Source organism: Chanodichthys erythropterus, chromosome 3, assembly GCF_024489055.1.
Source record: "Chanodichthys erythropterus isolate Z2021 chromosome 3, ASM2448905v1, whole genome shotgun sequence".
NCBI lineage: Eukaryota > Metazoa > Chordata > Actinopteri > Cypriniformes > Xenocyprididae > Chanodichthys > Chanodichthys erythropterus.
The window spans coordinates 46,883,010-47,026,130 of record NC_090223.1 but is presented as its reverse complement, the minus strand read 5'-3'; the positions used below and the strand labels follow the sequence as shown (position 1 = coordinate 47,026,130).

Genomic DNA, 143,121 nt, shown 5'->3' with positions numbered 1-143,121 from the left:
ATATTCACATAGTTGTGCTCCCCTGGAACTGGTTTTTAAATCATTAGATATGACATTATGGTGCCTTGGAAGCCTGTCTGAAGTGAACACACACTGTGTATGAGGTTCTATTTGTGCCAAAAAGGAGCTGACTGCTTTGTATTATGTTCATCTATGTTTGCAGTCATTGTGTACTTGTTAAGATAAATTGGTATATTGATGTGTATATTTATGTTGTCCTGCTCTGTCACCCTCCATGTTGTCTCATGCTTTTCCTCGTTCTTTCACAAATTCACGCCTGTACAGTAGAGGACGCAGATCAAACCTTTCAGCTGTGCTGCCATTCTAGATCGCAGAAGAATAGGATGCATGAGAAGAAAGGTCAACACTCATAATTCAGCAATAAAAAAACAACAAAAACGAAACACAAATGTGATGTTTAGCCTAACTAAAGTCATTTTTGCTTTATTGAAGGTCTGCAGCAGATATTAATAAATAAACTGAGATTAAATACATAAAGTATATCTGTGTTATTCGACATTATAGACAGTTGGCTGAACGTCTGATGCATATGGCACACTTCACTGGAAACACTTCAGGAGTTTCGAAGTCGTCATCTGGTTGGTTGAATTCTACAGGATGTCCGGGAGACGCATGTGTCGCGTTCTTTAACGGTCCGCCTGGAAACAAATGGCGTGACGCTAAACCCCCTCGTGGAAGAAGAACGTCGTTGTGTTTACAAGCACTTACCAGAATCAACTAGACGCTTGATTTTCAAAAGTATGAGGTCTGTTATTGCAGGGAGATGATGCGGAACTAAACTAACTGTGATTGGTTGTGTTACATGTCAGTCAAACGTCCTCTTGGGCGGTCCTTGGCCAATGAAAGCTGCAATAGAGTCTTCTGCCATCAGTCTGAAGGTCTGGCTACGCGAGACTATTTAACATTTAATTATTGCAGGTTAGTGTAATATTCTGAGTCTGCATTTCACTGTTTTTATTCTTTTTCATTTTATTAATTTCTCGCAACATGGGGACAGGAGAGGTGTCAGTCAATACATGGTAAAACAAAGTAACTTTTAAATTTAAAAGTAATGCATTACTTTACTAGTTACTTTTAAAAAAAAATTACGTAACTCGCATTACTTTTAATGCATTACCCCCAACACAGGTTTTATGCTTTATTGGATCCTGCTCTCAGTGAACGTTCTGCAACACATAAAGGTAAACAAATAGAACATTGAGATTTAATAACAAGTTCTCACCTTCTTTCTAAAACTCTGAATATTATGACCCAGGTGAGAAAAAAAAAAAAAAGTACACTTCCATAATGTACTTAAAGTGCTCTATTTTCGCACATTAATTTCGTACTTAAAGGGATAGTTCACCCAAAAATGAAAATTTGATGTTTATCTGCTTACCCCCAGGGCATCCAAGATGTGTTCTAACTTTGTTAGAACACAAATGATGATTTTTAACTCCAACCGTTGCATTCTGTCAGTCGTGTAATGCATGGCAATGGGAACTTCGTCTATAAGAGTCAAAAAAAAACATGCACAGACAAATCCAAATGAAACCCTGCGGCTCGTGACGACACATTGATGTCCTAAGACATGAAACGATTGGTTTGTGCGAGAAACTGAACAGTATTTATATCATTTTTTTACCTCTAAAACACCACTATGTCCAACTGCATTCAGCTTCCGGTTGGTGAAGTCTGAAAATGTCCTCTGAGGAAGGAAGTGATCTCTCGTGTCTGTACTTCAATGAGTGCGAGACATCACTTCCGCTGTCAGAGAGCGATCAGACCTCATCAACCGAGTACTGAATGCAGTTGGACATAGTGGTGTATTAGAGGTAAAAAATTATAAAAAAATACTGTTCGGTTTCTCGCACAAACTGATCGTTTCATGTCTCAGGACATCAATGTGTCGTCACGAGCCGCAGGGTTTAATTTGGATTTGTCTCTGCATGTTGTTGTTTTTTTTACTCTTATAGACGAAGTTCCCATTGCCATGCATTACACGACACGGTTGGAGTTAAAAATCATCATTTGTGTTCTACTGAAGAAACAAAGTCACCTACATCTTGGATGACCTGGGGGTAATCAGATAAACATCAAATTTTCATTTTTGGGTGAACTATCTCTTTAATATACTAAAAATACTTCTTTAGCACTGCTTAAGAATATCGAAGTGTACTCAACTGTGCTATTTTGAGACACCATGAATATTAACTAAAATGTGCTTTTAACATACCATCTCTGCATTAAAAAAAAAAAAAATGTATTTAGTGGCCACTCTTAGTACACTTCAACCCATCTTTGTATGAAACATGGGTTCAAGTGCAATACAAGTGGTAACTAAATACATTTTTTAATTTTTTACCTGTATCTGAAAAAATGTGTTGTGGAGCTCACTGACAGCAGTAACTTATGAAGCATAAAACTGAGCTGAATGCACAACAGGGAGGATGACACAACCAGACGACACTAGTTAATCCATTAAATACTAATTAATTAACATTTTTGAATTTTTATTTGTAATTTATTGTTTATTATTTACATTTTTGAGCGTTCAAAGTCATGTGTGACTGCGGCTTTACCAGAACCCCACATGAACAAGGATAACTGAATGCATCTAAAATACAGGTAATGATCAATCAGCTGATAAAAATCACTCTGGAGGCGGGGCATCAATTACAGTCGAACTGACGCCATAATTTCACAGCGGACAGTGCAGGAAATAAGTGAATTGATATTACTCTCTAGTATGAATGGAAAACACACCTATACTGTTTAGGCTATGCATATAATTCGCATCAGAAAGACTGGCCAACTGACAACAAATTAACATTATAAACCTGCAAAACAACATGAGGGTTGTAATGTCGCTGGATACGGCAATGAAGCCTATGAAGTAAACTGGACCGCATATAGCCTATGAAGGCTGAAGTCGTAAACACGGAACAGCACACGCGCGCCTCCACGACATGCGAACGTCTCGTGATTAAAAAAACACCCCGTTAACATCAAGTTCAAGTTCGGGTAAGCATTACACATCCTTAAAATCATTTAGAGTTGAAATACACCCACATACCAAAACAATATAAGAAACCAGTATGTGTTCTTTAAAACTGTGCGTTATAATGACACATAGATGCATCGATCTGATCTCGAGACGCACCGGTATGTTCATTGCATTGGCGTGTATTAACCTACACAGCAAAGACTGAAAATGAATCGTGACGAAAGAAATGATCACCTACCCTTATTCGATCCACAAGCACTTCGAAACGGTGGGAAAAAATCTCCAGATCTCTGTGAAATATCGAGGGTGTATATGTTTATTTCATTCTGCCCAACGTTATAAAGCTGCGCAAAAGATAAACAGCTGCAGATGTCAAAGTCTCTCAGTCTTGAGGCTCTCGGGGATAAAATCCAATGTTAAGACATTGTAGAGCAGTTCATTTGATTGTTCCCACGCAGCAGCGAGTACATTCCCACGCACGCACGACACAGCGAGAAGCAAAAGGCTCGGGTAAGTTTAGTTTTGGTCTGCCGGTAATTCAGTTTCATAGACCGGGAGCCCCGCCCGTGTCGAGCCAGAGTCGGTCAAGTGCGTGGCCGATTGGTGCGCGTACACACACACACACACACACACACTGGGAGGCGCACACACTCGTACTCTCTCTGTGTGTGTACAGCCATGACTAAGCAGTGATGTCTGTTTAACAGACAAGAGTTTATGAAAACCCCTCAACTGTTATTACAGTCGTGAGATATTATTGAGGCTAGTTGTTTAGTTGTAGCTGTATGGGTTTAAATATTAACACATTCCGATATGTTGACTGCGGTTTGTGACAGAAACTCATTTAGATAAGGGTGAGCACATAATCAGACCTCACGACACAGTGAAATTACACGACTTTCTTTCTTTCTTTCTTTCTTCTTATATAAGAATATAATTGAATAAAATACTATTCATACTATTTCAACAGTAGGTCTAGCTATAGACGGATGGCCACAGTACGCACATTTTGTACATTGTAAAATAAAATACAGTTTCATGTGGTAACATTGAAATTAAAGCAATAAGCCCCAAGAAGCCGGTTTACTGTGAATTTATTACAGCTAAGCAGGGGCGTAGTTTGTGGGGGGGGGGGAGGTAACCCCCCCCCCCCAATATTCAAATCCATCAGTTACAACCCCCCAATACAATACAACCATATCAACGTTCAACCCCTCCAAAGTTGAAACCAAATCAACGCCCTTGCAGCTAAGGGCCGTTTTTACGCACGAAGTAGAGCGAAGCTGTTACAAATTCACTGTAAACCATGGCTTCTTGGGGCTTATTGCTTTTATAAAATGGTTACCACACAATACAAATATTAACGCCAAAAATATGTATCAATCAATGCAACTTTCATGAAGTAAAATCATTAAAAGGCTTCCTTCCGCTGGAAAAAATAGTCCCTGACCGCAGAGTTATCGTACCAGAAGCTCAAAATTATCGTATTTGGAAGAAAATTATCGTACACGAGTTTTGATAACTAATGTTTTTTACAACGGAAAGAATCAATACTGAATTTACTTACTGAACAATCACACTATTTTAGCTGCTGTACAGCCAAAATTATGTTCTCTCTGTCTCTGCAAAGCTATACTTTGACACAATCTACATTGTAAAAAGCGCAATATAAATGAAGGTGACAGACTTAACGAGTCAAACGTACAGAATACAGCTATTTATCTAGACCAGTGGTTCCTAACCACATTCCTGGAGCCCCCCTAACACTGCACATTTTGGATGTCTCCTTAATCAAGCACAACTGATTCAGATCATCAGCTCATTAGCAGAGAGATTTCAAGACCTGAAATGGGTGTGTCAGACAAAGGAGGCATGGAAAATGTGCAGTGTTGGAGGGCCTCCAGGATCGTGGTTGGGAAACAATGATCTAGACCAACAACTTTTTGACATGACCTGCAAATTACCACATTAGATAAATCGTACCTCAGTGGGAAACAACTGACCTAAAAGCGCTGCAGCAGGAACACTTACTTGTGCTCGTGAGAGAAAGTCATCTCCACGATGATTGGCCGAGAAGACATGAGATGAGATGAGATGGAAGACATGCCTAACAATATTCACATTCTCCTTACAATCATGACACAGAGGATCCACAGCTAGATCAATGAGTATAAGCCGAATCTAACAGCCATCACAAAGTGTCACAAAATTCTGAAATTATCGTTCATTATAGGATTTCTTTCAGTATTGATCATACATCGTACAGAGGTCAAAATCATCATACAAATATGATTATTATCGTACGTCTGGCAACACTGCCTGACCGTGAACAGCAACAGAAGTTACATTATTACGCCATTAGATGGCGGCAAAGATTGTCTTTATGAGCGAGTCACTAATGCCGAGTTCAGACTGCACGATTTTAGCCCCGATTTTGGCTCGCCGACAGGTTTTGAGAAATCGCAGACAAATGCCCGAAATCACAAGCAAATCGGAGCTCGTTCACGCGAGTGATAATCAAGCAGTGTGAATGAGCAAAGACGCGATCTGAGAGAATCGCTGACGAGTCGCCGACGCCCGTGAGATATTTGGCATGCTAAATATCTGGACCCGTCAGCGATTCAAAATCCTGCTGTGAAAAGTGTTCTGACTGAAAACTACATCGGCGATGACTGACAGCCAATGAGAGAGCAAGATACAGAGCAGCGGGGAGTTCGGGGAGGAGTTATAGACCACAACATCAGCAAGCATGGCTTCGTTTCAGATAACATTACAATTCTATTAAACAGAAACAAAGCACAAACCTTTGCTGGCACGACACTCTCAATCAAACGATGAGGAAACGAACAATATCAAAAGTCAATGGAGATGAAGAATGATGGCTTAATCTCAAAGTCAACGAGGCATGAGAGCAGAGGCTGAGTATTTGGGGCGGTCCTTAAGTACAGGTCAGGTGCTTGGCTGGACCAATCAGTGCGTTCAAATGGTTAATGGAGACAATGCCCACCTGGAACACAAACACGTCTATACACAGAGAGAGAGAGAGAGAGAGTATACACGGACAATGACAGATGAAAATAGACAAAATATCTTAGGGTCTTAACAAACCGAACAGTATTTATATAATTTTTTACCTCTAATATACCACTATGTCCAACTGCTTTGCGCATCCAGTTGGTAAGGTCTGAAAACACGCTCTGATGACGGAAGTGATCTCTCGCCCCTATATGTCAATGAGTGTGAGCGATTACTTCGAGCATCAGAGTGCATTCAGACCTCACACCCCGGATGTGCAAGGCAGTTGGACATAGTGATATAGGTAAAATATTATATAAATACTGTTCTGTTTCTAGCACAAACCGATCGTTTCGTGTCTTAGGACATCAATGTGTCGTCACGAGCCACAGGGTTTAATTTGGATTTGTCTGTGCATGTTTTTTTTTACTCGTACAGACGAAGTTCCCATTGACATGCATTATACGACTGACAGACGGCAACGGTTGGATTTAAAAATCATCATTTGTGTTCGTCGGCCGAGAGTTTTCTCAGTATGTTCTGTCGGCTGAAGTTGGTCCTTGTCTGCTTTTTTTGGCCAATTCAACATATTGAATCGACGTTGGATCTCATTGGTCTGTCGGGCCATCTGATCATTCTGATTGGCCGTTCAGCCACTGCCACCTGCTGGTACAGAAAGGCATTTCATCTCACGCAGGGGCAGAACGGACGTGCTACGTGGCTGTCGAGCGTTGGTTTGGTGTGTCAGGCCATCTTTGGACCCAGACGCTGCCTATGTGAGCCAACCCCACAGTCTGCTTTCGTCGCCACTAGTTCGTCGGCGTCAGCTTGGTGTGTTCCTGCCTTTAAATGTTAAAAGGACAAGATCGCAGTGGACATTCAAACAGATTTTTTTATTATGAACATAGGACTGACTTGAAGGAAAATGCTAAATTTGAGTGCAGGTAATACACTCAGTCACTCGATATCTCTCTCACAATACTTTTCTACATAACGCGGTAAGCTTCAGTGAACAAAATTAATTGACCCTTCGCCGGGAGTTTGATTGACAGAAGATCTAACCAATCATGACGGCGAATCTGCCATTTTATCCGACAAAGCAGTCAGGGGAGTCAGTAGATTAATGTCGGTGGACTTGAACTTGAATAATGATGTGTAGCCTACTGACATGAAATGTGGTTCATTCATGTTTATTTAATGCCACAAATGAACTAGTAGGAAGAGATGATCGATTTCTGAGCCGCTTGATCTGAGGCGCTACAGCGATCTGTCACAACACATTAAAGAGCCACAAAACGGTATGACATCCATACTTATGTAATGCAGTCAGCTGTTTTCAGGAATTTTACAATGGCTTTGAATGCGGCTCAACCAATCAGAATCAAGGGCCGCAACTATCCATTTTATAATATTTATTTTACAACAGCTAGTTACGGCCCTTGAATTTGCTAAGAGTGCTAATACAGTCCAAAAGCACTGGTCCTTTTCACTTTTTGTGTCACTCCGCCTCTCTGTGTTTGTTTCAGGCTGTCAGTCTGTGAGTTAATTGTTGGTATTTTAGTGATAAATGGCTAGTGTATGAAACCATTGAGATTATCTGGTGCACTCATTCAATTCTGCAATGCACCACAATAAGGAGTGCAACTTGAGAATACCCATAATGCACTTTTAGGGACTCGTCGACCGAAACTGTGTATGTGACGAAATTGTTTTGATGATTTTCATTCACTCATTTCTCATGTATATGCCTATCTTTTGACTATAATAGGGAATAGTGAATGAGGGGATGGGGCAGTTTCGGACACAACCTCTGTCTTTATGATTCATTCACTCATGATTTGTTCAAACACGTAGATTAATTTAGTAACACCATTACTCTGTGGCTCCCTATAAGGATCTTTATATGGTGATAGCCTAGCCATTGGGCTCAGGGCAAAGAGTAGTTGAAATGTTTATAGTTGCATACTGCATACTGCTTCATGTACATTGTAAAACTACAATATTCCAAGCATAGGCTTTCTTTTTTTCTTAGACAGTCCGGTGGTGTTTATTTCAGGCGCCCATCCAGACTCATTTACAAGTCTAATACATTGTTTCTCCAGTGTAACGGCATGTTACACACCTCATTTCACTAAGAGAAAGTAAATGTAACAACATGCATTGGCAGCCATAACTACTGTTGTTAAAATTTTGACAATAAGCCATCAGGGGAATATAAAATGGGACAAGGATAAAAAAAGCATAAGCTGTATTAAAAGAGAATTATGGATATGAAACTACAGTCACAAAACCACACACTATCTTCACTGAATGATTTAGTAAATGATTAATTAGGGAAGCATTACTGAAATTCACAAACTCACCCTAGTTACCTTAAATTCCTCAATCATATCAAGAGAAAGCAAGGCAACAAAGAAGCATGTGGTTTTCTTGATGTGTCAGTTTGGAAAAGATCCATTCTGATGTCAGTTCCCTTTCGGTCCTTAAACGGCAGAATGAGGCAGAGAGATGTTATTAATTCCGGACCACAGGTTCCTCAAGTCCAGAGTTCAAACTCAAGACAAAGAGACTGCATTGACATGCACAGCATTCCATTTTCTCATATGACATTGTTGAGATTCTTCCCGTATTTGCCTTCGGGGACTTTCCAGAGTGGCTGTAAGGCTTGCGTGTTCAGTTATCCACATGGCCTTATTACCTGATTGTCTCTCCACATAAAATCATGAACAGAGAAGAAGAATATGATTGTCAGTGCCTGCTTCAACTTAACACCATAACCTTATACAGCGTAGAGTGCAGGTCATTGATAATTCTATAAGGGTGTGTTCACACTTGGCAAGTTTGGTCTTATTAAAATGAACTCTTGTGAGATTGCTCTGTTAGTGCGGTTCATTTGAATAATTGTGATCGCCATTTGAATCTTTGCAGGGTCCACTTTGTTTGGTGCGCACTAGGGTTCGAATGGCGTTCACAATTCCTTCCAAACAAACTCTGGTGCAGTTGGACTGAAATATGAATGCAACACGGACCAAAGATATCTAAACGAGCCAAAAACACCATAAAAAGGACAGAATGCTGTTTTTTTTTTCTTGTCAGAGGAGTTATGTTGCCCGATAGAGTTCAGTATAGGCATCAGAAATGCTGTCTCCTTGAAGCAGATCTTCATTTTTTGTGCAACGGAGAAATTATAGCACTGTTTTGATTCCTTTACACTTTTTATAAACTGAACTACAAGTGTGAACTACGAGTGATTTTCACCAATTTGTGCAGAAAACAAAACCAGTCAAATTACTGCTTTTGAAGTACACATTTAAAACTTATGTACAATAGTTTGAAGTCCTTTCAAACTGCTGTTTTCCAGCACAAAAAACTTCTTCTTTATGGTGGAGAATGTTTTCTGTGCAATTTCATATCCATAGGGAGCTTTTGAGTGGAAAGGTTTAGTTGCTGAAAGGCTTTGGATTCAAATGGTGATGACAAGGGCACAATCCAAGTAGGTTTCTCAGGATATTGCTGGTTAGCATGAGTTTCTATTCTGCTCCTGGCCAAAGAAGATCCTCTCATGACTGTTTCATTTTTCTGCCTAGACTACGGGGAGTATGGCAGGTATCAGTTCATCAACAAACACTAAACCCCAGAGGAACTCAGAACAGGTTTGGGTTTTAGAGTCAAATGTTGGGTTTGGGCCAGCCAGTCAATGCAACAAGCAAGTTAATGCGGTGTGGCTTTGGCACCACAAGGGCAAATGTCACACATCCACTGCTTCTTATATTGCCAGTGGATGAAAGATCATGCACTACTACATTACATGCAGTTACGTTTATAGTAAAAGGTTGGTTTCAGAGTAATGTCACAGGCAGCATGTGGCCTGACAGTGCGATCTAGGCCGTATGTTGGCCTTCACTCAAAGCCCAAAGAGAGAAAGTAAGAACAGGAGTATAGGTTTTTAACATTTAGCACAATTTCCAAGCAGCACATTTCATGGCTCATGAAAATCTTTACATGGCTTTCAAATGTAATTCATGCTTGCGTGCTCAATCTTCAAGACACATCTAGGCTATGATGTCAAAAGTTATTGCTTCTTGTGCATTTTGGGATTAAAAAAACATTGCTATTGAATGTTTTCAGGTGAATGCAAACATATATTAGATGTTAGAAGTATGCAGGGGAAGATTTTGTGTAAAAAGTGTAAAAACTTAAAGACGAAGCCCATAAAAGGAACATGGTGATGGTAAAAAATAAAAATGAGCTGGGAGGAAAAACTATATTTCAGTGCTTTTGCAAGCAAACACAAAGTTTCTCAGGGGAACGCAAATGTTTTGCGAGTGAACGCAAATGATTTGCAAGCGCAAACAGTTTCTGGGGGGAAACACAATACTTTTGCAAGAGAATGCACAGGTTTAGCAAGCGAATGCAAAAGCATTGAGATATAATTTTTCCTCCCAGCTTATATATTTTTCCCCCTCACCATGTCCCCTCAGGGGCTCCATCGACTTTGAACAACTAAAAGTTCAGTTTTTTTCTCAAACAAAGCTTAAATGATTAGTTCACTTTCAAAAACTGTTGAAGGTCAAAATTACAGTTTACAGCGATCCCAGACAAGAAATAAGGGTCTTATCTAGAGAAAGCATTGCTCATTTTCTAAAAAAAAAAATATATATATATATATATCCATAGGGTATTATTTATTTATTTATACGTTTTAACCACAAATGCTCATCTTGAACTAGCTCTCTTCTTCTCTATTTGAATTCTAGCAGTGTAGACACTACTAAGTGTATTACTGCCCTCCACAAGTAAAAGTTTGAACTAAATTGTCATATACAATATGCTAGTGCAAGTATACAACAATTAGTTCAAACTTTAACCTGTGGAGGGCAGTAATACATTTAGCAGTGTCTACACTGTTGGAATTCTAATAGAGAAGAAGAGAGCTAGTATTGTTAGAGCATTTATTGTTAAAAAGTGTATATATAATATATATATATATATATATATATATATATATATATAATATATTATTTTTAGAAAATGAGTTATGGTTTCTCTAGATAAGACCCTTATTCCTCGTCTGGTATCATTTAAAGCCCTTTGAAGCTGCACTGAAACTGTAATTTTGACCTTCAACTGTTTGAGCTCCATTGAAGTCTACTATAAGGAGAATAATCCTGGAATGTTTTCATCAAAAACCTTAATTTATTTTCGACTGAAGAAAGAAAGACATGAACATCTTGGATGAAATGGGGGTGAGTAAATTATCAGGAAAATTTAATTTGAAAGTGAATTAATCCTGTAAGCTTCAGAAGACTCGTATAAACATTTTTTTCTCTCTCTCTTTGGAGTTTGACAGTATAAATCACCATCCATTTTTTTTCTATGGAAAAGTGCAGCTTGGATATTTTGCTAAACATCTCTTTTTGTAAATAATGACAGAATTTTCATTTTCAGGTGAACCTTGCTGAACAAAAATAACACAGACAGAACCCAAATACATGAAAGACTCACTGTGATGTATGAGGCTCATAGGGAACATCTGATTGCTCTACCATGGGCCAGTAGTAACGAATAGATTCTAAAATACTCCTATGGGTCACAGAAGAGGCAGTGGGAGGGTTGAGGGCAAGGCACGACCTCCGATTAGACTGCAGTAGTGAAGCTGGGGGAGCACTTAAGTTCTGCTGAACCCCATCAATCAGTCCCAGATAAAAGACCTGAGCACAAGACCCACGTTCAACAGAGGAACACAGAGTCAGACAAGCCATAAAGGATTTCCTCTGGTGTTAACTGTCCAGAAAGCTGCAGGAGCACATCTCACTTCTGAAGTGTTCATGGTTGGTTCTGGATTACTGAGAGCAAAAATAAAGGATGTCTGTAGAATGACAACTCGATATTCTTCAGACATCCACACTTGAGGGATTGAAAAAATGCTGTATAAGAGGACATTGACGGTTCCTCAGGTGGGTTTGACTATAAATTGGCAAAATTGACTTTATTTGGCAGAACATAAATCTCCAACATAAGTCCTACTCAGTAACAAATATCTTAGTTTATTGTCACATTCTGTTGTCACTTTCTCTGTTAATTCTGGTATTAGATTGTCTAGGAAACAAACTTGACAGATCTGAATTTGGTGCTTGTAAGTATAAGAAGAAAAAAGAAGAAAAAATTCCAGGATTTTGGGAGTCTAACATATTAATTATGTGTCTAACAGCCCTGCAATACCTCAGAAACTCTGCTGATGCAAAAGCCTCTGGTCCACTTCAGTCACATGTTACTTCCCTCACACACCACTGGCATGAAACCATGTCATTATGGTAAAACTGTAATCAAACACAAGAACAGCCGTTTACATTCCACACTCACCATTTTGTCTAACCAAACCTCAATCAACATTTTTTAAATATGAACTCATTGTAAACCTTATGTCCAGCAAATCCAGTATTTTGTGTCTGCATGTAACCGGTCCTAGTCAACCCTCTCCGAACGGGACTTGAACCAGCATGGGAGGTGGGTACGCTAACAAGGACACTAAAGGCCGCAGCCTTTAGCATCAGTCACTAGCACTCCTCTTGATTCCAGGGGTGTGAGGTATATATATATATATATATATATATATATATATATATATAATTATTATATACACAGTTGATTCACCTACATTCCTCAACAGTTTTCAGCATGCCTCTGCCACCTGACTCCTCACTCTTGGCTGGTTCCTATCCCAACCATGAATACAGGGTGAGTACTCTGGTTCATGCCAAATACCGAGCTCGGAGCCCTTTCCTCAGAAAACATGTCAAATACGCATACCATTTACTATATCTGACTTATTTGTAAGTGTGAACTCACAAACTGGACTATGTTGCACTCATCCCCCTAAACCTCACTCCCATCCGGGTCACGGCACCAAATGTAACCCGTCCTACTAAATGTAACCCGCTCTGAGTGGGACTCGAATGGGCCTGGGAGGCAGGCACACAAAGGACGCTAAAGACCACAGCCTTATAGATAGTTTACCCAAAAATGAAAATTATCCCATGATTTACTCACCCTCAAGCCATCCTAACCAACTTCTTTTAGACGAACAAAATAGAAGATATATTTAAAAATATCCTTAGTCCTCCAGGGTTTATAATGGTTGTGAATGGGTGGCCCTATCAAAGTCCCTTTCAAGGAAAGTCTGTTCACTCGGCAGCCATATTTGCAACGCCTTCAGGCAGCTATTTCGGGCATCCAAGACCAAGTCCTATCTATTTGAATGGGGGAATCCTGAAATCTCAAAAACTGCATGGCGAACTCACAATTAAATAACACATTTCAAATTAGCAACAAAATCTGACATGAACTGTCCCATAAATGTTGTTTCTTATGCTCAAATAGCGTTAAAAAAAGCATATTTTTTCAGGCTAGACAAGCCAATGCACATATGCATGAGTCTTCAGGTTTCTATGGGAACCGGAGCTTCTAATGGCAGCTGCAGTGATGCAATGACTTTACCAATTAGCGATTGGCTCTTTTACTTAGAAGGCGGGACCTATTCCATCATATTGTGTGTTGCAGTTTCTAATAAGTTAACCAATAGGAGTGAACAGTCTTTTTATAGCCTTTGTTATATGTCACGGAAGTTAGCACTTTTTGGATGTACGTAGAATGCATATGGCTGTCGTGCTGGAAGCTTGTTATTTTACTTTTAAATAAGTTTTAAATAAGGATATTTGTCTCACAAAAACACATCGATTCGCTTCAGAAGGCCTTTATTAACCGCCTGGAGTCGTTCATAGTTCACCCCAAAATGAGTATTGTGTCATTATTTATGCACTCTATTTCTTCTGCAGAACACCAAAGAAGATATTTAAGTTTTTACCAATATAATGAAAGTCAGTGGGATCCAAAACATTTCCCCTCGAACCCCAATGACTGTATGGACAAAAACATTGAGACATTTTTCAAAATAACTTGAAAAAAGAAATGCACACAGATTTCTGACTCTCAGAAGAAAAGGTCAAAAGCTGTAACTGGGGCGTTGCCCTTTCAAAAGGTACACCTTTGTACCTTATTTACCCCTAAAAGGTGCATATTAGTGTCTTAAATGTACATATTAGTACCTAAATTATATATTTTAGTATCTTTTGAGAAGATACCACCCCAGAGACAGCTTTTCTGAGAGTTTATGAGAGCAAGTGAATGATTCACCTTAATGATTCATCTTATACTGTAGGCATATAAACAATGCTGCACTGTGAGATTCAAACAACAGGTTAAAGACAGAAGTGAGGGAAATGGGTCAGTTAAACAGACCTCCTCCTCCTCAGTGAGATAAGAACAGGATCAATAAAGTCCAGACCACTCGGTCTTCCTACTTAATTGCAGCTGTCTAACGGTAAAGGTTTAGACTGCGATCAAGGAGGCTGTTATCAGAAGAATAACACAACATAGCCAGAAAGAGAGGCTTTTTTGTGTGTCAGGGCACATACTGTGCTCAATCAATACAGTGTGTAAATAATCTTCTACAGCTGCATGTCAGAAGTGTCCAGGAGTAGAAAAGGAATTTTTTCAGCCTTTTGTTCAGCCCTGGTAAAACAATTCTCATATTCTTTGCTCACATTCATGATGTTCCATACTGTTGTTTAAGCAAAACACCATTCACTCTTAAAAATAAAGGTTCCAATAGGGGGTTTTCGCAACAATGCCACAGAGGAACCATTTTGGGTTGCCAAAGAACCTCTCAATGATCATTCTTAAAAGAACCCTTTTTTTCTTAGTGTGAAGAACATAACATTTAAAAGAACACTTTTCCACTCTAAAGAACCTTTTATGGAATGGAAAGGTTCTATGCATGTTAAAGGTTCTTTATGGAACCATCAATGCCAATAACAATCTTTATTTTTAAAAGTGTATATGGATCATATGGCTCATAATTCACAAAAGATTATCCAGTCCACTGCAGCTCTCATTCTCCATCCCATCTCACATATTCAAACCAGCACACTGTGTTCAGTTACGACACATGAAATATCCAATGATATTTTGTGATGTCAAACTTGGCACAATACGTGATCTGAAAGTGATTGTGATTTCAGATCTGAAACGGCTTGAATTTTAGTCTGTTCCTCACATAAAGTGGGAATGGCTTGAGAAGACTTGGAATATAGAGCATTAGTTATTTTTAGAGCTTGACAAACATGGTTTCTATGAACTGTATGGAAATGAAAGGTTTCATTTAAATAACATAACAAATGACAGTGATCTGTTTAACAGAAGAAGAACAGACATCATAAGATAAGGGAAGCAGTTTTTCTGGTCATGTTCACCTCATATTTCTGCATGTAATGTTCGACCCCACATTCTTGCAATAGCTTTTACCTCCTTTCCATTAGGAGCCCCCCACAGATGAATGAATAGGCATGAGCGTGTCTGCCAGCTGTTTGGCTCTCAGAGCTGGACCACATGAGCTGCGGAACCCACACTAAAAAGAGTATCCCGAATAATCCCATGTCTCCCTACCGCAGAGCCGTCCAACACCTGACACCTTCCCACACAACACCGCTAGGGTCCCTTTAAACATTAATGAGTTTTAAATTACGATGGGTTTAATTAAAGAAACTGAGTTTGACTAGGGAGAGATATTTCCCTTGAGGGATCTTTCATACTGCTTTCTTAACTGGCTGTCAGTGGAGAGCATTTGCCAAGTACAGTTATCCCACAATGCCAGGTGGTGAGAGTGAGAAAGAATAAACACTATCTTTTGGCCTGATGACCTGGAACAAAGCAGGAATATTGTGGCAGTGGTCGCTATCAATACAGATCCTAATTTTGCCACCTCTCTTCTACAGCTCAACAAAAATGTGTACAGCTGTGATAAAGCAGGAGAACAGAGCTGAAAGAAAACATGGAGGCTGCATGTGGAAGTTTTCACACTAGCTAAATTCACCACGTTCTAATCTTGAAAGCCACAGAAATTTCACACCCACTCCATCAATGTGGAGAGCTGATCCTCTATCAGTTAGGAAAGTAGTTACAAACCACACCAGGCTATATTAAAGATGAAGTGTGCACTTTTTGTCCCACTTGCTCCAATTGGATTTGCAAAAAGTAATTATTGTTCCAAACAGGTTTCCCAAAAAGTCCTATATCACCCCTTCTGACGAAAGCAGAAGATTTGGCGTGTTTTCCACATTTTACTATTATATCTTTGTATGCAGTGTTTGGACAAATAGTATTAGGGCTGCGCAAAATATCGCAATTATTAGAATATTACAAATGTACAAATTGCAATATGCATATTGCAATGGCTAGTGATAATAGATTGGTTTTAATATAAAAAGTTGCAAAAAGTCACAGTTTTAGGTCGACACAGATAGCCGAGAATAGACTGGGCACACGACTGTTACTTAGGGGTGTGTGTGCTTAAAGGGTTAGTTCACCCAAAAATGAAAATTCTGTAATTTATTACTCACGCTCATGTCGTTCCAAACCCGCAAGACTTTTGTTCATCTTCGGAACACAAATTAAGATATTTTTGATAAAATCTGAGAGCTTTCTGACCTCCCTATAGACAGCAATGTCATAACCAATTTCAAGGCCCAGAAAGGTACTAAAGACATAGTTAAAATAGTCAACGTGACTACAGTGGTTAGACCTTAATGTTATGAAGCGACAAGAATACCTATATAAATAACTTTATTCAACAATTTCTTCTCTTCAACTTGAGTAAAGCCAGGTGCACACTGTATGATTTTAGCTACAATTTGACTGTCTGAGACAATTTTTTGACTGTCTAGACTAGGCCAAAATCTATAGTCGCTAGTTTGATGACAGATTAATGACAACTGCAATCAGATTTTACCTTTGATGAAATTCTGCCAGTGTCAGAAGTTCTGAGGCGCAGTCCTGTAGTGTGGATTCTCCTACGACAACCGACAGATCAAAAAACAGTGGGAGCGCAGAACCTGATGATGCAATTAGTTCAATAACACTAAACCACCACTTGCTAGCCCCCATTTCAATTCTGCATGTAAGCAGCTCACATTCAGTCACTGAACGTGTCACGGATTGATGATGAGTCTTCTTGCATGTGTCCGTTTGATGTACAGTCTGATATTAATGACAATATTAATGACAACTGAGATCTACAGTGTGACATGGCTTAAAGTGGATATCATTGTTCGTACAATCTGACAAAGAAACGATTGCAAAGGACTATTATAAGTCGTACAGTGTGAACCCGGCTTAAGAGGAAGTCAAAACAGTAAACTTTACATATTTCAGGAGGTTTTTTTTCACCAGGATGTTCTTGAAGTTAAGTTTTTTTGATGTTCAGGTTTATATATATATATATATATATAATATTACCAAAGTTGACAAAAGTTTAGTGGTATGTAATTTATGTTGTTGTTGTTGTTTACAAATGAGGTTAAAATGACATTGTCAGATTTGTGTTATTAGTTTTTATGTAATGCTACATTAAAACACTGCTGTTCACTTTCAGAAGATGTAGTGATGCTTTCTTTTCCCAGAAAGAATGTGAAACATAGTACTGGTCTACATGACCTAAAATCAAAATCTTGATTAATTGAATATTTTACCTCGATTATGATTAATGAACTATTATTTTGTTTGTTGTTGTTGTTGTTTTTGCCCTCATAGTTCACTGACAAGGTTTGTACTGTAAATATGTTTGACTATTAAAGGTGGGATATTTTTCCTAATGAAAGAGTGCTCTGACATAACAGCTCATTTTGAGCAGTTATTTTTTCTATGGCTTGTAACATTTCTTACAGATTTCTGCTAATTGTAAATCAGATAAATTAGCAACAGTACCAGTACATATATTTGAACGCATTAATGAGAGCGATCGTGTGTGTGAATTAGTCATACCGTCTCTCTAATAATTGTGAAGCTGTGGGTTGTAAGTAGTACAATATGATAAAACCTTTGAGTTTTTAAGCTACTTTAATGATAAATCACAGGACAGCAAGTTTCTGCGCTCCTCTCTGTACGAATGATCTTCACGTGATATTTAGCTGCTGTCTGTATGAGGGTTCGTGTGCCACAATGCATCAGTGCAGTACACTGTAAACGATTTCCGTTGTTACTGTATATTTTCAATGCAGTCTGGGAAAATATTAGCCTATTGTATATCTAAATACAGTAGGCTACCATATGGCCGCGAAAAACAACAACTGGCGCTCATTTCCCAGTTAAGCCGTGCTGACAGCATTTTTCTCCTGCAGCGGCGCTGGCAGACGGGCTGAACCATCATGAGACCGGGAGAAGAGTCGTCGCAATAAAGAAGACCATTTTCTTTATGACATGTGGTTTTAAGATGTAAGATGATATGTATTCACTCGTTATTGTTGTATACTGCTACTAATTAAGTACTTTAACTCTATTTTTATATTTCCAACATTTATTTCCCACTGGCACTGTATTGAAGTTCAGAAATGTAAAAGATGAAACCTAAATAAAGTTGATCTGAAGCAATAATTCGTGTTATTGAAATAAAATAAATAAAAATTAAAAAATTAAATTAAAGTATAGCATAATGATGTACTTTATTTTGCAGTATGATTAAAACTACTGTAGTTATTTTTGCGGTAATTTTACTGTTGTATTAAATATAGCAACTACTGGATAAATGTTGCCAGTAAGTTACTGTTAATTTGACAATAAACATTTAACAGTGTAGCTCAATATAATAATACACATCCGATGGTCTAAAATCACTTGAATGTCCAAACTGGCAAGCGAAACTGATCTCACTTTGGGGATTGCGCGCCGTCTGTGTGTGTTGACTCGCCGTTTGAGTTCGCCTCCATGTTGCTTCCATGCCGCTGACTGGAGTGGGCAGAGTCATGTGACTATACACGCGGTAGTGTGTTTTTAAGGGGAAACAATTAACAGGTTTTTTTTAAAAATGAAATAACAGACATGGGCCCTAATGTTAGTTATATCATTTTCACTTTTTAAATATTAAAACACAATTTAAATTGATTTTACACAACTAAAGAATTATCGCATCACATATCACACACTATTTAACAAGTTTTGTTAAATTGTAAATTTTCTTCAAAATTGTGCAGCCCTAAATAGTATCCATCCTGCATTGTACTGATTATCTAATCGTGATTCACCAGGTCATGTTAGCTACCGTAATATAGTTATGGGTTTCTTAAGAACCCACTCTAAACTTTTAGAGATGGAGAAATCACCTAATCATGATGGATTATGATTTTTTTCCCTATACTACAATCACAAATCACGGGTTGGGTTGTATTTCGAGATTTCAAAATTTTGAGACTGAGGTTTCAACAACTGCAAATTATTACAACTTCTCAGACTGAGTTGGCAGTTGACATGTAAATGTTTGTGGTAAATGTCTGACATCTGTCTGAAGTAAGCAAGTTACAAAAGTATTAAATGTTTAATTTAAAATTTTAAGCCATTTTAGCAGCGTAACTAAAGTAAAATCTGACAACATCGAACTAATTTCTACTGCCACAATGTTTATGTCCCCAATTTCTCTTGAAATAACAGAGATGCTCAACCAAGAAGAAGATATATTAGACAGAGTGTTATTTCAGGAGTCTGTGACACAGAAAATACAGCATCTTTTGAACTTTTTGAATCAGAAAGGAGCTGTCAGACAAGAGTTTCAAAGAATCACAAAGCAAAATGTGATGAGTTAGAGAGAGCGATACATGAGTAAGACAGCGAGCAGGTGGTAGAGGGAGAAACAGAAGGAGAGGGAACTTTGTATAAAGGAAAGAGCCAAAGAAACTATGGAGGCTCTGATTAGTAACGCCTGGATCCGCATGTCAGCTGACAAAGATATCAGGTTAAATTTAGCAGAGGTTCTGTGAGGCAAACAGAGCAGGGTATGCCAGAGAAAACAACACTCCCACCGTCTCTATTATCTGACCTCATATTTCAGGCAGAATTTGTTTGAGTTTACTTATAGCCAGAGGCTGGGGTAGCTTTACACTGCTTAACGTTTAAAAGCATTTTCATTTGACACAAAAGGAAGAGGTTTGCCCAAAGGAAATAACATATCTTCCTTTATAAGCAGGATGTCAAGTGTTTTGTTTCACTGACTGAGGCTCATGTAGATGCACTTTTCACTCTTATCCATTTCTTTTTCACTTACTAATTGCTGCTCACAAGACATTTTTATGTTCCCTGTCCCTGGATTAAAATTTATTTCTGTCATCATTTACTCACCCTCATATCATTCCAAACCCGTATGACTTTCTTTCCTCCACTTAACGCAAAAGAAGGTTTGTATTGGTCATTCTTTTCCAAACAGGAAGTCCCTATGAGAAGTGACGCTTTAAACTTTAAATGGGCACAAAAGTACCATAAATGTACAAAAGTTCACATAACTTATGCGCTAGTCGTTTGATAGCTTTTTGTGATGAAAGGACCAAAATTGTAATTCAATGATAATCTTGCCCTCCAGTGAGCTGTTAACCACTGTGACTGGATCATTGTGTCAACGAAAACCAAATCAGTCTGATTTGTGAATGAATCATCAGTTTTTGTGAATATATCAACAATTCATTGAAAAGATCTGACTCAAAAGAATGATTCGTTCATGAATCAGACATCTAAGGACTCGGGTGAGTAAAGGATGACAGCATTTTCACTTCTGAGTGAACTCTCTTGGCCAGCTATACAGTATGACACACAGAACAATGAGGCAGATACGGATACAAGCTATGCATGATTTAAAAGTACCAACGAAAATTCTTTCCCGCTGTCTGTCTGTGAACTGCTGAGCTGAACAGGTGCTGTTGTTAAACTAGAGAGGGGAACAATCTGCCTGTTTAAATATTTAGTAGAGAAATCTACATATAATTACCACATGAATGTCACATGAACAAACACATGCACCATCAAGTTCATGTTTCCCTTTTCTAAAAACAGTCAAAAATAACTACATACAGAAATTAGACCCCCACTCCGAGAGTGTTTGTGATGTTCAATGTTCAAAAGCTTGGGGGTGGAATCTGTGAAATGTTTTTGGACGCATTTATTTTAAAATGTATATTTTTATTGACCATGGATGCATTCAGCTGTGCAGACTTAATATTCATTCTAACAGACAGTTTATGAAGATATTCAGCTGAAGTTTCACTTCCCACAGGTGGTACTGGGCAGTGGACACGTCTCACTTCGCTAAGATTTTTTTGTGTTTTTGAAAGAAGTCTATTATGTTCATCAAGGCTGCATTTATTTGAAAATACAGTATAAAAATAGTAACATTATAAAATGTTATCACAATTTAAAATAACCCAGGTGAAAAAAGTGAGTGCATTAAAAAAATACTTAAATACAAGTACAAAGTAAATTATTTATTTTGGTGCTAAATAAAAGTTACACTAATTCAATGTATATTTGTACTTCAGTAGTACTTCACTTGGAAAAGTATACTAAATACCACTACTACTACTTAGATTTTTAGTGCTTTGAAATAAAGTATACTACCTCAAAAATATACAGAGGAGTTTTATTAGTGTATTTCTTAAAAGTGTGCTTTGAATGCTTTAAAATTAGTTCAACCTTAGAAGACTTACATATAGTAATCCTAAGTGACATTGATTTTATTACTAATGTAGTTATAAATACATTTTTTCCAACTGTGGTACGTAACTACACTTAATATAAATGCACTAATTAGCACTAACACTTCAAATGATTTTAAGTGTATAAATATATATATATAATATGTTAAAAGCACATTTTAGTTCATATTTCATGGTGTCTCAAAATAGCAGTTGAGTACACTTAGATGCTCTTAAGATTGTCTTAAGAAGTACTAAAAAAAGAATTTTTAGCATATTAAGTACAAAATAAGAGCACTAAAATAGAGCAATTAAAGTACATTATGGAAGTGTACTAAGTGTATGTTACTACACTTTTTTTTCACCTGGGAACTCTTTTCTATTTAAATATATATTTTAAAAAGTAATTTATTCCTGTTATCAAAAGCTGAATTTTCAGCATCATTACTCCAGTCTTTATACTGTATGATCCCTCAGAAATCAGTCTAATATGATGATTTGCTGCTCAAGAAACATTTATTATTATTATCAATGTTGAAAACAGTTGTGCTTTTATATTTTTGCAGGATTCTTTAAAGGGTTCACTCAAAAAATGAAACTCACCCTCATGTCGTTCCACACTTGTAAGACCTTCATTCATTTTCAGAACTCAAATTAAGAGTTGCCAGCAATGTCACTGAAACTCTCAAGATCCACAAAGGTACTAAAGACATATCTAAAACAGTTAATGTGAATAAAGTTGAATAAAGTGGTTATTTTGTTTTTTTGGTGCACAAAAAGTATTCTCGACGCTTCATAACATTAAGGTTGAACCACTGTAGTCACATGAACTGTTTTAAATATGTCTTTAGTAGCTTTCTGGACATCTGAAAGTGTTAATTATCTTGCTGTCAATGCAGGCCTCACTGAGCCATCGGATTTCATCAAAAATATCTTAATTTGTGTTCCAAAGATGAACAAGGTCTTATGGGTGTGGAACGACAAGAGGGTGAATAATTAATGACAGAAATTTCATTTTTGGGTGAACTAACCCTAATAAACAGAAAGTTCAAAAGAACAGTGAAGAACAATGTTTGGGAAAGTTACTTTAAAAAGTAATGCATTATATATTGTGTTAATCTCTAAAAAAGTAACTAATTGTGCAATGATGTGATATATTACTTTTGCGTTACTTTATTCACCTGGGCTGGGCTTGCTTGTCCTTTTTTTAATAACAAAAAAACCCCATGAAAGTTCTATTTTTGGCAAATGTAAAGGCCCTTTCACACCTAAAGAGCAAATGCAAAAGGAAATGCAAATTCACACCTGCACAGTAGAGGGCGCAGCTCAAACAAACCGTTCAGCTGTGCTGCCATTCTGGACCGGAGAAAAATAGGATGCATGAGAAGACACAAAAACACAAATGTGATGTTAAACTAGACATTTTTGCTTATTAGTTGAATTGCATCATAGAAGGTCAGCAACAGAGACGGTTAATAAAATGAGATTAAATTCACAAAGTACAGTATTTGGTCTTGACAATGGCAAAGCCGCTTTGCTTCTACACAAAACCAACAGCCGAAGCTTAAGCGCTAGAGCTTTGCAGCCTTGCAAGTACTGGTATTTCCTTGAAGAAATGCAAATTTAGTTTTCCCGATGGTGCCGCTATATGTGCTTTTACTGTGATATGGTCCTTATATTGCAAATAGCCTAAATCTCACTGCTTCAGTTCCATACTGAAAATAAAAGGATATGCAGATGCACTCCATTTCAAATGCTGTCCATTCAAGAAATCTTTTTTCCACACATTTCAGTCTGCTCATTTCCTTCTGTCTGCACACTAGTTTAGAGGGAACACTGAAATTCAGATCAAACAAGCCAATCTTTCCATTTAGAGCAGTGTGAAAAGACTTATCAGAAAAGAAAATAAGGTTTTCTACCTGCTTCTTAAGGTGATGGCTCAGTATGGAGGGACCGATGACTCATACTGCAGTCATAAGCAGTGAGTTTCACTGAAGCGTGACAGTGGAGAGCATCCATCTGTCTGTCACAGGCATGTCCTGCTGCCATCGCTGAAGAGCTTTAGCTGAGCTGATGATGGAAGTCTTTGCCAGATCTCCTTCTGTCTGCTGACATGTACGTGAGACAAAAGCCAAAGCATCCAAACAATGGTTTCAAACCACCAGATATATGACAGCCATCATCAAACCATCTCTGGCCTTTAGTTACAGTCATGTCAGGCCAGTTTGTGTCTCTGGCCCCTGCTTTGGCTCAAAAGGCAGACGTGATCCTGATGCCAACTGGCCGTCGGAGCACATACACTCTGATCAGCAGACAACAAGCATCCCAGCGCAACACTTCAGCACATACTGAGATACTGTGTTACACATATGCTTCTCATTGTTCTCTAAATAGATGTACAATGTGCTACATAATAACTTTTGGCATGAATGCAAAGCTAATGTATCATAGCTAACATTATATATAATAATATATAAACATTCGCTGTAAACCCCAGAGATGGATGTGTGAAAATTTCTGAAATATTCAGACCAGCCTGTTTGGCAGCAACAAAGAATCACATCTTCTAGAAAAGCCTTGTGTTAAATGATCCACTTTTTATTGCCGAGTTCACACTGCACGATTTGAGGCCCGATTTTCACTCTTTTCGTGAAAACAGACAATTTGGATTCTTATGCTGCGTTCACAGCGAACGCGTCTGGGGCGCGATGTAAACAGTCAATGTAAACGCGCGTCTAGGTGTCCTGCGGCGCGAATCAAGCGTCTATAGCGCGGCGCGAATCGGCCGTTGACGCGCGAATGGCGTGGCGCGAATTGAGCTTCACAGGCTAATGTTTTTAATAACAACTGACCGTTCACAAAGACCCGCCCCCTTTAGTTACTGTTGCTACGTCCGACAAGCCATGCTGATCTCTCCCCACACATCATATTCTCACAGTGAAAAACACATCGCGGAGCAAAGAGGACACTGACGACGCGTCGACAGACAAAGTCTCAAATTTCTAATTTTGTCATTTTTAAAGAAATTTAAACAATAAATACCATTTTGTGGCTCTTTAATTTGTCGTGACAGATCGCTGTAGCACCTCATGGCTTGTGAACCGATCATCTCTTCCTACTAGTTCATTTATAGCATCAAATAAATGAATGAACATGAGAAGGAATGTTGTTTCAATAGCAGAAAGACGCCAGTACACACCATTTTTCAAGTTCTTCTTCTTCTTCTTTCCTGTTTTATGGCGGTTGGCACATTTTTCAAGTTCAAGTCCACCAACGTTAATCTACTGACTCCCCTGACTGCTTTGTCGGACAAAATGACGGAATCTGTGTTATGATTGGTTAGATCGCCTGTCAATCAAACTCCTGGCAAAGAGTCAATTCCAGTCTCGCACTCTGGTTTCCTTGCGTTATTTCCTTATCACTTCTTGTGTGTGTTTGGTTGTGAAATGTAGTTTGCGGACCACACAGAGTTGTCATGCAATGTGAAACCCCTTTTGCAGACCCATCTTGCAATGTCCACACAGCAGCGACTGAACGCTGCCCCAGATAGTCATGCAGTGTGGAAAGAACAGTGATCTGACGACTTTGAAAACCATGCAGTGTGAACTCAGCATAAGGATCATTCAACACAATGGTTTTATTAGTAAATTGTGATGGCTCTTTCTAATGTGTTGATTTGTTGACCAGGAAACCTTTCATTATTAGCACAGCTGCAAATGGTTGCTGCTTAGCTGAATGGTGTGTGGAAAGACAATACAGTGTCTTTTTTTCAATTGCTGAAGTCTTCAGACTTCACCTTTTTGAAAGAAATCAATACTTGTATTCAGCCAATTAAATTATTAAGCAATTTAATTAATCAAATGTGATAGCAAAGACATTTATAATGCTACAAAAGATTTCTGTTTCACATAAAAGCAGTTCTTTTGAACTTTCTATTCATAAAAAAGTCCTGAAAAAAGTGTATCATGGTTTCCACAATTATGTTAAGCAGCACAATTATTTTTTAACACTGACCATAATCAGAAATGTTTCTTGAGCAGCAAATCATCATATCAGAATGATTTCTGAAGGATCATGTGACACTGAAGACTGGAGTATATTAACATATATACAAACAGAAGTTACTTTAAATTGTAATAATATTTCACAATATGACTCTTTTACTGTATTTTTGATCAAATAAATACAGTCTAGGTAAACTTAAGTGACTTAAAAATCTTATTTTCCAACAGTAGTTTATATGAGAAGGGGGACGTACCCTACAAGCTGTGGGAAGTGAAACTTCTGCTGAATGTCTTTATAAACTGACTAGAAAGCATAAGCTCTGCACAGCTGAATGCATCATTGGTGAATAAAAATAAAAATACTAAAATAAACACTCTTTAAAAACAAAAACATTTCAATGATTCCGAAATTCCAAAGCTGAGTTAAAAACTTTATGCAGAATAATTATGAAGAAGACTTTAGTGAAAAATTATCTTGTGAAAGATCTTGCAACTGGTTACTCCTGGCCGATTGCCACAGCACCATAAAAATGAGCCATGAGCATATTTCAACTTGGAATGTTTATTGCATTCTTGAATTACTTAAACATATTGATTTACACATTGGCAGCCAACAGTGTGCCCACTTTCTATTTCTGCTCCCATTACACATCAGAGCAGCAATGTGTGAGCATGCAGATCTCAGTGGCTTCCAAGCGTCCAGAGAGTGAAGACCCGTTCACATCAAGGACGATAACTATAATGATAACAATAAAGATATACTTATAAAAATCATTCTAGATGTAAAAGAATAGCAGAGTTCACATGCCACAACTATGAACGACACAAAAGGCCTGTTCACACCAAGAACAATAACTATAAAGATGACTATAACGATAACTACTCCACATCACAACTATAATAGAGACAAATATCACAAATAGAAATATAATGATGTTACTTGATGAAAAACAGAATCTGGAGAATCAATTCACTGCACACAAATCCTCAAACCTCATTTGAACTGTCAGCATTAATGGCTACTTTAACACCGTGTAGCCTAGACAACTTGTTTCAATGAAGAATAGGATTCCTTGTTAACATTATTTGAAAAGTCCTTCACATTTTGTTGTAAATTATACACAATCATACTTCAAAATGTGAATAAATGATATATGTCAGTTCATAATGTCCACATGTCTACTGCAGATATCTTGCATTTAATCACTAAAAGGTGATTTCGTCCAGCTCTATATCTCTGGTGAAGGTGGGGACAGGGCCTGTGGGAGTGTTGGTGAGAGTGCAGTAATCTTGTTTGAAACACACAGGCACAGGGTTAATGATAACTGATGCTTCAGAGGCCATTTGGCGTGGGGCCCAGACCTCAGCTGTGGGGCCCCCATAGGGTTGATGGCATTGTGCTGCGGGATACATGTCCGTTTTCTCTACCTCATCCTGTAGTGTTGTCATCATGACCTCGGAAATCTTGTGGATTGTTGAAAAGTCTTCCATGATATGAAAGTTTTGTAAAGGACTTTTTGCCAAAACCCAACACTTAAGGAAAAAAAAAAGAGGATACATATTAATCTGATATGAATGTGAGAATCTTACACAATTATATATATATATATATATATATATATATATATATATATATATATATATATATATATATATATATATAATTGCCCCCAAAATGCACTAACATGCAATGTAAGAGTGGATGTCTCTTTATCATTGCTGAAGCTAAATAATGTTTCAACGACACTCAGAACTGTCACATTACATTTACATTTAGTCATTTAGCGACTTACAAATGAGTAAGTAGTAGAAGAAATTAAATCAACATGAGTACAACAGTATGTAAATGTCGTGTCAAGTCACAGTTTCATCAGCAAAGTGCTCGTAGCAAGGTTTTTTTATATATATACAAATAGATGGAGAAAGAGAATATAAATCGAAAAAAAGAAAAGTGAAATATAAATAAAAAGTAAGTGCTAATATTACTGGGTCAAGTGTTGATGAAAAAGATATGTCTTTAGCAGTTTTTTGAAAATGGTAGGTCATTCCACCAGCTGGGAACAGACCAGGAGAAGGTCCGTGAGAGTGATTTTGTGCCCCTTTGGGATGGCACCACAAGGTGCCGTTCATTTGCAGAACTCAAGCTTCTGGAGGGCACATAAGTCTGAAGTATGAGTATAGTGGTGCAGAGCCAGTGGTTGTTCTGTAGGCAAACATTAGAGCCTTGAATTGGATGCGAGCGGCTATTGGCAGCCAATGCAAACTGATGAAGAGAGGTGTGATATGCGCTCTCTTCGGCTCATTAAAGACCAGTCTTGCTGCAGCAAGACTGATTGGATCACTCTCTCTGTCATGTTACAAAAGTTAATATTACAACAACAGCATATCTTAGATCTGGGAAACATAGCAAAGCCAATGTTGCTCACGTATGGAAAAACAATGCAACCTCAGCGTCCTTTTTCAGGACTTCCTGCTTAGGTATCCCCAGTGCTGGGGTTGAGTACAAGCGTGTTGTGCTGCTCGGTCTGACCAACTTTTAACAACACTTCTCAGAAAAAAGCTTACTGCACCTTTAATCTCACAGCAACAGATAGATTAGTAATCAAGTACATGAGAGTGTAAATGTAAATCAGTACCACGCTATTCATCTCTGGATGTCGTTTTCCATTTTACTGCGCTGCTCCACTCGCTCCACGTTCCTCTGTATTCCTTTTCTTCACGTATCCCAGACCTCACCATAGCAGTGTATGTAGTGACCGGATCAAGATTCATTTCATCAATCTGAATCCATTTATTTTCTGGATGAACAATGACCTCCTTTAAAAAGTAACAATGTGAAACCATTATAGAAAACATTATTTTTTTCAAAGCTAGAACACACATATAGATGGCGTTTTGATGTGGGTTTCAGAGGATGTGCTCTGAGAACATGCACTATGAATGGTGGACATTTACAGATGAATCATCACTGTAATTACTCTTACGCTGTCATTATCTCCATCTTTGTAGTACAGGAAGTTGTACTCAATGGGTAGATCACGTCCATAATGTTCATCTTCATATCCATTAGTCCAAGAGAAATGATACGTCCCATTTGTATATTGTAATGTCAGATTAAATGGAGCTTTTGGCTTAACTGGGAAAAGAGAGAAGCTTCATGTATATGTGAAATATAATACTACTAATAAAAAGTATTTCTTTGATTACATAAAGATCTACTCACTGTTTTCTGCTGGCACCCAACAATCGTTCAACTGAGACGAATTCTTATTGCCGTTTTCCAAATAATGAAGAATCACAGCAACTCTATCAAAACTAGCCATTGTTCCATTCACAGTGAAGGTGCAGGTGTGATCTTCGCTCGCTCTCTGGAGTGGGCATCTATACGGCCCGTGTTTGAGGCCATATTCATCTGAACTATTAATGCACACTTACATTGGCATACAAATTCAACTGAAAAATAGTATATGAATTTCTAAACAGACAATGGTAATGAATAACGGCTTACATGTGATTGTTCCATTGAAATTCCAGCCAGTGCGAAATGTTTCTAGTGGATGTGACTGGTAGCTTTAAAGAGCAGCTGACAGTTTTGCAGTAATCTGTCACACAGATGAGCCCTTCTTTCAGAGCTGAAACATAAAACAGGAAAATGGTCACATATTTTTGGAAGTACTGTACATGTAAAATCCATTGTGACTGAAAGTGCAGATTTGAGAAGCACGTTTTACCCTGTGAACTGGCGTTAAGTTCCACTGAAAAAGCCAAGAAAATGCAGATCATTCCAGTGCGGATCATCATTCTTGTACAGGACTGTATGTACACACTTCCAGATATCAACGCATAATTCAGCAACTTGAAAGATCCTGAAAAGTTAGCCATAAATGGAACAATTATTAAACTGATATAGAAATAGGCCAACTTTAAATAAAAGTCCCTCAGATTTCACTGACTTAAATTCTAGGCAGAGATTTACAAATTAGGTGTTTATTCTGCACGCTTCTCATTTCACATGCCAAACTTCACATATGAAATCACATCAGTTAAATTCTCACATTAAATTTAATTGTTCAGGTGAACATGCCATCTTAAGAGTATATATATAACAATATAAACAACATAACATAACAATGTAGTGAAGAAAAAGTTTCCTCACATTATGAAATACGGAAACACTTTACAATAACAGTACATGAATAACCATGAACTAACACCTGAGTTAATAGTTACTTCCACATGAACTCAAGATTAGTTAAGATATGAACTAATGAAGAGTGATCCTTAACTACGACAGGAGTCATAGGGATTCATGCATGAAAACAGAAGCCTTAACTATGCGTTAATACATGTTTGATAATTAATGCATTAATTAACATTTAGGGTAAACTAAATCAAACAGTCTCTATAAGAAGGAATAATACATATTTGGACTTTGAAATAATTTAAATAAATTTAAACAATTTATTATTGTCAGAATTTAAACTACTGACATCAGCAGCTTCATTATAAACATTACTGAAGGGCACAGGATTAGTTTGTAATTATTTTCACTGACCCTCCTTATCAAACATATAAAATACTAAATACACTATTTATCTTAAAAGGTCTTAATCTGTTTTGTGATATTCTTTCCTATCAAACTAAACTACTGTGACTTACATCAGTTCCTGAGGAATCGGTTCCCAAAAAAATAACCAAACAGGAAACATGAACTAAGGTCAGGGAGCGTTTCAGATTCAGAAGTTCACTCTCCATCCAGACCATAGATCCAGACGCAGGCCGTGATCATACTGTACCTCCATTCTCTGACTTTTTGAAAAGTCACACAACATCACTTAACTGGGCTGAATACTTATATAGTTGTGTTAGTACAAGTGTGTTTGATAGTAAGTTAATGATAATCATGAGCTGAATTTGGTAAGTAGTTAACCGTGAATTAATTATGATTGTGCCCCCTCAAGTAAAATCATGACATAAGTATACATTAACCATATACTAACATCAACTAATGGTTTGTTAGTTAATAATGAGTTAATTATGATTGTGCCCCCTCAAGTAAAGTCATGACATGATGCACATATCACACATCATTAACTAATATATGAATAAACACTATAGAGTGCCATCCTTATTCCTTTACACCCCGGTACAAAAAAAAAAAAAAAAAAAAAAAAAACTAAAATAAAAAGTATTTGTATTTTATTTTTATAATTAAACATATATGGACTTGAAAGCAAGCCATAAACATACCTGTAAAGACACACATAAGGCACATTTACATGTAAAATCGCGCACGTCCACAAGCTAATGCTAATCAAAGCATATACATTTAAACGACAAAAATACAAATACAGTTAATAACTGCACATAACCTCCTGAAAACCCCAATAAAACATACATGTAAATATGTCTTTAATTATTAATTCGGCTTACCAAAGCAGTCAACATTTATTAGTTTAAAATGCCAGCAACGCAACAAACGCGCCACTAATGAGTGTCCCGCCAGAAACAAACCCTACATACTTTAGTTCCGGGAATAAACTGACTATTTAGCTATGACTAAATATAAATGAACTGTAAAAATCAGAAAACAGTTTAGATCAAATTCAATTTATTAGAATTCAAATTCTATTTTCCACATTTGATTAGACAGCTCTATGGCTAAATAATCATGTGCCATTGCAATTATTTGTCACAAAGCTGCAGATGGCAGATTATGATATTACAGTGTAAATTATGACAGTATTAAATCACGTTTAATTCAAATTCAGAGTACTTCTTGTTTACTCTTATGGAAGCTGATTTATTTAGTTTACCCCTAAATGTTAATTAATGCATTAATTATCAAACATGTATTAACGCATAGTTAAGGCTGCTGTTTTCATGCATGAATCCTTAAGTTAAGGATCACTCTTCATTAGTTCATATCTTAACTAATCATGAGTTCATGTTGAAGTAACTATTAATTTAGGTATTAGTTCATGGTTATTCATGTACTGTTATTGTAAAGTGTTACCTGAAATACAGTAAGTACACAGAAAGTTTACAAGCGTTAAACCAAAGGGAGGATCTGAATGCATTTTGAATAGCTCTAAAATAATTCTTTTGTGTCTTTTAACTTATACTAAATTGCAGAATTAATAATATGCCTATACATTTCCAGGCAGAAAATGTTGATGTGACTTTCCCATGACTGATTCTATAAATGACGGCAGCTGACATTTAGCGCAGTCACTTTAAAGATAAAAAGGTACAAATATGTACTTTTATTTGTGGCTTCCTACTGTATGTCACTGTGCCTTTTCATCTTCCAGTTTCAGATGTTGCAGAGAACTTTTAAAGTGCTCCTGCGTGTACAAATCGGAAAAAAAAGGCTACAAATGTTGCTATACAAGTTTCTGAGTCTTACACAAGGTGTACTTACTTGGCTATATCGCTTTTAAACTAAGTTAATTGTAAAATAATAAGGCTGAACGATAGCGTTGGAAATTTGGAATCACTTTCAAACTCATTTTGAGAGAGAGATTTACAATTTGCATTTCAGTCAAATATATTTCATGCAATATGTCAAAACTTTAACCCACGAGGTGAAAAATAAACCCATGGCAACTTTTTAAAACGTAGCCCAATTTCGCGGGACAACCCTGCAGCCAATCAAAATCCATCCTGCTTTAAAAACTGCAGCGTGCACGTGCAACGTTATCGTCCGACGCTAATATAGTTATCTTTATAGTTATATAACTTATAGTTCTTGGTGTGAATGAGCCTTAACCCAACAATATAATCAGGCAATCCTAGTGCATACACTCAAACACATACATTACCCTTAAAATTAATTGAGTTTGGGTACCATGTCAAAAATAAAAATATAATATATATTATAATATATAATATTATATAATATAATCACGTTTTCTAAAGAATCACAATTCTAACAACAATTTAGATGCAGAAGCTTAGTAGGATAAAGGCTTTGAAAAGTCCCTAGGCCCAATTTTGAACTTACCTAAGCACAGTAACATATTGCAAGCACTTCAAAGACTTTGGAGGGGCTTCAGAGGAGTCAGACGGGAGGCCTGGGACAGGCTTTTGTCCATCCTGTCGTCTGTTCTTCAGTCTCACTGAACTTTACAGCTGGTGGTTGTGTCCTCTGGGAGCGTCCGCAGGCGATCGGCCAGGTGTTCGGGAGTCAGCCTGCTGCTACTGATGACAGACATGCTGGGACCGTAAAGAGTGGCTCAGTTAAAGCCTGAATCTGTAAGTCCCATTAAAGCCACTGCGCGTCACGCTGTCCCTTTAAAGTCATGCCAACTCTGAACATTTGCTGTGTAATGTTTTAGAAAAATTACTTATAAGTATAGCCTACATCTGATATCTTAGCCATAAAAAGACACAGCAATAATGCATTCTGCACTATATGTGACTAAAACGTTCCTCATGGCTGGAAAATTCCTATCAAAATTAAAATAAGTCATGGTATCCCTAAAACCAGAGGGAAAAGATTGGTTGATATAAATCAAGCTGTTCAAGCTATGAAGCCTAACCCCACATCTAACCTTAAACTGAACCCTAAAATGTGTGTGGTGGTTCGTCAGTATTCCTTACAACTCACTCCCTCTGAGCGCTGACAAAACACAAGCATTCTTTAGGAATGGAGAGTATGAAAGGTATTTGTAAAGAATGAATATAATATGCCATGACTATTTTACACTAAAATTTCAGTTATAAAATCAGTTTATTGCTATTTCGTTGTTGAGTTACCATTAATAGACGACTTACAAACCATTATACACTCTACTGACAATATATTAACTCGTATGAGGACTGCTCTTATTTTTCTAGTAGTATATTGTGTAATATTGTGATTGTGTAATATCTCTATATGTGGAAATGTTTCAGATTCGTAAAGGGGCATACTGAGTCATCCCATATTTTTCTTTCTAAACAACCGATCCGTGAGCATCATCCTCTGCTGTTCCCACTTCTCTGGAAAAAAGTTTGTTGTCTACATTTAAGACAAGGCTGGTCATGTTTATCTCAACATGGAACCCCTGTTAACCCTATCTGTAAAGAAAATCTTCTTTCATTGATGATCAATCAGAAAATATCTGTGTATTCTATTTATTTATTTATTTTTTGCAAGCAACATTATTTTATTGCATTATAGTAGATGTTTACCAGTGCCCAATTCTTTTTGATGGTCTCTTAAAGAGATAGTTCAACCAAAAATGAAATTTCACTCACCAATTGTCTCTTCGCAAAGACCCGCCCCCTTAGTTTTGTCCGACAAGCCATGGCGCTGTCACGCCACACACAGTGAAAAATACATTGTGGAGCAAAGAGGACACTGACAACACGTCGACAGACAAGACAGAGCAGGTTACTTATGATATTAAACAAAGTCCCAGCTTTCAAACTGTATTTTTTTAAGAAATTCGAACAATAAAAAAAACGTTTTGTGGCTCTTTAATGTGTCGTGACAGATCGTTGTAGCGCCTCAGATCAAGCGGCTCGTAAACTGATCATCTCATCCTACTTGTTCATTTATAGCATCAAATACACATGAATGAACATGAGAAGGAATGTTGTTTAAAACGCGGAAAGACGTCAATACACACTAGGGCTGGGCGATGTATCGAATGCTTTTGTCACGCGCATTTCTTCAGTAAAGCCGGTTCCCTGATTACCGCTAAATCGCCATCACCTGCTTTCAAATGAAGCGGCATTTAATAGACAGAGCCGTAGTTCACTGATAAGACACGCAATATCGCGTTCAATATCGACGGCGATACATATCGATATTGAACGCGATATTGCGTGTCTTATCAGTGATCTACGGCTCTGTCTATTAAATGCCGCTTCATTTGAAAGCAGGTGATGGCGATTTAGCGGTAATCAGGGAACCGGCTTTACTGAAGAAATGCGCGTGACAAAAGCATTCGATACATCGCCCAGCCCTAATACACACCATTTTTCAAGTTCAAGTCCCGAGGTTAAACTTCTAACTCGTGACTGCTTTGTCAGACAAAATAGCAGATTCTGCGTTATGATTGGTTAGATCGCTTGTCAATCAAACTCCCAGCAAAGGGTCAATTAGCTACTCACCCTTCATGTTGGTCTAAACCCATTGATTCATATGGATTTCTTTTCTTTTACGATCTTTTATGAGAGTAGTGAACGCTGTGGCGCCCGGGGAGCGATTGGGGACCAGTCGGACTCTCTAACTATTAGGCAACAACTGAATTTAGGTCTGTTCATGTTCTTCAGCCAGTCAGTGCTGTCTGCGCAAGCAGATAGTACGAAAACGAACGAATGAGATTGTATTAATTAATAACAATTACGTAAAATAGTTATGAATTGCTATGAGATTGTGTTGGTGCTGTCATGACATAATTTTCATGCATCTAAACAGATCTCGTGGCATGTCCCATGGGACTGACCATCATTTGAATCATTACCAAAACTTCTACTCGGTTCTTTGGGTGAAAAACTTTTGGGAGAGAAGTGGGAAAAATTCTTGCACCTTATTTCATCCGAAGATCAATCAAAACAACTAAAAACCAACAACTCAGATGTCCTACAATCAAATGTCACACAAACGCCACTGGCCCTTTAAGTATCCCAGAATGCTTTGTCACAGAGTGCTAAAAGTAAACAATCCCGGGCTGCTGAAAATGAACTGAATGAATCTATTAAAGCTGCCGTAACTCCGTATTCAATATACATCCTCTCAACACAAAAGCGACAGTATGTCTTAAGTCTTTATTTTTCTTCAAGACCGCAGTTATACTTATTCAAAATAATCTGCACAAATAGAAACATGTAGCAGTTATCGAGCTATAAAAGCGACATGAAACATACATGAACGTTACACGACGTTAATCTTGCGTGCTTTTTGGTCTTAGTTTATTAAGCATTTTAGAAGAAAAAAAAAAAGATAGAAAGTTCGTTACAAACTTATGGTTTGGGTTGAATATTTATAGCTTAATATTTTGTAATATTTATAATGTCAACACGAAAGAGAAAGAATTCATCGTTACCTCAGTCAGAATCAGTCGGCGATCAGGCTGATGGTGAACCTCTCAAGAGACTCACTGAGTGTCAGTCTGACACGAACACCCTGGATCATCATCTCAGCCCCTATTTCTCGATGAAAGCCCCTGTCAGACTGAGTGACAGCTTCTTCCACCAGCCCTGCGTTGATCTGGCCAAGGCCTTTCTCGGCAAGGTAAGCTGAGGTAAGGGTCCAATCTCAGGAATCATCTCATATGAAAAGATTAATGCTGAACTCTCCTAAAGTGACAGGGGTTGTTGTTATTGATAACTTAATCTATTAACATCGTTTTCTCTCATTAAAAGAAAGCTGAATTAGAATAAAAAATATATATAATGACATGATGGATCATTTTTCTGTCCAAAGCCCTTAATAAAATAATAGTAAACAAAGATATGACATCCAAAGGATGTACAACTAAATCTCTTTTATTGAATCCAAAAGGTTTAAATCATATTTTGCTACATATAAAGGTATTTTAAATATTTTGAAGTGTCAAAAGTTCATTTGATTTAACTGTCCAAAGGCCAAAACAGCCATTTCATTTGTGATTAAAATATTTTAAAATGACTGTATACATTTTTTTATTATGGCATGATTTTATAACATCATATATCAACATAGTGCAAAATGGTATTAAAATTATGTGTAGAAGTCGTTGCTTTGTTATGAGAAAGAATGAATTTCATTGATGTCATTCAGAGTAACCAATATAAAAGGACTATTTTGGATCAAGTCATGTGGTCCATATCATGTGACAGGATGTGACATCATTCAGACACCTGCACAGGATCACATGGTCGTGAAGCAAAGTAACTAACTTTCTTTTAACTATTTGAAAAATTCATGTTTTCACTCGCTCATACGGATGTCCCGAAATATCAGGTCATTCGGTACAAGCGCTATAAAACATGGAAAATGTTGTAATATTTTAAACTTGTTCTAAATATAAAATGCCTGCTGTCCTTTTGCTATCTAGATATCAGCCTGTTAACATTGTCTGAAAATATTGTCATTCAATTTTGGTTAAACCGAATGACTTTTTTGGTGACAAATTTTGTCCACATTGTAAAAAAAGACAAAAGCAGTGTTAATTGATTATAAAAACCACATAATCTCATTGCTAACACTTAATAAAACGTCAAAATCAATTATATTTCCATTATGTATTTTTACACTTTTAAAAACCTTATTCATCACTGACCCAAATATAACAATAAAATGCTCTATTAAATGTCATTTGCATTACTAAACTGAGTTACAGCCTCCAAAAATGTAGTATTTGGGACTTTTTTTATCGTTAATTATATCAACAGTATATCATGGGGATGCAGATTGTACATAAATGGCACCTTTCCTGGGAATGATTCCTGAGATTCCTGCATTATATGTTTAACTTAAAGGTGCAGTATGTAAGATTTCTGTCCGCTAGAGGTCGCTAGAGGCCTATTCAAAACAAAGGCTTAGCTTGATGATGCCAAGTTTGAGAGCAGAATCTTGGGACATGTGGTCTCCACCTCAACGGACGGTGCAAAAGAATAGGGATAGGACTCAGGAAGAAATCATGTTCATGGATGTGATTATTAATGTTACTGTAGTTTGAAGCAGAGCAGGACCGAGTGTTGTGGGAGCTGAACGAGGAGCTGGAGCGATTGCACAACACACGCCTCACGAGCAGTGGGACTTTTATTATGCCACAGTCGCCGGCGCCGCTTCCGCTTTTACGGTCATGAGTATGACCTAACGCAGCTCTGTTTATCATATTAGATACATTTGAGTGTGTTGAAAATAATGTATAAAGTGTGTTCGCTCGGTGGCTGCTGTGAGACACTTGTTTGAGACATGGTTTCTAAAAAATAAAAACCGAGGGTAACGCGGGTATGACACAATTAACAGGCGACTCCTCACACGTCCCGGAGCCTTGGATAGAATTGCAATTTTCTCACGATTTACAAATAGTTGGAAACATTTGGGATATTGTAAGTACTCAAGTGAACAAAATATATAACACTGGCCTAGTGGTTTTTGGATATTTTACTGCAAAATTCGTACATATTGCACGTTTAATATTAGTTAATTTACATTCAAATGGCATCACCATATTCATCATCTATTTTATTTCCATCATAGGGTATGAGGAAAGGGTTAAGAGTGTAATCCTGAGCACTCTCATGTCAGAAGACAGAAAAATTACCCCAAGCCTGCAAAATATTATTCACAGAAGAAACTGTGATGAAATCATGAAGTGACACCCAGAAATGAGCAACACCCCAAACACATACTCATTCCTTGGCAAGAGATTCAGGGTTCAGAAGCCCAATTCTGACTTGATGGAAGAAAATGTGTTGCAATGCCACAGAATGGTTGTTGGAGCTAGTATATTGCTTATAAAATGTGTTAAAATATCTTAGTGAAATGGCTTCTCAAACAAGAAAAAATAGGGCGGGACTTAATTTTGTCCATTGAGAATTGATTGGATGGTTGTGGTTTGCTATTGGTGAATCTCATGTGAGTGACGGGTTGCTCCGCCCTCACGCCAGTAAACACATCATCAAAGAAAAGAAGAGATGTTGCCGCAAGAGGGAGAAGTTATTTTGATTAAAGATTAAGAGGGCATTTGAATAATAATAAAAATATATATATAATGATGTACATGGATAAAAAATAATCACTGCTATATTCCATTAAGAATCCATTTTGTTTTAATGGTGACTTTAATGTGGTGCTTTTTAGATATAAAGTTGAGAATCACTTTGGCTTGTAGACTGAGTTTTCTAATGACTCCCTGACTAGAATGTAAACAGCATATCAATTGTGCCACGCTGATTCACTCAGTAGTGTGTGAACACTTGAAGTACAGCTTAACCTCATGGAACCATTTGAGTTAAATGCAGGAAGCTTTCGAATCCAGAGCACAGAATAGACCGAACGGACACAGCGAGGCCTAATTTGCATTTTAATGAGGTTTAAAATGGAAAGAAGCCTGCTGAAATACCAGAAAATTAGCCACGGCGTTGCAAGAGTTTCAGGTTCAGTTAACCAGCACAAAATATGCCCTTGTTTGTTTTCAGTTTACCAGTGTGTAAATTGAAAGGGCATAATGAGAAGCATGAAAAGCCATTATCATGTTGAAGGGTATCCGGTCTGACCATAATGGGTTTCTCAGTGTGACCAAACACTTGTCCAGCGTGACAGCCTGCAGCCAGTATAGACAAGGTGACACTTGTGGCTTTCACACTCTGTTGCGCTCACTGCATAAACATCATTCACAGTGGCCTTGTATTTGCTCTACTTCCTTGCATGACTGCCTATAGCATCTTTTTTTTTAACACCTTTTAAGCAACCTTTCAAAAGATAAGTAAACCAAATGAACTCATTTTGATTGAACACAGATTTTAGAAGCTACTGCATGTTGTTCAGTTGCTCTTTTAAATGGACACCAGTAATTACTTTATAAATATATGGAAGCATCATCTTGTTCATTTCTAGCCATATATCAGTGTTGAAATGTTGGTTGGTAAACTAGAACAAGTAAATGTTAGTGTTGCTTGCCTGCTAAAGGTGTTGCTAAGATGCTAGAGTGTTCTGAGGTATTTTGGCACATTGTGTTAGTGGTTTCTATCATGGTTTAGCTGCCAAGTTCATAGAAATGTACACTTTCGTGTTAGTTTGGGATGGTTTTGAAAAACGTTGTAGTTTACATGACTCATGAAATATATCATATATTTTTCTTACACCTTAAATATATTTTAACATTTTAAACATTAAATAAAAGTAAAAAAAACCCAATAAAAAACAACTTTTTTTAATGAATATCAAGTCATATGTCTCATGACATTTTATAACCTGAACTAACCCTGTTTTGTCATAAAAAATGTAAAAGAGAAATGTTATATTAATAAATATGTTAAATGTTAATAAACACTGAAACTATTTTAAGTATATTTTAAGAAATGGTAATTATGCCAAATTATTTAATAATGTACGTCGTTCAAAAGTTTAAGAGATTTTATGATGTTATTTCAAATAAATTCTGTTTTTTAAACATTCCGAATGTTGAAAAAAATGTATCACTTCCACAAAAATGATGAAGCAGCACAACTGTTTTTAACATTGACAATCAGAAATGTTTTTTCGGCATTAAATCATATTAGAATGATTTCTGAAGGATCATGTGACACTGAAGACTTCAGTAATGATGCTGAAAATTCAGCTTTATCATCACAGAAATAAATTACATTGAAATAGGAAACTGTTTTTTAAATTGCAATAATATTTTCCAATATTATTATTTTTACTGTATTTATCAAATAAATAGAAGCCTTGGTGAGCAAAAGAGACTTTTAAAAAACATGCAAAAAACCTCAAATGTTTTGCCCGTTTTATCAAATATTAAAAAGAACCATAGATCCAGTCATTTAGAAAAATAATAGCTCACATTTGCTCAAAAAGCAACAAGATTTTAGGTATCATCAGCCAGCACCAACTACTAACTTGATCTAGTCCAATGCGTCTCAGTCGAATTTATTGGCACATTTGCACCACCTGCTGGACATAAGATGACTGTGTTTTTGCAGGAAAGATTGTGATATCTGGTTTCTGTGTATAAGGTTTTGGTGAGGAAGCAAACTGATGGCACTGAGCTCAGAGGAAGGGTTGTGGAAACTGAAGCATATTTGGGTGGGGAGGACAAGGCGTCCCACTCAGCGGGGGGAAAACGCACAGAGAGGAACACTGCCATGTTCATGAAGCCTGGGACCATCTATGTCTATCCCATTTACGGCATCTACCTCTGCATGAATGTCTCCAGCCAAGGTGAGGCTCCAAAATCCACTCTAATTGACCACATGCACATAGGAATAAGGCTTTACAGGAGATGGAGCCGGAAGGCTGTAACCACAGATCCCTAACCGCTAGTTATGCAAGAAACAAGTGTTTTGTTTTGCTGCTGTTTTGCTGCTGTTTTGCTTCTCTCCAACTGTTTCTCATTATAGGTCAAGTTGGCACATTATATAAACCTAGAGAAAGGTTGGAGCATATGCACACAGACACAAGCCAACAGGAAGGAGACAGCAAGGAGCCTTGCTAACTACTCTACTATGTGTGTGTGCAGGGGAGGGGGCGGCCGTGCTTTTGCGTTCTCTGGAGCCTCTGAGCGGTAAGGACGTCATGAGGGGCCTGCGAGCAGCCAAACGCAAAGCTGGAGCCAAAAACCTTAAGGACAAAGAGCTCTGCAATGGCCCGTCCAAGTTGTGCCAAGCGCTAGATATACAGCGCTGCTTCGACCGCAGGGATCTGGCCACTGATACCGAGGTGTGGCTCGAGAGGGACCTGGAGCAAGAGACTGTTCCTGCTGGAGAGGTGGTGTCGGCCCATCGGATCGGAGTTGAGTCTCATGGGGAATGGGCAACCAAACCACTTCGGTTCTACCTGAGAGGACACCCATGTGTGAGCGTGCTGAACAGAGACGCAGAGCGTCAGATGCACTCACGGTCCTCTGACGAGACAGAAAAGACAGTCTCCTGAAAGGTCTTCATGTTGTTCAGTGATTAAATTGCTTTTTAAATGGATATTCAATTGAAAATTTTAATTGTCATCATTCATGTCATTCCAAACTTGTAGATTTTTTTTTGTTTTGTTTTCTGTAGAACACAAAACGAGAAGTTTAGCAGAATGTCCAAGCTGCTCTTTTCCATATAATTAAAGTGAATGGTGACCAAAGACTGTCAAGCTCGAAAAAAAAAATTACAAAAAGCACCATAAAAGCATCATAAAGTGGTTCATGGCTTGTGCTTTATATTCTCTATATATTGTTGTATATACTATTATCTATATACTATAAGTCTTCTAAAGCCATATGATAATGTGACCAAAACACTGAAGATTAAGCCATTCACCAGTAATTCACCAATAATTTTCTTAAACTGTTAGTTCACCCAAAAATTCTCATAATTTACTCGTCCTCATGGCATCCCAAACCCATCTTCGGAACACAAATTAAGATATTTTGATAAAATCCGACAAGTTTCTGACCTACCTATACACAGCAATGTCATTGCAAAAATCAAGGTCCAGAAAGGTAGTAAAGACATTGTTAAAATTGTCGACATGATCAAGTTTAATTTTATGAAGCAATGAGAAAAACACTTTGTGGGCAAAAACAAAAAAATAATGACTTTTTTCAAAAATGTCATCTCCCATGTCAGTCTCCTATGCTGTTTACATCGTATAAACAGTGTCAGAACGCCGAGTCCTGCGCCACTATCACACACATGCGTCGTGCTGCTCACGTCTACAGCTTCAGCCAATACTGAGTCAGCATTCTGACGTAGAACCCGGAGGCGCTGCATTGACTATACATGTATAGACAGCATGGGAGAGAATACATTTTTTGAATAAAGTTATTATTTTTGTTTTGTTTTTGCACACAAAATGTATTCTTGTCGCTTCATAACATTAAGGTTGAACCACTGTAGTCACTTGGACTATTTTAACGATGTCTTGACTACTTTTCTGGAACTTGAAATTTGGAATGACATTTGTGTGTATAGGGAGGTCAGAAACCTCTTGGATTTCAACAAAAATATCTTAATTTGTGTTCCGAAGATGAATGAAGGTCTTACGGGTTTGGGACGACATGAGGGCGAGTAATTAATGAGAACTGTCGCTTTTGAGTGAACCATTTTTTGGAGTTTGATTTCTGAACATGTCTGTTTTTGTAACAGCATGTTTCTTTAATAAATAGTCTTGTTATTCCTGGTGCTTATTGATTTTACAGATGTTTGGAAAACCATGTCGCACTTTTTGTTGTAATTACAATTCTCTGTTTCTCCGCACTAGAGTCTTCAGGGCCTGCAGACTTATGGTCTGGAATTACCATCATGGCATGTGTTTTTGGTTTTGTTTGCTTGAAGAGATGATATATCACATCAGGGAACGATATCAAAATAGGGGATGCTTGGGTGGAATACTTAAACGGTCCATTTAATGGCTGCCCAAGGATGAACCGCACATCACGACCCCTGAATCATTTATTAAAATCAACCACATATGAGGTAAAATCATGACAACATAAAAATCTTTGGTCAATGCAGTTATATACAGTAGATTACGCAAAGCTCACTCCATAAGCCTCTTCTGAAACTCAGCAGGTCATTATTTAGTTGCAGCTGAAAGCATTTTCTCCTGATTTAGGTTATTTAAGCCACTGATGATGAGCAAACACGTCACAGCGTTCTCAGACTAATGGCGAGCTGAATGATCTATTACTCTGGTGGCGACTGAAACAGAGAGATGATGGGGTCCTCATGGTTGGTTATCACTAAAACACTGCGAAACTTGTCAAATAAAGTTTTCAGCTGTGAACGACGCATGTTCTCATTGTACATGATCTCTTCCAGGTGATGATGGCCTCGGAAGTAATGCAGCAGCCTAAAGAAAGAAAACAAGACAATATCTACATTTATATGCATGCAAATAATCCATTTATAATGTAAACATCTCATTCAATCCGAATAGAAATCTTGATTGAATTGGAAGAAGTGATGTAAACTTTAAATAATCCACTAAACAGGAGAAATGTAAGTATGTAAACACCTGAATCCGACTATTTTCTCAATTGGATTTAAAAATACCATGTGCATAAATGCAGTGTCGTGATACACATATTTACATTTTACATCTTATAAATGTGCATAAGTTTATTTACGTCTCGCATCTTATGAACTGGGTTTTTCAATCATCAATCGAAGCACAAGCTGTTAAAGCTCCGCCCTCTTCTGGAAAATGGCCAGGAGCAGCAGCAAATTTGCATTTAAAGGGACACAAAAATTGTGTGTTTTTGCTTAGACCCAAATAGGGACAAATTTGACAAGCTACAATATATGATCTGTGGGGTATTTTGAGCTGAAAATTCACAGACACATTCTGGGGACACCAGAAAACACTGCTTCAGAAAGCTTCGGAGCATAATGAATCAGTGTGTCGAATTAGCGGTTTGGAGCACCAAAGTCACGTGATTTCAGCAGTTTGCTGGTTTGACACGCGATCTGAATCATGATTCGATACGCTGAATCATAGCGCTCCGAATCTTCATGAAGCAGTGTTTTGAAATCGGCCATCACTAAATAAGTCGTTATTTTGTTTTTTTTTGGCGCACCAAAAATATTCTCGTCACTTTATAATATTAATATTGAACCACTGTACTCACATGAACTAATTTAAATATGTTTTTAGTACATTAATGGATCTTGAGAGAGGAAATTTGTGTTCCAAAGATTAACAAAGGTCTTATGGGTGTGGAACGGCATGAGGGTGAGTAATAAATTACATTATTTTCATTTTTGGGTGAACTAACCCTTTAAATATGTCACCAAGGCAAAAACTACATTTATACTGGTGGTACTGTAGCAGTGTTTAGGGTTCATATAAATGCAACTTTCAGAATTTGAAATTAGACTGGATTCAGTCCAATTAATGAAAATGAGTGCATGAAAACTTACCTACTGTTCAGAACAAAGTCAGGTTTGAGAGTTAAAAAAAAAAAAAATGCTCTATCACCTGGCAAACAAGCGCAGATCCTCTGGGTTCTGCGCCGCTGGGACACGGAGGATGGCCTGACGCTCATGTTCAGTCAGGCTGGCCAGAAGAGTTTCCGTCATTCTTTTATTGAGAGGAGAGTCTCCTCCAGTCTGCAGCTCAGCGCTGGAGTTATCCATACTGGGACTCGTCAAGGTCATGTCATCGCTACTTGCTGCAGAGAGAAAATGAGAGAAACTGCTGAGACTTTATTTGATTATAAGGGCGTCTCTACTCTCAAGTGTGTGTCTGTGTGGTGTTGTAGTTAACTGGGTTGCATACTGGGAGAGCCGAAGCTCAGGGCACTGGGCGTGCTCAGACTTCGTCCTGTAACACGTGTTACTAGGGATGGCTCCTCCTCCCGCAGACCAGGCTCCTCCTCGATGGGCGGGACCATCAGATAAACATACGTATGGATCTGAAACAGCAGCCGGTGCTGGAGCATCCATACCACCATCTGAATGAGCTGGGCCTGTTCAGATACACATAATGGTTACAATAGTTACTGCATCTTCAAGTAGGGGATACTGCCTTGAAAGGGTACTTCACCACTGGCAAACAGGGCTTCCAATAAAACTTGGCTGCTTATGCAGGAGAAAGGTGAAAAAATTGAAATCGGTGATACTTGACATCAGAGAAAACTTCCCATAATGCACTGGGCGTTCAAGGCCACTCCCACTAGTCTTATGTATACGCTTACCAGAGTCAAATACCATCTTGCTTTAGTAGGAAATACTTCTTGGCAAACTTATAGTCATAATGGTGTCGATTTGTATTGTTCCTGGTGCTAGAATTCGAAAAGTAAACATTTAGCGCGAGTAAGTTACTTTTCAGTTTCCAGTGAAGGATCCAGCGTGTTGAAGGCAGTGGCTAAAGGCTGCAAAGAATGGTAAATACAGAGAACGCCATGACGAAGAATCTGAAAAACCTCTGTAACATTACAAAACGAGATAAAAATTGGCAAAGTTACACTTTAACCACCCAAACCTTGACCCTTATTGACCATTGTTGAGACTAAATCAGATGAATAATGAAAGAATATGTCCACAAAAACAATTGGCCACCAACAGTCCTTTGTCAGGGTAGTTCCATATTTAATAATAAATAAAATTCCATATTTGAGTCTGAGGAATAGAAGTACAGTGTGATAATGGACTGTAATTATTTGATAGCCGATTGTTCAGCTGACGAAACATCTTTCCAAAAGATTTTCAGCAGACAAAAACAGTTTTGAAAGTTACATGTGATGTAGCTCTTTTATATAGCGCATGCCATTGGAAAGACTCAGTTTTTCCTTCACAGCCTAATAATTCAATGTGACGTCTACCCTTACTAAAGTTTATACATCTGAAACAAAAACATGGCTTTTAAAGGACTAAAATCAACCTAAAAAATTAATTACAAAATAATTATTTCTGACATAATAATTCATAACATTTTTACAGAAATTTAAAGTTTAAAGAATAACGTTTAAGTGAATTTATTAACTCATTTTTGATTTGAGTACATGACAATCTGTCAGGCGGACACATGCGGTCTAGCAGCAAAAGTTCAAATTTCAAAGCATTTGAAGCTCAAATTGGATCCGAAAATTCAGCATTTGCTTATGTACGGAACTCCACAATGCTTCTGTACTGCTCTCCATTGAAACTGAATGACTTCCTGTCTGTTGTCTGAGATAGTGAAAAGACGGCTTACACTAACCTCATGCACAGGGGCATCCAGTGGATTCCTGAACTCAGACAGAGATACAGGAAGTGAGAACTTGGCTAACATGGAGGGCAGGTCATGACCTGGAAATTGGAGGGCGAACTGCTCAGCCAGAGGAGAGTAGCTGGGGGTGGGGAGGAAGAAAAACAAAAATCACGATTAATGTCTGCAGTGGACATTAATCATGAAGGAATTGTTTAACTTTGTACAGTGTGTACATTAGAACACAGGCAATGCAAAAGAGCTTTGAGTGGTTTTCTAGAGAGCACATACTCACATGCAGATGTTTGCATGGGGGGAGAGCATATACACGTTGTTCTCACAGAGAGGGTAGATAATGATGGCTTTACCCCAGTACACCAAATGCGCAGCTATCTGGAAGACCTGTGAAAGGCAGTGTAACATTTCAGAGCAGGGTTCCTCCAATGTGTTAAAAAACTGTATATACCTGTTGCATTCCCGGCTCATAAGCTTATAAAACAGCCATAATATTTTTCAACTAAAACCATAATGTATCTGATCAGTAACATCTCATTAATGAGTGCAAATTTTTTTTTTATGTTTTGAATGTTACCATGTTTTTTTTTTTTTTAACCATGCTATTACTTCATTTACCCCCTTTTTATTAATTTAAAAATGTAAATTTAAAATATTACAAGAACTACAGCAAAAACCAGCATGATGCAAGAAAAAAAAAAATGTTTTCAATATTTATGAGAAATCTTAATTGAGTATATCATTATATGAAATTACATATATGGTAATTGCCAATGTGAACTCCATTAAATTCAATGGATTTAATTCAATTCCTTTGAACTTGAAAATGCATGACTGCTCAAAATAGTGTAAATTAATGAAAACTACACATTCTTTTTCTGACAAGTCAAAACAACATCAGTAATGAGGAAAATAAGATAAGATAAGCAGCCAGAATCTCCTTTTCATGCTGCAGTGGTTCATCATCAATAGGTAGCAGCAGAGTGAAATGTGGACTTCTTTTACGATCCATCTTTCCTTTTTCAGATTTTGACTATTTGTTCTAATAAATTCTGATCTACGAACAGACGCTAATTTAATTTGTGTAAATTGTGTGCTTATGCGCAAGCATCTGGTAAGAAAAAAATGTGTGTTTAGTGTATGAAAGAGGCTAAATGTAGTTTACAGAAGACGACAAATTTCACAACTAATAGATGATATAATTTCATGTGTAAAGCCACAGTTCTCTTTCAGGTAAAAATGGACCCGAACACAAAATATGTAACAATTTAGTTTAAATGGTTATATCTACAGATGTTTTTATAAAAAAAAAAAAAAAAAACTGTAGGGAGGTATCCGGTTTATAAAAGTGGGATTTCTGGACCTGGATTTCAGGTCATGTAAATAAATCTTAAAAATCACTAAGTCATTTTTTTATAAATATACTTTTTTTTTTTTTTCCTAGTTATGCAAATCTTTAAAATATTTTATTGTGTAGAAATTGTAAATATATATATATTTTATCCTTTATCCTTATCCAGTAAACCATGAACTAAGAGTCTAAAGGCCTTTGAATATTGTCGTGGACAATATATATTGCAGTGAAAAAGGTTAAAAAACAGTTTTAGACTATATACAGTCTGTCCAAAACGTTTCTTTCATAATGTTATTACAACAGAATATTTTTATGTCCACAAGGTGGCAGCATAAGACTAACTATATCCAAAAAACAAATGCTGCATAACTTGATGAACATACCTCTTAATTTTATTCCCTTAACCTGCAGGTGTCAGTACACCATCATATTTTTGCCAGAACCTTCAAGACTAAAACTACAGCTTGTCTTTGTCAAACCAATAAACTGTTTCCAAACATGAAAAAAAGGACATGGCTGATAAAAGTGCACGGTGGCGTATAGTCTTTGACCTGCAGGAGAGCCAGGTCAGCGTCTTGAGCCAGCTGCTGCAGGTTCTTCACGGCCGAGCAGGTCTTGATGAGCCGCACCAGAGCAGGAGAGCAGTCCAGAGGGAGCTGAGCCAGCAAGGCCTTCTCATTGTCCAGCAGCAGCAGTGCGTGATACGGCCTGCAGGGGGCACACCATGACAACACTACTTGCTGTTCAAATTACACTCTGGTCTAAATAGCAAGTGCACTTGATCATGCATAAAAAGCAGGCAAGACTATGTTTAGATTATCAGATTACCATACTTTTGCTACAGTAAACAGTATACACCCTGTGCACAAAGAATAGATAGATTAATTACTCTATTTGCCAAAAATACCACTATATAACAAAGCACACTGAGGAATACTATATCCCATTATTCAATGTGATAAAGAACGATGGATGAACCAGAAGCTGCATCTTTATAAACATCCTTTTCTTGCATGAAATACGAAAAAGAGTACACAAAATTGCATTAAGAAAGCAAATTAGCTGATTTTATTTTTTAAGAAAATAACTGGAGCAACTTTCTGAATTATATGCAACATGATGAGGGCATGTGACTGAAATGGAGCTAAATATCCTGGATATATGCTGTAACTCACCGAATGGCCTTTAGGCTCTGCTCAAGAGCCTCTGGTGGGATGTGTTTCCCTCCAACACGGTGGATTTTGTGTGGCAGGCAGAAACTGACCTCAAGCCAGTTATTAATGTGAAGCCGAACAACTCCAGTTGTGCAGAGACTGAAAACAATACACAGTGTATAAGGTTACCATGACAGAAATGACAAGAGTGTTTCTTTCAGTTTACAATATGAACAAAAGTCAAGTATGTTTGTCCACCTTATTTTGCAAAGCAGAAGTAAACTATTTTCTGTGAATGTGCGATACTTTTGATTCATTAGATGCTATAGGGAAATAACTAAATAATAACAAAGTGCAGTAAATGCTGTGTTTACAAACCAGTGTGTTTATGACTATGATAATAAATTAAAATGATACCACTTTGCAATATCAAGCAGCATAACATTTAAGTTACAAATGGATGCACCCATAAGGTGGTTACAACTGTATGCAACATTAATTCATATATGAAAATTATGGATTTCATGTTTCATGCATAAGAATTTAAGTTAAAGCATCAATTACAGTTGTGAAACACAACTTGTAGCATTATATGCAGCATGATTTAGCCCAGCAGGACATTTGCTTTTAAACAATTATAGCCCTAACTAACCACTTCCCTACTCCTAACCATAACCTACCCCTAAAATCAAAGGTAAATTTGTTGATAAGAATGTTATCAACCCCAGATGACAGACTGCTTGGGTAAATGACGGTTAACGTAACAACACTCACCTGTCATAGGCCTCTTTTAGGTCTCTAGCTAATTTACACTTGGGAAGGATCTGGCGAAACGGCGACTGTGGGGTGCCGTCTGCTGTAATAACAGGTAAACGGCATTGTGAAAATCATGTAACACCTTCAGTGATTATATCTGCAGGAAAAACACTGCAGATCTCGAGGGAATGAGATGTCTCACTCTCAGTCATGGTGGTGACCTCGTCCTGCACTGCTAGCATGAGCTTGGCCTCTCTGGTGAGGTACTGACATCTGCGCTCCTCGTGCTGCAGGGCTATGGCAATGCGACGAGACAGGTTATGCATACAGTTGATGACTGAGGCGTCTGCATTGGCCTGTAGAAAGCGGAAACAGATGAAAAAGAGTAAAAAATGTTAGTACTTTTTGCTTGGTTACACAAAACGTTTCTCTAAACCATATGAAACCAACATGGATACAAATAGTACATTTCTGAAAGAAGAAAAAAAACATCAGCGTGTATTTTAAATTACATTTAAAACCATTTTCCCTGGACTTTTCATTGACAAATATCTCTAATGTAAACTATAAAATTAAGTTACAGTACAGCACAGTTTTTGTTTTGCCTCTCTTTTCCTGTTTTACTGTTCACGATGCCTCTCACAAAGAGCAAAATTTGTTTTTCTATTCAGATATTTTTCTCCAAGATTTAATGCCTTAATATTTACAATGTACTGTAGTTACAAGAAACATCTTGAAGAACTATTATAATGTGAAGTGTATATAATATCTAAAATGTTTCAGTTAAATTTACATTTACACATTACATTATTTCACAAAAATACATGACGTATATATATGAAGACAGTCATTCATTTGATTCATGCAATAATTCATGCACGCAATGACTTGAATACACCTTTTGTGTGATTAACGTTTTTAATTTCTGCATTTTGATTTTTTTAAGGGGGCATAAAGTATAACCCAACAAAAACATACAACCTATTAACAACCTAATATTTTACAGAATATTTATATGTTTCAAATGTGCACATATGTTAAATTTGCAGACTAATGGTGGGCAGTGGGACAGAGGGAGGGTGCCGAGAAAGGGAGTGGGCATTGCTTGAGAACTGATAGGAGCGTGACTCTGTGTTTTCTGCAGCTGGAGTTTTGACTCAGCACTCTGCCATGTTAAGTCATGGTGGCAGCGGGGAGGGTCTGATCATGTGCAGTCTGATTGTGCAGAGAACAGAGTCCCGCCTCCCCGTCAGTCTGTCTGATAGACAGCACACTGGAGGCTTATCACAATCCGCACCCTTTCTGAGAAACTCTTGACCTCAGATATCCTCACAAACAGCTGATTCACTATACAGGGGCTCCAAAATGATTCGGTATTAAAAAAATATATAATTTTTTTGCAATACATATTAAACAACGATAAAAACAAATTATGATGCCTTGTCCTTCATCAAGCATACAGAAGCATCTTAATTTAGAACAAATGTATGTTTTGCTGGAATACTGTGCTTATACTGTCTTTCTTTAAAATAAATGGCACTTGGTTTGATATTTTTTAATCTAATGCATGATAGTCACACATATTAAGTGTATCTTAATATTTATGGGGGCCAACATAAAAATAGTGGTGTGCAAAATATATAATATATATATATATATATATATATATATATATATATATATATATATATATATATATATATATATATATATATATATATATATATATATATATATATATACACAGTCAAACCAAAAATTATTCAGACACTAGATTTGTTTTTTACTAGTGGGTGCAGGAGGACACTATAGTTCATTTCTGTAAGTGAGGATAGCAAAATAAGGTAAACTGTGACATATTATACCAAAAATTTTTTCATACAGTGGACTACCAGTAAAACTGATAAAAATTTGGAACCAAAAATTATTCAGACACTTTGACCTGACCATGTTTTGCTTAAGTGTTATCTGGCATAATTAAGATAATTTTTTCCTGACAGTTTAACTCTGAGTTTTATTACCATTTTTTTTAAACTATAGTGAATAAACTGTATTAATGAATGAAATGTTCAAGGTGTCTGAATAAATTTTGGTTTGACTGTACCTAACCTAATGCATATCTCATAAGATAATGCCGTAAGAGCCATTCTGTGCTGTAATGTCAATGTGTCATGCAAAGAAAATGTGTTAATTCAAACTATAGTCTCACATAGCCTATATAATAATAATAATAATAATAAATATATATATATATATATATATAGTGTGTGTGTGTATTATATTGTTTTTATTAAGGGTTTATTTAAATATACTTTTTTCTTACCCTTAATGCAAAAACCACACTGAACAGGATCATAGTGGGCAGCTCTCTTTTGGGAGAGGGGTCAGTTTTGGAGACCTGGGGAAAGGCAAATCATTATCAAATATAATTAGATTAAGCTCATTTTATTATTAAGTATGTATTTCAACAAGAAGACACATGCTGCTACTTTTAGAGCAACGATAAATAATGTTTTGATTTCTTTTAAAGTTACTTATCTTACATTAAATTTATTGAATGTTGCATAAAGTGTATTGCAGTTCAAGTTCTAAAAAAAGTACAATCTTGAAAGAAACTATTGCTTATATTTGAGAAATAAATGTGAAATATTAAGTATGTTTATGTAGAATATAATTGTATTGTGCAGGTTAATATTGTGTTGATAACATATATGCAGCATACATAACAGAAAAAGTGATCATTTATTAATATGATTCAATGCTGAATTTACCTGCAGCTTGACTTTGTTTATTATGAATCTTTGTTCTAAATCAGGTTAAATTCTCATTCAACAAATGCAAAGTATTTCTTGGCATAGTGGTCTTCTAACATATTATCTCTCTAACAGAAGGTGGAGCTGTTAGCCTGTGATCATGGATGTTGAGGCAATATCACCAGCAGCTCATCATACATACAGATGACTCAAACATTTCAGATGTTTATAAAAAAAATAAATGGCCAAATTACACAGTTCAAAATTCTTCACTTTCAGACTATAACTTATATTTTTAAGAAATGAATACTTTTATTCATCAAAGATGCATTAAATTAATCAAAATTGACTGTAAAAATATCTCTGTTACAAAATATTTCTATTTCAAATAAACGTTGATCAGATTTTGGTTTCCACAAAAGTATTAAGCAGCACAACTGTTTTCAACATTGTTAATAATCTTGATCATAAAATCAGTATATTAGAATGATTTCTGAAGGATCGTGTGACACTGAAGACTGGAGTGATGGTGCTTTGACATCACAGGAATAAATTACATGTTAAAATATATGAAAAATTAGATGTTTTAAATTGCAATAAAAGATATTAGCACATCTCACCTGAATACTATGTGGAGGCTGCAGTAAGGTTGGATGTCCGACAAAGCGCACATTGTCTATTTTTAGTTCAAACTTTTTGCCGCACATATCAGACTTGGTGGCCAAGATGGTGGCGAGAATAATATCAGAAAACCTTTGAAGGTAAAGGAATAAAAAGAGGAATAAAGAAAAGACATCACAGGAGAAGTAAAACTAAAATTAGTGGATGTAATTACAGCGGAGAGTCTGATTGGGTTTCAAGTGCTAATCTACTCAGCACTGACAATTATACACTCACATACTGTATATATTTCTAGGGGATTCACAAGGGATGGGTGATTGGGCAAATGATTTGGTGAAGCCTCTGGACTTTGTCCCTCATCTAAACCTTTAACAGGCACTTATAAGTGAGAATGCGGGTGATTGTATCCCTCTGGCAGAGTGATGAATCTGGTGGTTTATACTGTATTTCACCCACTCAGACAAGGTCCTTTAGAGTGAGACAGACCCCAAGAAGGCCCATGGTACAAAAGTTAGTGATCTGATTCAAACATTTAATTATGTGAGGAAAAAAAAAAAGGAAATGTGTTGTGCTCATGAGCATTGCATTAATGCAGGCCCCATCACCTGTACCGCACTTGATTGAATGGCATTTCTTGAAGTATCTCAGGCGAATATTGTATTTCAATTAATTTCAATTAGCAAAATTACAACTTATTCAAATCCATGACCCAAGATTTAAGGTGATACTATGATCTTAGACATAAATTACACACGCTATCACAATTACTCACAATTTCTCAGATTACACTTGCTGTTTGAATGCATATAAATGTATACTGTGAACAAAACAGAATACATATATGTCAGACAAATAATCAGGGAGAAAAGATGGGGTGCTCTGGAAAAAGGAGAGGTGGTTTAGAGAATGGTGGTTTAATCTTACCCTGCTACCAACTGTTCATCAGTTAGTGGAGTTTGTTCTCTGAAATGGGAATAGGGCCATAAAGAAAGAAAAAAGAAAAAAAAAAGAAAAAAGAAAAATATGCAGCAGACAAGTTGGCAGGATGCATGACAAGGGTGACAAAAACAAACCAAATTTTAAGATTGAAGATTAATCAACCAGGACAGTAAGTTTGTTTTCTTTTTATATTTTTAAATCTGAATTTTTATGTATTCATTGCTTTTTTATTGCCAATGTGTGAACAGCTTGTAACGAAACTTAAAATAAAAAAAACTAGACCTTCCCTTACTTCCTAGGTTGTCTATGAAAGCCTGTAGACTGATTTTTATATTAAGGTCTCAGGATGTTTTTGCCGGGAAAATCAACAGGACGTGACATTTATGCGCGTTCTTTCACATTAAAAGGAATGCTTATATAATGTTCAGGATAATGCCAAAAGAGCCATTCTGTACTGTAATGTCAATGTGTCATGCAAAGAAAATGGATTTATTCAACCTATAGTCTCACATAACCAGATCTATATAGTCTCAAATATACTTTATAATCAAACTATCATAACAGTGCAATTTTAATGACCTCATCTGTCGACATGATGCCCGTGAATTGCAGAGCTGGTGCGAATATATCCACATCTCTATGATCAGATGCTTTCTTAACTGCTGCTTTTTCACTGCTGTTGTTTTAGTTGTATGTTTATTTTGTTATTGAGAGGAAAGCACAAATTTACAAATTTATTTTAATTAATTTATTTATTAAAGCACATTTATTTTCTAATCTTCACTCACAGCAGCGTGGATAGCATCGGGATGATCATTAACAGTATAAACTTCTTTTTACTACCAAGTGAAGAATGAAAAAGAACTTTGTTGTGAGAATTACCGGTCTTGTCTCTTGTACGTTACATATGCGAGCATGAGCATTAAAGGGATAGTTCTCCCAAAAATGAAAATTTTATGTTTATCTGCTTACCTCCAGTGCATCCAAGATGTAGGTGACATTTTTTCTTCAGTCGATCACAAATGATGATTTTTAACTGCAACCGCTGCCCTCTGTCATTCAAATAATGGCGGTTGATGGGAACTTCATCTATAAGAGTAAATAAACCTTGCTTAGACAAATCCAAATTAAACCCTGCGGCTCATGACGACACATTAATGTCCTAAGACACGAAACGATCGGTTTGTGTGAGAAACTGAACAGTATTTATATCATTTTTTACCTCTAATACTCCTGAACGGAGTTGGACATAGTGGTGTATTAGAGGTAAAAAATGATATAAATACTGTTCAGTTTCTCGCACAAACCGATCGTTTCGTGTCTTAGGACATTAATGTGTCGTCATGAGCCGCAGGGTTTAATTTGGATTTGTCTAAGCAAGGTTTATTTACTCTTATAGATGAAGTTCCCATCAACCGCCATTATTTGAATGACAGAGGGCAGCGGTTGCAGTTAAAAATCATCATTTGTGATCGACTGAAGAAAAAATGTCACCTACATCTTGGATGCCCTGGGGGTAAGCTGATAAACATCAAATTTTCATTTTTGGGTGAACTATCCCTTTAAGTTGCTGGCTGCAGTTCACTTAACGGCCACCGGTGTCGCTAATAACAAGGGTGACTGAATTCTACATATAGCCCCTTTAAACAGCCATTATTTATTTTTTTTATTCTAATAATTTAACTTTATCAATTAGTTGTCTATTGTGATAATATATTATCACAAAGGACACCCCATGATGTTATATGGCATTGTTTTTGTGCATTTATAGAGGTGAAGTTTTAGGCTTATAACTATAATTTTGCCTATGATAATAATAATAATAATGTAGCCCACTATATATCAATAAACCACACAATAATGATGTTAAACATATTTCAGTGTGATACAGTGACGCAATCATATTATGTATTATTATTTACATAATATATGTAAATATTAGGGGTGTGACGAGATTAAAATGTGACGAGATTTCTTGTCAAGGCGAAAAGCAGTCTTGCAATATTGCCATGGCAGAGTGTGAGGGTGAAATTAGGATAGAATATGTCACTGTTACGTTCACATTACGCCTCCACAGCTATTTTTGCTTTTTATAGAAATAAAATCCATTTAATTCAGTTGAATAACAGTCGCCGCCACTCTCTATTCACACAGTACGCATGTGAAAGTGAAAGTAAAACGCGAGTGTGAATTCAAACGCGATTTCAATACCCAGCATTTTTAAAGCGGCTCCCTGATGCATGCAAATATCTCCCAATATGAAAGCTATATCAGGCTGGGCTGTGTAGTTGTAACCATCTCTCAGCTCTGTATCATGATTGAATAAAAATTTGATTCGGACCGCTTGTCAAATGGCTGAAATCACGTGACTTTGGCGCTCCGAATCATGATTCGATATGCTGATTCATTATGCTCCGAATCTTCCTGAAGCAGTGTTTTGAAATCGGCCATCACTATATAAGTCGTTATTTTGTTTTTTTTTGGCGCTCCAAAAATATTCATGTCACTTTATAATATTAATATTGAACCACTGTACTCACATGAACTGATTTAAATATGTTTTTAGTACCTTAATGGATCTTGAGAGAGGAAATGTCATTGCTCCCTATGCAGGCCTCACTGAGCCATCGGATTTCAACTAAAATATCTTAATTTGCACTCTGAAGCTCTGAAGAAGGTCTTACGGGTGTGGAACGGCATGAGGGTGAGTAATAAATGACAGAATTTTCATTTTTGGGTGAAGTAACACTTTAAAACATTTCTAATGCACCTGCAGACTATTTTTACAGTCATGTACTGGATTTCTTTGAGGATTTCTTAAAAATACTGAGAAAAAATCTCACCCTGTCTCTGTGAACTCAATTTCGTGTCTCATCACACCCCTTGTAAATATATTATGCATTATTATCTCAATGATATTATATTTCTGCTACTTAAAACTTTTTATATATATATATATATATATATATATATATATATATATATATATATATATATATATATATATATATATATATATAAAATCATGTTCTCAAAACTATTACATATAACATTTTAATTTGTAATCTAGTTTCAATTAAGTTTCTGGTTCAGTTTCTGGTTTTTAAGCACTCGATAATGACCCTGCATAATATCCAAATAACAACCTAATCATCCAACATAAAAAAAAACATACAGCACAATAGACATAATGAACTCTCATGACGATGGTGATCTCTTAACATGCCACTAGAGCTTATCCCATGCAGAAAAAAGCTGACAACCACAGAATAATTTAGGTCATATGTTTGGTGTATTAGCTGAAAGCACATTTACATCCACAACATGCACAGTTCTAGTCAAAAAGGAATGAATAAACCCTATAGTACCTTGAATCACCATCCTGGTCCTCCGTAGAGTCACCTGATGTATTCAACACATATGGACTCCTCTGTTTTGCTTTAATTACATAAAAATACACCATGAAAAGTACAATTCTTGCATGTGTAAAGTAATGTGATTGACAGTGGAAATGTGTCAAAATGTATCAGTATCAATCACAGGTGTGGCAGTATCAGGTTGATACTCATCACATACAGACATAAATATTACAGTCTCCAGTAGAAACGCCAGGATGACATACAGAAGAGGAGGCAGGAGCACTTACACGCTGCTGATGAGGTGTTTTCAGATATCTTCTGGAACGGGTATCGGAAGAGCAGTTTATTTCCTCTGCTGCCAGAGCTAACTAGTATAACGCTTATGGGACTTGTTTTTTCTCCATTTGGCTGCAGGCTGGATTCTGACTGTTTCCACATCAGCTTCGCATCTGAATTTAAATCTGCAGACCACTGCTTGTACATCCTGACGCGTTTTCTAAAGTATATTTAATCTCAAGAGAATTAAGGTTGCAGCTGGAGCTGAAAACGTGCAATGTAACATTTACAATACAGGTTTGGACGGCTAAAGGGTTGCACTGCGTGAGAATTTAACTGAATGAGTGCAAGACATCCGGTGTTTTTGATGAGCTGCATCTCTGATAACCAGAAAAAAGAACTGACCTAAACGAATATGGGAGATAATGGCAGGATAACACGTTCTGTTAGCCTGCTAGCTAGCCAAAAGCTAATGCTAAAAACACTAATGCAAACCAGTTAATGGTATAATTAAGTAGAGAGTAAACCAAAATGTTTTGTCCATCAGTCACCAGCTGGCGTCACTGAATGTCACCTAATCTGACAGTGAAGTTTAGGACTGAGAGCTGCATAAATAAACGTCATTCCTTACTGAAACATACAACATTGTTTGGTGTTACACTATGTGCGCCGAAGAAATGCAAATGACAGGATGCAATGGTTCCGCATGCATATAAGCTTCAAAGTGCCATCTGAAATTTTCTTCTAAAATGAGCTTTTTTTATCAAGCTTGTATGTTTATGTTCAGTTATGTCACTTTAATGGTAATGAAAATGACCTATTAATTGCCATTAAAGTTAAATGACTGAACCCAAACGTACCAGCTTGATAAAATTGCTAATTTTCGAAGAAATTTCAGATGGCACTTTTGCATTTGAAGTCTTCATATATATATATATATATATATATATATATATATATATATATATATATATATATATATATATATATATATATATATATATATATATATATAATGTGTGTGTGTGTGTGTGTGTGTGTGTGTGTGTGTGTGTAAAACACATAAGGCAATAAGTTTAAGTTTTAATAAATTGTTTTTTAAAGGTCTTTAATTTAAGGAAAGTTCATCATTGTTTATTTTTCCTACTTTCATGTAGGCCTAGCTATAGATTAATGTTTTATATTTTAAATTATGAAAATCCATAATGAAATATTAATTATTACATTTTAAAAATTATGATAATCCATATGCATATGTCCATATATAATTACTGACATAATGATAATAGGCCTACTTCGTTGTTTGAACGCTTCATATTGGTTACTTAGAATGAAGCCTCAATAGCTAACTTTTGTGTTTACTGAAGTTGACATCGTCCCAATTCACATGGTTCTTTCACGAAAATCCTGACCTTGGCCGTTGGTCTTCTGTGCATGCCTACACTGCCTAGAATGATGACAATATTCCAGTGGTCCTTAACCTTGTACCTGGAGCCCAATTCGACAGCAGATATCACAGTTATTTTCTGTTTCTCTGTCTTGTCTAGTTTTACGGTACATTTACAAGGTACAAGCATCTGTGAAAATGACTAAAAACGCTGTATTGTTCATGCCAGGCCAGTAGTTGGTGATGATGTCACTTTGTAAAGTAACACTATGCTCTTATAGATGCATGCGCATGATGTCACAGATTTCACAAATTCATGTTTTTGTTTACATGGAGACAATAATGGTACAGTTTTCAAAACTTGCACTTTGAAAAGTTTGTGTTTTCAGGCCCCCAAAACACAGTTGTCATGTAACTGAACTTCCAAAACACAAAGTTTTTTGCTGAAAAACTAATAAACAAAAAATTATTTACTACAGTATATGCTAATTTCTTGCTGGAAATGTCATCAGAAGTGGAAAACAACAGTCAAGTTACAGTATATTTACACACAAACTGACCAGAAACAACAACTTTCAGACACCATTTTTTTCTAGCTCGGCTGTCACCGAATGGAACGCACAGGATTCTGGGATATCAAAGGCAGTGAAGGATACATCTATGCTGACTTCAGAAAGCGATCAGGTGAAGGTATCTCAGGAGACAGGAAGTGAAGCTAACATTGGATTCAGACGTGCCTTGATGCCTTCCTATTTTGGAATGCTTCCTCCGAAAGCAGCATTTTAAAACTTTCGGATTTAGCCAATTGCCTTAGTTTTAGTAATTCATCAATTGTCATGGTTTCTCATAAGTTATCACCTGTCTCCTATTTCATTGATTACCTTCCTTGTGTATTTAAGCCCTCAGTTCTCCCTTGTTCATTGTCTGTTCTTAAAGTTTTGTTATTATTTGTTCATTCTGTGTCACACATTATCCTTTGTATTCATATACAAACTTACTTTCATGTACTTCAGGAGAATTGGATGAATTTGCGTGTTGTAAATCCAACAGATCTGATTCTCTGAACTGCGGCGCAAACTAACATGGCGGTGCCCATTGTGCGTATAGCTCAACTAATGTGAACGTTATAAAGGTGAAAAACGTTATAAAGTTATAAAGGTGAGAAAAACACATTCACTTGCACATATTTGACAAACAGAATATCAGATATTTCATGCTATAGTTAACACATTTGGGAATATTTTGAATAAAAAATTAAATAAAAGCAGATCATCAGTCATACAGTGCTGTTGTGGCTGTGGTGTGTCACGTGACAAGCAATGATGCATCACCATGGAAACAATAAAGTGATACATTCTAAATAATGGTCCCCTTGAAAAATATTTTAAACTTTCATGTGAAAGGGTTAAACAGCGAACATTATAAATGGATATTCCCGCACTCCATCTCCTCCTGAAGTAGGAGGATAACTCCCTCGAAGATCACACTAGGGACTTTTTCGACCTGGCATACCAAACTCACTACCCTGACCACACCTACCTTTAGATGTTCCTCAAGGGAGCTTTGCAGAGTTTGTGGAGTCAGTGCTGGTACAAAATGACTCTCCATTTACTGTTTACATCGTGGATGAGGATATCGCCAGCCCAGCTCCAGACCCAGAGCCCAGCCATGCCAGTCATTTGTTGCTACCTGGTGTTACATTGTTATGGATATAATCTTGGTGGAGTCCTGGACTCCACCTTGGCCCTCTGACACATTGGCTTCACCTTGGCTCAATGCTCCCTCAGCTCCACCCTGGACTGCCATCCCTTAGGCTCCGTTGGGCTCCCTCATCCCTTACCCATTCTGATAAACCCAACCCCTTGGGAGAGGCTGAATGTGCAAGCTGAACTATGGGGAGCAGCAACACATGTTGCTGTGATCAAATAAAATTTTGACCAATCTGTGCTGAAATCCACACTGGTTCAAATGTCTGGTTTAAAAACAATCCAATTGGCAACTCAGCACTGAGTAAACATTGGACAAAACACTAAAAGTAACAACTACTGTGTTACACATTTTAACCCAACTGGTTACACACTTTAACCCAATGTTAGCTCATATTGACTGAAAGCTGGGCTAATTTTTCAGTTTTTCTTTCAGCAAATGTTATTTCTATATTTAATTTATATAAATTATTTACTTATATATATTGATAGGCAATCCATATATTATTATATTATATTACAATACATTGATATTGTACATTGTACTACATAAACTGTACACTTGTAAATAGCATATCTGTACATTCATTAAAACAATTGTATATTTTTTCTTTAGTTTTCTACTACTACACTCTAAAAAATGCTGGGTTAAAAACAACCCAAGTTGAGTTAAAAATGGACAAACCCAGCGGTTGGGTTAAATGTTTGCCCAACCTGCTGGGTAGTTTTATTTAAACCAATTATTGTTTAAAAATTGCTATATGGCGAGCTTAAAATGAACCCAAAATAGTTGGGAAATTAAAAACAAGATGCAATTAGAGGCAACAATAATAGACAAAAGGTGAATGTTTAAGCTTTAATATTTTATTAATATAAATTTAATAGTTTAATAGTTTATTAATATAAATGTATTAATAAGCAATTTAATAAATTTTTACTGTTTAATAAATATTCATTGAACATTAATAAATGTTAATTTCCAACATACTTTGGGTTAATTTTAATTAAGCAATACAGTAATTTTTAAACAATAGTTGAGTTAAATAAAACTACCCAGCAGGTTGGGCAAACATTTAACCCTACCGCTGGGTTAAAACAACCCAATTGCTGGGTTAAAACAACCCAATTGCTGGGTTTGTCCATTTTCAACCCAACTTGGGTTGTTTTTAACCCAGCATTTTTTAGAGTGTATATTTTATTGCATTATTTACATTTATTGTTATATTCCATCTCTTATGTGTAATTCCTATATGTCTGCACTATCATAACCTATTGTGTGTGTACACTTTTGTATCTTCAGCTCAATCTTACTTAGTTTAACCTATCTTCAGTTGAACACACTGATAAAGGCTTAGTGACAACTTGGTGTCCCTCTTGTCTCAAATTAAATAAGTTCTTTAATACAAAAAGACAGGAAAACTCATATAACAAATAGATATATTTACTGTACCTGAATTATTACTAACAAGAACTTATATTAGTGGCAGAATTATATAAGGAGAATGACATATTCTTGCCAAACATCTCCTTAAGGCTACAAGAACTCTGAACCATCCTAATGCAGGCCAATATGAGTAATGCACAAATATGTTCATATGACCCAGCTTGTATGAGAGCTGGAGCAGGTGGCATCTCACTGACACAAAATCCATATCAGAATCATCTGTCTGTCAAAGGGCAGTGTCCTTAAGTCTGCAAATTAAGAGCATTTTGAGTGAGAAGATTTTTACTCCTTAACCACTGCAAGGTGAACAGCTTTTCACTGATAATGCTGATTATGATGACAACAGTTTGTTCATTTTGGAGAGAAATGTCGAAGCTCATTAATCAGTGAGAAATGCCTATATCATTTTTCACTTGATGAATAAAAAAGACTCACGACCCACCCCTTGTTTGATAGCCTGTATTTATTGTATTTATAGCCTGTACTTTTTCAACGCTTTAATACATTGAATCATCATTGAATAGAGGCAGAGATCTCGAGCAGGACTTCAGAAATAACGGCTGGTGAGGGCGGACACAACTACCGACAGGAGCTTCTGCCAGGTGGCCTGAACTGCAGGGTTGAAAGCGGGTCCGAATTTGGTCGCAATGACAATAGTGAGGCAATCGGCCAACAGCTGCGTGAGTCAAGAAAACGTGCATTTGTTAGACAACAAGTGATATCTTTCTTAATACGCTCATATTTTGAAAAATAAAGCATTTACCCTGAAGTTGTCTGGATCGACGTTGAGTTTCTCGCAGTGCAGCTGGCTGAGTTGGGAGTAAGTGCCTTTGATGTCATCCATGTTCTTCACGGCTTTTTCCAACGCATTTAGCACAGTTTTACCATGTTGTGCCACCTTGGGATTACCCTGGATTGCAGCTGCACTGGAAAGGTTTCCAAAGGAACCGAAATACCTCTGTGTCCAGGGATATACAATCAGCACCCTGTCATATGAAACAATGAAAATATCTATACAAATCAAAACTCTTTTTAAAATGCATAATTGAATTAACGACGTGTTATGTATGTATAGGCTATAACATTTGCCACGCTATCACATTACCTTGCCAGAGCCTGCGGTCCGATTTCATCGACGTTGATTTTGCCCCAGACATTAGCAATAGTACTGCGCTCGGAAGCTGACCACTCCACCATTGTGATTATGTCTATTTTATTCAACAAGTGTGAATGCTGAATCAGATGCGTGAGGGGTTTTTATTTATACTCGCACTCTCCGCCCCACACCAGTCGCAGAGACTGATTGGCTATGTGTGGTACCTATTCGTACTTGGATCCGAACCTAGTTAATTACATTTTGATTAGAAACTGGGAAAACAGATTTGGGGAACCCATTTCGTACATCACAAAATAAATATGGATTTAATAATCAAAATCATGAATGTGGACCCATGTGTTGTGTGTATTGTGCTTGCTCCAAGAATCCAAAATCTAAGGCTTTATATTGTGATTTGTTTAATTGCAAATTCAGAAAATGTTCAAACCCTATAGCTATCGGCCTAATTATGCTAAAATAATAAATAATGAAAAACACTAGGCACATGAGTCGCATGGCACATAGTCAAAGCTGTACAATAGGCCTATTCTGTTATAATATTTAGACAAATGAATCTCTATATAGGTGAAAAACTCAGTCATGTATATTCTTCATATAAAATTGACATGAAATTAAAATGAACGCATTTAACATCTAATTAAAGTTTTTAATTTGAACGATTGCCAGCTTATTTTGCTTTATCTGGACACTCAGACCCGTTCCTCCCCTTTCAAAATGTTATTAATTTGCTTAATCTTAATCGGATGTTCTGTTCTTTTTTTATTTGCCCCACCCTTTAGGTGCCATTTGGTGTCCCAAAACGACCCCGAAGCGAAGCATCTCTCATGCAAAAACAGCAGACTGAAGCCTAATATAAATACAAATTGTTCCAATAAATATTGTTAATCTAATAAAAAAACAAGGAAAATATCGTTTTTATGATTTCAGACAAAACAGCCAAGACATTCAATACATTACATTACTTTTTCTTAAATTTAGTGATAAAACTGTTAGAGTTGTCGCAATCCTTTAGTATTATGTTCGAAAGGATTCTGTATTTCTGGTTTCTAAAAAGAGATGGTGCAAAATGGATTCATAGATTTTCTGTTTTGTTTTCCTCATTTAAAATAAATAAATAAAACTATTTTGATAAAATAATGAATGATGAAATGAATTGACAAAATTCGTCTGTAATTGTTGGCTGAAACCTGAGAGGTGGAGCTGATGCTCTGTTGGGTGTGGCAGCACATTATAAAAAGACCCTTATCCTTCAACTAAAACTTTGCTCCTCTAATACCGAATTGGAAAGGATCTAGAAATGAGTCTGACAGCTAAAGATAAAGCCTTGGTCAAGGACTTCTGGGGTAAAATCTCTAGTAAGGCTGATGCCATAGGCCAAGAAGCGCTGGCCAGGTAAGACCTCAACATTTAAATTAATTTTGGACACCTACTAGCCTAAATCAATGTCGAAGAGTTTTGCCAAACCTAATACAAACGTATTCATCTCCTTTCCTCAGAATGCTCATCGTCTACCCTCAGACTAAAATATATTTTCCTGATTGGACTGATTATTCTCTCGGCTCTCCCCAAGTGAAGAAACACGGCAAAACTGTGATGACAGCCATCAGTGATGCTGTGGGAAAAATGGATGATCTTATTGGTGGAATGAGCGCCTTGAGTGATATCCATGCCACTAAGGTTCGCGTTGACCCTGTAAACTTCAAGGTGAGAAGACAGTTATGTGCTTTTTGTGCAGTGTTTCAATCCTTTCACTTGAGTGTAGCCAACATTTAAGTGTGAAGATAATCTGACGCTCCAACACGATCACATGAAAATGCGTATAGGCTACGAGTGTGTAATCTCGTAGAAATACGCCAAAACTCATTTTGGCGTGCTTATGGTACGCAGTTTTTCGCGTGCATATGATTGGCACTTTATGGCGTGTATATGATACGCTCTTTGGTAGGATGGGGGTTTCGTACATATAGCTAATACGCCATAAAGTGCGTATCATATGCACGCGAAAAACTGCGTACCATTTTGGCGTATTCTACGAGATTACAAACTCGTACTATTGATACGCATTTTCGTGTGATCGGGCTACCCAAATCATGGTGTTGAGCACTGAGTTCAATCAAAAGGAGACATCCAAGAAGTGAAATAAAAATGCGGATTATTAGTGTATTAATTGTTCATTTACTACTTTTGTGTTATTTTTTCTTTTTCTTTTCAGATTCTGTCCCATAACATCCTCGTGACTCTTGCAGTTAATTTCCCCGCTGACTTCACCGCAGAAGTGCACGTGTCCGTGGACAAGTTTCTCGCGGCTCTGTCTGCTGCTCTCGCTGATAAATACAGATAAGATCATCATTCAGGGGCTTCTCGTTTATCTGCAAACAGAACTACTTGAAATAATGAAAAGTAAAATATCAGACGCAATAAATAAAATCAACAACAATCAAAACATCTCTTGTACGTGTTTTTTCCGGACGATATGAACCAAATCAATGGGGCGACACAGGCTGAGTTGCATGATTTATTGTCCTTTAACCCTTTCAGACACGTCGCTGAGATGACCCTCATTAGCATTTAAAGCAGGATCTTTCTATTTGATTCAATTTTTTTTGCTGCTGAAGGCAATCCGTTACTCTAATTTTATAGCACCATATCAGTAGCATTTTATTGATGACAAGAATAAAGAAATATCTTTTCTGTAAAGTGCTCTGTAACCTATTTTCTGAATTCTGTTTATCCTATGTCAATGTCTTTAAAGAAATATGGTTTAGATCCTGGTTGTAGTAGCCAAAAATATTATAGAACTTTAAATTATAATATAATATTTAAAAATGAATTAACCAACACAAATAAAAACAAGAGAGAAGATTCTTGTTTAATCATTTTGAATGATCTCCTCAATGCAAAGTAAATGAAATGGTATAAAATGCAATTTTACACAAAGGTTTGGTTAAAGTGGAGGAACAAAACAAAGTCCAATAGCGCAGAGGTCAAAAACATCCATCTAATCATGCATATATTCTAGTCTAGTGCAATGAATCAGTGTACAGGACACATGGAACACAAAATAGCCCTTAAACAGCGAGATGTGGTAGAGAGGCTATAAACATATTCAAGACAGCGGTGTTGAGTTAACTCCTAAATCTATACTGTAAAAAAAATCCCTGTAAAATTTACGATAAAAAAACCCGTTGCCAGAATTTTACCGTAAAAAATACGGAAGTAACGTTTTAGGTTTTACAGGACAGCTAGCACAGTTTACTATCTATTTTACAGTTCAAAACCGTATAATTTAAAAGTTTATATTGTAATAATTACGTTTCATAACATAATTATAATATAATATTCACATAGAACATCACTAAACATGATTTTCACATAGGCTAATTTAACATATTTAATGTTCACTCTGGAGATTTATAACATCAACTCTCTGTGAGTAAAACACTGATTTTATTTTCATTGACAATGTTGTGGCAGTGTTTTTTCAATTTTAAAAATATATTGACTTCTACAAAAGCATAGGCTAACCAGCAAAAATGTGGACATTTAATGACCGTTGAAAAGACATCCCTCTGACATGTCCCGGACGTGTTTGACATTATATCTTAATTAATTATGAACTACACGTAGCTAAAAGTCAAAGTAACAATTATACATACAACCCCAGAGAATTGTAGACATGTACAAACGAAAATGAATGCATTTTTATGAAATGTTCTGTGCTACATATTTTTACCGGCATCCTACCGCAATTTTTGGCCAGGGACACAATTTCGCCGTCGTACCAATGTTTGCTGGGTACAAAGCTCAGAGATAAAAGTCTTGAAAGGTTTATATGCTGTAGGTCTTTGGAGATTTTGAATTGTATGGCTATCTAACTTTTGAAACCCAAGATGCAAATTACAAGGAAATTATTATTTGGATTGGTAAAGCTTCACAAAGTAGTTTACATTCGTTTTGCATGTAGATTAAATCGGATAATCTGGGACATTGGGCAATGTGGGACACCTATAAGCTCCAGTGTGTTTCTTTCCTGTTCTAAAAAAATTTAGTCAACATGAATTTTACTATAGGTTTAGCATGGATGTAATGTAACTGAAATTACATGACTTCATGGGGGTGATGCCACAGAAAGGGGCAGGGCACTTGTCAATCAAGAAGCTCCCCTGGCAACTGCTTGACAAGGTCAATGACATAGGATTCTGATTATGTTAAGGACATAAATCTGTAATAAATAAGACAATGTTGCTAATTGTTGTTAAATTATGTTTGTGATCTATTAAAGCAACAAAATATGTATTAAAGTGTTGAAAATGTGTTTTAGTTTTTTTCTTTATAACATTTTTTTTGTTGTCCCACTTTATCAAATATGATTGAGAATGTGGGACAGCATGCTTTGGGTAATCTGGGACAGTCTTTAAATGGGGGAAATATGCATTTAGGGACTTTATAAGTCTAATGACAAGGGCGTAGATCTCATTACAACTTAGGGGTAGACCACTGATATACTTTAAAAGTAACTTTAAAGCTGCAGTCCGCAACTTTTTTTGGTTAAAAATTATCCAAAATCAAATTTTGAACAAGTACATTCTGAAGTACAGTATCCACACCGGTGCAGTGATTGACAGCAAGCATTAGATTCATCCGCGCTGATTCAGCCGACGCACAACGCAGCTACAGATAACTGTTCCGCATATGACTGCAATCATGTTTCAAACAGAGATGGCGACAAAGAGAGCAGCTTTAATATAATGTTAATATATGCCATAATGAGAAATGGGTGTTAATGTGGGCTACTGAGGTTATAATGTTAGCATAGGTTCACCATACTGCCGTTACGTTGTAATGAATACAATCTTTATTTGAAGCATCAAGTCACTTTGAAAAGGTGATTTACTCTATTTTGATCGCTAATGTAGATTATATCTGGACTATAAACTTTTATCCCAATATTTCTGTGATTATTTGAGTGTTTGTAACACAGAAATAAAGATACTGTGCGGTTGAAAAGACTGTGAAGCTGTTTCATACCTAAACATTAGCAGCTCTCTCTGGTCAGCAGCAGCATGGAAGCAGATTCGAATGTTAGTGTGATTGCACTTGTTAAAGGTTTAATAGACATAGCTGAATCATTGTCATTTAGGAATAAGATTGCGTGGGCGATTAATCCAGATTGCGATCTAGCTATTTAAATAAATGAAACATAAAACAAGGGCGTTTAGTCAAATGTGAGCATTAAGCAGTAGTCTATACCACGGCCAGAAGTGCAGAGTGCTTTTCATCCAGACAGATGGATTTTTAGTACTTGGACTTGGGCTTTTGACAATACCTCAGAGGCTTAAGCCTCCTGTCATCCTCTTGCTCCTCGCGTCTCCTCTGGTCCCTCCGGTCTCCGCTCTGGCTCCACCCACCTTCATCTCTTCATCTTCACAACCAGGGTCATCTCCTCTGTGTCTTCCTCAGTCTGCTCCTCATCCAAATTCAGAGCCTCCTCCCTCCCCTGAAGATCAGATCAAATTTTGGCCAATTTGTACATAATCCACACTCCAGAAATAGCTGGGTTAAAAACAAGCCAACTGGCAACTCAGCACTGGGTACACATTGCACAGAACACATGGGTTAAAGTAACAACTACTGAGTTACACACTTTAACCCAATGTTAGCTCATATTGACTGAAAGCTGCGCTAAATGTTTCCTCAAAAATGGTTATTTCCATTTTTCTTGCAGCAAATGTCATTTATCTATTTAATTTATATAAATGATTTGCTTATATTGATAAGCAATCAATAATATATTATTATATTACATTATATTATTACAATACATTGATATTGTAAATAACATAAACTTTACTCTTGTAAATAACATCTGTACATTCATTAAGTAAATTATATATTTTTTCTCTATTTTTCTACTGTATTATATTATTTTAAAAAAATCTTATACTATTGTTATCATCATGTATGACTGCACTTTCTTCTGCACTGGAAGCTTCCTTGTAAACATTCTTGGCAATAAAGCTCTTTCTGATCCTGATTTGCACATTTAGGAAATGCAACACACAGATCCATACTCTGACACAGACAAACATGTGCTGCAGCAGCAGTTCTTGCGATAAAAATATAACCTATTGTGTGTGTATGCTACACTTTTGAATCTTCAGCTCAGTTAATCTTATCTTCACACAGTTGAACACACCAATAAAGGCTTAGTGACAACTTGGTGTCCTTCTTATCTCATTGTAAATAAGTTATTTAATGGAAAAAGACAGGACAACTCATATAAGAAAGATGTATCCTGTACCTGAATCATTACTAACAAGAATTTATATTAGGATAGTGGCAGGATTATGAGGAACAAACATCATAACCTGAAGCGACAAGAACTCTGAACAATATATATATATATATATATATATATATATATATATATATATATATATATATATATATATATATATATATATATATATATATATATATAATGCACAAATATAAGGTACAGCTTGCATCAGAGCTGGAGCAGGTGGCATCCACTGACACGAAACCATCTGTATGTCAAAAGGCACAGTCTGTAAGTCTGCTTATAAAATAGAGATCAATTTAAGAGAACGTTGAGTGTTTTAAGAATATTTACTCCATGACCACTGCAAGGTGAACATCTTTTCACCGACAATGCTGATTATGATGGCAAGTTTTGTTCATTTTGGAAAGAAGTGTTGATGCTCATAATCAACGAGAAATGGCTAACATTTTTCACTTGATGAATAAAAAGTCTCACAATCCACCCCTGGTTTCATTGCTTTATTTATAGCCTGCATTTTTCAACGCTTTAATACGTTGAATCATCATTGAATAGAGGCAGAGATCTCGAGCAGGACTTCAGAAATAACGGCTGGTGAGGGCGGACACAACTACCGACAGGAGCTTCTGCCAGGTGGCCTGAACTGCAGGGTTGAAAGCGGGTCCGAATTTGGTCGCAATGACAATAGTGAGGCAATCGGCCAACAGCTGCGTGAGTCAAGAAAACGTGCATTTGTTAGACAACAAGTGATATCTTTCTTAATACGCTCATATTTTGAAAAATAAAGCATTTACCCTGAAGTTGTCTGGATCGACGTTGAGTTTCTCGCAGTGCAGCTGGCTGAGTTGGGAGTAAGTGCCTTTGATGTCATCCATGTTCTTCACGGCTTTTTCCAACGCATTTAGCACAGTTTTACCATGTTGTGCCACCTTGGGATTACCCTGGATTGCAGCTGCACTGGAAAGGTTTCCAAAGGAACCGAAATACCTCTGTGTCCAGGGATATACAATCAGCACCCTGTCATATGAAACAATGAAAATATCTATACAAATCAAAACTCTTTTTAAAATGCATAATTGAATTAACGACGTGTTATGTATGTATAGGCTATAACATTTGCCACGCTATCACATTACCTTGCCAGAGCCTGCGGTCCGATTTCATCGACGTTGATTTTGCCCCAGACATTAGCAATAGTACTGCGCTCGGAAGCTGACCACTCCACCATTGTGATTATGTCTATTTTATTCAACAAGTGTGAATGCTGAATCAGATGCGCGAGGGGTTTTTATTTATACTCGCACTCTCCGCCCCACACCAGTCGCAGAGACTGATTGGCTATGTGTGGTACCTATTCGTACTTGGATCCGAACCTTAATTACATTTTGATTAGAAACTGGGAAAATGGATTTGGGGAACCCATTTCGTACATCACAAAATAAATATGGTGTGTATTGTGCTTGCCCCAAGAATCCAAAATCTAACCAAGGCTTTGTGATTCGTCTGATTCCAATCTAAGATAATGTTCAACCCCTATTAGCTATTAAAATAATTATTGTAAAAAAAAAAAAAAAGAAAAAAAGAAAAAAGAAAAAGAAAAGTGGATATCACACTATAGTCAAAGCTGTACATAGGCATACACTTATAATATTTAGACAAATGAATCCATATTGGCAAAAAGCTAATGTTAATTCTTAATATAAAATTAACATGAAATTAAAATGAACGCATTTAACATCTAATTAAAGTTTTTAATTCGATCGACTGCCAGCTCATTTTGCTTTATCTGGACACTCAGTCCCGTTCCTCCCATTTCAAAATGTTCTTAATTTGATTATCTTGATAACCGTGGATGTCCTGTTCTTTTTGCCCCACCCTTAAGGTGCCATTTGGTGTCCCCAAAAGACCAAGAAGCAGCTCATATGCAAAAACAGCAGACTAAATATAAATTGTTCTGGTAAATCTCTTGTTAATTTAATAAAAAAGCAAGGACAGTATTGGTTATTATTTCAGACAAAAACAGCCAAGACGTTCAATACATTGTTTGGCTTCTTTTTCCTATACTTAGTGATAAAACTGTTAGGGTTGTCGCAATCCTTCATTATAATGTTCGATAGGATTCTGTATTTCTGGTCAGTCTTCATTGCTGTTTTGATGTAAAAATGCATTCATAAACTCATTTAAAATAAATTAATAAAACCATTCACTATTTTTGATAAAATAATGAATGATGAAATAAATTGACAAAATTCGTCTGTAATTGTTGGCTGAAACCTGAGAGGTGGAGCTGATGCTCTGTTGGGTGTGGCAGCACATTATAAAAAGACCCTTATCCTTCAACTAAAACTTTTTCTCCTCTAATACCGAATTGGAAAGGATCTAGAAATGAGTCTGACAGCTAAAGATAAAGCCTTGGTCAAGGACTTCTGGGGTAAAATCTCTAGTAAGGCTGATGCCATAGGCCAAGAAGCTCTGGCAAGGTAAGACCTCAACATTTAAATTAATTTTGGACACCTACTAGCCTAAATCAATGTCGAAGAGTTTTGCCAAACCTAATACAAACGGATTCATCTCCTTTCCTCAGAATGCTCATCGTCTACCCTCAGGCTAAAATATATTTTCCTGATTGGACTGATTATTCTCTCGGCTCTCCCCAAGTGAAGAAACACGGCAAAACTGTGATGACAGCCATCAGTGATGCTGTGGGAAAAATGGATGATCTTATTGGTGGAATGAGCGCCTTGAGTGATATCCATGCCACTAAGGTTCGCATTGACCCTGTAAACTTCAAGGTGAGAAGATAATTGATATGTGCTTTTTGTGCAGTGTTTCAATCCTTCCACTCGAGTGGGGTTAAAATAATCTGACACACCCATATCATGGTGTGGAGCACTCAAATAAAAGGAGACATATGTGAAATAAAATGCGGATTATTAGTGTATTAATTGTTCATTTACTACTTTTTTTCAGATGCTGTCCCATAACATCCTCGTGACTCTTGCAGTTAATTTCCCCGCTGACTTCACCGCAGAAGTGCACGTGTCCGTGGACAAGTTTCTCGCGGCTCTGTCTGCTGCTCTCGCTGATAAATACAGATAAGATCATCATTCAGGGGCTTCTCGTTTATCTGCAAACAGAACTACTTGAAATAATGAAAAGTAAAATATCAGACGCAATAAATAAAATCAACAACAATCAAAACATCTCTTGTACGTGTTTTTTTTTTTCCGGACGATAAGAACGAAATCAACGGGGTCGTCCTTGATTATAATTTAACTTTAGTTATTGTGTAATGTTGAGCATAAACAACATCTGCAAAGCTTCAGTGCAAATGGAGATGTTTTCTTTGACAGAAATGATTTTTTTAAGGCCTAAAAATGACTGGTACAACGAGTTTCTTCCTGGGCTGGTGGCCTCACAAACCTCCAAATGTAGACATAAACCCTGCCCACGGGAACATGCAACAAACGAGGTGAGGCCAGGTTGGGCTTCTTTAGAGAAGAAGAAGAGTTGTTATAGTAGAGTGTTGTTGTCATGCTGTCATTTTACACTGGACTGCTTCACAAACGAGGGTCAATTCAACACTGGATGAACTGCTTAAAATTGGACCCTTTAACAATATCGATAAACATTTTCATAATTTTTTAAACGTATTTAAGTTTTATAAGTTTGTTGCCTTGAGGCATCATTGTACCACAATGGAAAAATGTAAACATTTGGCATTTTTATGTAGAAAAAATAAATATATTTATTGAAAACATTCATTTCTTTAACTAGACACTTAAACAAACATATTTATCTAGTTTTTAATGTATTAAAAGTTTCATATTTAATAAAACGTAACATTTTAAATCCAGCTGTTGCCCTCAGGCAACATTGTACCATAGTGGAACGCAAGTATTACCAAACCATCATATCTTTATGTTATTATATTAAGTTATCATATCCATCTTCATCCTCATCTCCATCTTCTCTCTCACCCTCACTCTCTCCATGATGGATTGTCACTATGATTTCATCTTCCTCATGACAGTATGACCCTTCATTAACTCCTCATCATCACCCTCATAAACCGCCAGTGTTACCTGTGTTTTATAGCTTTCTGAAGTGCTATAGAAAATGTGCAGATCATAATATATGCAGATATAGTATGTGAATTAGTATTCTTATCAGTGCATTACAAAATCATGTGAAAATGACAACATATTTAGATAATTCTCACTCTTTTCCTTACAAATATGATACATTTGTATTCAAACCTATTATGGCTGTATGGCCTTGTGCGATTCCATTATGGTACAAAGTTGCCTTGAGGCAACACACAGTTTTTTGTTATTTTCTCTAAAATATTTGATGATATGTAATGTAAATTACTTAAAAATACTTCTTTACTTGCCAGTGAAGGTGACTCATATTTTTTGTGGGTGATTAAATGGTTACAAACAAGTGAAAAAAGCACTTTTCAATGGAGAAAATATGGAGTCATGTGATATGTGCACATGTGCTGAAACAGGACACAAAATGGACCCCTGTTGGTCATGTTTTGGTCTTTTTTGCACTTTTATTGATTAGTATTTGAGTTATTCTGTACTGAGATATGCTTGATCAATCAATTTGTGCTTTATTTTATTAAAAACAAACTAAAATAGACCATGTTGCCTGGAGGCAACACCGTACCATAGAGGGTTAAAGGGACACAGACAAAAACAGCTTGTTTTTGCTCACACCCAAATATGGGGCAAATTTGACAAGCTATAATAAATTATCTGCACAGAATTTTGAGCTGAATCTTAACAGACACATTCTGGGGACACCAGAGACTTGCATTACATCTTGTACAAAGGGCATTATAGGTTCCCTTTAACCCTTTCAGACACATTACTGGGATGACCTTCACACCTCTCATTGTGCATTGGAGTTTAAAGCAGGATCTTTCTATTTTATGAATTTTATTATAGTTTCTCGAAGGTCATTTTCTACTATAATTTCATAGCACCTTGAAAATATCAGTAGCCATTTATTTTATTGATGACAAGAATAATGTCATCACCAAGAGAAATATCAATTTCTATAAAGCTCTCTGTAACCTGTTTTCTGATTTCTATTTATTCAATGTCATATAATGTCTTTAAACAAACATTCTTTAGATCCAGGTGTAAAAAGAAGTAGCCATACTCAACAACAACAACAATAATAATAATAATAATAAATAAAGTGCAGATGAGTGAAATTAAACAAATTAAAATCACAGCAAATAAAATCAAGAGAGAAGATTCATGTTTAATCATTTTAATAATAGTTTAATCATTTAATCATCTCCTCAATACAAAGTAAATTAAATGGCATAGAAGTGGATGAACAAAACTAAGCCCATTAGCGCAGAGGTCAAAAAACATCCATCTAATCATGCATATATTCAAGTGCAATGATTCAGTGCAAAGGACACTGGAACACAAAAGTATGGCCCTTAAACAGCGCAATGTGGTATAGAGGCCATAAACACATTCAAGACAGCGGTGTTGAATTAACAACTCCTAAATCTATACCTTTTAAACTTGACAAACTCTGTTGCTCAAAATGGTTTGCTGATGTGAACTGTAGGCCATTGATAGGCTTATGAGTGTTATAGAATTAAAACACTGACTTCTAAAGCCACTTTCCATCTATTCAGCTTCTGTCTGCAAAAACAAAGAAATTAGTTTTTTTTTTCCTCATAAAATATTAATATGTGGTGTAATTGTGATTTAATTAGTTTAATTATGACTGATTAATGTGCATATCATGTCATTGTAATAATTACATGATTTATAATATAATAATATAATGTTCACATAAAGCATGCTTTGAATTACACTTAATTTAACATAGGTCTATTTAATGTTCACTCTTTGGAGATTTACAACATTTAATAAAAACAAAACAACCATGGCCATCGAAATATTTATTTTAAATCAACTCTCTGTGAGTAAAACACTGGTTTTATTGTCATTGACAATGTTGGGCATTTACTAATGACCAGTGTTTTTCAATGTTATATATATAGTGACTTCTACAAAAGCAAAAGGTCTGTCTTGAAAGGTTTATAGGCCTATTTAAAAATCAATATCTTCTGTAGATTTTGAATTGTATGAGACATGCGGAAGGAGTCGTCCTCAAATCATATAGGTACTCAACTAGGGTTTACAAATAAGGTGAATGAATGATTAAACGAATGAACAATTAATTAATTTATTTATTTATTTATTCATTCATTCGAATAAGTTGTCACTCAAACTGGAGTAGCCTAATAAAAATATACCTTATGTTATAAGTTGGCCTATCAAAATGCTAAACCCCTGTACCATTAAACTTATTTTATTTTATATATTATATCCCTATATTTACAAAGAAATCTGCTATGCTTATGCTAAAGTGTTAGATATGATTGAAGACAGGGTTCAGGCATCCTGTTTTGTATTTGTTTATTTGTTTCATTATTAGGAGTAAGCACCAAAGGTAAGTTAATTAAGCCATATTCAAAAATAGGTGCAATTTCACTTCAGATTTTATTTTATTTTAATGGGTGGCTCTTTTCCACCTGCAAACTGTGTTTAGACACCAGAAGGCTTTAAATTGTGTCTCCAGACTAATGACGGATTGATATTAAAATATAAAAAATAAGCAAACTTTAAGATTACATTTCAACAAATTGTCAATTATCGTCATTGGGGCAGTGTTTGTCTTGTAGCCTAAATGTCATTTACAAAGCTAATATAGCTCTATAGTTGCAGAAAACAAAACTTGCAACAAAAAACATTAATGGGGTCTCGCGTTATCCATCCTTTATGCTTTAGTTTGAAATAAATATCTTTCTGAAGTTTCTGAATACAGGAGATTTATTTTTTTTAATGACAGTGACAGTTATTTGACATTTAAGTTATAATCCATAAATTTCCAGCTGTGGCTTGTTGTTTCCTTGGTTGTCCGGCTGTGTTGTCAAAATGGGAAAGCGCATTACAGCGCAAAAAAAAAAAAAAAAACCTTTATTTTTAAGAGTGTATAACTTTCGACATTGCAAGTATTTGTCAGATCTACACGGTTTACTGTCGCCTCATTTTAATAGATATCCGTTAATAGTTAAAGTAGTTGAAAGAATATGTCATGGTTCGTTATCGGTAGGCTACTAAAAGAAGTAAAAATGCTTTTATAGTTCACAGTTTTAACTTAAATGTAGCATACACTCTTAAAGATAAAGGTTCTTTATTGGCATCTATGGTTCCACCTTTCACATCAATGAAACCTTCCCATTGCACAAAAGCTTCTTTATATTGGAAGAACCTTCTTAGATTATTAAAATGATCTTCACACCAATAAAAAAAATATATATTTTAAGAACTGTTCACTGAAATGTTCTTTGGAGAACCTAAAATGGTTCTTCAATGGCAACGCTGCAAAAAAAAAAAAAAAAAAAAAAAAAAAAAAAAACACATTCGGAACCTTTATTTTTAAGAGTGTATAACTTTCGACATTGCAAGTATTTGTCAGATCTAAACGGTTTACTGTCGCCTCATTTTAATAGATATCCGTTAATAGTTAAAGTAGTTGAAAGAATATGTCATGGTTCGAAGTTAAAGAACAACAAAAACGTACTCGGTTACGTAACCTCGGTTCCCTGAGATACGGAACGAGTACTGCGTATGGGGAAAGGTCTCCCTTTTTCCCCACTGCTGAAGCCTTTTTCAATAACGCAGTGTAACTGCACCGTCATTGGTTCACTCATAGACAAGTTGTTGAACCAATGGCGGCGCGGCATAGCTGCGCGGCCTATGGCGACAAAGCGCGCGAATGTTCCCGCCGAAATGGGCGGGGTTAAGGGCTATATAAGCGGGCGTTTCGCCATAGGACTTCAGTGTCAATCGACTGAAGCGACGACCCTGAGCCGCAGCCTCGTGGCACGGCAAGTGACGCAGTACTCGTTCCGTATCTCAGGGAACCGAGGTTACGTTAGTAACCGAGTACGTTCCCTTTCGATACTTCACTCGTACTGCGTATGGGGAACGAATTCAACCATGCCGTGCCACGGCTGGGAACGATATAGCTTGCATTTGGCCAACCAAGAGGGGGCCAAGAAGACAAGCAAGAGGGCAAAGCCTGACCGAACCCATGGTTACACTTAAGGAAGATACTTCCTGGGATGGAGTGAAGCGGAACTCGTCGGAGGCCACTAATCACACCGAGAGAACCCAAGCTTGTAAGGTCGGGACATCGAGATGATAGAACCTGACAAAGGTGGACGGCGAAGACCAACCGGCTGCCTCACAGATGTCTTGGATGGAAACTCCGTTGGACCAAGCCCACGAGGAAGCCATTCCTCTAGTGGAGTGGGCCCTGACTCCTATGGGGCAGTTAGTACCCAGTGAGGAGTAGCACAGGTTAATACCATCCACTATCCAACGGGAGATGCGCTGTTTCGAGACCGGAGACCCTTTGGTGCGGCCACCAAAACAAAAAAAGAGCTGATCCGACTGCCTAAAGGACCGCGATCGCTCTATGTAGGTCCTCAATGCCCTGACTGGGCAGAGTAGCTCCAGCTCCAGTTCGTCCGCCGAGGGAGGAAGAGCAGAGAGCGAAATGACCTGAGCTCTAAACGGAGTTGAGAGCACCTTAGGAACGTAGCCAAGCCTAGGTTTCAGAACGACCTTAGAGTCACCAGGCCCGAATTCGAGGCATGCAGGGTTCACAGAGAGAGCCTGCAAATCGCCGACACGCTTAACCGATGCTAGTGCTAGTAGCAGAGCGGTTTTTAGCGTTAGGAGCCTGAGGTCGGCTGAACCCATTGGTTCAAATGGGGCTCCCTTTAAGGCCCTGAGGACCAACGAGAGGTCCCAGGGGGGAACAGTGAGAGGGCGGGGAGGATTCAATCGCCTAGCACCCCTCAAAAAACGGATCACAAGCCCGTTTCGTCCCACTGATTGGCCAGCAATAGGAGCGTGGAACGCCGCAATGGCTGCTACGTAAACCTTAAGCGTGGAAGGGGTGCGCCCCATTCCCAAGCGCTCTTGGAGGAAAGACAGTATGGAAGATACGTCACTCTCCACAGGGTCTATGTTGCGTGCCGAACACCAATCAACAAAGACTGACCACTTCTGGTCGTAGAGGCGTCTCGTGGATGGGCCTCTAGCCTGAGAAATGGTATTTAGGACGTCCCAGGGGAGGCTAGTCGGCTCCCATCGAGGGACCAGAGGTGCAGAGCCCAGAGCTCCGGCTGTGGGTGCCAGTTTGCTCTGTTTGCCTGAGAGAGGAGGTCCCGTCTCAGGGGAATCGGCCACGGGGCTCCCAGGGAGAGCCTGCATAGCTCTGAGGACCAAACCTGGTTCCTCCAGAGCGGGGCCACCAGAAGGACTCTGTGCTGGTCTTCTCTGATGCGCCTGATGACCTGGGGGATCAGTGCGATCGGAGGGAAAGCGTAAAGGAGCGTGCTGGGCCATGTGTGGGCCAGAGCATCTACTTCCTTCGAGAAAAATATTGGGCAATGAGAGTTGTCTTCTGAGGCGAAGAGGTCTATCTCTGCCTTCCCGAAGAACTCCCAGATCTTGAGGACCACTTGGGGGTGGAGCATCCACTCGTCGGAGGGGATGTTGCTCCGTGACAACATGTCCGCACCCAGATTGTTCCTGCCAGGAACATGAGTCGCTCTGAGCGACTGAAGCCTCCGAAGAGCCCATTCCAGAAGACGTTTCGCCAGAGCGCATAAGCGGCTGGACCAGAGACCGCCTTGGTGGTTCAAGTATGACACCACAGTCATACTGTCTGACCGAACTAGGACATGACGTCCCGTCAAGTAAGCCTGTAAGAACTGAAGGTCCTTCATCACTGCTAGCATCTCTAGACAGTTGATGTGTAGACGGCTTTCGTCGTGGCTCCACGAGCCGAAGGCCGGTCTGCCCTCGCACACAGTGCCCCAGCCCAAGTTGGAGGCGTCTGTTGAGAGCACCGTCCTTTGTGAGACAGCCTGTAAGGGGACTCCGCGCTCGAACCATACTGGATCCATCCAAGATTTCAGGGCTAGAAGACAGGCCTGATTGACCTTGAGACATAAGCGGCCGTGCCGCCAGGCGCTGGGAGGAACCCGGAACTTCAACCAGTACTGAAGAGGCCGCATCCGAAAAAGGCCGAGCTGCAGCACCGGGGAGGCGGAAGCCATCAGCCCTAGCAGCCTCTGGAAAAACTTCAGAGGGAGATAGGCTTTGTTCGTGACAGATGCCGTGAGCTGCTGAATTGCCATGGCGCGCTCTGGCGAGACTACTGCCGTCATATGGACCGAGTCGAAAACTGCTCCCAGAAACGAGATTCGTTGAGTGGGGCATAGCGAGCTCTTGGCTAAGTTGACCCTGAGACCCAGACATTGTAGATGGCTGAGGAGCACGGATCTGTGGTGTTCCAGCTCGTCTCGCGAACGGGCTAATATGAGCCAGTCGTCGAGATAATTCAGAACCCGGATTCCCATCTGCCTCAGAGGGGAAAGAGCCGCGTCCATGCACTTGGTGAAAGTGCGAGGAGCCAGAGACAGCCCGAAGGGCAGGACCGTATATTGGTACGCCACCCCCTCGTATGCGAATCTCAAGAATCGTCTGTGACGGGGGGCTATCTGGATGTGAAAATACGCATCCTTCAGGTCCAGCGAGCAGAACCAGTCCTCGGGGCAGATGTGCGCGAGGATCTGCTTCAGCGTCAGCATTTTGAACTTCCGTCTCATGAGGGAGTGATTCAAAAGTCTGAGGTCTAGGATGGGTCTGAGACCGCCATCCTTTTTGGGGACCAGAAAGTAGCGGCTGTAAAAGCCTGTCTCGCTCTCTGATGGGGGAACTGTTTCCACAGCTCCCTTTTCCAGCAATGACATAACTTCGGCCCGGAGGACATGAGCGTCGTCCGGATTGACCGATGTTTGAAGCACCCCGGCGAAGCGAGGGGGCCGTCGTGCAAACTGGAGCGAGTAGCCCTGGTTTACGATCCCCATAACCCATTCTGACACATCGGGGATGGCCTGCCAGGCCTCGGCCCGAGTGGCAAGGGGTTGAATGATGTTTGGTGACAGACCGCCGTTGAGGGGGTCGTACACCGAGAGGGGTGGAAGAGGAAATTTGCTCTTTTTGTGATGAGGTAAAATATAGTTCGCCGTGAAAACGGCGTTTGGAGTGGGCGCAACAGGTGTGGGCCCAGCTGTCACTTGGAGCATGTTTCCCACGCCCGGAAATAAACGAGGCGGAGGGGAAATTACTCGTGGGAGCTTTTGGGGCGGTCCGGTCGTAACGGGACGATCCCCCATCCTCTTCCTTCCTGACGAATCAGGACGACTTCGGAGGCACCGGGTCCAGCACAATCTTGGGCCGGGGTCCCTGGCGTCTCGGGAAGGGAGGGCGCTTCGCAGGGCGCGAGCGCTGGCGATGCTCCTGGGGTGGCGCTGCCTGTGTTGCAGGTGGGGCTGGCTTGTTCTGCTGAGCCGGCGCAGTCCTGGGGCGGCTAGATGCAGCAGCGGAGCTGGAGCGCTTTGGCAAGAAATGCCTCATAGCCTGAGACGATTTCTGCACGGCAGTAAAGCGCTCAGTGAAGCCTTCCACTGCAGGCCCGAAGAAGCGCAGGGAAGCGAGACTCATGCACTCGCAGTGCGGGCATGAGTCTCCAGCGAGCGCGCCGTCCGCATGGGGCTTGCCCAGGCAGGCGACACACTCGCTGTGTCCATCGTCGTCGTGCAGGGGGGCCCTGCACGTACCACATGAGTGGCGGGGCATCGTAAGACGCCGCTGCCGTGAAAACGGCAATTGGGTGGCTCTTTTAGAGCTGCGAGGGCCGCGGAAGCTCTGAAAGCGGTTAAAACCGCTGAAATCGCTCTTTTAGAACGGCGTTAAGCCGCGGGTGAAGCTCTCAGGCGGCGCGCCGGATGGCGGCAGGGGACGCACAGGAAGCGGCCGGGAGCGGGAAGCGGGAGGCAGCGACGCCGCTGGAAGCTGCAGTCTGCGAGGGCGCCGGCGCTGTCCTCAACCGGCGAGTCCAGGCGAGTCCGCTGCGGGAGCCTCTTCAGACGGCGGCGAGAGCAGGAAGGCGGCGAGCTTCTTCGACTTCAGGCGGAGATCAGCGAAGAGAAGTAGAGGTCGTCGCTGAAGGAGAAAACACTGAAGTCCTATGGCGAAACGCCCGCTTATATAGCCCTTAACCCCGCCCATTTCGGCGGGAACATTCACGCGCTTTGTCGCCATAGGCCGTGCAGCTATGCCGCGCCGCCATTGGTTCAACAACTTGTCTATGAGTGAACCAATGACGGTATTGAAAAAGGCTTCAGCAGCGGGGAAAAAGGGAGACCTTTCCCCATACGCAGTACGAGTGAAGTATCGAAAGGGAACTTGTTTTTTGCAAACAATTTTTGAGTTTCTGTTATTAACAGAGGTGGGAATGTCTATGTGTGTTCACCCAGAACAGCCTATCAACAACATACTCTAGCAACACCCCAGCAATTGCAGCAAGAGCCTAGCAACCACCCAGAATATCCTAGCAACCACCTAGCAACACTTTAGCAATCACCCAGAACATCTATATTTTGGCATAACTGATCAAACTATTTATGTTTTTTAAACAAGACTTTAAGTTGGCTTTATGACAAGCCAGCATAAATTTGTCTTTCAAACTTTTTAATCTAGTTGAAATGAAACAATTCAATATTTTCTTACAACTATAAACACAATCTCAAAACTATGCACCAACTTGTACAAACCTCAAACTTCCAGGTCAAAATAAAATGTTTTAGTCAAAAACTTATTCTTGTCTGACAAAATCAAACTTTGGCCTCAGATGACACACAAAACTTATCAAATACACAGACTACTGCACTGCCCAGTGAACACTAGTGAGATCAATTCATATAACACTGTAACAAAAATACGGCTTACTGGGATTCAGGAATTATATTGCAGCTCACTGTCTACTACACTATACAAAAATAAATTTACCGATACAGTAAAATACAGCAATTTTATTTCTTTCTTTTTTTCATTTTACTATAGTAAATTGATCTGGCAGTAGATATGTATGAACTTGGTGTACACCACTACAGTATACTGTCAATTACAGTAAAACAAAATTCAGCATCCTCTGCACATTTGGCCAAATTTTATTACAGTATATAAGGTACTAAAGCAGTGTATTGGTCTTCTGAATTTCTCAGTTCTGCAAAATACAGTATAACAAATGGCTACAGAGAAAGTTGACAATCACAAGTTTGAGGGTGTGTGCTACAGTTTACTGTACATTATTTGTAAATTATTGCATTCCTTTTTTATTCACAATTTGTACAGTGTCCCAACTTTTTTGGAATCGGGTTTGTATGAAAATGAGTCAAAATTAATGATTTTGTGTTTTCTGTAAATGAAATTTTCCTCATCTAAAGAACTGGTACTGTGTAAGTTTAAAACCCCTGTAAATTCATTCAGCTCTCTCTCAGATTTTGACTGGTGTGTCATCAGTTTTGCTATCTAATGTAGTCATTGTTAAACGTTTTGAGAAATGTGTCTTTGTTTTGAGAACTTAACGAATGGTTTGGTAAACTAGGCCAACTGAATCACTTATAATGTGTTAGCAACCGAGAAAAGCTAAAATACATTTAGATTCTTACATAACTAGTTGATCTTCTTATTGATTTCATGTTACCGTTTCGTCGGATGACAAAAAGACCTTTATCCATGATGAAAGTGGAGCGGGCGGTCGGTGAATCAGCTCGCAAAAAATTACGAAAATTCAAGGACTTCTGAGTTAGCCGAGAAGCAGTAATTTTCCGATTCACGAACAAATGGAAAACAATTCGTAAGTGAACTTGGCTGCGCTGTGTTTTTGACTCCCAAAGAAGCGGTTCATAAGAGTCATTTGTTAATGAAGCTGACTACACTGGGCGCGCTGCGTGTGCGTGCAACCGTCATGCAGCTTATTAAAAGACGTGTTTTCTTGCCATTATTTTGCAATGCGCTGTCTTTTTTATGTCATCACATTGAAGCGCCGCTACTGAAAAGCAGTAGTACTTGAAACACAGCTAACATTTATATTTTATTCTCTGATAATTTTGGGGTGGCAGATGGGGTGGCAAAGCTTTTTCTTAGGGTGGCATTGCCACCCCGTGCCACCCCGGTAGATCCGCCCCTGAATTCGACAGAGCAGAGATGTCCACATTTCAGTCAGACGAGTTAGAGTTAAACGAGTTAACACGAAGAGGTGCAAAGTTCAACTTGCCACTTCTGCTTGCCATTTGGCATATTGTAATTATCATTTTGAACCTTATGGCAAAATGGCTCAACTTGTTTTAATTATTTCATAATAATCAGAAGGCGCACTCTTCCTCTCATTCCCTGCAAAAAAAAAATATATATATATTGTTCAAATAGCATACAGTTCGCTGCTCTCTCTTATTAAAATAAATTGCAAACAAATTTCCAAACAGAGAAACTAAATTATTAATAAATAATTATATAAACAGATAAGAGTGTCAGCTTATTTTGAAAATATGCTATACAGCCACTGGAGGCTGCGATAAATTTTATTTCTTTTATCAATGAATTCAAGCGGTTAACACCCATAGTCTGCAAATTTATCATAACTGTCTTTCAAAGGGTTATTTTGTAGGCCTAATAAATTGTTGACGTATTAGGTCTCGTCGATAAACTTACTAAAAATTCTTAAGAACCCCATATAGGCCTAGAAAATAATAATGTTGAAGAACTGGATTCTGTTCTTAAGTTGCCATCAAGAGCCTTTTTGGTAACACTTCTGTATGGGGAACAATTCTTACTTTTAACTACGCTTATTAGCCTGCATATTGGCTGTTTATTAGTACTTATAAAGCACATATTAATGCCTTATTGTTCATGACCTTATTCTACGTATATAAATCCTACCCAATACCTGAACTTAACCACTACAACAACTACTACTAACTATTAATAAGCAGTAAATTATGAGATTACTGAGGGAAAAGTCATAGTTAAAAGTGAATATGTGTTACCGAAGAGTTTTTAATTCTGGTCATAGATTATAGTCAGTGTGATTTGTGAAAAAATGGCAGCAAACAACATTAAAGTGCTTTTAGCATTAATGTTTATTGATCTTATTGTATAAGAATGAGATATTTGTGTGAACAGCTCTGCGCGTTGCGATCTTCTGCAATACAGCAGGTGTTCATTGGTGATGAGACTCTAGTGGTACTGTCTGCACAGAGCGGACACGACGACACACAGGAACTTCTGCCAAGCCTCCTGGACGTCAGCATTGAAACCAGAGGGGCCGAACTTCATGGCAGCGCATACGGTGATGCAATCAGCGAGAAGCTGTAGAGGAAGAGATCTATTAAGGTGCTGTTTTTCGGTGATGAATATTCAACATAATATGAGCACAACCTACCTTGAAGTTGTCTGGATCCACATGCAGTTTCTCAGAGTGCATCACACTGAGCGCGGAATAGGTGGCCTTGATGTTGTCCATGTTCTTGATGGCTCTCTCCAGACCTCCCATCACAGTCCTCCCGTGAGCTGCCACCTTGGGGTTACCCATGATCGCAGCGGGGCTTGACAGGTTGCCAAAGGTCGAGAAATATCTCTGAGTCCAGGGATAAACGATCAGACACCTTAAAAGATCAGAAGCATTAAGATAGGCATTAAATAAACTGAGTAGCTTACATCATGTAACAGATTGAGTTCTTAAAGGATGCGTCTATAAAGAATCTGATGCAGTTGTACCTAGATAGGGCCAGAGGTCCGATTTCATCGATATTGAGCTTTCCCCACAGGCCAAGGATGGCAGTTCGTTCAGCGTCTGTCCACTCAACCATGTTTACGCTTTAGGATGTCCTTAGGTGCTTGCTGAAGTCCAACAGGAATCACTATAGAAATTCTGAAACCGGAGTGCAATTTATTGATGTCTGATGTCTCCGCCCATTAAAATATGCAAAGTCTAATTGGATAATTTCTCTCAGCATAAGTGTCTTGACCTCACTGATCGGACCCCGTCCAAAAAAGTTGTTTTGTAAGATGTCTTAAACATGAACAAGCGTTTTTTAAATTAAATATATGGATAACGAACTTTGGTCGTGCCAATAATGATCATGCCATAATAAGTCCCACTGTTAGGGTTAAAAATAAATAATTTATGCCTTCAAAACAAACAACAGTTCATAAATTACAATAAAATGTAGACTATTTCAGTTAAATAATTTGTAAGCCATTTTTTTAAAGAATTTCAATTGTATTGTAAAATTCCATCAAATTGAACAATCCTTATATATTATTCATATTATGAATTAAGAATTTTAAATGAGTAAAAAAAAAACTAAAGAGCTTAATAAAACATTTTGTATAAATCTTAATGGAACAAGGGAATGGAGGCATATTTTCATTTTTTTAAATGTATGAATACGAATCTCATAAATTGAAAACGGTCTATTCCCTTGTTCCATTAAGATTTATACAAAATGTTTTATTAAGCTCTATAGTTTTTTTTTACTCATTTAAAATTCTTAATCCATGATATAAATATTATGTAAGGATTATTCAGTTCAGTTTATGGAATTTTACTATACAATTGCAATTCAAAAATCTTAAAAAAAGTTTATTTTTTGAGTATAGGGCACAGCACCTTTCCAACTTTTGATTACAATGTATGAAAATTTAACGAGCGCATTTAGTTGATGATGTCTGTGAAATTAACTTTATTAGAATGAATTTTATTAGAAATACAAACATTTTTCAACTTTTAGAAAAAATGTCACAAATGGGTATTCTGGGTTCAGTTTATTTAAACAATGTGTTAATTATGATTCATAAGTTTAAACATGAAATAAAAAATATTTAGCATGATAAGTTGACAATAAAAATATTTTTTGTCATTAAATTGTCAAATAAATTTGACACATAGGCTATCTTTGCCAAAAAGCTTATAGAATATTTTAAGCGCATCAAGGATGAAGAAAGAAAATCGTTATCTTCATTAAACAAGAAGCACAAAATTGGCACGTTTTTGATTGGACACCACAGGTTAGAGATCAGCAGAAAAGCGTTGAAGAGGTGTGGTTTGGATCGATTGCAAGGGTGTGCCCATCTTTAGTTTTATATAAAAAGTGGGACAAAATCCCGTTGTCGCCAACATCTTTTTTTCTGAAGACTAACTTGAGAAAAAGAAGACGCAGCAATGAGTCTCTCTGATAAGGACAAGGCTGTTGTGAAGGCCATCTGGGCTAAGATCAGCCCTAAGGCCGATGAAATCGGCGCTGAAGCCCTCGGCAGGTAATACTGAACTATTGTTTTCCTGTTTAAGTTGCGATTCGGCTATTAACAGTGTTATATAGAAACGTGTTAAATAACTTTGCAAATTACATGAAAAGCTAATGTTTTTACTTCTTCTAGTAGCCTACCTTCGAGCATAATGTTTAGATTACCCAAATTATTACTGTTATTATTTTCTTCAGAATGCTGACCGTCTACCCTCAGACCAAGACCTACTTCTCTCACTGGGCTGACCTGAGCCCCGGGTCTGGTCCTGTGAAGAAGCACGGCAAGACTATCATGGCTGCAGTCGGCGAAGCCGTTTCAAAAATAGACGACCTTGTGGGAGGTCTGGCCGCCCTGAGCGAACTTCATGCTTTCAAGCTGCGTGTTGACCCGACCAACTTCAAGGTAGGCTAAACTAAAACAATAACACTACCTACATCAAAAATAATTAAGTGTGGGCTGCTCATCATGGACATGGTAGTAGGCTAATGGTAATGTGTTTCGTTTTATTCATTTTCTAGATCCTCTCACACAACGTCATAGTGGTCATCGGCATGCTCTTCCCTGGGGACTTCACCCCAGAGGTTCACGTGTCAGTTGACAAGTTTTTTCAGAACTTGGCCTTGGCACTTGCTGAGAAGTACCGCTAAACCTGCATTGGGCATCCGCAGGCAACACTGTGCGGCACGGCACCTCTAACCAACTCATGCATGATGTCTGAATAATATTTCTCAATAAAAGGCACAGAACTAACACAGAAAGGAGTCATGTTTTAATGCTATCTATTAACCTGTATTCGATCATGTGTTCTCAAGCCCTTTGGGCAGGGTAAAAGCATACTCAATCGATGATTTTTTTTTTCTATTTAAAATGACAAATCTGGGGGTATTCCAGAAAGCATGGTTACTCCACATATGGGTTACAAGTAAATTAAGTCAATATGATAATGTTCATGGCTGACATTCTCAACTGAGCGATAATCCAGAATACTGGGAGTTTGAAATCACAAAGATGTTCTAATTCACTCTAAATCTGCTTGATCGTTTTATTTAACTTAAAATGAACCCAAACTAGTTTGAAAATGAACATTTATTAATATATTGAATTAATTAACATGTATTAATGCTCACATAATTGTCTGTCTGATTTTTTGGGTTCATTTTAAGCCAGCCATATAGTAATTTTTAATCAGTTGTTAAGTTAAATAAAACTACCCAGTAGGTTGGTCAAACATTTAACCCAACCGCTGGTTTTGTCCATTTTCAACCCAACCTGGTTTGTTTTTAACCCAGCATTTTTTATAGTATAAAGAGGAAAAACGTGCGAATCACTTAAACAAAGGTGTAGCCTTCTTGAGTAACAGTACTTCGTTCACTATAATAAATAATAAGGTACTTTAGTATTATTTTGGGTGATCTGTACTTTACTTGAGTTAAACCATAATATTTTAATTACATTTACAAAGAAAAATTAAAAATAGGCTACATATATCATGTAATCATGGCTTATATTTTTCCTTAGTGGTAAAAAAATATAAACAGCATTTTTTATTATCTTGATGTGACTAATAAGACAATAAATCATGCTCACAAAAGTTGAACTTTGTTTTTATTTAAATAGCCAAATAAAAGTATTTTAGTTTTAGGCAGCTTTTATTTAAAAAAGTATTGATGGCTCTTTATTCAAAATGACTTTCTTCAGTGCATAACAAAGTTGTTCTAAAGAATATTCATGTTTTATCCCGACCATCATGAATGTGGATGTGGACCAGTTCCAGAAGTGACAAAAAAAAAAAAAAAAAAAAAAAAAAAAAAAAGTAGAAGTCAATATGGCATGCACTTTATTCCATGTCCTCCGAAGCCAAATTACCCCTTTCAAACACAGGCTTAAAATTAGTAATTGTTTTTATAGGCTAATAACCATTGCTGTGGATGAACTTGAGTCATGGTGTGAACACGATTCATGAGAATTTATGATTATTATTCTAAAAATCACTATTCAAATGTCATCTGCTGCTAAATTTATCTGAAAGTATTCAGAACAGTTTCGTGATATTGGTTTCAGTATAACATCTATATGTGTTTTGACAGCTTTCTTTAAAATGGTCTTGCAACAAAAATACTAAAATAAGAAAATCTCCACTGGCTCTTGTTTTCAAAAGTCAGTTTAATAAGCTAAAAGTATCTAGTAATCTGTGTTTTATAGATATAGTTTGTGTTTTAGGTAATATTTTGTGTATACTGTATTATGGCACAATGTTTCTTTTGAAGTTAATTTGATAACAACAATAAATAAAAAAATAATTTTTCTCTAATTGAGTTCTAAGACGACAAAGGTGACGACAAATTAGACTTTCCTCTATACAAAATGGCCGAATTCCTGTTTTCAAATAAAATATGCCCAGTGAGATATTTTATTTCTGTTTTATCACGATTTATCACAGAATTCAGACAGTGAACACCCATTTCTCTCTACGAACGTAAGAGTATATCTACCACAAAAACCTGCAAATATTAGAAAATATGTATCAAACTGCTCATTGTTACTTTAAAAATACATCTGAAAGATTTTTCTGCATGGTCGGAAATAAGTTTTTAATTATTTGGTTCGCACAATTTTCTGATATTTATCGCTGATATTTTTATGATTCATATAGCTAATTTATGACAATTTCTTTGTTTAGCTATTTAAACAGTCATTAGCCTAATATCTACAATGTCATGTTCCAACTCGTCTTTATTTTCAGTTTTAAAATTCAAAATTACAGTGGGGTGATAATTTATCAGACTTCTAGATCTTAAAATGTCAAGTCACGTTTATTTATATAGCACTTTATACAATACTTCACCCTTGGCCTAAGGGCCACCCCTTTGGCCACCCCGCTCACAACTGCTGTTTCTGTCTACTTTTTTGATGACAAGAATTGCGTTTATTTAAACGCAGAACCGTCTCTTTAAGACCACAAAAAACGGGAGACTTTTCAGACGCGCACTCCAACTTCGCCTCAGCGCCAGGCGCAAGTCAAACGCGCGGAAATGATACAGGTGCGGAATGAGCTTCAGCAGAACAGCAGTGAACAGCGAACAATAACATCATAATAAATGTTATTGTAAACGTAAATGTTTCTCAACTCGTGGGGTTGCAAGACGGTGCACTTTTCAATCACGCACAAATATGGCGCGCTGTATATTACTCACTATAAATAAAGCGCAAAAGAAACTACGAGCATGCAACGTCGTAGTTCTGTCATCTATTAAGTCACGAAATAACCAAAAAGGCGATTAAAGCTGTGTTAAAACTGTGCATGCATGTATGTAGGCCTATTTGATACACATATATATATATATATATATATATATATATATATATATATATATATATATATATATATATATATATATATATGCGTCACATGTCTCTGGACTAAAATATTCTGCCTATGTGAGATCACAATATAAGGCACAAGCTGAAATGTAATTTTTTAATGCATAAATAAATGTGAGAACTGTGCATTTGTAATAGAAGATGCTAATTTTGTTAATTTATAAAGTACAAACAAAAATATCACATTTAAATGCATAATTAATTTTACATTCTGGCATTTATGTGCTGTTGATTTCTGCTTCCTTGTCAGCAAATGTGAATTCAAAAGAGAACACTTTTTTTTCCTTTGTACTGAGTGTAATTTATGATAGAACTGTTGCAATTATTTATTTTGACAATATAGAAAGTTAAACATTTAGTGTTTACTTTTTTGGTTAGCCTACTTTTTGAAACAGACAAACTCAGAATTGTTGAGGTTCATTGATTATACATAAATTCAATGAAGGTTGAATAATCTTTGAACTACAGTATGTAGTTATCTGCATGTCTCATCCATGGAGATGCAACAATGGAGAACAAGCTATTGAGGGTTTTGAGAACCAGAACTGACTGAACAAGTTGAAGCTATAGTGTGAGCCCCTTTATTCATATGCCTGCAAGTGAGGAATACAACAAAACAACAAAAAAAGGTCAAATTCACTCAGCATTCCATGATCTAATTACAATTAAGTACAAATTAACTGTATTCAGTTGTGTTGTAATCACAGTCCAGTAGCCTACATTATAGTCAGACTCATTTTTATGTTGAAATTATGAATATTTCGGTGCCACCCCAGACTGGTTGCTGGCCCCTGCCTGGCCACCCCTATGAAAAAATCCTGGCTCCGCCACTGGATGCGGTTGCATTATGGTTCTACAGGTAAACATGCATCATAGAGAGAATATTTCAGACACAGTGGAATCACTGAACAAATTCTGAAATGTATTAATGAAATAACCAAAGCAATCAAAGGAAAAAAATAGCTACAAAATATAGCTGAGTGCAGCAATTACCGGAGTTCAAGGCTTTAAGGCCTTTAGGCACATGCATAAATAGCTATTGTGTTTCATTTAGCAAGCCTGTAACAACCTAGATCATAGATGGAAAAGACCATTTACAGGTCTTAAAGGAAATATGTTTTAAAGCTTTTTAACAGTTTTAACAGGTTGAGCAAAAAAAAAACCCCAAGACTAGTTCACGAAAGAAGCCTGCGACAAACGGTTTAGGAGTCCCAGGTGAAAAAAAAGTACACTTCCATAAGGTACTTAAAGTGCTCTGTTTTCACGCACTATTTTGTACATAATATAGCCTACTAAAAATTATTCTTTAGTACTTCTTAATATAATCTTAAGAACATCTAAGTGTACTCAACTGTGCTATTTTATTTTGAGACACCATGAATATTAACTAAAATGTGCTTTTAACATACTATCTCTGTATTGTATTTAGTTACCACTTGTAGTACACTTGAACCTATGGATTACTACAAGTTGTAACTAAATACATTTTTTTTAAATACAGAGATAGTATATTAAAAGCACATTTTAGTTCATATTCATGGAAAAAGCATGAAAATAGAGCACTTTAAGTACATTATGGAAGTGTACTTTTTTTCACCTGGGGTTATGAATCATTACATACTTTTGATTGCTGTAGAGACACCATCAGGCAAATTGGTACTAGCCTTGGTGACATTGTAAATGGGGTGGGTAGTATCATCCCTCAAAGTTTCAAGTCTCCCAACAACTTACGGTTTGGCATGCCCGATCATTTTAGGGGAGAATGCTGATCTTTGGAAATTCTAACAATTAGGGTTTCAGCACTATATGCACTTGAACCCCTGAAAAAGAAAAAAGAGAGGGAAAATTACAGTACAGTAAAATGTCAACTGCAGTGTTCCTCACTGCATTTCTGTTTCCATCAACACTGTCTTGTGGATTTGGCCACAGGTTCTGATCCATATAACAATGGATGTTTTCTTCTTAGAATGAATCATCTGGCATGGCGAATCCAGGCCTGACACCATAATGTTATTGCATGCATCATCCTCATCCATGGCTTGGAGAACAGTGACTCTTTTGTGAGAGTTCCTATTGTTTACCTTCCACCTTCAGGTGGAGAAAAATTCCTCAATAACGTTAAGGAAAGTATGGGGGTAAATACAGATTGATAAACTGAGGATGGGCCTGAAACCATGCTTGCACCATTTGAGCATGGTGAAACTGAACATTATCCCAGGCTACTACATAGGTCACACCATCAGCTCAGACCTGATTTAGCTCATCAAGAAAGGTTACAAGGAGAGCTACATTATATGACCTAATACGAGCTCTGCGTCCCACCACACCATCTTATGATATAGTTGCACTCATGGTGATATTGGCTCCATGTTGTCCAGGTACTCAGACAGTCACGCGTTTCCCAATTCAATTACGACCTCTCCTCCTTGCCTTGGCCAGCTTTGACCACAACCTATTCCTTGTCTTCCAGCTCCCACTGTTGGCTCCATATTAGTGCTATGTTGAGTGAAACTACTCATCTCATTGTATATGCAATATGAAATCAATCACCACTAATGAGTTGGCAAAAACTCATTAAATCCACCAAAGCAATTACAAGGGCCATCTTGCATACAGTTGTCAAATCTGAAAATGCTGTCTGTAAAAGTGGTACATGGGACCATAGAAACTGTGTCTGATAAAGAAAGATGATGAAATATTAGGCTCGGTAATATAGTCTACGTCCTGGGTCACGTTCTGGTGTTAACTGGTGTCAACTGATCTTGTTAAACTGAAACTTTCACGATCTAATATTGTTCATCAGTTTCCATAAAATGTATGCATCAAGAACAGTTGTGTCAATTGATAATTAGATCATTGTAATGAAATTAACAGACCTGAATAGTCATCTCAGATGTAATGTGTGAGTCCATTTTGAAATGGTAATATGTTCATTTTGAACAGGTGATTTTAGTTCAAATGAGAGGTTTATGTGAACTGTATCCAAGCGACTGGAAAAAATGTGTTTTGAAGAATGTACATTTTGATCATCGGTTGAGGGTTTTGTGTCTATATTTTTGAAAACTGACATGAAGTTTCCGATGTTAAACTAAGTCAAATGAGCAGAACTTTATCCCCCAGGAGCATATGTCGACCTAGAAAGAAATGATGCGAAAATACTACACATTTTCAATAATATAGACCTACTTTGAACAATGGCTCTGCAATGTGAAGTTACTGCTCCTTTGGCTGGAAAGTGGATTCAGAAAATCCCGTTTGTTGCATTGACTGTAGGCCTTCTTGTAGCCGTCATTATGAAGTATGTGAACGTCAGACTTCTGCAGCAGATGTGAACTTAAAATCTATTATTAAGAATTAGATTTACATTAGCTAGTGCTAAACTATGCTTCAATAAAGTTATAGGCTATGCCTACTTGAGAATAGGCTGTATGCACAGACTGCCTAACATTTTTAATGCCTTTGTGGGCCGGGTAAACAAAAAAGTAACATAACTTGAGACCACGTGTAAAGCCTAGAATTTCGACATTATAGGCAATAATGTTCTTGAAAGGAATCGCGTCAGTGGGCAGGTAACTGTCCATAGTGGACTAAATAGCAAAGGTTTCAAGTATGATGATATTACCATATAGGCCTACTGGTATTAACATAAAAGTTGCATGTACAAAGCCTATATGATAATACATATGTATGGGGTATATTTATAATATAAAATGTATTTTATTTTTATATTTCAGACTAAATCCATATCAAAGCAAATATGTTAATCAAATAAAAGTGGATTTCAGAGAGAGAGAGAGAGAGAGAGTGAGAGAGAGAGAAAGAGAGAGAGAGAGAGAAAGAGAGAGAGATGCGCCCCCTGCTGGTTAAAATGACAAACTAGTTCTGTTTATTTTAATTTTGGGTAACACGTTACAATAAGGTTCATTTGTTAACTTTAGTTAATGTATTAACTAACTAACATAAACTAACAACGAGCAATACATTTGTTACTGTATTTGTTAATCTTTGTAACGTTAGTTAATACAAATCCAGCTGTTCATAGTTTGTTCATGTTAGTTCACAGTGCATTAACTAATGTTAAAAAATACAACTCGATTTTAATAATATATAAATGTTGAAATTAACATTAACAAAGATTAATAAAAGCTGTAGAAGTTCAGTTCATTATTAGTTAATGTTAACTAATGTACTTAACTAATGTTAACTAATAAATCTTATTGTAAAGTTACCTATTCTTGCTATGTTAGCAAAACTAATAGACGTGGACAGCAGAGGTCGCTAAAAGACTTCGTTCTGTGATTTCAGGCGTGTACAATATATAGTAACTGTGAGATTATGAGAATTTGATAGGCTATAGCAAAAGTATCCTATGGTTAAATTTAGTACTGAAGATTTTTTTTATTTATTTATTTTTTTTTTTACGAACTTTGTAAATAACATTCAACGTAAATTAAACACATTCCGTCTCTTTTCATTGCATTACGAAATTTTTGATAATTATTTAAAATACATTTTTATTTAGGAAACTATAATGTCAAATACATAAGTCATTATAGGCTATTCGATTTAGTAATTATTCTGTAGCTTGCAGCTCTCGTCTAATAATAATTTGTCTAATAAACGGAGAGGCGGAGATGAGAAAATACACCATCTTCTCATAGACTAAATTATGTTCAGAATTCCCCATGCACAAAAATAAATAAGTAAATAATATGTGAATGTATTAAAATGTGTTGTAATAAACATAATCCAGTAGTCTCATAAGGCCTATTGATGTTTCATTTTTTTTTTTCTAGGGAAAATATAGTTTTTTGTTGTTGTTGTTGTTTTTGTTTTGTTTTGTTTTTTAGAATTGTTTGAGTTTAGTCTTTGAAGATATTAGAAAAGAAAAGTAGGCTATGATATGCATCTCTTGGGTGGAAGAACCAACCCACAAACTTGTCACCCAATAGCCTTCCAAGGGGTGTGGTGAAGAAACGCATTTAAAAGTACCTCTCTGAAACTCTTTCTTCACACGATTCTTCAGCTTCTGTTTAAGGCGTTTAGTCTGAACATCAAAAGTTGGAAACATGGTTGAGTGGACAGAATTTGAGAGGACCACCATCCAGGACATCTTCTCCAAGATGAACTACGAAGTCGTTGGTCCTCAAGCCCTGGCAAGGTACTGAGTCTTAGCATTTTCTTTAACTATAAATCGGGCGACTAGTTTTGAAACTGTGCTCTGATAAAATGCTTTCTTCTCATTGTGTCTCGTAGATGTCTTATCGTGTACCCCTGGACCCAGCGGTACTTCGGCAAATTTGGAAACCTCTACAACGCCGCTGCTATCATGGGAAACCCCATGGTTGCTGCTCACGGTACAGTTGTGCTCCATGGCCTGGACAGAGCTGTGAAGAACATGGACAACATCAAAGCCACCTATGCTGAACTAAGTGTGCTGCACTCTGAGAAGCTCCACGTAGATCCTGACAACTTCAGGGTACGTTGACACTCAGCCCACAAATAACGTTCATTAATACATCTTGTTTTGACTTCAGTGTTCATCTGTGTTTATATCACTGCTCTTGTGTCCCCCACAGCTTTTGGCTGACTGCTTAACCGTCGTTGTTGCTGGACAAATGGGTGCTGCATTCACACCTGAAGTCCAGGCCGCTTTTCAGAAATTCATTGCCGTCGTGATCTCCGCCCTTGGAAGACAGTATCACTAGATACTAAACCTGCTTGTACACAGAGGATCATCTTATGTTTCCACAAACGAATATGTTCTTCTGAGTTGAAGCAAATAAATATTTCAGTATTCAATATTCATTGTATCGTGTATTTATTTATATTCGCATGTCTTTGGGATTGCTTCTAGCAGACAACTTTTGATTTTTCAAAACAAAACCTTGATATAAACAATTTCAGATCTTAAATTAAAATAGACGGCAAGTTCGTGAATATCTCTCATAGGTACTGTCAAAATAACTTTAATAAATTTAGATTTGACCTATTTAAAAGGTCTATTTAAAAAAAACAGACGAAAGAAAATGAATCATTATGCATATATACAGTTGCAAGAAAAAGTGTGTGAACCACTTTCAGAATCTATGAAAATGTGAATAATTGTAATAAAATAAGAGAGATCCTACAAAATGCATGTTATTTTTTATTTAGTACTGTCCTGAGTTTAAAAAAAAAAAAAAAAAATTAAGAATTTATTAAAATAAAAAAGTATGTGAACAACTGATTCTTAATACATTACCTGGATGATCTACGACTGTTTTTTTTTTGTTTTGTTTTGTGATGGTTGTTTACGAGTCTCTTGTTTGTTCTGAGCAGTTAAACTGAGCTCTGTTCTTCAGAAAAATCCTCTGGGTCCTGCAGATTCATCAGTTTTCAAGCATCTTTTGCATATTTGAACCCTTTCCAGCAGTGGCTGAATGATTTTGAGATCCATCTTTTCACACTGAGGACAATTGAGGGACTCAGACTCAAATATTAAAAAGGTTCAAACATTCACTGATGCTCCAGAAGGAAACAAGATGCATTAAGAGCCGAGGGGTTAAAAAACTTTAGAATTCAAATATTACGGTAAGATGTACTTAATTTGTCTTCCGGGAAACAAGTATTTTCTGTTGCTTCCGAAGGGCAGTAGGCCTACTAAATGAAAAGCAATGATATTTCAATAAAATAAGAAAAATTTGGACATCTTCATCCTGTTCAAAAGTTGTCACCCCCCAACTCTTAATGCATCGTGTTTCCTTCTGGAGCATTAGTGAATGTTTGAACCTTTTTCAATAGTTGAGTTTGAGTCCCTCAATTGTCCTCAGTGTGAAAAGATGGATCTCAAAATCATTCAGTCACTGCTGGAAAGGGTTCAAATATGCAAAAAAAAAAAAAAAAAAAAAAAGCTTGAAAACTGAAGAATCTGCAGGACCTGGAGGATTTTTCTGAAGAACAGAGCTCAGTTTAACTGCTCAGAACAAACAAGGGACTCATGAACAACCATCACAAAACAATAAAATATCTTACTCAGGACAGTACTAAATAAAAAATAATATGCATTTTGTATGATCCCTATTTTATTAAAATTATTCACATTTTCACAGATTCTGCAAGTGGTTGACATACTTTTTCTTGCAACTGTAACTATACATTCTGTCAAAGAATGTCCTCAACATTGCGATGTCACATATCTCAAACTATAATTAATTTATCTTATAGCAGGGTGTTGAAATCTAAGTACACATTTTCAGAGAGGTAACGGACTTTGAGAGTTTTAAGACCCCGATATACTTAAAACAAAATCGAAGAACAAACTGATGTGACGTAATTTCGAACAAGATCAAGCCAAAGCGAAGTTCATTTTGTGTTCTATTTTGTAAGTTCGAAACGGCTGACCAAAGCTAACTTTCAGGAAAATGTCGTGTTTTCAGCTGCAAAACACATTCGTACTACCATTGGTCCGTGATGATAACGAGAGCCTTGGATAGGAGGCTCCACCTTCACTTGCATGGAACGCTTTTCTGACTCATTTCATCTGTTGAGTTTGTTGAGGTAAGATCTCCGCGGGTGAAAACATGAACACTGGATAGCCGCTTTATAGTACAAAAATGAAGTTGTGCTTCTGATGAACTGACTGACACTGACACTGTTTTTCGTGTTTGATACTGTAAAGCTGCTTGCTTTTGAGCAATCTATTGAATGAAGTACTATAAATAAATGTGACTGGAATGGTAATTTGTAGAGCTCGTGCTAACATACCAATGTTGTTATGATCAGACGCTTTATGCTTTCTATAAAAATTCATGCTGTTTTCTCGTTTTTGTTGTGTTTATTTTGTTACTGAGAAGAAAATGTACAACACATATTTACATATTCATCTAAACGCCGCTCTCAGCAGTGTGGGTGGCGTCAGATGCTCGATTATATGCTGCGTTCACGCCACCTCGTATTTTCCGGAATCTTGTGATGACAACAAGTTATTTTCTGAGCTGTTCACGTCTTTGAAGCCCGATCACACGAAAATGCGTATCAATGGCACGAGTTTGTAATCTCGTAGAATATATACGCCAAAATGAGTTTTGGCGTGCTTATGGTACGCAGTTTTTCGCGTGCATATGATACGCACTTTATGGCGTATTATACGTACGAACCCCCCACTCCTCCACCCCCAAGAGCGTATCATATACACGCCATAAAGTGCGTGTCATATGCACGCGAAAAACTGCGTACCATAAGCACGCCAAAGCTCATTTTGGCGTATATTCTACGAGATTACAAACTCGTACTATTGGTACACATTCTCATGTGATCGTGTTGCTTTGAACTGGGATGCGTTTCCATGGCACCACTATCAACGCCTATGAATCTACAGCGGTCAGGTGGTAGTGGTACAGCGGCCATGTGGTACATGTGGGAGCTTTCAGAAAACTCCCAGCTTACGATCTCTACAAGGACGTGAACGCTTTTTACAAGACAGAATTACAAGGAATTATAGTATATCGCTGCTCGCATATTTCGTACTTCGTTTTACCCCTAAACGAAGAACAAAACAAAAAAAGAACTTCGTTTGTATATCGGGGCCTTACATTTCATTTAGCCTTTACTAGACGTCCAATTAGCTTTTTAGAAATAGATACAAATATAATATAAAATAGACCTACAGAAGAAAAAATATCAACTATTCAATGTTTATTGAAAAATAATTGACTGTTAGATGTTTTAATCGTCTACGATTTTGACAAACATAACCAAATACAATTTACGAGTTCACTGGTGATATGACGTACTTTGATAAAATATTATATATTCGTCATTATACGAATATTTTTTTATGAACAGTTTAACGACAGGAGCTCAGAACGACACGCAGGCAAAAAAATTTAACAAGAGGATTGAGTAACACTTTACAATAAGATTAACTACTTTAGTTAACATGAACTTTAATAATTAACAAAACCTCTACAGCTAGTTAATGTTAATTTCAACATTTAATACATTATTAAAATCAAGAGTTGTATTTGTTAACATTAGTTAATGCACCGTGAACTAACATGAACTAACAATAAACAGCTGGATTTTTAATATTAAAAAGATTAACAAATCAAGTAATAAATGTATTGCTCATAGTTAGTTCATTAGTTAATACATTAACTACTAATGTTAACAAATGAGACCTTTTGTAAAGTGTTACCGATGTAGGCCTATGTTATAATGGTCAGTGAAATATGTACTTTGTACGTTAAAGGACTAAATTAAATTATTTAGTAGTGGTTGCTTATTTAAATGTTTAAAAATTGTTTCGATTTGGGCTATTTGCTTGTTTATTTGTGTGTACTTTCATGTTCATTGGATGGTAGTTCTGTAGAAAGTATTAAACAGTTATAAACAATATTTGTGACCTGATCCAGCAAAATGAGTCACAGTGACCCAAATTTCAAAATTGAGATTTTGGTATCAATGGAAAGATGAGACAATAAGCTTTAAAATTATATCCTAGTCAAAGTCATACCTTGAATGGTTTTAAAGATACACCCATTTTAATTATGGTTGTCTGCCCTCTTTTTCCAATTGAAAACCTGAGAAAATCGCTTTTAAAGTTTTTTTGCCCGTTTTTTTGTTGATATCTTTCAAAATCCATTGCATTTAAAGGGACAAACTATTTATTTTACAGCTTAATTTGACCAAATAAATTTATATATATATATATATATATATATATATATATATATATATATATATATATATATATATATATATATATATATATATATATATAAATGCTATTAAACCAGGCTGAAGCTCAAATTATTTTAAAGTATTTATTTGAATTAACCCTTTAAGACCTGAAGGCTTTTTTAGAGTTCTTTTTCTTTCTTTTTTTTTTTTTTCTGAGCGACACACACAAAAGTAAAGACTCATAACTCCAAAACTCTAGCAAGGAGAGTCAAAAGGTAGGTATCATTTGATAGAAAACATTTTAAAATTTAAGAAAATATAAATTACATTACATTTGGACATTATCTTGCTGAGAAACAGCTGATAAAAGACAAAAAAATATATATAATTTTTAAAAAATAATTTTTATTTTTTTATTTGACATGGAATAACTCAGGAACACAATAAGATCGCTAAAAAAATCTTTTTTGGGGATGCTCTCCTATATGTGAGCTGCATCTGGTTCAAATTTCGTGGTGATATTATAAAGAATAGTTTGAAAAATTGTTGTTCATTTTTTCCGCAGCCAGGTGGCGCCAACGGGCGGTAAACCGGTTTAGAGGCACTTCTCAGCACTCGTTAGGAGTTTTTCAAAATGGTTAGATGCATTAAAAAGATGAGATTCTAAGCTTTAAAATGATATCTATTATGTGTTATTCCACGTTGGAAAACGAACATGGATGGAGACATGGAGACAGGCTAAAGACATGTTTTTAGCCAAGTATGTTAAATCATTCTGTGAGTAATATCTTGTGATCAACACAATATATTATATTGATTTTGGATTCATTTTAATCTTGAGAATCTGCTTTAAATATTGATGTGCGATTTTTATGATCTGTGCATTTTTCATGAAGTTATGAGCACGTGAAATATACATATATTCAGTTAGCGGCTGTGCTATTTTTGTTGTAAACGCATATTACTCAGAGAGGGTGAAAACAACACAACAGAAGCATGTTGGAGGCTTGATATGAAAGTTTAAAGTCTTTGGTTTTGTATGCAAAAAGAATTTTGTGCTACCTATATGGATTCAATTTTTATTGGCTTTTAAAGAGAGACACGCAAATGGGAGTTTTATTAAGGCGCGCTAGTCTGACAGGAGGATGGCTGGACCGATCGCGTGCCTGTCAGTCGAAACGGGGCTTCCCATTGTTAAAAATCAGCGTTTAGGTCAGTGTGTTTACATTTCTAAGCTTTTTGATTGGTTCTATACAACGTGTAACACATATTTGTAGAGCAGAGATAGTGACGTTTCAGGGGATACCGGGAAATGCTGTGACGAGAGGAGTTGAGAAGTTCATTTCCAGCGAATTTAGTAAAACCATGTCAAATTTAATAGCCATTGAAATACCTTTACTCAATTATGTGGACTACGAAACTTTGGGAGATTATTTTTGAAAGTCTGTTCTTTGAAATTAGCTTAAAAAATCGATTTTTTTCATTGTTTTTTCACATTATTGGCCCATATTTTAAAATAGAACGACTTCCGACTCATTTCGCCAGATCGGGTCACATTTGTGTTCTGGTGTGAGACTGTGCCATATCTCCTCTCTCTCCATTCGCTATTTGTCTTCACGTTATGAAAGTAAAGCGATGTTTTAAAACCTATTTTACTGACAAGTGGTTAATGCCTTTAAAGGTACAATTTGTGATATTTTTTTCCGCTAGAGGTCGCTAGAAGCCTATTTAAAACAAAGGCGTAGTTTGATGACGTAAAGTTTTAGAGTGGAAACTTGGGACATGTGGTCTCCATCTCAACGGACGGTGCAAAAGAATAGGGATTGGAGTCTGGAAGAACTTGTTCGTTTATGCGATTATTAACGTTACTGTAGTATGAAGCAGAGCAGGACCGAGTGTTGTGGGAGCTGAACGAGGAGCTGGAGCGATTGATCAACACACGCCTCACGAGCAGCGGGACTTTTATTATGACACAGTCGCCGGCGCCGCTTCCGCTTTTCCGGTCATGAGTTTACGGGAGCTTTCCTTGTCGACAGAACCAGCGGCAGATGGTAAACAGTAATTATGTTCCATAAATAATTAACACAATCCACCATAAAACGTGCAAGAAGTAAATAAGGAACTGCTTGAAGCAAGCTAGTGGTTTGCTGGACGCTAGACTCTACTTCCGCATTTGTCCACGGCACTGTTGTCATGTGGTTTCTACGTCAGTAAAGGCGGTAACAAAGGTAACTGCGTTATTGACAGGCGACTGCACTGCCCCGTGTCACTGTTTAGAATGGGAATTTTCTCATGATTTACAAGTAGTTGAAAACATTAGAGATATTGTTAGTAATCAGCTGGACAAAATATATAACACTAGCCTAGTGGTTTTTGGATATTTTACTGCAAAAATTTTACATATTGTACCTTTAAGACATATGCAGCAAAGACGTTTAGTTAAAGTTTTTCAGACTCATTTATTGCATCATAATAAGACAGAATGTTTACACAGGCATCCGTCTGGTCTCGAGCAACAACAATGCGCGCTCATCTTCTACCAGAAAGACTCGGGAGGCAATAACGTAGCACTGATATTTATTACCAAACAGCAAGCAGAATATATAATGATCTTTGGCGTAGGCCCCGTCCGTAGCTCACGTCCTGAGGGTTGCAGACTTTGTGTTTCCTGCCTGAAGCTGGACTCCCCCCGGGGAGTATGGACAGGGACCTTCCTGGTGGTGGTGGGGAGGATGGAGGTGAAAGCTTGCGTCAGCATCTGCGAACTCAGACAAGTGTAAGTACTAATATTTTATACTCCAAGTGTTAGATAATGATTGGTTAGATCTGAATTAATAAGTGACGTAACATTTGAGTCTTCCCGGCAGAACTTGCGCTAGAGCTTCATTTCTCGGACAGAGCCAGAGACAAAGCCGAGAGGAACTTGTCCATAGCAACATGGGCCTCAGGAGTGAAATCGGAGGCCAGAACCACGAGTATGTTGTGGGACAGAATCTATGAGAAACAGAGAAAACTAATTCAGGTTATACCGCGACTACGAGAGTATGACAGCATCAGAATAATTTCATTGCGTTCACCTTGAAATTGGCGGGGTCAACTCTCAGCTGGAAAGCATGAAGCTCGCTGAGGGTCAGAAGTCCATTAGTAAGGTCGTCGATTTTGCTGACAGCCTCACCAACGCCAGCCATCACAGTCTTCCCGTGCTTCCTCACTGGGGCAGAGCCGGGGCTCATGTCTTTCCAGTGAGAGAAATAGGTTTTGGTCTGTGGATAGACAGCCAACATCGTGTAGACAAACAAATTAAACTGAACTCCAGATACACATCTGAAGAAAACATTAGACTACGACTTAGCCCATTACAAAACACCATAATGAACCTTAGAAAGGGCATCATGAACAATGTCGTCAGCTTTTCCTGCGATCTTGGCCCAAAGGGTTGACTGTAGCTTTGTCTTTGGCAGTGAGACTAATTGTGGAAGGATGAATTTGCAGCAAACTTCTGTAGACTGCTGGCAAGAGAACTGACTGTTTTATACTGCCACCAGGAAGAAACACCCAAGACCATCCTCACACACCAAAGATGACTTATCAAACTTTGGAAGACTGCCATAATGGCTGACTTTATTTCATGATATACTTCGTAAAGTTGTATTTTTTTTATCGACTTTTATTGAATTAGTTGATTAAATTGAAATTAATTAATTTAATATTTTACCATTTATGATTTCAATGAATTACAATATAGCTGCAAGCTATGACGGGCCCAACCACCAGTGTCACATGGTGATTTTATGAAAACAATACACAGTGGACACATGCAACAAATAAAAAAAAAAAAAAGAAAAGAAAAGAAAAAGAAAACATTTTTGGGTGTGCAATTTACAAATGATACAGAAAGTGTATTCTTTGTCAATTGACCATATGGACAATTACTTCCTGGTTTTCATTAATGAAAATGATTTTCCATCAATGGTTGACTTTTTGTTGTATATATTTTAATGCAGTTACCACACTTGCCTACTTTGCCCATTAACTAGTTTTATTGATTGCAATAAAGACAAAGCTAATGTGAACGGTTAAATAAGAAAAGCGGTTTCTGTAATTAGAAACACACATGCAACATTTCACTTCAAATGTTATTTTTAATGTGATGACCTAAAACATTATTTGTTCATCCTTCTGAGATTGTCCCCATTTGTAAAACCAAATGAAATTCAATATTTGAGAGAAAACAGTTTAATTTAAACATAAAAAGGCATTAATTATCACTATAACCAGCAGGTGGCGGCAGCGTAGCTTAGTAGAGTTTTTTTGCGTGTATATTAGCTAGTTCCTGTAATAGTTTCGCTTTTGAATAAACATTAAACAGTATAAAATCATTAGGTTTACAAATACATTTTGTCAAGGTGAAGTATGAGGTACTCACAAAATCTCATGAAAAACAATAACTTTTCTTGTGAATTAATTACACAGAAATCTGGAGACTGTCCTCCAAAAAAAAAACGACCCTATAGGTTTTTTAAGCACCATGACCTATATTTACGTTTTGAAGTCATGCGCCCTCTAGTGGGCGTAAAAATAATGACAGTGTCGTGTTACGTCTGTCGTCATGAAATGACGTATGACTGTCATTACCAAACAAAATGCGTGTTCATTTAAATGCAATGTGTGGACTTTTTACACCATTTCTCCTATTTCCATTTACAAAAATTAAATTGAATTAATGACTACACCTACCCCATCCCTAAACCTAACCTTAGTGATTTAAAGTGCATTTACACTTTATGAGCAGATATGTTCCCTGGGATCGAACCCGCGATCGCATGATAACATATTGTTATTGCAATGCTCTACCAGCTGAGCTACGCAAAACCCGAAGTTTAATGCAGATAAAAGGGAACAATGCATTAAGATGAAAGCAAATGCTCCTATGGGTCGTATTTCATGAACTAAAATGAAAGTATCCTGTTGTCGATAGGGGCGCCACTTTAGTAAACGCTCCTATGAGTCGTATTTCAGGGAAGTGATAACCTATGGTCGTATTGATTGGAGAACATGTTGCTTTTTTCCCCACACGAAAGTCAGTGTGAAAACTGATGGTCGAATTGAGTTTAACTAAATTAATGCCTGACTATTCAAGTGACTATTCCGATTATAAACTAAGTATTACACTAATGATGCTCAACACACCAACAAGTTACATTTCACTGCAAGTTTTCCTAAAGAATGCTCCGTGCATATGTTCCATTGAGTAAGGACCTCCTGCGTGACTTAAACGTTTGTTTAAAAAAAAAAAAAAAAAACCTGGTGGGGAGGAAAAAAAAACCGAAAACTTATCTCGTTATTACGACATAATATCTTGTTATTTCAAGATATTAAGTCATTATAACGACATAAAATCGTATTATTTCATAAACACCTTTTTTGATATGTGATGTGAAACTAGAGAAGATCGAACTCGGCAAAAGGCGGATTCGAAACCGCGGCGATCGAATGTATTTTACAATTTATTTATTCCAGGTATTCCTTAAATATCTTGTTTTTGATTTTCTACAAATAATTATGTTTATTTTTTCTTTCTTATTACATAAACAAACACAGTTTCTACATCAATTTTACACACATGGGTCAAAAATGACCCATATAGAAATCTTTAATATTTGCAAATTTCTGCAAGTAGGAACATATTTACTGCAGACAACTGTTCATCTGCCACACATTTCACATCTTAACAAGGCTACTTTTGTATATTAGCTAGTTCCTGTAATAGTTTCGCTTTTGAATAAACATTAAACAGTATAAAATCATTAGTATACATAGAAAATATACTCTTATTATATTTAATGTATTAGGCTATATATTTCATAATTTTTAATTTTTTGTCATAAATCAATGCAACTGGTCACCCTTTAAGTCTGTCAGTGTTCCTGAAAAGTAACAGTTTTGGACATATACAACATGGGTCTAAAGTGACCTGAATGAGTTATTACTTTCTATATTGCATATATTAAAATAAATTAATTTTATCATTCATTATTCCATCTATTACTCAATAAACAAATCCTTATTTCAATTTTTCCTTAGTTTTTGAATGAATTTTTTTTGTGTGTCAGTGTCTTTATCTTTCTAAAGGCCAAAGTATACTTCACTTTTGTGTGCGTATGTGAGGGTCAGCATAGAGATTTTTGTAACTTTTTATAATTTCCGCCGGATTTCTGTAACTGTATGTGCAACCTGCAATTGCGTTTGACTGTGTGCAAAGTATACTTTTAGCTTTTTTTAAAGAAAATCAAAAGCACTGTTGATCGATTCACTTATTATATATTTTCACTGCTGGACAGAAACCTTGTTCAAAACTGTTACTTTTCAGGAACACTGATAGATGTAAAAGGTGACCAGTAGCATTGGTTTATGACAAAAAAATACAAATTATGAAATATAATATAAAGCCTATTATATGAAATATAATATGACTTTCATCCATCAAATATACAAAAGCAGCCATGTTGAGAGGTGAAATGTGTGGCGGATGAACAGTTGTCTGCAGTAAATATGTTCCTACTTGCAAAAATTTGCAAAGGTTTCTATACGGGTCATTTTTGACCCATGTGTGTAAAATTGATGTAGAAATACAAAAGCTGTGTTTGTTTATAAAAAAGAAAGAAAAAATAAACACAATGATTTGTGAAAATCAAAAACAAGATATTTAAGGAATACCTGAAATAAATAAATGATAAAATACATTTCTTTCAAAAATTCAGCAAATAAACACTCAGTCTTGTTACGTTCCATGATTGTGTCATTGGTGTATTCTGTCCTGTGTGCTGGGTTTTTTTTTCTCTCCCTTTTCTCTGTGTCTCTCTCTGCTGCTCTACTAGGTGCTGGGGAGAGAGAGGTTGAGTTGATTGATCACACCTGGGGCTCGTTGTGGCTGCATGCTGAAAAGAAGCTCCCAGAGTTACTCAAACTGAAGCCTTCCTTCCAGAGTGTTGTGTTCCTCTCCTGGGGTGCGTTTCCCGTACAACGATGCAACTCGCTGGTTTAACTACCATAGTACGATGCATCTTTAAAGAAATCAACTAGCTAGTCACTACTGTTTCCCGAAACCATGGTACCTGTGTCGCAAAACCATGGTTTGAACCACCTTGGGCTGCGTTCCACTCTAGTTTTAGACACGCACTCGCGAACTTCCCTACACCCTTCCCCTCGGGGGAATCCCTGCCGCCATTTTGAAGTGGGAAGTTTACATGGACAGACCCTCGCTCCCTCGATTTTAACCGAGGGAGCGAGTCTACTTCACATGTACACTTCAGGCAGCTCCATAACCCACAATGCAACACGATTATGACGTCACCGCATATCGCATTTAATTTACCCTACCACAAACAATTCTATGATATATTAATAATTTTTTTAAACTTTTAAAACTCACATATACATATAGAATGCTGTATTAAACAAATTTGTAAGGGGAAAAAATAAATAATAAATCAGCTCCATTGCGGATTCCAAGTGATCAAGGGCTTAGGATGTTCCAGTTCAGCCCATACAAAGGTTCCGCCAGAAGTGGGCACTCGTGCAACGTAAGCAATGACGTACATCCGAGTCAACGAGACCGAGGGAAGTTAGCGAGGGAAGGGCATTTAAAAACTGAACTGGAACGCAGCCTTGGTTGGAGCTGTCGTTATGACGTTCTTCTTCTTCTTCTTCGATCTAATGGCGGACTGGTGCTATGAACACATATCGCCACCTGCTGTAAATTTGGTTCTTTTCTCTTTTCGACTGCACTTTCTTAGTGACGATGTGGAGTAATTACGTTAACAACTCAACATTCATTCTTTGCACAATAAAATATAAACATATATAAACACAATGTTGTCTTCTCTAATCCCAAAAATCTATAACTATTAATTTCACAATTTCATATTTATTAATTTCTTATTGAATATTGATAGATCACAATTAAAATGAAAATAAATGATGGGTTTTACTGTTGATCAATGATCACTGTGATTGTTATACTATTGTGTACACCTGTTGCATATTTTGCTTAAGATCATTAGCCTACCTATTTAAGTCCCCTTGCTATACAGCTATGTGTTCATATGACCTATATGAAAATGACGCCAAAACCACAATTTTCAAAAAATGAAGTTACAGTTCTTTTGGAGGAGGTGGAGAATAAAAAAATACAGCTATTTTCAAAGCTGAAAAATTGTGTAACAAATGCTGATAAAAAAAAATCCTGGGCAGAAATCACCCAAAAAATAAATGCTGCTGGCTATGGTTATGAGCGAAGCCCAGAAGAAGTTAGAAAAAAGTGGACGGACTTCGCAAGTGTGACAAAACGGAGGGCTGCAGCACGTAGAAGGGAAGCAAAAAAGACTGGTGGGGGTATCAACTCCGTTCCTCCTCTGACTGCAGAGGAAGAGAGAGTTTTGGCCATCCTGGGGCCTGAGGCCTTGGAAGGGATCCCTGGAGGCATGGATGCATGTGCGTCAACCAGGCCTTTGAATTCAAAGTTGAGCCCTGGAACATCAGGCCCCCTCCACCCTGACCCTGGAACATCAGGCCCCCTCCACCCTGGCCCTGGAACATCAGAACCCCTCCAGCCTGCCCCTGGAACATCAGCAATGAGTCCTGGTCTTGGGCTATTGCTTCCTCCTTCTGACTCCCCTCAGTCTGAGGCCTCCTTATGTGCTGGGCAACGTCGTTCTGGCATTCCAGAAAACCAGCCATTAATCTCCCGCCAAAGGAGAAACGGCGGACGTTGTGGCTGCAGTGAGAAGCTGCATCAGTCGGAGAAGAAGAAATTATCTGAACTCCAGGAAATCAGGAGAGAACTGAGGGCCCTGAAGGAGCAGAAAGGCCAACATCATCAGGAGGTTATGGCCTATAGGAGGGCTAAATTGGAACTCCTGCAACAACAAGCCAGCAAGCCCTCTTTAACCATGTTTCTACCAACCGACAGTAAGTGAAAATTGTGTTATTTACTCAGTATGGAAAGTCAAATCATGTGTGGCTGACAGCCATGTAATCTTTTTTTTCTTTTTTTTCCAGATCCACAGATGTAACCCCCTTTTTTTTTTTTTTTTTTTTGGCTACATTGTTGGCCATCATGCCTCACTTCTGGCAAATGGGGCTCTGGTGAAGCTGTGTGGTGCATGGCATTCAATTTGTTTTTGAGTGATGAATTTAAAACCCTTCAGCAGTTGAACTGAAATATAAATAAATAAAAAATGTTATGGCCAAATATACTCTTTTGTAATATGTATTTCAAGTGCTTTTGTAATACACTGGGCATTCAGTTTAATATGAGGAAAAGAGCATACTATTGTAACTTGACTCAAAGTAGTATATTAATGCCATATAAAAATGCAGGCATTACTGAGTGAAGCTGAAGCATGTTTACCATGCCATGTCATCCTTTATTAAATACCTGAATAACGTGACCAAGCCTGATAATGAAACATATGAAATGGAACTTTAATTTTATTTTAGTGGTGAGCCACCATCACATAGACCCTAAAGTAAATGAAAATTTTGTTCATTCACAACATTAATATCATCAATGACATGACAATATAAGCCAAACATAACACAAAACACTCTTAAGTACTAAGACTATTCTTAAGAGAAGAATGAAAATTATGAAATAACAGAATGACAACAGTCTATTTTAAAGCAAATCAACATATACAATATATTAATGTTGTACCTTATTACTATAATAAATCAAAGATGGTAATAATTAATTGTAGTAATTTAATTAATTTAGAATGATTATTAGCCAAGGTGTTTCTATTAACTCAAAAGCAGGTGTACTAATGCCTCTCCTAATAAAACAGTGTGTATGTGTTTTTCAAGTGCTCAACAATGGCAGCTTTACAAAGATTCTTACAGCTGGAGCACAGAAGGCGACTGAGAAGTCAATCAGTTTATATAAATGCCCACATAAGGACAAATTTTACCCCTCTTGACTCACTATCTGATGATGCAATTTTAAGAAAATTCCGTCTTCCAAGGACCAAGATCCTTGAATTATTTCAGATAGTAAAACCACACCTTCAGAGGGCAACAAGAAGAAACTACGCCTTAAGTCCAGAGGTGCAGTTGTTAGCTACACTGCGTTATTTTGCTGTTGGAAGTTTTATGGAGGTGGTGGGTGATGGTCTGGGGCTCAGCAAGTCTTCAAAAACTGTGACAACAGTAACACCTTTGCTTTTACAGCTGATGAAGAGCATCCTGGTTTTCCCCAAAACTCCTGAGGAAATACAGCTGGCCAATCAACAATTCTATGATCTTGACAACATCCCCAGAGTGATTGGCATCATTGATGGCACCCTAATCCCAGTATTAAGCCCTAAGGTAAATGAGCCCTTGTACATTTGCAGGAAGGGCTATCCAGCCATTAATGTTCAAGTAGTGTGTGATCACCAGGGAATGTTCACTGACATTGTGGCAAAATGGCCTGGAAGCACACATGACTCTTGCATGGGCCAATTCGGCAATTTGCCAGATGGCTGAAGAAGGTGGCTTTGGTGATAGCTGGCTCCTGGGAGACAGTGGATATCCTCTTCGCCCCTACCTCTTGACACCTGTGCAGCATCCAGCCACCATTGCAGAGGAAAGGTTTAATCAGGCCCATGGAAGGACACGCTCTATAGTGGAGAGGACTATAGGACTGTGGAAACAACGTTTTCGCTGCATCAGCAAGTCCAGTGGTGGCCTGAAGCTAAACCCCACCAAAAGCTGTTCTGTTATTGTGGTTACTGCAATTCTCCACAACATTGCAGTCAGGGAAAATGTCCAGCTTCCTGAGGAGGAAGTTGATGCCGTTGGAGCCGATGGTGAGGAAAATGCTGTTTCTGATGATGATGACGATCATGATGATCCTTTGAACCCACATCAAGGCAGAATGCATCCTGCAGGAGCAGAAGTCAGAGAACTTTTAATTCAGAATATGTTTGGATGGTAGGCTAATACAGTATTTTACAGTTTGGATACTGTGTTTTCTATTATTTGTTTAATTTAATCTGACATAACTTGTGTTAATAAATAATGTTGTTTATTTGCCTATGTTTTCCCCCAGCAGACTTCACTTAAATACTTTTGCAAACAATAAATATGTATTTCTTTCTTATAACACCATGAGAATATTATATTCTACTACACAAAACTGCTTATTTATACAATTTTTCTTCATTCATTGACAAACAATATTGTGGTTTGAGTGTGTAATATTTTAAATAGCCTATATGTTAACGTATGTAAATTAGCCTATAGGCTAATTTAGGATAGGCGCAATAAGCTTTTGCTTCTGCCTATTCCTTTTCAGACTTTATGTTGATTTATGTCATCATTTGTTAAATGTTTAAATGTCTGAATAAAATAAATCTGAATCTGCCTACGTTTCCTTAGCGCTAAGCACTGCATGTGTTGCGTATATGTGTAATGCTATAGTACAGATACAATTTAATATTTAAGGGTAAACCCCTTTTTGTAAAATATTGTTATATGACAATTTGTCTTTGGGAATTTAACAAAGCTACTCACTTGCACACTCACCGTTTCTTCGCACAAACGAAACCAAGACTGCGTCCCAACCGGCATAAATAATCCTTTCGGAGGGCACTTCGAAGGGAGAATAATTGCGATCGTCACGCTATTATATCGTTTCAAATAATTTGTAATGAAGAAAGCAAATTGTGTAAAACCTAGGCACCTCGACTTTAAGTCATCCAAATTACTTAAAGTGGATGGTGAAACCTTCGAAAGAAATAGTCTATAGGGTCGATAGCTCTGAATAGAACACATCCCAGCTGCTGCGAAATCAATGTCCTCAACACGACAAACTAAAGCCGGGGACACACCTAAAGCCGAGCTCACACTAGAGGAGTTTTTAAATCCTAACCGAATATGAAATCTGGTTGCAGCACACATATAAGGAGAATCTTCACAGATTTTATTCTCACAAATCTCAAACATGCATTTCAAATTTGTAGCGCAGCACACACTACAGGATATTGTTAAGATTATCATACCAAGAAGAGCCTCACGTGATTTCATTGGGAAGCGGATGTAAACATATTCGTCACTGAGTTAAAAAGATATGTTTACATTTGCTAGCAGCTACACTCACCCGGTATGTTCAAAACCATAGTGATTTCTCCTCAGCTTTTCTCTTTGTCTGTACGGTTGTCATGTTTTTTGAAGACGCGTTATTCAAGAAGTTGTGTTGTTGCACTTCAATGCACCGTTCCGCTATCTCCGCTGTCCAACGGATTCCTACAGCAGCTGGTTTCACGGTCGCAATTTTAAATGTGCTCTCATTCACTTCTCTCATTGGCTGTTGTTAAAGAACTGACGTAATCTTCCCGATTTAAAATCCTAAATATCAAACATGTTTGTTATGATCGGGGCGGCCCCGATTTGTGAGACAGCAGATCGGGAGGTGCAAGATTCGATCTGTGAACGCCTCACATTACCAGATAATCTGCAGCGAACATTGGAGCCGATCAATATCCTCGACAAGATTTTTTCTCCGATTCTCGGGAGGGGAAAATCGGGCATAAATCGGCCTAAAATTCCTGTAGTGTGAGCCAGGCATAACGATTAGCTGAAACATTCTAAGACTGAACTGAACACACATACCGATTGTTTCCTTCGACTGGAGCCGATTTTAATCAGAGAAAAACACAAACGTTTATGATTGAGACCGCTGCTAAGCAACACACTGTGCACGGGATCTTGAAAATGGATGTAAACAAACAGCTGGCGCTCTTCATCTGCTCTATATTTGTGCGGAAAATAACTAAAAAAGAGGAAAAACGCGCAGGATATGTGTGAGGTCCTGGCTGGAGAGGCAACATGGATTTGTTCTCTGCAGAGAGAATTTGAGGTGAGTAAACAAAATCTCAATAATAGGTAGAATATTTGTAATTCATATGCTTAAATCTATTTTTAGGGCTTGCACTCCGGTGGTGTCGGCCGTTGTTAAGCAACGATAAGCTGCGATCCTCAATGAAGCTTGTTCGACTTGAATCGGCACTGTACAGACCATTAAATTACCACAGAAGCAGGGGCGTAAATCGCGGGGGGGACGGGGGGGACATGACCCCCCCTATCTGAGTGCTGCCCCCCCAAAAAAAATATAATTAAAAACCACTCTAAGTATTGTAAATAAATTATATATCCTTAAAATAACTGTGTAAGAAGTAAAGTAATACAAACGCAAACAGGCGTTTAAGTTTAGAAACATTTTGAGTCACCCCTCCCTTGCCTCACAGTGGTTTGGTCCACCGCGCACGTCACACTCGTGCATGTAGAAATCCAGCGGCGCCGGCGGGACAGGAGACAGACAGTGGTTGAAAGGAGCTCTAGTAAGTAGGCTTTTAAGGCTATTTGATTCAAAAACATCGGATGAAGTGGTTATTTTTGCTTTAATGCTGATGACACTGAGTAATTAGTCATAACAAAAAAAGCAAGATGATAACATTATTTTTTTTCCCGTGAGTCCGCTATTTTAGCGATTATAATGTTACTTAGCGTGTTTGGTAGCTTGTTTACCATAGCTTGTTGGATATTATAAGATAAGTCACCCACACCAACAATTAACATTGTGATAAGAATGTGAACTGTAATAAGGCTAGTAGATTTACTGTTGTGTGTTGGGTTTTGCTCAAAGTGTATTCATCGTATTTTGGTGACTTGGTTGTAAACAACTTCAAAAATATTCCAATAAATAAATGATTTTGAATATTTTGGTCAATTTAGTCAGTTTTTTTATTGAACCAAAGAGAAACGTTGAGCATAATGGTAGTCTACATGCTACACTAATAATAGTAGTAAGGTTTTCTTCTGTGTAACATTACATATATGATATATCCTTTATAAGTAAAATTTTGGCTGCATTATTTGTGTCCCCTTCAAAAATTGCTCTTGAGAAATGTTATGTTTATTGTCCCCTCCTACTGTCCGATGAAATTTACGCCCCTGCACAGAAGTAACGTTAACTTACCACAATGCGACCTCAAAGGGCACTTTCACTTTTGCGATCAAAGGGGCAGGGCTCTTTATATTCTCTCTGTATATATTGTATCAACTGTTAATTTTGTATCCGTATCAGATAAATAATATTGGCTGGTGCTCCAGGACACTCGCAATGTCGTCTATGGATAATCCGGCCCTGTACATTACCTGACACGTTCAAGCTTCCGCAATAGCAGCCCAGCTTCTTTCCTTATCGCTTCTATTATGGTATTCCTTCGAAGAAGACAGTCGTACTCTTGCCAGAGTTCAACCAGTTTTTCTTCCATACCGGTTGTCCAATGTGTTTTTTATGTTTCAAACGTTTTTGACGCCATTTCGCCTGACACAGTCTCCAAGGAAACAGAGACCTCATCGGCCGCAAATATTATGCTGCCTTCACGTGCTCTCAGTGCTATTGTAAAGATGACTTTCCTCAGAGAAAAAAAAAAAAACGAAACTTGAATGCGATTTGCTCATAATCACTACTTCAGAAGTGGGAATTATCAAATTTGAGAAGAATCTTTGTGAGGAGGACTGGCAATGACTGTTTCTAAAATTCTAAGACTAGAATCGTTAGACGCAGCACACTGCACGATTTTAAGCACCAACTGTAAACACCGACTGAACGCAACTGGCTCTGACTCGGCGCGATTGGACATGATCAGTCGTAAGTATCAAATTACATTCATAATCGGGCTTACAATCGTTAGGTGTGTCCCCGGCTTAACAAGGAACTATGCTTCTAACCACAGGTCAGTTCCAACCACACAAGTTTGCGATGCAGTTTGCGAACGTTCGTTGGAACGATGGTTTCGGGAAACACCAAATCGTTGAACTATGCTGATAACGACGGAACTTGCGACCATAGTTGGCCAACGATGCTTTCGGGAAACGCACCCCTGCTCTGCTTGTTGCTCTGAGTTGTGTGATTAATTGTGTGTGACGGTGAAGCTTTTTTACATAGCTAATAGGCTTATTGTTGCCTGAGTTTTGGTCATCTAGTCATTGTTGCTGTCTTTTAATCGGCAGCGATTAAAAACCTCTACTGAGGGAGCAAGGGTAAACTCAATCAAATCAAACTCCATCTCACAGAGTACAACCACTCTGCCCCTACCAAAAAAAAAAAGAGAGAAAACAGCCAAACTTTAAGCAACACAAAATATGTTCACTTTCAATATTCACAATAAATTCAATTTACCCTTTGTAAGTTTCAGTGGAAACGTCAGGATCACACAACAGTTTTAAATTTACAATACCACACAAGCAACATGTAAATTTACTAGTTTTTAGTATTATAAACAATGGACGAGCCCCCAATTTTCACTGTTACTCCCCTTTTTCCTAGACAAACTTTATGCCTGGGACGTAACAGTCTTGACTGAAGTACCATAGAAAATGAATACGGGTCATTTTTGACCCATGTGTGTAAAATTGATGTAGACAAACAAAAACTGTGTTTGTTTATAAAGTAAGAAAGAAAAAAATAACATAATGATTTTTGTCAATCAAAAACAAGATATTTAAGGAATACCTGGAATAAATGAATGATAAAATACATTTCTTTTAAAGATTCAGCAAAGAAACACTCAACCGTTATTGAAATTACATGAATACGGGTCATTGCGCATTAGAAGGGTTTCTCATAGCTTGTGCATCAAAGGTTTAAACCAAGAATTCAGCCACAATTCAAGAAGAAGAAAAAAAACAAAAAACAAAAAAAAAAAACAGTGGATTGAAGAAAATATGCCCTGGGGTTGTACAAACCGTCGCACAAGACATATTTCGGGGAATTACCTCACAGGTAAGAGGTTTCTGGTTGTATTTGGTATTAGTTTGTCACCAGAGTCAGACTATAGCCAGCGAGAACGGTGGAAAGTTTAGACTTTATAAGACATAGGCCTAATAAAAATTTTAATTGATTCTTATGAAGTCTCCGCTTAGGCTATTATAGTTAATATTAGAAACTAACTAAATCGCAAGTAGCCTAAGTCTTGAGTGCAATGCATTAAGCCAGAGGACTTTGACAGGAGAGGTCAGGCTGTCAGAATTAGACATAGAGTTCATTTCCAAAGAATAGGTAATTTTCGTGGCTGTCATATACTGTACTGTAGTGCTACTATTTTGAATACTCAAGATCTAACTACCGAGAATTTATAGGCTAATTGGAGAAAACCTTTTTTTGTACTCCATGCAGAGCATAAACCTCTGAAATCGGTTGAAACCGCAGCTCCCAGTTTACTTGTATTTGCTTAATAGGCCAGTCTTGTCCGGTCCAGTGGACTCGTTGACTACGGGACAAAATAGCAGCTAATTAAGCGTCCCATTTATATCTATGAGAGAAACAAGTAATTATTTATCTAATAAACAAGGCAGCGGAAAATGAAGAGAAAATAGGCCTACCATCTTGTCAGATTAAATTATGTTTATAATTCCCATGTAGAATAAATAAAAGCTTTCATAGCCTATGCATTTATGTCCATCCTATGTAATTTATATAGGCTAATTCGAAACATAGTTGAGTCATTCTACGAAACGGGTGCCATTTCCACTTTGCACTTTTCAAAATTTTCATTAAGAGCAAACTTTTTTTTTAAACAAACATACAACTTGAAAGATATGTTAATCCTCCAAAAAACACATTTTCCCACCTCAGGCACAAAATCTTTATTAATATTATCCTTTTTATTTAGGCAAGACAGCCATTCTTGTACCACCCCGTTACGGACAATATGTATGCCATTGGAGTAGTAAAAGAAGAAATAGATTTTTGAAATCTAATGTTTTCCTAATAGTAAAATGTCCCTTTTTTTGGAAACCATCAATAGAAAGTCTGTAATTTATTTATTTATTTTTATTCTTAGATGTTTAATCTTGAAATATGAATTTGACCTTTCAATGGCCTCATTGTTTGTACTGAAATAATTAATTCACTGAAAAAATACAAATAAAGTTAAATTTATCTGATCAGTCCATACAACAAGAACATAATTCAACATTAATTTATGTACTATTTCATTTTCTTTCCATAAATTTTTAACAAAATGACCCTGTGACGGGGTGGTAAATGTGACGGGGTGGTAAATGATGTTACGGGGTGGTATGGACAAAGTGTTTCTCTATATGATCTGCTGGTTTTAAACTTTAAAAACTGGGGGAGGGGAGACATTCAAATTGAATAAAAAGTGTGTGAGTGAATGAGTGAATTAATAGGCTTGTTTGAGATGCGCCTAGCCTCGTCTGAAGTTCAGCCGAGAGTAGGCGGTTGCAGTTAGGGGAGGAGTGAAAAAAGTGCAGGCAAGACGAACAGTTCTCTGTTCTCGTAGTGGATCAGAACCTACGAGATCAAAGGCGGATATCGCGGGATTCACACTCGTGCACTGTGTTGCTGATAAACTGGATGCAATTTAAGTTCTGTTGCTTTTATATGAAAATAAACATAATGAACAATCAGTCTTTCTAATCAGCTCGAGAGGAGGAATATATACACAGACAAGAGTCGACTCGCCTATAGTTACTTAGACAGTATTCTGCATCCCTCCGCCAACCCGCTCCTCACTCTCAGCTGGGGATATGGGGAGAACTCTGGGTTTGGGCTCAGTCCCCTTGGACAGCACGCCAAAATACGCTTATTATATATATATATATATATATATATATATATATATATATATATATATATATATATATATATATATATATATATATATATATATATATATTTATATATATATATATTTTTTATTTTTTTTTTTTTTTATTAATTTATTTATTTTTATTTTTTTACTCTATTCATTTGTAAGTGTGAACTCATAAAAAAAAAAAAAAAAAAAAAACACTGCCACAGGTAATCAGACAATATTTATTTATTTATTAAAGGGGTTTTTTTTTTTTTTTGGGCGTGTCATCGTAGATTCAAATCTATAAATCAAAATGTATTGCATTTATGAAGAAAAGGTTCAGCACCAAAGACTCTATCGCTATTGTCTCAATGTTGTACAGTGTCAAACAGTGATGGACTGTTTGTGATTTGGTCTTAGTGACTAAGGAGTCCTCTTGACTACTCCTAGCGTTCCACAGACTTAGGAGCTAGTTTTAGCGCTAAAATGCTTTGTGAAATACTCTTAGAGCAAAAATGCAGGACACCTTAAATTAGGACTGACACGCCCATTATTTTTAAGAGTTTCTCCTAAATCGGCAAGAGCTACATTTAGCCTTAAGATGATTTGTGAGTACGGCCCCAGAGCTCCTGTCGTTAAATAATCGTTAATAAAAATAAACTATGAAATCAATTTCAATGTAACGTCACATATATGGACCTCTCGTGCAATTTATTTTAATTTTATTTTTGAACTTATAACCATCATGAAAACTAATGTAGCTAATTTTAATTTAAATGTGAACACGCTATTAGTATTTACAACAGTAATATCAGCTGTTGCTGAATTGAATGCACATATAACAAAAGCTTACTCATAAATTTATTTACTATACATTTTAGCATTTATGTAATTAGCTTCATATAGGCTTCAGTTTAATGTCTTGTGTTTTCTGAATCTATACATATTCAACATTGAGAGAACTCTGATCAAAGTATAATAATAAAAAAGAAAAGAAAAAAAAACAAGTCTATGTTTTTTCTTTTGAATACTTTAAGAAAAAACAATCTCAACTTTTAATGGTAATATTATTTTATTCCAGTCATATTTGTTTGAGATACTTTGACTTTTAATGGAGTAAGTTATAGACTATTCACCAAATTTAAGCGATAAACGTAAAAATAGTTTCTCGGAACTCTTTTAAAAGAGGACTTCCATTTTAAAAATAGGATGACAGACGGCTGCAAATCTAAATCCAAATTTAATATAATTTCAAACATGAAATATATTGGCTCTGTTTTGCGTCTATCCATTTTGTATATTTAACAAATGAGGTGTCTCTGGCGGTAATAATATTTAAAAAAGCTTTTTATAATAAAATAACATGTAAATCTTGATATTACTATTAGGGTGACCACCTGCTAATAAGCCCAAGGGGGGACAAGGGCTATGTTTCTGAGGGACAATGTGGGACACTGCCTGCCCACACCCCATGGGCAGACTCACTGATAATGGTTTACTCATTTCTAGCACATACCACCTTACATGATATATTAATAATGCCCTATTCCCCTAAACATGTGTAATTGCTGATGTATGCTCATGAATAGGCCAACCAATGTGTTTTTTTTTTTCTAAATGTATGTCCTATATGTATATACATACATGCGAAATCAATTGGTAGTTATTAATAGAATAACGAGGACACAAACATTTACATTCAGTCGCGTTCGGTCCCATTTCTTTGCATACACATACCTACACCGTTTTAGTCCCAAAGTATGCACATTTGTAGAAATACACATTTTGCATTCAGATTGCATTATGGTTTCATAATTACCAAGGTCATAAAATATAATTTGCTAGGGGGGTTCGGGGGCATGCTCCCCCGAGAAAATTTAGATTTCTCTGGTGTACATATGTGCATTTTTAAGACGTTTTAAGGCCAACAAATTGGATAACAATAGCTTTAAAACCATGTTAACAAATACATGCATTCACAGTTTTGAGGCAGCTTTAATCGCATGTGTGGTAATTTCATGACTTAACTTACAACAGAGCAATGACGGTCATTGCTCGTATTCTTTTGGGCTTTATTTAAGCTATAATAAAGTAATTATGCAGCGCGCGCCGGCGCATTTGCGCATGCAATTCTTGAGTGCGCGCCGCGAGCACAGAATAACGGCTGATTGGACCTGTTCATTTTTCTGAATTTTACTGACATAGTCTGACAACATCTCATCTGACTGAAGTTCAGTGTTGTTCAACTGAAGCTCCCTCGTCGTCACTTGTAGCCTATCTTTTCCAATTTTCATTGATTCAACTTATTCGTTTAAAAAGCTGATTCATTCAGTAAAGAAACAGCGGCATTTGTTGCTCAGGGACGCAGTTTAATGCTCTGGATTTGATCTGAGCTATATTCGTTGGCAAAATTGTGCAGAAACAGGCAATGATGTCTAAAATGTAAACATGAATAAAATTTATATAACATTTGTTATGCTGATGTCTGGAGAAAAACGGCACTCTTCATGTGATATTGATTAGCAAAGTGAAAGCGTGCACTCTAAATGCGCACCGACACTTGTCTAATCTACAAGACAACATCACATACAGGGATGTCAGATCGATTGTGCATCGTTAAAACAGCAATTATGATAAAATCGCACACCCCTAACCTACCCTCTTCACAGTATAAATAACATTTGAAATTCAGGTCTGTAGACATTACTATTTAGACTCTTGGTGGCAGTGAAACAGCTACTCTGGTGGCGTCAGTCAATCTATCCTTTTTGGTAGCATTTTATTTTCTTTCACTTCATGAACTTGTGAATTTACATTATGCATTTAAATTAATAGTACCCAATGCAAAATCATACTGGGGTGGCCACAGGGGTGGCCAGAGTTTATGCAGGGGTGGCCGTGGCCACCCCTTGGGGGCGCCCCTGTGCGTGACACGGTCTCAATTTGCGGGACGCATGAATTGGGCTTCAAACGCTCTGCGCGCACGCGCTACGCGGGACGGGTGGTCACCCTAATTACTATGGAGTTAAATACGGTGGCCGAGAGAGCTCAACGCGCTGCAAATGAAGAAAACACATGCAAATAGAGAAAACACCAGCAAATAAAGAAAACATCTTCATCAGTTTGACAACACATGCGCTGCAAACTCCACAATACTTAAAAATAGTGAAACGCGCTGCAAACTCCACAACACTTACAAATAGTGAAACGCGCTGCAAACTCCACAACACTTACAAATAGACAAAGATGTATTTTTGTAAGTGTTGTGGAGTTTGCAGCATGTTTGTCTTTTTGTAAGTCTTGTGGAGTTTGCAGCGCGTTTGTCTTTTTGTAAGTGCTGTGGAATTTGCAGCGCGTTTGTCTTTTTGTAAGTGCTGTGGAGTTTGCAGCGTGTCTTTTTGTAAGTGCTGTGGACTTTGCAGCGCGTTTGTCTTTTTGTAAGTGCTGTGGAGTTTGCAGCGCGTTTGTCTTTTTGTAAGTGTTGTGGAGTTTGCAGCGCGTTTGTCTTTTTGTAAGTGCTGTGGAGTTTGCAGCGCGTTTGTCTTTTTGTAAGTGTTGTGGAGTTTGCAGCGCGTTTGTCTTTTTGTAAGTGCACTGTTAAAAATTGCTGTTAATTTACGGCAAAATTTTAACAGTATAATCCTGTTATATTAAAAAGCAGCGCATTACTGTTTTTTTACGGTTGGTGAAATGACGTACACAAATTTTAACAGCATTTTACCGTATTTATTCCACAAAGGAAAGAAAACAGTACTTAACAGTATTTTTGGAACTGAAAACTGCAGCGAACACATCTGGATTTTTATCCGTCTTTACACTGTGATTGAACCGGTGAGTGCACCTTTGCCTTGCTCCTTTTACACAAGATAGGCTACACGTTTGCAATTGCAAATAACTGTGCAAATAACTGTATAATTGTGGATGCTGAGCTTGTAACTGTTTTATACGTCCATTTCAGTGCCAAACCTGCCAACCGTGCAAACTGCGTCACAGAGTGGAGCTGAATTTCGGATTCATATATTTCCCGAGTACGAGGTGAGTTCACTATGTATACCTATACAAGTTTTTCAAATATGATATACTATAAACTCTTCTGCAAAGTAAGCCTTTAACATCATAGCAACAAAGTAATATCGATGTAAGTTATTTCTAACGCGCTGAAATTGTCGTCATCTCGTTTGCTAATTTTAGCTTAAGATCTTTTCATTTATTGGATAATATAGCCTACATTTAGTTTATATTAGACAAAACGTTGATTTCGATAACGTTGTGCTTGCAAATTTGGGTAAGCTTGTTCTAATTTGTACATAACTGTATTATGAGGGGAGTTTTTCTTTTGTTGCTGTTTTGCTTCTTTAGCGTTGGGTGTATTTTGGATTACTTCGACCAAGGTTAGCTTGATAGAATAAGTTGCGCGTTACTACTCAGTAAGTTATTATGTTGATGGTTTGTATTGTAATGTTACTTTGCCCAGTACAGTAGGCTAAATGACATTTTATTTCAGTGGAGACTTTGTTGTTGTTGAGATTTTCGTGCCCAAAGACTGTCCAATTTGACTCGCTGTTGTTGTTTATGTTCTATCATGGTATTATTGTCCTAACAACTGAAATAGACATGCTCTTTCCTAATTTAAAAATTAAATGCATACATTACAGGCATTATTGTTAGTGTATTGAGTCTGTCCTCATCATTGTAACTGTGTCTTAGGCCTCTTCCACTGCAGCTGATGTAGAAAGGACACTTGAACAACCTGCAACTCCTCGACTGATACTCCTTGGTATGTATAGAACTAGTCTATTTTATTACATAAGCCTCTAAGGGTGTTTTTTTTTTTTTCTTTTTTTTTCTTTTGTATTTCAGCAAACATGGTAAATGCTTTTGTGCAACACTGAAAGGGACAGTTCACACAAAATAAATATGCTGCCATCTTTTACCCACACTCATGTCATTCCAAGCCCTCAAGACTTTTATTAATATTTGTTATGTTATGATTTTACTTGTGGCACATGACTAATTTGTAAAGGGTTAGTTCACCCAAAAATGAAAATTCTGTCAGTTATTACTTACCCTCATGCCATTTGACACCTGTAAGACCTTCTTTCATCTTCGGAACACAAATTAAGATATTTTAGTTGAAATCCGATGGCTCCATGAGGCCTTCATAGGGAGCAATGACATTTCCTCTCTCAAGATCCATTAATGTACTAAAAACACATCTAAATCAGTTCATGTGAGTACAGTGGTTCAATTTTAATATTATAAAGTGACGAGAATATTTTTGGTGCGCCAAAAAAACAAAATAACGACTTATTCAGTGATGGCTGATTTCAAAATCATAAATGAATCAAAGTGTCGAATCTGCAGTTCAGAGAACCAAAGTCACGTGATTTCAGCAGTTTGGCGGTTTGACACACAATCCAAACCATGATTCCGCACACTGATTCATTTATGCTCCGATGCTTCCTGAAGCAGTGTTTTGAAATCGGTCATCACTATATAAGTCGTTATTTTGTTTTTTTGGCGCACAAAAAATATTCTTGTCACTTTATAATATTAATATTGAACCACTGTACTCACATGAACTGATTTAAATATGTTTTTAGTACATTAATGGATCTTGACACACAGATTCACAATGATCTGATGCTTCCTGAAGCATTGTTTTGAAATTGACCATCACTATATAAGTCGTTATTTTGTTTTTTTGCCGCACCAAAAATTTTTCATCGCTTTATAATATTAATATTGAACCACTGTACTTACATGAACTGATTTAAATATGTTTTTAGTACATTAATGGATCTTGAGAGAGGAAGTGTCATTGCTCCCTATGAAGGCCTCACGGAGCCATCGGATTTCAACTAAAATATCTTAATTTGTGCTCCGAAGATCAACAAAGGTCTTACGGGTGTGAAACGACATGAGGGTGAGTAATTAATGACAGAATTTTCATTTTTGGGTGAACTTACCGTTTAAGTAATATGTCATTGTGGTTATGGGTTTTGAATTAATTTTGAATTAGTTAATAGTCATGTGCCTCAACAAGTAAAGTCATAACATGATACCTTTGTAAATCATTAGCTAAAGATTATTTAAAGCAGACAACTGGAAGTTGAAATGCATGGCTTTGACCGATTGTGGTAATTAACACGTTCATTTACATTATTAGTTAATATAATATGCTATTAGGGAATTAATATATTATGACACATTTAACTAATAACAATATAATGATTACTTAATCTATTAATCATATAGAAACTTTATTAGTTGCTGATGCAGTAATCATTAATTAATGGTTTAGTTCTTCATAAGTCATACATTAACTTGATTATTTGTGCATTAGTTAAGCATGAATTAATGCATATTACCCGTATTGTAAAGTGTTACCTTAATTTCTATTCACATTCTCGTTATGTAAACTTTTACCCACACTAATTCTGAATGTATGCATTTGTTTTTCAGACACTTCATTGGAATAAATCCTGAAAAAGGCACCAAGGGTGGACAAGACTTATCACACTCGGGTTGCCAGTCTACTTAAGAAGCTAATGGACTTAAAGCGTTAGTTCACCCAAAAATGAAAATTTTGTCATTTATTACTTACACTCATGTCGTTTCACACCCGTAAGACCTTCATTAATCTTCAGAACACAAATTAGGGTATTTTAGTTCAAATCCAATGGCTCCTTGAGGCCTACGTAGGGAGTAATAACACTTCCTCTGTCTAGATCCATAATGTACTAAAAACACATCGAAATCAGTTCAATATTAATATTATAAACCGACAAGAATATTTTGGTGCGGCAAAAAAACAAAATAATGACTTATATAGTGATGACCGATTTCAAAACACTGCTTCATGAAGCATCGGAGCATTATGAATCAGTCTATCGAATCATGAATCAGATCGCAGTTCAAACCCGACAAATGGCTGGAATCACATGACTTTGGCACTCCGAACTGCAGATTCGACACACAGATTCACAATGATCTGATGCTTCCTGAAGCATTGTTTTGAAATTGACCATCACTAAATAAGTCGTTATTTTGTTTTTTTGCCGCACCAAAAATTTCTCATCGCTTTATAATATTAATATTGAACCACTGTACTCACATGAACTGATTTAAATATGTTTTTAGTACATTAATGGATCTTGAGAGAGGAAATGTCATTGCTCCCTATGAAGGCCTCACGGAGCCATCGGATTTCAATGATAACCGTAGACCTCTTTAAGTCATTGGATTTCAACTAAAATATCTTAATTTGTGTTCTGAAGATGAATGAAGGTCTTACGGGTGTGGAACGGCATGGGGGTAAGTAATTCTGAGAATATTTTGTGATTTAAAGTGGCTTTATTTTTCAAGTTTTTCAAAGTTTTAATAAAGCACATTTTGAAGTTACTCTGCATTGTGTTAAATTTGTAATGTTTCAAAGGATATATTTGTACATTGTATTATGGTTTTAAAGCAAGACGTATAAGGGGTAATTAATAAAATCAAAGAAATATCTAGAAAAATAGTTACACCTTTTTTTCTTAGCAGTCCATTTCTCAATATAATAACATTTGTAGCTTACAGTTAAAAAGTGCAAATAAACATTAATTAACTGTTAATACTTTTGACAGTAATTTACTGTTAATGTAGAAAATAACAGCTTTATGCTGTATTTACAAAAACAGTAACAAACTGTAAATTTCAACAACAGCAAGACACTGTTAATTTAACAGTAACTTGCTGGCAACCGTGCTGCCAGTTACTTACTGTTTTTTAACAGGACAATTTTTAACAGTGTGCTGTGGAATTTGCAGCGCATGTGATGTCAAACTGATGAAGATGTTTTCTTTATTTGCTGGTGTTTTTTCTATTTGCATGTGTTTTCTTCATTTGCAGAGCGTTGAGCTCTCTCGGCCACCGTAGTTAAACCTCTCGAAAGTTTTAATTTGTTGCATTCTATTTTTTTCCATTTACATTAAAATGTCTATTATTATTATTATTTTAGACAATTCAAAACTTTAAGTGGCCTTTAGATTATGTATCATCACTTTTACCATCATAACCCTCGTTATTAAAATAACGGAACACTGCTTAAAAGAAATTTTTATTATAATTCTCATTATGATGTTTGATCAAAATAACATATCATCAGTTAACTCTGCAACGACTACTAAATTGTATTCGGTTATGTTTGTCCAAGGCTTGTCAGCAGCGTAGACGATTAAAACATCAAATAGCCTATCATAATTTTTCAATTAACATGCTGATGTTTGTCTTCTGTATTTGTGTTACTATTTGTATCTATTTAATATTCTTTGACAGAATGTATATGAATATCCTATATGCATAAAATGGTTAATTTTGTCTCGTCTGTTTGTTTAAATACAATTGAGGCCTATCTGCATTTATACGTTACTTTGTTAGTATCCTGTTATTACGAAAGATAGGCTATTCGGATTAGGTTATGCACTAACTTGCTGCTTGTTTTAATATAAGATGATCTATTAGAAACAGCTCTGGGTTTGTTTTGCTTTCAAATCAAAAGTTGTCTGCAGCAGAAGCAATCCCAAAGACACAAGGAGTGAATTCATGCGAATATAAAAGAAAACATGACAGACTGAATATTGAATATTAAAATATTTATTTGCTTCAACTCAGAAGAACATACGATCCTCTGTGTACAAGCGGGTTTAGTATCTAGTGATACTGTTTTCCAAGGGCGGAGATCACGACGGCGATGAATTTCTGAAAAGCGGCCTGGACTTCAGGTGTGAATGAAGCACCCATTTGTCCAGCAACAACGACGGTTAAGCAGTCAGCCAAAAGCTGTGGGGGACACAAGAGCAGTGATATAAACACAGATGAACACTGAAGTCAAAACAAGATGTATTAATGAACGTTATTTGTGGGCTGAGTGTCAACGTACCCTGAAGTTGTCAGGATCTACGTGGAGCTTCTCAGAGTGCAGCACACTTAGTTCAGCATAGGTGGCTTTGATGTTGTCCATGTTCTTCACAGCTCTGTCCAGGCCATGGAGCACAACTGTACCGTGAGCAGCAACCATGGGGTTTCCCATGATAGCAGCGGCGTTGTAGAGGTTTCCAAATTTGCCGAAGTACCGCTGGGTCCAGGGGTACACGATAAGACATCTACGAGACACAATGAGAAGAAAGCATTTTATCAGAGCACAGTTTCAAAACTAGTCGCTCGCCTTAAAGAAAATGCTCAGACTCAGTACCTTGCCAGGGCTTGAGGACCAACGACTTCGTATTTAATCTTGGAGAAGATGTCCTGGATGGTGGTCCTCTCAAATTCTGTCCACACAACCATGTTTCCAACTTTTGATGTTCAGACTAAACGCCTTAAACAGAAGCCGAAGAATCGTGTGAAGGGAGACTTTCAAAGAGGTACTTTTAAATGCGTTTCTTCACCACACCCCTTGGAAGGCTATTGGGTGACAAGTTTGTGGGTTGGTTCAATCACGTCCACCAAAGAGATGCATATCATAGCCTACTTTTCGTTTCTAATATCTACAAAGACTAAACTTAAGCAGTTAATTCTACGAAACGGGTACCATTTTGGTCCGCAACGTTTGATCAGATGCATAAGGCACAAAAAAAAATGTCCCAAAGTCTGTTTCCAAAGCTTAAGGTCATTAATTCATGTGTTCTTTTTAACATGATAAATAATAAAATGCTTTTTTTTTTTTTGAAGATTAGCATACTATTTTTAATTAATTTTCATTATTATATAGCCAATTTCACATGTCCGTGTTAACCAACATGACATTTGCATCTAAAATATCACCAAATAAGTCATATATTTTTTTCAAACATATACTATTTTCAGGATTATATGTGTGTCCCTGTTTACACAATATATACTTATTTACAATAAACCTTATTTTTTTGTAAATATTTTATGATTTGTGCGTGTCCCTCAGTTTGACTTACCACCCCGTAACACTAACTTGTTTTATCTATAGATAATGCACTGTTCCTTTAAATGACATCACAAAGCCTAAGTGATATCATTTGAGCCTTATAGCCACCAAGAACAAAAGAAGGCAACTATGTAATTTTTTTTTTTAAATTGTTTATTTGTTGCTTTTTCATGTTAGGCAGGCCCCTTCAAGCTTAACCTTACCACCCCGTCACGCAAAATAGGAGCCCGATCACACGAAAATGCGTATCAATAGTACGAGTTTGAAATCTTGTTTATACGCCAAAATGAGTTTTGGCGTGCTTATGGTACGCAGTTTTTCGCGTGCATATGATACGCACTTTATGGCGTACTATACGTACGAACCCCCTTCCCCCTACCCCCATCCTACCCAAGAGCGTTCATACGCCATAAAGTGCGTATCATATGCACGCGAAAAATCCGCGTACCATTAGTACGCAAAAACTCATTTTGGCGTATGTATTCTACGAGATTACAAACTCTTACTATTGATATGCATTCTCGTAGGGAAAACTGTTTTTTTATTAATTTTTTCACATTGTTAATACAAAGAAAATTAAATTTCAGATTGAATGCATGTAAGCTAGGTGAGAAACTTGACCACATGGGACATTTTGTGATGAAATTTAGCACCCCGTCACGTTTTTGTGACGGGGTGGTATGTGACGGGGTGGTAAATTTCATCACAAAATGTCCCTCGATAAAAATCACGTTCTTGGGGGTAAAACTTTTTCTTTTTGGCAAGGTTCCCGTGGTAAAATGTGCATTCCAAGGGCTAAATAGCATGTTTTTTGGGCTCACTTCAACCCGTGGACATGAAAAACAACCCGCGGCAACAGTGTAAAAGTAGCCTAGCCCAATTTTGCGGGAAAAACGTAGACTTGGCAACACTGTTTGGTTCATTAGACTTGTTTGATATGAGCAAATTCTGCGCAGAATCGATCAACGGTGATCACCGCGAGATGCATGCCGGTTAGAAATGTGTCCGAGGGTGGTCCGCCTTGCTCTGATGTCATACTGACGTGTGTCAAAAACCTCTCGCGAGGGCGAGGCGGACGTGTCGGATTCTGCAGTCGAGCGCAGTTCCTCTCCACAGACTGCGCTGACCAAAAGCATGATGGGAAACGACTTGATGACGATACAGCTTAAAGCTTATTGGTTTAAACAACCGTGATGTATTGATCTCTTTTAAAATGTTTGATTTTGAAACACTAATACCATGATTTTATGCGTATAAATTATGTGTGAATATTCCAAAAGTCTTTGAGAGTGCGATCTCTCTGTGGGTTATGTGATTGTTATCATATTTATAAAAATATATAAAAACATGTCTGTAATTAAAATAAAAATGATTGATACACACATCCTTCGAATGGAAATAAATATCAAGTACTTTGGGTGTATTTTTCATTATGTTTATTTTAATTTAAAAGCAACAGAACGTAAATTACATCCAGTTTATCGCAGGTGTCTGATGCACTCCGAGAACGGAGAATTGTCCATCTTGCCTGCACTTTTTTCACTCCTCCCCTCACTGCAGCCGCCTACTCTCGGCTGAACTTAAGGCGAGGCCAGGCGCATCTCAAACAAGCCTATTTATAGATAAAACAAGTCAGTGTGACGTAGTGGTAACTCAAACTGAGGGACACGCACAAATCATAAAATATTTACAAAAAAAAAAAGGTTTATTGTGAATAAGTAAGTATATATTGTGTAAACAGGGCAACCCAGTCTCATATGAAAACGTATCCTGACTACGTTGGTCCAAAGTGCAAAATGTAGAGGGGTTACAATAATGGCCCTTAAATTGTATGACTGTTACATTTTTTTTTTGCCTATTGTTTTGCGTCCAAGTCACGTGACTTTAGAGAGCCCGGCCGTGAGAACAAAAAACATGGCGGACATTTCTCTACTTTTTAGTGAAAAAACAATATTTGGAGTTAGTTTCTGCATAAAAATAAGTTTTGATTACATTTTTAGCGAGAAATATATATTCTATTTTCATAATATTCACTCAGTGAATGTACATAATCACTCGCTTGCGCGTTGTTGCAAAGATTTTTCTGATCTCGCCAGAATAATGTGAAACTGCTACGTTTTGGTTGCTATGAACAATATTTTATTTTCTGCATCAAAATAAGGTTTGATTACATTTTAAGCAAAAAATATATATTATTTATTTTCATAATATTCACTCAGTGAATGTACATAATCACTCGCTTGCGCGTTGTTGCAAAGATTTATCTGATCTCGCCAGAATAATGTGAAACTGCTACGTTTTGGTTGCTATGAACAATATTTTATTTTCTGCATCAAAATAAGGTTTGATTACATTTTAAGCAAAATATATATATTTTATTTTCATAATATTCACTCAGTGAATGTACATAATCACTCGCTTGCGCGTTGTTGCAAAGATTTATCTGATCTCGCCAGAATAATGTGAAACTGCTACGTTTTGGTTGCTATGAACAATATTTTGAGTTAGTTTCTGCATAAAAATAAGGTTTGATTACATTTTTAGCGAGAAATATATATTCTATTTTCATAATATTCACTCAGTGAATGTCAACCCGTTCTCACTCCTGACCGTTCTCACGCTGAAGAAGTCTCCTTCAGAACACATCGCGATATTTGGCATCAGTTCGCGTGTGCTGGATGTTGGTAAGTAGTCGTAAATACGCTGTTCTAATGTTTGATATAATGTCTTTTCTGTTTGCAGATATTAATCAGATTAACGTTAGCTCCCTCATGTTCAGTCACTGCATTATATCTGTCACCTCCGCTGAGGTTTTGCTTTTCATTGCTTTCTATATTAAATACTAAACTAGGGTGATTAAACACTGTCACGTGACGTGCAATATATTGCACAATATAACATATTCATATCAGTTTCAAAGTAGTACAAGTGTAGTTTCAAAATGGTATTTGTTGTAGAAGCACGGTAAAAAACAACACTTACCATGCTTTTTACCACAGTATTGGTCGTTTTAATGTGATTTTTGTTGTAAATACAGAGTGACCACAACACTTATCATGCTTTTAATGCCTAATAATGTTAAATCCAAAAACTGTAAGGTCAATAAGAACTTCTTTCCTATATATATTTATATATAAACCTATATATTATAAATAATGATATTTTCTTTTCTCTTGTTTTAGCTGAAAAGACAAAAAGGGCCTTTCGGAAATGGATGAAGGAGACAGAAAGCTGCAAAGGCAAATAATTGCAATGGTATGTGTGTGTTGCTTTTAACCCTTTATCAAACATTTTATCAAGCATTTGTTAAATAGTCTCACAGTAAATTAAAATTAAAGTCAAATCCTGTACATATTTATCACCTTATTTGTAAATCAGTTGTGCCCCTTCTTGGACAGTTGGACGTCCCACACATAAAAGTTTATATTAATTCCATTGAATTCTTTAAAATGATTACAGATTGGGCCCAAAATGTTCCAATGATACATGATGTCTCTCTGCACCTCATAACTACCTCTGTTTGCAAGAGTGGAAATTATCATTTGACTTGTCACATGACATCAGATATTCGATTATTTTGTCATAATCAAAATAATTGAATATCTGATGTCTATTCAATATCTAATCAGTTACACTGCTGATAATGTCCTGCTTGCATGTGAAACATGTTATTTTTTTATTTTTATTTTTTATTTTTTAAAATATGAATATAGCTTGCTATACTTTTAATCATGGAAATGCCCACACATCAGTGAACTTATTACATAAATGCATTTAACATTTAATTGTGCAACACTCTTTACAGAAGGAAATCCTACGGTTATGTATGAACTCACAAGTGCAAGATCATCATCAAGTGCTGTGCTAGGCACATTGGGTAACAAGTGTCCTCCAACGTATCCAATCTGTGACCACATTCTCCACATCTTCCCATGGGACACCAACATTCTTCAGGCCTTCGTTTCCATGTCTTCCCCTGCATTCTCCTGGTGGTGTCCACTTCATATCTGTCTTTGGGTGTTGTTGTTTGGTCATGCTTAGGGTGTGTCCAGGGAGGTGCACCCTTCACTCTGTCACAGTTTTTAAAAGTCTTCACGTGGACTCCTCCTTATGATCTCCTTGAAACGTGCAGAACCAATATTGAAAATAGTAATTTATCTTTTTCCATATTCTTGCCTTTACCAAAGAAGCACCAGTGCTCATCCGGAGTTTTGGTAAAAGTTCTAGTAATGCTGCGACTATAGTCAAATATGTATTTCTGCATGTGTGTATAGCAGGTGTTTGTCCGAACAATTGAAGTTAGTGAGAGTGTTCAGGAAAACCCTCTGAGAACAATCAATATTTATTTAATTCTGTTTGGTGCTGATATAGAGTATTACAGAAATGACACATTGACATTCTGGACATTATTCTGTGAGTTTGTTACCTCTTCATTTAGATGGACTTGAAAATGTCTTGCATTTTGTTTCATTAAACCTTTTTTTACAGTGTCACTATAGTAAATGTCCACCTTAACTACATCTATGGTATCATTATATCAGTACCTGGATAATGTAAATGTAACATACCCATGAATGTATTTTATAGAAGCATTTTATTGCTGAAAATATTTAACATTTATAAAATGCATTAACTATTTGAATTTGCCTTTCATTTAGTTACAGTAAAAGTGAACAATAAACACAATATTATATTGTATTAAAGTTGAGAATGTAAAATGTTATTTTTTCCCCCTATTCTTTAAAGAAACATATTTTCACATGGAATTTTATCTCATCTCTTGGTTTGTAAAAATAATACTTCATCATATCGATTTGTGTAGTTATATTTCACTATAATAGATTGCGTCTGTAACTGGATATATTTTTTTCTCACAATTAACTGATTTTTATACTGTTGTGCAGTAGTTTGGGGCCTACATTTGTCTTTGACACTACATATTGGAATATGATTACAAAATCGAGTACATTCATTATGCTTTTATTTATATTTATTTTAATTCCAAGAGTTCAAATGGTGAAGAATGGTATAAATAAGTGATTAAATGTATACCTTTAATATACTACATATCTACTGTAAATGTTAGAAGCACTTTAGTAGATGCAATTATATCTCTTTCAAATATATTTATGCATCAGTTTAAAACACAAAGGAGTCTTTCGTTGTAAAATGTGATTTTTATCATATTTAATTAGATTAATTATATATTTAAGGAATCTTTCTCGTCAGCCGGAACCGAAGGAGATCTGTCGTCATTTACCATAAATGGACAAGTAAGCGTGACGCATCTGTTCAGCTGTGTTGTGATTGGCTGTGACTCTATCGCAGAACTCGCTGTGATTGGACTACCTTTCAACCCATATAAAACGGCGCTTTATCTTACAAAGTTTGTTTTAGTGTGAATATTACGTTACTCATACATTAAGTTAACTATAAAGTGTTTCCATGTTGTGAGAAATTACTCCTTTACCGAGATCCCAACCCTAACCCTAGCTTCTCAATGAACTACAGCGCCATGTTTCCCGTTCATTGATAGAATGACAGAGACATATGGGTAATGTAGTTTAAAACGTTTAGTAAAGAAATGATAAATGTTAAAATAATAAGATCTTTAATGGACAACTCGATATTTAAATATGTTTATTGTGCAAACATTTATTACATATATGAGGGACAGGCTGAAATGTAATATTTTACTGTAATCACTATTAAAAAACCTTTATGCCAGCTTTCCATGTATGTCTGAAAACTGTGCCCAACATTATTTAGTAATCATAGCATAAGCAGTTGTCCTGTTGATTTTCTCTTTGATACGCTAACCGGACTTTGAGTTACAGCCATTTGAAATGTGCATTTTTTTGCTCTTCCAGGGGCCGGTACTGGCCCCTTGGGGGTGGAAGGGCATTAAAATCTACACAGGTGTGTACTCCTCATCATGGATAACAAACTTTGTTGAATCACATTTAAATATTGGAGTATTTTATCATTTCCTCATTTTCCATTCTAACATCATGCTTGTATAGATGAAATATGGAAATATTATAACAAAATGTTGTAATACAATAATAATAATAATAATAATAATAATAATTGATTAATTGAATAGTAGTTGATTATTTCTTTGCTTTTTTTTTTGTATGAACACCAATAAATATAATGGATGAACCCACAACTTGCCATTATCCAGCTGCCAGTGTTGGCAGTAAACTAAAAACTATTTATATTTACACTTCACTATTACTGTTACACAAGGATAATGCACTATTCAGTAAAATAAGAAACTGTGCCAAAATGTCATTATCACCCCCTCTTCTTGCTCCTCACATGCCTGACATCAGTAATGTCCAGCTGTCATTTTGAATGCAGTAGTAGATGTACCAGAATGATCAACATCGATCTTCTTCAACTCTGCTTGAAGTGTTTGTATCAGTATAACCCACTGCAGCCTCTCTTTATTCACATTCCTTCCCTTTATTTATCTGGAAACTGCCATCCTTGTCACAACATGAAAGTATATGCAACTTTTGGTGCATTGTTGTCCCAAATATCATGAATTAGATCGAAAATATTTATGTAATATATATTTATGTATTAATAAGTAAAACAATCATGGAAATTATATGTCATTTTTTTAAATTATGAAATAAACTCAGCTTAGTTAAATTGTATTTACTCTACCAAACACCACGTTCATCATAATTTATTACACAACACTTTATTGGAGGATACAGCATAAGGTTGAAATTTGCATAAAGACAAATGAGATTCAAGATAAATAAAAACGTGTCTTCAAAAATACGTTAACGTCATAATAATCCATTCACAGACTTTACTCCTATTGCACAAATGAGCGCCACAGAATCCCATCCAGTCAACTATGATCCAGAAAACAGATTTGATATTGAGTTTAAAATAAAGATTCATTATCACAGCTGAACTGGGTTCTTGCTCTTCCCTGTACATGTCTCTATCATGTTCATGTTCTTCTTCTTCTAAACAGTTTGTTCAGTTGTACTCTACAGTACAACTAATGACCAGAAAGATGTGATCACTGATGTGCTGTAGCTTTTTCTCAACCAGAGGAAGAAGTCTTAACATCCCATTGTCAGGCGTTCTTCAGTCCTGGTCTAAAAGTAAAACAAAAAAACACAGACAATTCAAGTTAAGTAGTTTAATGGACAGCCAGGTCAGCTTATGTTCTGCATGATTTAAACAGTGGTGGGCTACTCTGGCCCTCAGCGTCCACGGTCCTGTAGATTTAGCCTCAACCTCAAACCCAACTGCCTATAACTGTCTATAAGTACACCTGAAGACTTTGGTTAAAATTTTCAGGTGTGCTCAATTATGGTTGGAGGTAAACTCTCCACCTCAAAAAGGAGACAGCAAAAGGGCTAGAGTTGCCTGTTCCTGATTTAACTTTACAAAACAGCAGTACATAATATATATATTATAATAAAAATGCAGCACAGACTGTAAGCTAAGTACTGAACAAAAACTGTTTTACCCATATTAACAGCAACCTGTTTTAAAAGATCTTTTAGAAAGGCATGCTCTCTTTTGAGCCTTGATTTCTTTCAGGACAACATACTCTTCTGTTTCTTGTTTCAAGAGCATAATTTGGTCAAAAACCAAGTGATAACCTGTACAATGTAAAATTGTTAAAATACTGCAATAAAAACTTTAAGGCAAGAATTAAGAATAGGCACAGGACTTACCGTACTCATGAAGAAGCCATGGCCATGCATAGTTTCTGCCTCTTGTGTTCCTCCGTAGCTGCACATCAGTCGTTTTTCCTCTAGGATCTTCTGTTAGTGACTTCACTTGCTATCTGTTTTAAAACACAAATACAATGTTTTAGGTCTGTGCAGTATAAGGCCTTATTTCAAGCCAAAAAAAGTATTACACATAATTTAAAGAACATTTACTATTTAATTCCTATTATACTATATTATATTATATTAACTCATTATCTTCCAAAGCTTCCCTGTCTGCTTTTATCTAAAAAAACAAACAAACAAACAGACAAAAAAAAGAAGGAACAGTTTTTAAGAACTTTTTAAGAACTTAATAGTCCTTTGAGAGAACAACATTAAATTCTGTACTACATATTACAGCATTGCCTCAACACAAGACATACCAATGGACTTCTGTCTTCTTTGGGCATGAGATGGTCATGTTCCTTCCTCACCCTAAACAAAGGACTTCGATGAGCTTGCTTTGATATAAGGACTGGTCTTCCTTCTCTGCACAGAAAAACAAGAAAGTCTCTACTTACTCTGTGTGCAATTACTCTTGTTCTTAAAACATACAAATTGAGACAGTTATAAATAAGTTAATTTACCATACCATCCAGGAGAGCATTTGATGAGTAAATACTGATTTAAATATCTAGAAACTTTACCTGGAAAGGGCTGATCACGGCAGGTTTGCAGCGACTCACTAGTAGCTCTTGTGAGGGTCGGCTCTTAAAAGAGCTGTTGAGTTTGATGTTGTAGAGATCCTAAAAAGAAGGACTAAGTAATCTGCAAGTAATCCTGCAAGACAGAAAGGAAGGTAAATTTATTACATCACATTCAAGTTGTCAATTTACACATAACTGTAGGATTTCCTTCTGTAAAGAGTGTTGCATAATTAAATGTTAAATGCATTTATGTAATAAGTTCACTGATATGTGGGCATTTCCATGATTAAACATATGTCTTTAATAGCAAGCTATATTTATATTTAAAAGAATAAATAAATAAATAACATGTTTCACATGCAAGCAGGACATTATCAGCAGTGTAACTGATTAGATATTGAATAGACATCAGATATTCAATTATTTTGATTATGACAAAATAATCGAATATCTGATGTCATGTGACAAGTCAAATGATAATTTCCACTCTTGCAAACAGAGGTAGTTATGAGGTGCAGAGAGACATCATGTATCATTGGAACATTTTGGGCCCAATCTGTAATCATTTTAAAGAATTCAATGGAATTAATATAAACTTTTATGTGTGGGACGTCCAACTGTCCAAGAAGGGGCACAACTGATTTACAAATAAGGTGATAAATATGTACAGGATTTGACTTTAATTTTAATTTACTGTGAGACTATTTAACAAATGCTTGATAAAATGTTTGATAAAGGGTTAAAAGCAACACACACATACCATTGCAATTATTTGCCTTTGCAGCTTTCTGTCTCCTTCATCCATTTCCGAAAGGCCCTTTTTGTCTTTTCAGCTAAAACAAGAGAAAAGAAAATATCATTATTTATAATATATAGGTTTATATATAAATATATATAGGAAAGAAGTTCTTATTGACCTTACAGTTTTTGGATTTAACATTATTAGGCATTAAAAGCATGATAAGTGTTGTGGTCACTCTGTATTTACAACAAAAATCACATTAAAACGACCAATACTGTGGTAAAAAGCATGGTAAGTGTTGTTTTTTACCGTGCTTCTACAACAAATACCATTTTGAAACTACACTTGTACTACTTTGAAACTGATATGAATATGTTATATATATTGTGCAATATATTGCACGTCACGTGACAGTGTTTAATCACCCTAGTTTAGTATTTAATATAGAAAGCAATGAAAAGCAAAACCTCAGCGGAGGTGACAGATATAATGCAGTGACTGAACATGAGGGAGCTAACGTTAATCTGATTAATATCTGCAAACAGAAAAGACATTATATCAAACATTAGAACAGCGTATTTACGACTACTTACCAACATCCAGCACACGCGAACTGATGCCAAATATCGCGATGTGTTCTGAAGGAGACTTCTTCAGCGTGAGAACGGTCAGGAGTGAGAACGGGTTGACATTCACTGAGTGAATATTATGAAAATAGAATATATATTTCTCGCTAAAAATGTAATCAAACCTTATTTTTATGCAGAAACTAACTCAAAATATTGTTCATAGCAACCAAAACGTAGCAGTTTCACATTATTCTGGCGAGATCAGATAAATCTTTGCAACAACGCGCAAGCGAGTGATTATGTACATTCACTGAGTGAATATTATGAAAATAAATAATATATATTTTTTGCTTAAAATGTAATCAAACCTTATTTTGATGCAGAAACTAACTCAAAATATTGTTCATAGCAACCAAAACGTAGCAGTTTCACATTATTCTGGCGAGATCAGATAAATCTTTGCAACAACGCGCAAGCGAGTGATTATGTACATTCACTGAGTGAATATTATGAAAATAAAATATATATATTTTGCTTAAAATGTAATCAAACCTTATTTTGATGCAGAAAATAAAATATTGTTCATAGCAACCAAAACGTAGCAGTTTCACATTATTCTGGCGAGATCAGAAAAATCTTTGCAACAACGCGCAAGCGAGTGATTATGTACATTCACTGAGTGAATATTATGAAAATAGAATATATATTTCTCGCTAAAAATGTAATCAAAACTTATTTTTATGCAGAAACTAACTCCAAATATTGTTTTTTCACTAAAAAGTAGAGAAACGTCCGCCATGTTTTTTGTTCTCACGGCCGGGCTCTCTAAAGTCACGTGACTTGGACGCAAAACAATAGGCAAAAAAAAATGTAACAGTCATACAATTTAAGGGCCATTATTGTAACCCCTCTACGTTTTGCACTTTGGACCAACGTAGTCAGGATACATTTTCATATGAGACTGGGTTGAACAGGGACACACATATAATCCTGAAAATAGTAGCTATATGTTTGAGAAAAATATATGACTTATTTGGTGATATTTAGATGCAAATGTCATTTTGGTTAACGCGGACATGTGAAATTGGCTATATAATAATGAAAATTAATTAAAAAATAGTATGCTAATCTTCAAAAAAAAAAAAAAAGCATTTTATCATAATATCATGTTAAAAAGAACACTTGAATTAATGACCTTAAGCTTTGGAAACAGACTTTGGGACATTTTTTGTGCCTTATGCATCTGATCAGACGTTGAGGACCCAAATGGCACCCGTTTCGAATGACTCAGTCCATAGCAACGAGCTCAACCCCGCCCTTACTCTTAGCTTAAGACTTCAGTCTATACCTTAGTAAAAGTTTGTCTCAGCAGCTTTGTGAATAGGTTTTAAGAGAAAACTCTCAACTAAAAACTTTACTGCTATTTAGGAGAACTCTTAGTGGTAAGAATACGGCCGCAGAACTACAGGCAAAATTATACTAATATATTTCTAATAAGAAGATAGATTTATGTTATAATGATCAGTGAAATATGAACTTTGCACTTTGAAGGACTAAATTAAATTGTAACAATCGTACAAGCCCACAGAACTAGTTGTTACTCAAGCTTTGCTTAAGGGTTAAGAAGGTAGAGTGGGGGAAAACGCCCCCCTTAAGGAAAATATGACATTACAGTGAAACAAAACATAAATGTGACTAGAATTGCCATCCTGGTTTTGAGTGACTATGGCAGGAGTTATTCACCAAATATTAAAATTGCTCAGCCTTCATAATTAATTAGTATTTTGACTGAAAATATTTTTGTACAAAGGGGGCATTTTGCCCCATGCAGCGGTGGGGTAAAACGCCCCCCAAGGTGGGGTAAAATGCCCCCTTTTCTTTACCAACCAGTTTGCTTCATATATCAACAGCAAAATGAACAGACTAGTTTTTAATCTCTAAAAGTAAAAGGCAAGTAATGTATCAACATGTATAGGCCTATATATTTAATATTTTTAATATTTATTTGAGGAATATCCAACATATCCAAATTTTTTACATTTGATAATTGATGTATTTGTTCACCACTATCACCAAGACAAACAGAAAACCCTAAATAAATATTAAACTTATAAATTTGTATATTTATGTAGTAAAATATATCCAATAAATGCATTAAAAGCCACCCAATTTCATTGGGTCACCTAACCACCTTCCATCAGTGAGCCAACTGTGCTATCAAGCTAGCCTAATGCTCACTTGAGGTAATTTTTATTTTATTTTCTTTAATTTTGTTTAAATATTTTGATTTTACCACCTAGTTATACTGCATTAAGTGTAAAACAAAGGATTTGATAGACAGAAATATGTTATTATAGTAATTATGATAGAGAGAAACTATGCCATCTGGGGGGCGTTTTACCCCACAAGCTACGACTTTAAAAAAAAAAAATTAAAATATAATTATATTCCTTATAAATAACATATCCTCTCAAACTACAGACTTCACTATTCATCTATCACACATTACTGTGATATCCTGCAGAACAATATTCTCTTAAACACTTGTTTACTAATATCTGAAAATTATAGCGCTTGTCATGTAATCCTCTTCTCTTCAAATACGTCGCTGGTGTCAGCTTCTCCAAGAAGATTTGTTTATCCCCGTTGTCAAACGTAGTGCATAGCAACAGTGAAAATGTATATTGACTACCTCTAGTGCTTATTTTGAGAAAAACATGTGGGGGGCGTTTTACCCCAATCTACCCTATCATTATTTAAAGGTTTTAAAGTTTAAAGTTGTTTAAATGTAATCGGTTGTCTTTGTGGTTGGTTGATTTATGTTTTATTTAAAACGCCAGACTTGTAGTAAAACTGTTGTAGTAAAATCTGAGTATCCATGCTAGGTAAAACAACAAATATTTTCATGTTCATTGGATGGTAGTTCTGTAGAAAGTATTAAACAGTTATAACAACCCGATCTCACGGCAATTCGTACGTATTTTACGAGGTGGCTAAATCGTATGAATTCATACGACCTCACTCGTACTAATTCATACGTTTTTTGCTAAATCGTATGTATTTTACGAGTTGACAAATTCGTATGAATTCATACGAATGACCTACCCCAAACCCCGCCCCTAAACCTAACCGTCACTGGGGTTTAGACAAATCGTACGAATTCGCACGAGTGAGGTCGTATGAATTTATACAAAATAGCCACCTCGTAGAATAAGTACGAATTGGTCGTGAGATAGCGTTGGTTATAAACAATATTTGTGTTCTGATGTGAGACTGTGCTGTATCTCCTCTCTCTCCATTCGCTAATTGTCTTCACGTTATGACAGTAAAGCGATGTTTTAAAACCTATTTTACTGACAAGTGGTTAATGCCTTTAAGACATATGCAGCAAAGACGTTTAGTTGAAGTTTTTCAGACTCATTTATTGCATCATAATAAAACAGAATGTTTACACAGGCATCCGTCTGGTCTCGAGCAACAACAATGCGCGCTCATCTGTACTTCTCAGACAGAGCCAGAGACAAAGCAGAGAGGAACTTGTCCATAGCAACATGCGCCGCAGGAGTGAAATCGGTGGGGAACAAGGTGGCCAGAACCACGAGTATGTTGTGGGACAGAATCTAGGGGAAACAGAGAAAACGAATTCAGGTTATACCGCGACTACGAGAGTATGACAGCATCAGAATAATTTCATTGCGTTCACCTTGAAATTGGCGGGGTCAACTCTCAGCTGGAAAGCATGAAGCTCGCTGAGGGTCAGAAGTCCATTAGTAAGGTCGTCGATTTTGCTGACAGCCTCACCAACGCCAGCCATCACAGTCTTCCCGTGCTTCCTCACTGGGGCAGAGCCGGGACTCAAGTCTTTCCAGTGAGAGAAATAGGTTTTGGTCTGTGGGTAGACCGCCAACATCCTGGAGGCAAACACATTAAACTGAACTCCAGATACACGTCCAAAGAAAACATTAGATTACGACTTAGCATATTACAAAACACCATAATGAACCTTACCTAGAAAGAGCATCATGACCAATGTCGTCAGCTTTTCCTGCGATCTTGGCCCAAAGGGCTTTGACTGCAGCTTTGTCTTTGGCGGTGAGACTCATCGTGGATGGATGAATTTGCAGCAAACTTATGTAGACTGCTGGCAGAAACTGGCTGTTTTATATTGCCACCAGGAAGAAACACCCAAGACCATCCTCACACACCAAAGATGACTTATCAAACTTTGGAAGACTGCCAAAATGCTCGACTTCATTTCATGATATACTTGGTAAAGCCGTTTGTTTTTTCCACTTTTATTGAATTACATAGCAATTCGTTAAATTGAAGTTAATTCATTGAATAATTATCTATCTGTTATTTTAATGAATAACATAAGGCGATACTCCTATAAAAGTTTTATTTTTTTTTGTTTCGTTTTACATTTTATATAACATTGTTTAAGCGTGTATTAGCATGCTTGTTCTGTTATTTTTCTTTTCTTTCTTTTATTTTGTGTATACGATAAAATTATAAAATCGATTGATTTTATCAAATGATTCCAAATTTACTTTGTTGTTTGTCAATTAAACATTGTATAATTCCTACCACGCCTTGCTGAGAAAGTGTGTGTTATCTTTGAAATGGCCTGTTATCAAAAGAAGTTCTTGTCTGTGGGCGTCTCACTTAAGTGCAGATAATTATGGAGCTCAGTTCAACAGCGTTTTAAGACTTGCAACTGGACTTTGGAAACAATATATGAAAGTAAGAAGTTGAATGAAACACGAATTACACTTGACATGTTTAACTGTAGTCTACAATATGCTTGTATATTTTATTCTGTAAATTCATCAACCAAAAAAATAAACAAACAAATGTTTGGATTCATCAAATGATAATTTCAACTATCCAAATTACCTTAAATGATCAGTGGGACGCGTGCCATACAATCCTTAAATGCTATCTTTTGTATCCTTATGAGGACATTCCATACGCGTGATGATTTTTATACTGTACAAACTGTATATTCTATCCCCTTATAATAACACTATCCCTAAACACAACCCTCAAACTTTCTGAATTGTTATATTCTTAATAAAACATTGTTTAGTATGTTTTAAGCCATTTTAAAGGGTTAGTTCACCCAAAAATTAAAATTCTGTCATTAATTACTTACCCTCATGTCGTTCCACACCAGTAAGACCTTCATTCATCTTTGGAACACAAATAAGGACTTTTTTGTTCAGATCTGATGGCTCAGTGAGGCTCCAACTACTTTTCAACAACATCTATCCGATTTCAAAACACTGCTTCGAAGCTTTACGAAGCTTTTGTTTTGAATTAATGATTCGGATCACGTATCATACTGCCAAAGTTATGTGAACTATTGAAATTTCGAAACACACGGCGTCTTACGTGTGTAGAACGACATGAGTAATTAATTAATGACAGAAATTACATTTTTGAGTGAACTAACCCTTTAATGACTCAGGTCCTCATAAACCGTGCACGTTTACATTGTAATATTAGTAATACCCATGTAAATGTGTGTCCTCATACATCATATAAACAAGCACACACGTTGGGTTTTTAAGTTTTATCCATAGACATAATTATTTTTTTATACTGTACAAACTATATTATATCCCCTAACCATACCGTAAACACAACCCTTACAGAAAACTTTCTGCATTTTTACATTTTCAAAAAACATAATCAGTAGGCTATGATTTATACGATGTTGCAACCCGATCTCACGGCAATTCGTACGTATTTTACGAGGTGGCTAAATCGTATGAATTCATACGACCTCACTCGTACTAATTCATACGTTTTTTTGCTAAATCGTATGTATTGATGTTTTCATCAGGGGGCCCATCAATGTCCTGTTATTGATTTCTGGCATTGCGGCCGAGACTGTAGCTTGTATTTAATTGTATTAAGCTCCTAACAGATTGGCCATGATCAGACACAATCATTAAATACGTCATTAATACCTAATTTTACGAAATGGAAAAAAATATATTGAAGGATTTTGTCTTTGCAAAGAGTCATTAAACAGTTTAAATAGTACAATTCACCTTTACAGTCTTGTCCATATTTGCTAGAATGGAATCAAACATTTAGCCAACATGTTCCTTATAGCCTAATCACATGTAGCATCCCGTTCAAAAAAAAAAAAATAAATAAATTAATAATAAAAAACAAACAAACAATAAGTAGGCTAAATAAATAGATTAATTAATTAATTAATTAATAACAATAACAAAGAGCAAGTGTGTGTGTGTGTGAGAGAGAGAGAGAGAGAGAGAGAGAAAGTTACCTATTACCTGTTGTTTGTACGAAACAAGCAGACAGATGGTCGGTTCTAGAAATTCGGTTCCAGTTAAAACAAATTTTTCATCTTTCTTTTTCTGTTCTCATTG

At 36.9% G+C, this 143,121-nt stretch overlaps 13 protein-coding genes, 2 long non-coding RNA genes and 1 pseudogene across 24 annotated transcripts in view; 6 read left to right on the top strand and 10 right to left on the bottom strand.

Moving 5' to 3' along the window:
* rhbdf1a (rhomboid 5 homolog 1a (Drosophila)) overlaps window positions 1–8,502 on the bottom strand; it is a 65,209-nt gene extending 56,707 nt beyond the window's left edge. For 3 of the 5 annotated variants that reach the window (XM_067382549.1, XM_067382548.1, XM_067382550.1), the window contains exon 1: window positions 3,246–3,854. The gene's annotated coding sequence lies outside the window, so the exon portion shown is untranslated. Of the gene's footprint in view, window positions 1–3,245; window positions 3,855–8,385 lie in introns of those variants that run through there. The other 2 variants (XM_067382547.1, XM_067382546.1) reach the window with 2 other exon arrangements.
* A 17,627-nt stretch (window positions 8,503–26,129) lies between these two features.
* On the bottom strand, window positions 26,130–35,737 carry LOC137012910 (interleukin-21 receptor-like). 2 transcript variants are annotated; one of them, XM_067376406.1, is made up of 8 exons: window positions 35,630–35,737; window positions 32,596–32,807; window positions 29,321–29,455; window positions 29,098–29,221; window positions 28,813–29,006; window positions 28,574–28,725; window positions 28,226–28,406; window positions 26,130–27,122 (listed from the first exon to the last, which is right to left on the bottom strand). In XM_067376406.1, exons 2-7 carry the CDS (start codon window positions 32,609–32,611, stop codon window positions 28,230–28,232), a joined length of 798 nt encoding a protein of 265 aa, XP_067232507.1. In that variant the 5' UTR covers window positions 32,612–32,807; window positions 35,630–35,737; the 3' UTR covers window positions 26,130–27,122; window positions 28,226–28,229. The 2 variants fall into 2 exon arrangements, with proteins under 2 accessions (XP_067232507.1, XP_067232516.1); XM_067376415.1 differs by lacking the exons at window positions 32,596–32,807; window positions 35,630–35,737 and adding an exon at window positions 30,249–30,680 and having other exon boundaries at window positions 26,131–27,122.
* mpg (N-methylpurine DNA glycosylase) lies at window positions 35,190–41,604 on the top strand. The gene is made up of 3 exons (XM_067376393.1): window positions 35,190–35,817; window positions 40,254–40,458; window positions 40,757–41,604. Exons 1-3 carry the CDS (start codon window positions 35,596–35,598, stop codon window positions 41,167–41,169), a joined length of 840 nt encoding a protein of 279 aa, XP_067232494.1. The 5' UTR covers window positions 35,190–35,595; the 3' UTR covers window positions 41,170–41,604.
* Window positions 41,605–42,289: 685 nt separating this feature from the next.
* On the bottom strand, window positions 42,290–57,802 carry nprl3 (NPR3-like, GATOR1 complex subunit). 5 transcript variants are annotated; one of them, XM_067382540.1, is made up of 14 exons: window positions 57,151–57,802; window positions 56,873–56,942; window positions 53,490–53,528; window positions 52,565–52,697; window positions 51,515–51,589; window positions 49,394–49,547; window positions 49,210–49,291; window positions 48,457–48,594; window positions 47,833–47,989; window positions 46,208–46,314; window positions 45,925–46,054; window positions 44,491–44,692; window positions 44,203–44,395; window positions 42,290–43,074 (listed from the first exon to the last, which is right to left on the bottom strand). In XM_067382540.1, exons 1-14 carry the CDS (start codon window positions 57,344–57,346, stop codon window positions 42,909–42,911), a joined length of 1,842 nt encoding a protein of 613 aa, XP_067238641.1. In that variant the 5' UTR covers window positions 57,347–57,802; the 3' UTR covers window positions 42,290–42,908. The 5 variants fall into 5 exon arrangements, with proteins under 5 accessions (XP_067238641.1, XP_067238644.1, XP_067238646.1 ...); XM_067382541.1 differs by having other exon boundaries at window positions 42,293–43,074; window positions 44,503–44,692; XM_067382543.1 differs by lacking the exon at window positions 53,490–53,528 and having other exon boundaries at window positions 42,291–43,074.
* Window positions 57,803–62,121: 4,319 nt separating this feature from the next.
* hbba2 (hemoglobin, beta adult 2) lies at window positions 62,122–62,939 on the bottom strand. Its single transcript, XM_067382538.1, has 3 exons — window positions 62,782–62,939; window positions 62,440–62,662; window positions 62,122–62,352 (listed from the first exon to the last, which is right to left on the bottom strand). The coding sequence occupies exons 1-3, from the start codon at window positions 62,871–62,873 to the stop codon at window positions 62,224–62,226; spliced, it is 444 nt and encodes a 147-aa protein (XP_067238639.1). The 5' UTR covers window positions 62,874–62,939; the 3' UTR covers window positions 62,122–62,223.
* Window positions 62,940–64,027: 1,088 nt separating this feature from the next.
* Window positions 64,028–65,236, top strand: hbaa2 (hemoglobin, alpha adult 2). Its single transcript, XM_067382539.1, has 3 exons — window positions 64,028–64,185; window positions 64,290–64,497; window positions 65,006–65,236. The coding sequence occupies exons 1-3, from the start codon at window positions 64,091–64,093 to the stop codon at window positions 65,132–65,134; spliced, it is 432 nt and encodes a 143-aa protein (XP_067238640.1). The 5' UTR covers window positions 64,028–64,090; the 3' UTR covers window positions 65,135–65,236.
* Window positions 65,237–69,610: 4,374 nt separating this feature from the next.
* On the bottom strand, window positions 69,611–70,363 carry LOC137017839 (hemoglobin cathodic subunit beta-like). Its single transcript, XM_067382536.1, has 3 exons — window positions 70,231–70,363; window positions 69,889–70,111; window positions 69,611–69,801 (listed from the first exon to the last, which is right to left on the bottom strand). Exons 1-3 carry the CDS (start codon window positions 70,320–70,322, stop codon window positions 69,673–69,675), a joined length of 444 nt encoding a protein of 147 aa, XP_067238637.1. The 5' UTR covers window positions 70,323–70,363; the 3' UTR covers window positions 69,611–69,672.
* A 1,083-nt stretch (window positions 70,364–71,446) lies between these two features.
* On the top strand, window positions 71,447–72,295 carry LOC137017840 (hemoglobin cathodic subunit alpha-like). The gene is made up of 3 exons (XM_067382537.1): window positions 71,447–71,574; window positions 71,679–71,886; window positions 72,065–72,295. The coding sequence occupies exons 1-3, from the start codon at window positions 71,480–71,482 to the stop codon at window positions 72,191–72,193; spliced, it is 432 nt and encodes a 143-aa protein (XP_067238638.1). The 5' UTR covers window positions 71,447–71,479; the 3' UTR covers window positions 72,194–72,295.
* An 11,892-nt stretch (window positions 72,296–84,187) lies between these two features.
* On the bottom strand, window positions 84,188–84,999 carry hbba1 (hemoglobin, beta adult 1). The gene is made up of 3 exons (XM_067382533.1): window positions 84,844–84,999; window positions 84,509–84,731; window positions 84,188–84,435 (listed from the first exon to the last, which is right to left on the bottom strand). Exons 1-3 carry the CDS (start codon window positions 84,933–84,935, stop codon window positions 84,304–84,306), a joined length of 447 nt encoding a protein of 148 aa, XP_067238634.1. The 5' UTR covers window positions 84,936–84,999; the 3' UTR covers window positions 84,188–84,303.
* A 1,227-nt stretch (window positions 85,000–86,226) lies between these two features.
* On the top strand, window positions 86,227–87,131 carry si:ch211-5k11.8 (Hemoglobin subunit alpha-like). The gene is made up of 3 exons (XM_067382535.1): window positions 86,227–86,385; window positions 86,568–86,775; window positions 86,892–87,131. Exons 1-3 carry the CDS (start codon window positions 86,291–86,293, stop codon window positions 87,018–87,020), a joined length of 432 nt encoding a protein of 143 aa, XP_067238636.1. The 5' UTR covers window positions 86,227–86,290; the 3' UTR covers window positions 87,021–87,131.
* A 7,645-nt stretch (window positions 87,132–94,776) lies between these two features.
* LOC137017837 (hemoglobin subunit beta-2) lies at window positions 94,777–95,541 on the top strand. Its single transcript, XM_067382534.1, has 3 exons — window positions 94,777–94,915; window positions 95,011–95,233; window positions 95,334–95,541. Exons 1-3 carry the CDS (start codon window positions 94,824–94,826, stop codon window positions 95,460–95,462), a joined length of 444 nt encoding a protein of 147 aa, XP_067238635.1. The 5' UTR covers window positions 94,777–94,823; the 3' UTR covers window positions 95,463–95,541.
* Window positions 95,542–102,300: 6,759 nt separating this feature from the next.
* On the bottom strand, window positions 102,301–103,027 carry LOC137004689 (hemoglobin embryonic subunit alpha-like; annotated as a pseudogene).
* A 17,721-nt stretch (window positions 103,028–120,748) lies between these two features.
* On the top strand, window positions 120,749–123,868 carry LOC137012897 (uncharacterized). Its single transcript, XR_010893630.1, has 4 exons — window positions 120,749–120,896; window positions 121,024–121,100; window positions 121,773–121,842; window positions 123,531–123,868. It is a non-coding gene; the product is annotated as an uncharacterized lncRNA (long non-coding RNA).
* A 1,891-nt stretch (window positions 123,869–125,759) lies between these two features.
* On the bottom strand, window positions 125,760–126,392 carry LOC137012888 (hemoglobin subunit beta-2-like). Its single transcript, XM_067376376.1, has 3 exons — window positions 126,301–126,392; window positions 125,989–126,211; window positions 125,760–125,888 (listed from the first exon to the last, which is right to left on the bottom strand). The coding sequence occupies exons 1-3, from the start codon at window positions 126,390–126,392 to the stop codon at window positions 125,760–125,762; spliced, it is 444 nt and encodes a 147-aa protein (XP_067232477.1).
* Window positions 126,393–134,061: 7,669 nt separating this feature from the next.
* On the bottom strand, window positions 134,062–136,726 carry LOC137012882 (uncharacterized). Its single transcript, XR_010893626.1, has 5 exons — window positions 136,167–136,726; window positions 135,407–135,539; window positions 135,143–135,248; window positions 134,721–134,833; window positions 134,062–134,132 (listed from the first exon to the last, which is right to left on the bottom strand). It is a non-coding gene; the product is annotated as an uncharacterized lncRNA (long non-coding RNA).
* A 3,407-nt stretch (window positions 136,727–140,133) lies between these two features.
* LOC137012874 (hemoglobin embryonic subunit alpha-like) lies at window positions 140,134–140,857 on the bottom strand. The gene is made up of 3 exons (XM_067376359.1): window positions 140,726–140,857; window positions 140,421–140,628; window positions 140,134–140,337 (listed from the first exon to the last, which is right to left on the bottom strand). Exons 1-3 carry the CDS (start codon window positions 140,818–140,820, stop codon window positions 140,209–140,211), a joined length of 432 nt encoding a protein of 143 aa, XP_067232460.1. The 5' UTR covers window positions 140,821–140,857; the 3' UTR covers window positions 140,134–140,208.
* Between the last annotated feature and the right edge of the window lie 2,264 nt (window positions 140,858–143,121).

Coding starts and splice junctions, on each gene's coding strand:
- LOC137012874 (XM_067376359.1), bottom strand. CDS start 140,820: ATGAGTCTCACCGCCAAAGACAAAGCTGCAGTCAAAGCCCTTTGGGCC. Junction 140,629..140,725: donor GGTCATGATGCTCTTTCTAG/GTAAGGTTCATT, acceptor GTTTGCCTCCAG/GATGTTGGCGGTCTACCCAC. Junction 140,338..140,420: donor TTGACCCCGCCAATTTCAAG/GTGAACGCAATG, acceptor TGTTTCCCCTAG/ATTCTGTCCCACAACATACT.
- nprl3 (XM_067382540.1), bottom strand. CDS start 57,346: ATGTACAAGCAGTGGTCTGCAGATTTAAATTCAGATGCGAAGCTGATG. Junction 56,943..57,150: donor AAACACCTCATCAGCAGCGT/GTAAGTGCTCCT, acceptor ATGTAATTAAAG/CAAAACAGAGGAGTCCATAT. Junction 47,990..48,456: donor CAGAGCCTAAAGGCCATTCG/GTGAGTTACAGC, acceptor TGCCCCCTGCAG/GCCGTATCACGCACTGCTGC.
- LOC137012888 (XM_067376376.1), bottom strand. CDS start 126,392: ATGGTTGTGTGGACAGAATTTGAGAGGACCACCATCCAGGACATCTTC. Junction 126,212..126,300: donor GGTCCTCAAGCCCTGGCAAG/GTACTGAGTCTG, acceptor TGTGTCTCGTAG/ATGTCTTATCGTGTACCCCT. Junction 125,889..125,988: donor TAGATCCTGACAACTTCAGG/GTACGTTGACAC, acceptor TGTCCCCCACAG/CTTTTGGCTGACTGCTTAAC.
- hbba1 (XM_067382533.1), bottom strand. CDS start 84,935: ATGGTTGAGTGGACAGACGCTGAACGAACTGCCATCCTTGGCCTGTGG. Junction 84,732..84,843: donor GGACCTCTGGCCCTATCTAG/GTACAACTGCAT, acceptor TGATCTTTTAAG/GTGTCTGATCGTTTATCCCT. Junction 84,436..84,508: donor TGGATCCAGACAACTTCAAG/GTAGGTTGTGCT, acceptor CTTCCTCTACAG/CTTCTCGCTGATTGCATCAC.
- LOC137017837 (XM_067382534.1), top strand. CDS start 94,824: ATGGTTGAGTGGACAGAATTTGAGAGGACCACCATCCAGGACATCTTC. Junction 94,916..95,010: donor GGTCCTCAAGCCCTGGCAAG/GTACTGAGTCTT, acceptor TGTGTCTCGTAG/ATGTCTTATCGTGTACCCCT. Junction 95,234..95,333: donor TAGATCCTGACAACTTCAGG/GTACGTTGACAC, acceptor TGTCCCCCACAG/CTTTTGGCTGACTGCTTAAC.
- si:ch211-5k11.8 (XM_067382535.1), top strand. CDS start 86,291: ATGAGTCTCTCTGATAAGGACAAGGCTGTTGTGAAGGCCATCTGGGCT. Junction 86,386..86,567: donor GGCGCTGAAGCCCTCGGCAG/GTAATACTGAAC, acceptor TATTTTCTTCAG/AATGCTGACCGTCTACCCTC. Junction 86,776..86,891: donor TTGACCCGACCAACTTCAAG/GTAGGCTAAACT, acceptor TTCATTTTCTAG/ATCCTCTCACACAACGTCAT.
- LOC137012910 (XM_067376406.1), bottom strand. Junction 29,222..29,320: donor ACTTAACGCCAGTTCACAGG/GTAAAACGTGCT, acceptor TTTATGTTTCAG/CTCTGAAAGAAGGGCTCATC. Junction 29,007..29,097: donor TTTCAATGGAACAATCACAT/GTAAGCCGTTAT, acceptor GTGCATTAATAG/TTCAGATGAATATGGCCTCA.
- LOC137017839 (XM_067382536.1), bottom strand. CDS start 70,322: ATGGTGGAGTGGTCAGCTTCCGAGCGCAGTACTATTGCTAATGTCTGG. Junction 70,112..70,230: donor GGACCGCAGGCTCTGGCAAG/GTAATGTGATAG, acceptor TTCATATGACAG/GGTGCTGATTGTATATCCCT. Junction 69,802..69,888: donor TCGATCCAGACAACTTCAGG/GTAAATGCTTTA, acceptor TGACTCACGCAG/CTGTTGGCCGATTGCCTCAC.
- LOC137017840 (XM_067382537.1), top strand. CDS start 71,480: ATGAGTCTGACAGCTAAAGATAAAGCCTTGGTCAAGGACTTCTGGGGT. Junction 71,575..71,678: donor GGCCAAGAAGCTCTGGCAAG/GTAAGACCTCAA, acceptor TCCTTTCCTCAG/AATGCTCATCGTCTACCCTC. Junction 71,887..72,064: donor TTGACCCTGTAAACTTCAAG/GTGAGAAGATAA, acceptor ACTTTTTTTCAG/ATGCTGTCCCATAACATCCT.
- hbba2 (XM_067382538.1), bottom strand. CDS start 62,873: ATGGTGGAGTGGTCAGCTTCCGAGCGCAGTACTATTGCTAATGTCTGG. Junction 62,663..62,781: donor GGACCGCAGGCTCTGGCAAG/GTAATGTGATAG, acceptor TTCATATGACAG/GGTGCTGATTGTATATCCCT. Junction 62,353..62,439: donor TCGATCCAGACAACTTCAGG/GTAAATGCTTTA, acceptor TGACTCACGCAG/CTGTTGGCCGATTGCCTCAC.
- hbaa2 (XM_067382539.1), top strand. CDS start 64,091: ATGAGTCTGACAGCTAAAGATAAAGCCTTGGTCAAGGACTTCTGGGGT. Junction 64,186..64,289: donor GGCCAAGAAGCGCTGGCCAG/GTAAGACCTCAA, acceptor TCCTTTCCTCAG/AATGCTCATCGTCTACCCTC. Junction 64,498..65,005: donor TTGACCCTGTAAACTTCAAG/GTGAGAAGACAG, acceptor TTTTCTTTTCAG/ATTCTGTCCCATAACATCCT.
- mpg (XM_067376393.1), top strand. CDS start 35,596: ATGTCAACACGAAAGAGAAAGAATTCATCGTTACCTCAGTCAGAATCA. Junction 35,818..40,253: donor CCAAGGCCTTTCTCGGCAAG/GTAAGCTGAGGT, acceptor TCTGTGTATAAG/GTTTTGGTGAGGAAGCAAAC. Junction 40,459..40,756: donor CATGAATGTCTCCAGCCAAG/GTGAGGCTCCAA, acceptor GTGTGTGTGCAG/GGGAGGGGGCGGCCGTGCTT.